At 38.5% G+C, this 137,039-nt stretch overlaps 1 protein-coding gene and 1 pseudogene across 1 annotated transcript; both read left to right on the forward strand.

Annotated features, from left to right (window-relative positions):
• The first annotated feature begins 32,572 nt into the window (after positions 1–32,572).
• LOC140245728 (uncharacterized) lies at positions 32,573–121,590 on the forward strand (annotated as a pseudogene).
• Positions 35,362–109,184, forward strand: LOC140245709 (protein rolling stone-like). Its single transcript, XM_072325246.1, has 4 exons — positions 35,362–35,374; positions 35,428–35,534; positions 76,787–77,012; positions 108,745–109,184. Exons 1-4 carry the CDS (start codon positions 35,362–35,364, stop codon positions 109,182–109,184), a joined length of 786 nt encoding a protein of 261 aa, XP_072181347.1.
• Positions 121,591–137,039: the final 15,449 nt, after the last annotated feature.

Below are 137,039 nucleotides of genomic sequence, written 5' to 3' on the forward strand. Positions count from 1 at the left end.
TTGAAGTAGCTGAATATTACTACCTGCATTTGGGAAACAGTCTACGACAATCAAACCTGTTTCTTATCAGAGACTGTATCATCTTAATTAGACCTAGACTCTACATTATCATTCAGCTTTTAAAGGTATTAACAATTCATCTGTAAAACAGTGGCATTGTCATGTGCATCATATTTCTTTGATACTGCACATATTTTCATGAAGTCTGTGCAAGAATGCAAATGAAACATGTCTGCTGTTTGGTATTTATCAAAAAAAAAAAAATCACTAACCCGGAAGTCCTTGGCCTTAGGAATAACACGTGGCGAGTTAGCAGGAATTGACATTAAAGTAGAATAAGAATAGATCTACTAAATAGGTCTTTGCCTCATGAATGTCTGGTCTAATTATAGACTAAGTGAAGTCTAGACCTTTCACTTTTAAGTTACACAGATTTCATATTACTTAGATCTAGACTACATCTACATCTAGACATCTAATACTATTAGATCTTGGCAACTTTTGTCTTTGTGACACGAAATTAACACGTCACGGATGATATTTCGGCGATGTCCAACAGGATGACAGTACCACTATTACTAAATCAGTAAGTTGACATAGATAACTAACATCAACTTGTTAAAGTACGTTAGAGATGGCACCATATACAATAACCGGTGACACTGACACTGACAGATCTAGCGACTACGTTTAGACTAACGTTAAAGAGTGAGACTCGCCATCTCAGTAAGTCGGCCAAAGACAAAGTCAATACAGGGCTAAGTCAGTGTTACTGTTATGTTAGGCCTAACAAACGTTAACGGTTACTCGGTAAGGTTAGGTTTACCAGGACTCAAGAGTCCTGGTTAAATCAGTCGAGGGATATTTCTTAGGAAGTCCTTCGATTCCAAGAATAAAAAGAGTGAAAGAACAAAGGGAAAAAAGGAAAGAAGAAAGGACAAAAGATTATGTTTGGCTGCTGTGGAAATCGACAGCGCCACTGTATCACTATCAATCAAGCGTAAATATATAAACGCCATTTGGTTGGGCCACTTTCACAAGTTTTAGGGGAAAAAAGCCCCACCGCTGTGCTTAGGTACTCCACTCGAACTAACGTTAGACATACACTACACACAGTACGGTACTAGGGCTGAATTCACAAGTATACTTTAACACTGCACTGTACAGGAAAGCCACCTAACCTGTAGAGTACTCGTAGTGTTTAGGTAGTATCACTAGACCACATACTGTCATAGATGACATCTACACCAACGCTGCACACTGGCACTGGTCCGATGGTCCCTGACCAGGAGAAATCACTGTTGGACACTGACCAGTAACTTTCTCAGGAATGGACCAGTAAAGATTTGGGGAAAAAATGGGTCGACTCTACCTACTATTACCACTAGTCTAGATGTAGATCTAGAGCTAGACTACCGGTATGGCTCTGAACTGTGTTAATTTGACTTGGTCTTAGACTTCAGCTGATCTTAGTTTTAGTAACTGGTATTACAAGTCTTAACTTAGACTTAATAGTTAGACTTGAAAGTAAAAGTCTAACATGTCTAACTTTATTCTTTACTCTTCCTTTGAGTTTTACTGTTAGACTTTTTATTTTTTGTTTGTTTAGTACGCCTACTTTGTCAATCTCATGATTTCATTTTCAACTCAAAAGTCAAGGCTTTTAGTGTCTTCGAGACTTTGAAATCTTGCAATCTGCATGTCTTGCACACAGACGTTACGACTACAGTACTCAGTAGTCTCAGAAGTAACGACATAAGTTGAAAAGAAACAATAAATAATATGATTTGGGATCTAATTTGAAATTGGATGGCGTTTACAGACTAGGCTTCATAAGCATCACGCGATTGAATACATGGGACTACACACTACCGCAATTAATGGTTATGGTAGTCCAACTGAAACTGTTATTTTGAGCATGATTTTAATAGGATTATAGCTTACCATTCACTTCACTCGTGGACAGTGGGCTGGCTTAGGCCGTCATTCATCTTTCAGAAGGTTTGGTTCTCACTCTGAGATCTGGATTAGCGCCAAAACCTAATTCTAGGCCAGTAAGTTGAACAAAGCTCAAAGTAATGCAACTGCGACGGTTCGTAAAACCCGCATTGCTCTTCACCGTAGCAATTCGGGTTTTACGAACCGGCGTATCTTTCGTGCGTCGGTTCGTGAAACTCCTTTTTCTCAATTTCTCGATATTTCGAGTACCGTCGTTTTTTTCTTTCTTTGATAAAATTAAGAATAATTAATTTTGTGATCTAAAATTTTGGGATTTGGTAGAGTTTTGAAAGCACTTTCATTTGGTACCAATATCTCGATTTTGAAAATTTTGACCAAAATCGAAATAGCGTCAGTTCGTGAAAACGCCGACGATATAATATAGTGAACAGCAAATTTACTGACGGAAAATAAAGAAAGGTACCATTATCACCTCAGCTAATAGAAGATAGCTCTTTGGACTCAGGATTGTAAAAAAAAAAGAAAGAAAGATATCAATATCAAACTAAATTTCAATGTGCCAGTTATCTAAAGGATAATGAACGCTTTATTTTCAAAGTATGTAGCGGATGATACAAATTCATTGTCGTACGTTTTTAACACAAAAGACATTACTTTTCCTAATTCATGAAATTCTTCCGTCGAGATGCTTTCATTGCAACTGATAAACAAATTGCCCTGCATCGACGTAAATAAGCACTGAATTGATCAGTGTTTTAGTAGTAGCCATGATAAAAAAAAATCATTGGCGTACATACTCGAGCGGGACTCGAACCCACGACCTCCTGATTACCGGACAGGCGTCATCTCCACTAGACTACCGAGCTTTCGCCCGACAGCAAGTTTTGGTTCTAATCCTTATAGCATGCAGCGGGTACTGCGTAATTATTCAAATTCATGAAATTCTTCCGTCGAGATGCTCTCGTTGCAACTGATTGACAAATTGCCCTGCATCGACGTAAATAAGCACTGAATTGATCAGTGTTTTAGTAGTAGCCATGATAAAAAATCATGGGCGTGCATACTCGAGCGGGACTCGAACCCACGACCTCCTGATCACCGGACAGGCGTCATCTCCACTTACTAGACCACCGAGCTTTCGCCCGACAGCAAGTGTTGCTTCTAGTCCTTTAATATAGCATGCAGCGGGTACTGCGTAATTATTCAAATTCATGAAATTCTTCCGTCGAGATGCTTTCATTTCAACTGATTGACAAATTGCCCTGCATCGACGCAAATAAGCACTGAATTGATCAGTGTTTTAGTAGTAGCCATGATAAAAAATCAGACTTTACTTTGCTCTTAAAGATAGGGAGGGGGTGACTTACGATAAGGAAAATTCCAGATGAAAGAACCATGATACTGGACTTCCTTGTTTGTTTATTTGTGTGAGTTTTTAGAAGAGAACATAAAAAAAACGTTCTCTTGTTTATTGACAATTGATTTTCCTTTAAAATCGTGACACAATTTTCCCGGTATTTGAAAATCACTGAAAAGGCTTTAAAAACATATTGGAATTGGCCATTTGTAACGTATTGGTGAGAATGTATATGGTTATATTTTGTTCTTATTCAAAGGTGGCATTATATTGGCTATGCATGTATAATATTTATGAATATGATATATCTTTAAAAATCTAAGTCTTCAATTAATACAGCTTAAAAGCGGTTTTAATATCCATGGAGATTTCAGCATTCATCTGAGCTTTGATCGAGACACAGTTAGTGGGTGAGAAAAATAGTATCATAGTGAAACAAAATATGATTTATCAATAGAAATCACAAAGGAAATATCAAGATTTTAAGTATCTTTCAGAATGGACAATCATGTAAACTGTTGATTTCTCTTTCAATATTTTAAGATTCCTTTGGAGCAAGCTCATATAGCAAATTTATATTATAATTTATAAATAGGGAATGGTAAAAAATGTCCTTCACAATACCTCGTTCAAAATTAGATATCTTTATGGATTATCAACAAAAATAAAAATGAAAGATAAAATCGTTTCAGATACTTGACTTTTGGAGAAGGTAAACTTCCCGCACCAAACCATCTCACCCCAAATCACTGAAAGTCTATAGTAGGCTCAGAATGTCATTAATTGGTAATTTCTCTTTTTTTTTACTTTACAAATTTACGTGAAAAAAAAAATCAGACAAAAGTTGACGGACTAGCAAAATACTTAGAATCGTTCACGCCGTCTCCTTTCTTCATCTCACAGATTTCAGCTCATGATAAGGAATCATTATATGAAATCATTAAGTTAAAATAAATCTTCCATGGTTAAAGTTAAGTGGATTTCGCATTTCAAAATGCGTTCGAGTATTTGTAATCGAATATTCATATCAGCAGTATTTGAATAGTTTCTTGTAAAGCAATGATGCAATATCAACCAGAACTGTAATTGTCTTTTTTTTATATATTCTAATATATATTTTCATTTTTTTTTTTCATTTCATTTCACAAATTTTAACTTCAATTTCGTCGCGGGATGTCGGGAATAGGCCATCTTACTTTCAAATTCATCTTCCATCGGTCATTTTCAAATAAAGACCATTCAATTTAGTCATTTTGCATACATTTTCGTCATTACGCCGTGGTCACAACTCGCCGTACTTGCAAGTGCGTGCTGTCTACTTGCAAAAACGTGGACAAAACTTGGGGATTCGTACGTAGTAAGTACCGCCTCTGTACGGATTTTGAAGCACGCAGACACGCCGTAGCACTTTTATGTCACGAGGAACTTTCGCTGCGTTCGGGCTACGGATTCACCCTAAGTACGGGCAACGTACGTGCCCTCTAAACTAAACGTGCGTACAACGCACTGACATCGTGCGTCTTCCTACCGTCACTTGCTCGACGGACGGTGCACGTAGCACTTGCGTGTTAAGCACGTGATAAGTGCATAGTCCGTACTTATTCGGCACTTCGTGAGTTCAACTCTTCAACAGAGTACGCAGATCTTACCGAATAAGCACATGCTCCGCACTTACAACGCAAGTTGTGCGCACTGATTTCTGCAAGGCACACATCAAGCCCAGCCGACGGACGAGTGTCATTAATATTTTACGCGTCTCCAAGATGTTGGCAATTAGGTATTCGTACTGTTCTACTTCACCTAGGGGGCAGAAATGCCCTATTGGGATTAATGCCTCGAAAAAAAAATCGTATACACAGAAAAATGATTGTTATATTACATGAAAGAGCTTTTCAAACTCTATCGAATGTTATTGTCATCACAAACCAAAATGTCATGCTGTAGGACCTTTCTGCCTGGCAGGCGATGAGTAATGATTATGGTTATTAAAAAAAAATGTATATATGTATATATATATATATATATATATATATATATATAACATAAGAGACAGTCAAAAACTGCTTGAAGAAGAGAAATCTTGATCTCTGAGTGGTCAGTGCATGAAGTGACCAGGTTTTTGGAGTTCTGAAAATGTTACATTCAAGAGTTGCACAAGCTTGGTTAAAATGCATTGGTCATCACTGTTTTTGTAGAGCAGTGATAAAGTCAGTACAATTTCAGTTAAGCTGAAATTGAGAATGTGTATATTTTGAAATCATGAAGCTATGATAGCATTTCCAAATGTGTAGCTTAGTCATAATAAATTAATTTTTTAACCAATTTGGTCTCGTTGTTATATCCCTATACTTCTGAATCGAGACTAACAGCTATACATAAAAGAGCACTGTCTTCTGTATGTTCCCGGGTGTTCTGTTGTAAACGCGGGGCGCTTTGTCTTTATTCTGGCCTGGCCCATGGACTTGCAAACGTGACACCTTCAGACTCAGAAAAAAAAAAACACACACACACACACCATAGGCCTACATTCATCGTTCCAGCAATATGCTGTTAATCTAGCTCAATATAGCTCAATATAGCTCGGATATTCTTACGAATTGGCACATAATAGTCCTGAACACTTGCGGAGAGTTGCGGATATTTTTGGATAGTTACGGATAGTTACAGATTGTTATTAATAATTATGCACAATTTGGTTTTCTCTTACGATTCCTGCTAAGTCAGTGTATTATGACAGCAAGGTTATCACATTTTGGACTGTCTTACATTGTACACTGGGGAAGACTGAAATTGAATTACGTAAAAGTTGTGAAAAAAAGTAATCCTTTAACTTGCTTTACAATAATAAAAGATATATGAAATTTTGAACTTGAAGTTTTAATTATGTTTGTGCAACTCAAATATGAATAAACGTCATAAATGTAAAGAATATTATGTGTGACCGTGCATCACAAAACGAACAAAAAGTCGCACACACTGATTTTGTGTGTGGACTGAAAATAGGTGAAATGGGTCAACCGAGCCGATCTTGACTTGGCTACCCTGGGTAAATAAGGCCTTATCATTATCATTATTATTATTATTATTATTATTATTATTATTATTATTATTATTATTATTATTATCATTATTATTATTACTATTACTATTATTATTATCATTATTATTAATTTCAGTTTAATCTGATAATCCCCTCATTGTTGTTACTCCGGTGGTTTCCATCCTGTTTTTTGTCCCATTCATCGCACAACCAGCACGGCTTGATAAAGATTAAGCGCTTGAATAGACACTGTACTTCAGAGCCTCTTTTCTCAGTTTACACTTTTTCTGAGTGTGTACATTCTTTCCACTATTTAGATAGGTTAGGAGAGTCCATTTGATTTGAGTAATGCATCATTTTAAAGCTTAAAGTCTGCTCTTTCAGAATATGCTCTCAACTAAAATTTCATGTGTGGCGACTTTTTGTGTGTTTTGTGGTGCAGGGTCACATATAACATCACTATACCACAAATAAAATACAATGTAGATCGAAAAGTTAAACATTAGAGTAAGAAAATATTACTTGCAGTCATGGAATAGACAAACTGTGGGTACACTGTCGTTGTTCAGCGATATTCATGACTTACTGGGTTATGTTAAGGAGATATTTATGATAAAGCAATGCTTATTAAATTTACAGAAAAAAAAAGACATCAAAACTTTCAAACACCCCTCCCACACCCAAGTTCAATATCAAGTCATCTCTTGAAGTAATGTATTTTCTGTTTGAATTTCTTGTATGCATGTCATTCTGTAATGCGCAGTAGAGTAAATTATTATAGTAGCTGCGCAATATAAATGTCCTTTATTATTAGTAGTATTATTATTATTATTATTATTATTATTATAAAAAAAATGTAATACACATTCGATGGAGCGTAAAGTGCATGGGTAAGACTATAGAGAAATACTAAATTCGTTCTCATTTTATATAGTTGCCCCTGTCCCACACCTTCCCCGGCCAGAAAAGTAAATAAAATGCTATCACCCCATCCCCTACCCAAAATATTGTTTTTTTCGAAAAATATACATTCGAAGAGTACAAGAAAAAAAGTTCAGCACCAAGAGTCAACCGATGTCATGAGTATACATGGTATATGGGTGCCACTTAAAATGACCATTAATTGTCGGAGAAATTTCATAATTTGACCATGCAGTTCTGCCTCTCCACCGCTCCGACTGTGTTGCAGCATTCCTTCAGGTAAAGGCGCTGCAGCTTGGCAACAGGAGTAGTGTGCCTTCCTACGAGTCTCTGTGTTCCCATGCGAGTGGAAAACGGAAAACGTAGAAGGACGTAATTGTCCGCAACATCCGTAGCTGTCCGTAAATATCCGTGAGCGGACGAAACTGTTGTGATACGTTAACTTGCGGTTAATTTCGGATACTTACGGTGGACGTAAGCGAACGCAAACGGACGGAAGGCAAATTTTTTTACGGATGGTCTGCGTCCAAGCCACGGGTAGTTACGTTCAGTTACGGATAGTTACGTTTGGTTACGGTTACTTGCGTAAGTTTGCGTCCGTGGCGTCCCTCTGCGAAATTTTGAACATTTCAAAATTTCGCAGGTTCGGCGACGTCATTTTGCGTTTCTTTACGGATGAGTTACGGACAGTTACGTCTACATACGTCCCTGCGGATGCCTGCGTCCACGCTGCGTCCCCCTGCGTCCACTCATTCGTATCCATCCGCGGCGGACGTAATCCATCGTAAAGCACTGTGTGACTGGGGCATTACCACGTGCACAACGTACGATGCACGTAACCCCTCACGGCCAGGCGTGGCGTGCGGGCCACGTACTTAACACCCTGCGCAATCGTGAGAGTGTCGTGCGTTGACGTACTTCCTCCCTACTCTAGTCACTCCCTCCCCACGTTTTCAGAAAAAACGTGAATGCCGTGGCGTCCGCCAAAAACGTACGGACTAAAAGCACGCACGGCGAGTTGTGACCAGGGCTTAAAAGTCGTCAGTCTCACTCGCAGCAACTCAAAACAGCAGGATCGATTTCGTCTTTTGTCAGTCATCTTCGTTAAATTTTCATTCATATTCGTCTCATGTCGCTATCCGATGTGATTTCCCCGTCATTCATGTTTTTTTTTTTTTCTGTAACCGTTCACATTTTACATTCATGAATTTGACATACACACAAGTTCCCCCCACACACACACAAGCAATCTGAGTACACACTAATACAAACAGACGTACGTCTCGCACACGAAAACACACTGACAAATGATTTCTAGGCAAACATGATTAAAGACAAAATTTTATGTGTAGAATTTTAGCCTGTTTAATGTCAAAGAATAGAAAACATAATTATGTTTGCTGCTTTCCAGGGTAAAAAGTTTAAAATTTGCTTCATGCATTATGATGCGAAAACCTGAAAATTACGAGTTAAAGTTCAAAAGATGACACTGACATACTGTCCTGGGTTATGACTTTTGACTGTGGTTTATCCTTCAATCTCCTGTCGTGCAATAATGTGCAACGGTACAATTTACCAGAGAAAGTAAAAATATGTCGGCTTAAAGTTGGTTCACCCTCAAAATAAAGATTAGACAACATCTGGCCAATTTGAATGAAAAATTCATGAAATTGTGTGAACAAAACCGAATTTGATCTTCACATTCTGCGATCCGTCAGCAGGAGGGATGAATTGAATGACAATTGACGATTTTGAATGCCATGTCTTCGAAAATGTTTGACGAAATACGAATTACAATGACAATTGACGAAATTGAAGTTAAGATTTGCGTTTCACGTGCTTCTCGGGACGAAATTGAATAATAGATCTTTGAAATTGAATGACAAATATGCGAAAATGGATGGGAAAACCTATATTATTTCTCTCTTTCGCTTTCTTTCAGCCGAGAATTTCTGTTATGTTGTACGCCCTCTATCGGTTTGCACTCGCCGCTTATTTCTTCGCTCTTTTGGTAACTTATCTCGTTCTTGGAGCGAAGACATTTGAACATATGCTGTCGCCACGTGTTACGTCTGCTTTGCCGTCTATAATGTCGTGATAGACTTCACGAAGAGTAGGAAAAGTGCAGCTCTTGAAGGTAATGGTATCATTTATTTAAGGTTCAAAAACTGTAGATGTATTTGCAAACAAATTGATTTAAACGCTTTGGAGAAAACAACATTTGCTATGCTCAACTTTTTTAATTTGTCACCAAAGGGGTTTTGTTTGTTTGTCTTTGTGTTTGTGTGTGTGCTTGTGTGTGCGTTTGTGTGTGCATGGTATTAATTGCCGTCTGACATTTGTTGTTTAGCATTGTTATTCTCTCTTTGTTTCTAAATCTCTCGTATTTTCAGAAAAAAAAAAATTCGGTACCAGATTCAGTGGCTTCTCTTTAACCTCTCCGCCGGCCCTTCCATCATCGTTACAGCCACTCGCGAGGGGTCACATACCATTGCTACGTCAGAAAAGGTAACGACCTTGCTTTACGTCAGCATCTTTTACTTCGCCACCGTCGTCAGCCTCATTGAAATCTTTCTCACCCTGATCGTCGCCCGTCTCGTGCACGTCGTGTACCCGCTCTCGTTCCTGATCGTGTACTTACTCTTCGCTGCCATCTACTGGGCGGTTGGAGGAACGGACCCGTTCGGAAATCCCTTCATCTATTATTTCCCCGACTTCGGAAACTACCTCGGCGTTGCGGCAGATATAGTGATAGGGGTGACCATGGCATCGCAGATAGACATTTTAAAAGGGTTGTATATAGATCCACCTTGTCGTATATATGAACAGAAGTAGAATGGAAGCCCTTCCTGCTACGGAAGGTTTGGGACCCGTCGAGCTCAAGACACAAACGACCTAGCTCAGAGTCTTTCATTACAACAATTAGCTTTCTTAAATGATTATCCACTATAGAGCACGAAATTTTAGATGAACAGATGACTTAGATTATGAATGACAAACTGTGAAACTACAAATCCGGACATGCCACGTCGTGAATATGGCAAAAAAATGGCCACAAATACGCCTTTTCTAAAATATTCCATACACCCGAATATCTTCGATTATTTGACAAAAGTGTGATTTGTAGTTAACTGTTTGCCGATAATTAACCGGTGGTGGCATTCAGGCTCCCAACAACTTGAATTTTAATAGACTGCGCCACACACGACCTCGTACAAGTCGTATGATGAATATTATCGGCTACTTTTAATGGACTGCCTTGCCCTTATGCTTGTCGGTTTACTTTCAAAATTGGAATTTGTTGTGGTCTAAGATTACATTCAGAAGTGCTGCGTCATTACTTATTTCTTTAACTGTATGACGACCACTTCGTATAAGTTTTGGTTGAATGGAAAAAAAAATTATCCCGAAATGCATGAAGTTATTCCCAAGCAACATGTGGTCTTTACAAGACCTAGTTCATTCCTCAGCATTCATGTTCTCATTGTAATAAGTTTAGTTTGACAAGACATTCATATTCGTCCTCCGTAATTTTCACACCCAAGAATTTCAGGACCTACAATGTTACCAGCTATCTTTTATGAAAACCTCCTTATTTTTGTTGCCTCTTTGAAACACCGTACTTTTTGATAAACATGACCATCAACATTTGCGTTCCTATTTTTCCATGTTTTGTACCGTGCGATCAACAGTCATGGGCTTATAATTCCCATTCTTATTTGTTGTCCTAATCTCTCAAAGAATTTGTTATTCGTTTTATAAGATTAGAAATATGAACATAAATTGAGTAGAAAAATTTAAAATTCGACATCTGGCCATATAAGGTCCTCTTTAAGGTCTTATACACAGTTCACGAAAAACTGTTTATTAAAAAGAATTGTATCAAGAAATATTTGGGTCGATTGAAATAAATTTTTGAGAGGATTATTCAGTTATGCATACGTTTACCAAAATATCTATTTACGGGGCAATGATTCAAGAATTCTTTCCTCATCCCCTCCAAAAAAACTACTCGTTGCTTATTCTCACCTGTTTTTATTGGCAAATTAAGAAATTCGTATTGAGAAAGTACAATTCACATACTGTTATTACCCGTATCTTGGACATTCTTGTTTTCTTCTTCCTCGTTTTCTTTTCTTTCTTTTCTCTTTTGTTCTTCCTTTGCTTCGTTTTTCTCTTTCTCTTCCTTCCTTTCTTCTTTCTTCTTTATTCCGACATAGTCGCCACCTTCAAATGGGCGCCAGTATAGATGATTTCACCTAGAGTCCGCCAATTGTATCAGCTATCAGAATATCTACTGTAATTACTTCAATGATGCCACTGCAATTATTGTATAATTCCATGTCTCAGCTTCGTATAATTTTTAGTGTCTGTAATCTCTTTGATACTTAATCAATGCCTGTCAATATAATAGCATTCATTTCAAAAGACTAATGATTGAATGCAGCCTGCTAACTTACTTTTATGTAGACATCATCGTGCTGATGTTCTCTATATTCCTTCTGTACGCCAACATTTCTGTTCCATTAACCCTTTTTGTTTCTACTGTAGAAATCCTCACGCGGTAAGAGTATTCGGTTATATTCCATTATTTATGTACTTTTAATACATTGATAATTGAATTTAATAAATCCATAAAAAATCGAAATCTTTTCTGACTTATTAGAACGTGAAATTCGTGCCAAGAGTCAATCGATGTGTATTTTTTAAGATAAAATTTATTCCTACTGAATGCTTCTGACCATTAAGTAGCATAAGCAAGTGACTCTATGCTAGGCCCTTTCGCTTGTTAGTTTCTTTGTCTCACACCCAATTCAAGTTTGTCTCACACTCAACTCAAAATTTAAACACTTAAACGACTCACTACCGCACCGTCATGACCGCAGGAGATTATTCGACACATACCTTTTGCCTCCATGCTAACACCTTGCACGTTTGGAGGTTGGAAGGTCAGGATAAGAAAATCATTTCTTACAATAACGAGAGGAGTAAACTGATAGTCTTCGATGTCCACATGAGGATCAAAGGTCAGACGACATATTGTTTCCTCTCTACATAATGCTTCATGATATCAACTTCTGATTAAAAATAAAAAGACTGATACACGAGTCACGAATCAACGTGTGATTAGCGTAAACGCGGTTCGTTCGTGAGAGGGTTAGGCTAACGATTAGAAGAAAAAAAAAATGCGAATGTCTCTGTCAATACCTCAAACACTTAAACAAAAGATTACATTAAATTCTTGGAGAAAATAATAATAATAAAGCACAAACTGTCAATTTTCCGATATATTATCACGCAGCAAAAGAGAAATAATCCTCGCCCTTTTAATGTTAACATCTTTGTGGGAGTGATTTGTCTGTATTACACCATTGTAATTACGATCCCTTTGATAGATAAAGCCATACTGCGGGCTTCTTTTTCGTTTGCTCAGTCAACCTATCAGTACATGAACATGCACGTGTACATGACTCTGCATAATGTCTCCACGAATCTCGTTAAAAAAAGTATCACCACACGCAATTAACCATTATCGCAGTAAAAAAATCGCTGTTTATGATGACGTCGGACGGTTGCCAAGTATCAGGTAACTCATCACCGACGTGCAGACAACCATGAATGGTAAAGATGGTAGACCTGCTGGTGTGTTTGAAGATCCTTGTTATGGAGCGGCGTGAAGCTCTCTACAATAAAAAATAAAAAAGAGGTTGATCAGATTGAATTCTCCCCCTGAACATTGCTTTTCAAGATGAAGTTTAAGGCACTATTAACGGTAAGAGAATGATTTCGAACAATCGCCAAAAATTACTGACGACAGTTTGGCGATTCTTATCGTCGTGCACGTGGTTTTTCCAGATCTCTGCTTGATCTCTACATTCTCTTCACTGTTATCTATTGGGCAGCTGGGGGAACCGATCCGTTTGGATACTCCTTTGTTTCCTACTTTCTCAACTTCGGAAACTTTCCCGTTGTTTCGGCCGCATACATGGTCTTTAGGACCTTGGCAGTAAAGCTGATTCAGGCTATATTATATTGAAGGGATTTTACGTCCTCCGAAAGTAGAGGATGAACCTCTCGAGCTAGAAGCCCTGACCGCGTAGCTGTCACGCTATAGTGCTCTAACCGTTCTCAAACTGTTCATTTGTGCAATGGAAACCTGCTCAATGCATATACCGCTGCAAATTATGACCATATAGCTCAGTACTCACTACTAAGACAGTATTGTTGTTGTAATTGCCTAATTGATCGATAAGTACAAATTATGTACACACGAACTACGATGATCTCCAAGTCCTTAAAACAATGGTTCAATTATTCCTTACATTTTCAACGCGAGTTATTACGAGCTACTAACAATCAACGGAGTCTGTAGAAATCTTTCTGCCCAAATTCAAATCACATTATAATAATCTTGCTCGGGGAAACGCCCGTCATTATATGATTGACAAAATTAGTGGTATTTATTGCAACAAAAATAACTAAAAGAGGCATTGAGAATTATATGTTATTTGCAACTATGTGGTCATCCTAATCCCTTGTCTTTTTTTTTAAATAACAAAATTCTTAAGGTTAAAGATTTAGATTTTTATGAATGAAGACAATTTCTGACAATGTTTGATTTTTAAGGAAGAGTTTGTAGCAAAAAGTATGCAATGGTGTTTTTCGTAAAAATACCAGTGATGAATAACGTACTAGACGCTCTACATTTCTACAAACATTTCTTTACAAAGACAGGAATCAATCAAGTGAGGACTTAAGAATACAAAGTCATGCTGCATTTAAACGAAATTAAGGAAGTTTCATTTGCTTGTATAATACTGTTTGACTAATATTTTTGAAAAGTTTACTCGTATACGCTTTTGATGTCAATAACTGTGTCCATGCCAGTGAATACATTGTCTGGTAATTGTTATGTATAATGTGCTACGGAATACTGCTTCCTCTCCTGTAATAGTTTTTTTTTTTTGTCTTTCTCTGATTGCCCTTTCCTGATGTCTTCGATGTCTTTGTGTGTGTGTGTGTGTGTGTGTGTGCGTGTGCATTTGTCTCTTTGTGAATATGACTTTGATATAATGAAATGAAATTTTCGGATAACGAATGAGAAATGATTTTGTGTCTTTTATGTGCACATTTATGTGTGTTCATTTGGTTCTACGATCATCGTACAAATTTTTACCTTTATTAGCTAGTTAAACTGAATCTAGATGATGCAATTCCTGCATCCAAAAACTTTCCTAGCAAGCTCAAGTATTTGCTTGTTGCCAGCAAACAATTTCTTATAGATGAAGCACGGAGATACTAAACTGTAGATTCATGGATAAATAATTTCCTTAAAACCGTTAAACAAACGATTTGCTTTTTCTTGCTAATTTCTTCAAGATCCGTTTGACAAGGTTGAGTTCAGTGGAGTTTGTGCTTATCAAACTGGGACGTTCTTGTTTACACAATTATGATGTTCATGTTCGAAGAGAGAAGTCAATGCTGTACAGGAATAGAATGGATTGAGGAGAAATTGCTTCTTAGACGTTAGACACAAGAATTTGTTTCTTTTCATTAAACAAGGAGAGTGTTCAGTTGATAGTATTATACTGAAGATGTGATGAGAAAAGGGAAGGATGTCAGACATCGGTGGAGAGCATGGCGGCCAAATTCCACACGACCTGGAGGAACCGGGCTCCCATAAAAGATGAGAATCACACAGTGTTGTGTGAGTGTGTGTGTGTGTGTGCGTGTGTGTGTGTGTGTGTGTGTTCACTGCATGCACAAGTAAGAAAAATACAGCTGCTTCTTTTTGTTCAGACTGTGTTCATTGTGAAAATTATGCTAATATAAAATGAAATTCCAGTAAAGAATCATGAAAAGTGAATGTTCATGGATGTGTTTTCAGTTACTCCAGGTGTTTAAAATGAAAAAAGAGATAGAAATGAAATAGCGGTTAAAAGAGAAATAACTGGAATGCAACTGTACAAGGTGTGCGTAGTGCATGTTTGCGTGTACATGTACGTGTCATGTGTGCACTTATGAGTGTTCATCATGCTATATTACTCTGTCAAGGAATACATTTTCATCGCATTTCAAGTGCATCGTATCAAACCTTTCTTTGTTAGCAATTATTGCTTGTTAAGTGCAAGCAAACTGGTTCGAGTGCAGGCAAAATGTTATATGGATTAAAACAATCGCTTGAACTTGATCTTTCGCTTGAAAAGTTTGTGCTTGTGCTTGAAGACTTGTATTTTCAATGCACACGGCCCATTTTTACGGTATGATAAGCGCCGGTAAACTGGCACCATTTTATTCATCATAAAAACAATGATGGATTCTTTTTTATGCTTATTTCTAGGTTGCACGTAGACCCTCGAAATACATAAACTCTCAAGACTGACATTTCAGTTCGACATTTGGCTGTGGAAAAAAAAAAAGCTCAAGAGAAACCTTTCACCTCTCACATACGAACAAACAGAACCTTTATCGCCTAGTATTGGACCTTGAACTACATGTATTGTGCAACGGATAAGTTTTACACCACATACCTTGCGAGATACGCAGACTTAGACAAACAGAACAAATGGGTGGGTCATGGGAAAGCTTCATAATATTATCTGTCCCCATCACACTAGCTCTTTTTACAAAGGAATGGCGATTGTCTCGAAAGGGTGTATTGCATAGTGCTCCTAAATCGCCGGTTTCCTGTGAGAGCTGTGACAACTGTAATCATTTGACAGGCTTGACGATCAAAACTTTTTTTTTTGCATTGTTGTATAGAAATTGTCTCAGTCCATATCTACCTATGATGGATAAAGGATCTGTCCTCGTTCTCCTATCAACATTGACTGCTTGTGTGTTCTATGGCCCCACTGCAGAAGGTAACTAAGATTTTGATTCCATGAACCTGCACTCATATCAGTTTGTTGTTATCAGGTCTCAACATAGTATTTTCACAGAAAGGTGTATGCTGTTAAAAGTCTGAGTTGAGTTTGAGTCTGAGTTTGAGTTTATTAACAACAACATACTGTACATTCACTTGAGAGTATGAACACATAAGGTACATACTTGCATGCAGGGACGTAGACAGCGGGAGAGGGGGAGGGGGTTGGAATGCATCCCCCCCCCCCCTACCAGATCACACGATGGGGGATGATATAAACAATCATCCCCTTCCCCCAGGTTTCGGGGATTTTTTTTTCTTATTAGTGGTATTATTTTTATCATGTATTATGGCTATCACTCTTCCTTTTTTTTTATATCATTATAGGTTTTATCATTAATTTTGTTATGTTATTATCATAATATAATGATCTTTGGCATCTTCGTCATCGTCACATTTTTGTTATTTCCATATTTTTGATCACTACAACTTTCTTCTGCATCTAATGGGACGATGTCATAAAATGTCTATTAAGAGACATATGCAACGAGGATGGGGTAAATGCATAAATTATTACTTTTATTGTTATTATTACTGCTGCATTGTGTCTGGTAATCTTGATACTGGCACACAGTAGGCGAGCGCCTAAGTTCAGGTCAGCGCTTGCGCTTTATAAACAACATTGCACAAATCCTGAACCGCTCGCTAACCATATTACACAATATTTATTTTTCTTGCTTTTTAAACTAAAAACTTTCTCAAAACTCCATTAAGAAGTGCACCAGATAGTTGGATGTTAATTCTAACGTTATTCAAAAACTCCCTCATGAAGGAGGGGGAACTCCATCCCACACCTTCCGTCTGCTAGTTCTACCGCGATAAACTATAAGTACACGGTAACAAGACGCACATGCATATACGTCTAAACATATCACAATCTGCAATTTTATCTAGTCATTCGTGTCCGAATGCTATTATAGTTGTTTCTCATGCATTTAATTTAAAACTTTCTTAATATTCTCAAAAATTATGCACCAGATCATTGAATTTCAGTTCTAAATATATGCAAAAGCTCTGTCGTGTGGGAGGGGGATACCCCCTCAAACACTTCCCCTGTCCTTGTGTCCATCTCAAAAGACACAGTGAAAGAATCACACCCGTATGAAAAGGTTAAAGACACCAAAGATTATAGCCACTCACACTGCTTGAATATTTATTTTGTTTACTTATAATTTAACGTTTTCAATGTATCCCCTTTAAAAAGTGAGCATTATATTGTTGAGTTATTTCAGTTTTAAAAAAACAAAAACTCCACACCCTCCCCTTTAGTCCAGTTCCTGTAGACGTAGTACACAAGGAAGACACACACGCGTATGACAGATACCACAATTAAGCCATTCCTAATGTTCTTGAATATTGATTTTGTTTCCTACATTTCGACCAAAAATTTCCTCCAAACTGTGCACCACATAGTTATACCGGGTGTCCCAAGAAAAGCGGAACGGTGGATTTTCAGTACCTTGCGTTCTAAAAGTGATATATTTGTTGACATCATTAAAAAGAGCATCTTCCGCAGAAGACCATGAAACCAAAATCATTTAATATGGTTCAGTACTTTTTATTCTATAATAAAAATAGATGATTATATAATTATAATTATATAACTATAATTTCTATAAATGCAGTCATTTTCAAATTTCGCCAGATTTTTGTGATCCATACAGTGAATATTGTGCAAGCTCGGTGATCCATGTTAACAAGAGATTTCACATTGAGCGCGGGCCAGGAAAAAAGCAGTGTGTGTGTGTGTGCGTGTCTGTGTGTAATGTGCGTGTGTGTGTGTGTGTGTGTGTGTGTGCGCGCGCGCTCGCGGCCAATATGAAAGCTGTATCTTTTGTTGACATGGATCAACGAGCTTAAACAATTCACCGTATGGAACGCGTGTCGCACCGAAATCGTTATGTCATAAGTCGTTAAAAATTGAAAATGACTGCATTTACCGAAATTGGCGTAGAATAAAAAGTACCGAACCAAATTTAATGAGTTTGGTATCATGGTCTTCTGCGGAAGATGCTCTTTCTAATGACGTCAAAAAATATATCACTTTTAGAACGCAAGGTACTGTAAATCCACCGTTCCGCTTTTTTTTTTGGGACACCCGGTATTTTAGTGCTAACAATCCTAAATCTCCAACACCCTCCCCAGCTCGTTCTTTTCGCCTCCTAGCTAATAGTGTTCCTCACGAATAATCCCCCCCCCCCAAAAAAAAAAAAAAAAACTGGATTACCACGTTTCCTACGTATGGTCATGTGTGTGTATGTGTGTGCGTGCGTGTGTGTGTGTGTGTGTGTGGGTGTTAGAAGTACTCCCACAATGTTCCTATTGCTAGTCTGTGTGTGAGTGTTTGCGTGCGGTTATTGGAACAAATATTGTGATCGCCTCTTTTGATCGCAAGTCATCCCCCCCCCCCCCCCGGTCTGAGGTCTAGGACCTGTCTACGCCACTGCATGAGCACGTATGATGATACAATAATTACAACAAACAAAGATTTATGTACACTATAGATACATGCAGACATAATCATAATACATTATATATTTACTTGATTGTTAAAAAAAAAGAAATTAAAGGCGAAATAAATGTTACCGCAATTGCAAGTTGAGAATCGTTCTCCAATACCGTGCTAGTAATATTCTACATTGGAAAAAACCCTAAAAATACATGTCATACAAAAAAAAAAAATGTAAATTTAGTTCACAATTGACTTTATCATCAATCTTTAATAAATAAAATCTTAAATTTTTACAAAATGAAAACTTTGTTGTTGCTTCTCGAATACTTTGCGGCATACGATTCCGTAAACTTTGCCCTTGTAAAGGAAATAGAATGTGATTGGGTTGTTCTACATTCAGGGAGTCTTAGCAGGGAGTAGACTTTGCCTCATGGTTCTATAGGTATGATTTATCATATCGTAATATTGGATTAAATAATGTTATAAATACCCTTTGTGTTAATCGCATACAAATGTTGATATGCAAATTAATGAAGATTATTACCATCCACTTCTTTTAGACTGGTGAATAGTAGCTTAGAACTGGTGTAAATTGGAGAAAATATATGCTCTTATGAGCATTTTCTCTGAGAGAAATAATTGTTACAATGTAGTTGTAACCACTTCTCCGAACTTCAGTCCCCCAAATTACATGTGATTGTATAAAGAATTCATACAAAAGCATGATAATATTGATTTTGGTTTTCCACAAGAAAGATGTGACACAAGTCCATCTTTGACTGCGTCAGCCTCTAGATACACCTTCAATTGCAATTGATTGTCTTGGTCTTTTTATTACCATATACATATATATATTTTCAAATCAATAGTTCTGAGAGAACAGACTTTAAATTTTGAAAATGGTGTACAATTCAGTTCAAATGGACTCTCCTATATAGCCTATATTAATATTGGAAAGAGGGCAGACACTCTGGAAAGTGTGAACTGAAAAAAGAGACTCCGAATTTTAGGGTTTACATATTCGAGCGCTTAATCTTACCAAGCCGGCTAGCTATGCAATGAACGGGACAAAAAAAAAAAAAAAAAAAAAAAAAGATGTAAAACACCATAGCAAGAACAATGGAGGAATTATCAAATTATTTAAAGCTGAAATTGTTCATGCTCTACTAGCTTATTATGTTAATGCCTAATGCAAATTTTCAAGGCAGTAGCATTATTGTTTCACATGTTATTAGAATTGAAAGTAAAGAGTAAGTAAGGATTTTTAAGAAATGAAAAGAGCCTTTAAAAGACATACCTTATCATACTATTCTACAAAAAAAGTGTCGTAGAAAAACTGCTACAGGCACAATTTTTCATTTGTTGTAGATCCTAAATTGACAAATAACAGAAAAGAGTAGTTCTTTCTGAAAAGATAAAAGAAAAACTCTAGATTGACGAAGTTGATCCATTTCACCCTCATTGAGTCCTCGCATAAATTCAAGTGGTGGGATTTGTTGTTGTTGTTGTTGTTGTTGTTGTTGTTGTTGTTATTGTTGCTGGTAGAGTGGTGATACACTGTAGGTCACATAGTACAAACAGTGTGGGTCCCAGGACTGAGACCCTTGAGGAACACTTACTCCATATATGATCCGTCTACTACTGGATATTTCATCCTTATAACATATTACCACTGCAACACAATGCCTCTCATGTCGTGGTGTTTTAATTTTTCTGAGAGGATGCTATGATTTGTCTTGTCATTTTTTTCTTTCAATCTATGAATATGCCAAGGGATATTTCACCTTAATCAATTGACAGTAATAAAATATTCACCAAATTAGTCAGTGATAAGTTTTTACTGTATCTCTTCCGAAGCCATACTGTTGTCTATACATAATATCATTAGTCGCCAGAAAATCCACTGGACGCCAAGCACAAATTCTCAAAGAATTTCGAAATAACCGGAAAAACTGAAATAGATCTATAATCACCTGGGTTCAGTCTTCGACCTCTTTTTACACAAAGGTGTGACTTCTGCTATTTTAAGGAAATCTGGACATTTGCCCAGTTTTAATGATATCAAAATCAAATACTTAAGTCAATGGATAAACTATGAAAAATGATTCACAGAAAAAAGAAAACATGCATGTAATTACCATCTACGTGTTTGACGTAATACCTGTTAACTCATTCCAGTTAGTGCCAAAAAATTGGCTGTTTCTTTTTTTTTTTCTTTTTGGTTGTTGGCGTTCTATATATATAAATGATATGAAATCGATATATTAGCAGTGTATTTAGTGATAAATGCTAATAATGTTTTAAATGATTCATAAGCTTCATCGTTTAGAAAGACAGACCAGTCTATGTGAAGATTAGGAGATAATGCTACACGCTGTATCTGCAGTCAGATTTCAGATCTGCGTGTCGAAAGTTGTCATAACATTTTGAAAACAGCATGAGTAAAAGAATAAAAAATAAATAAATAAGAAATGAAACTATCTCTAAGATCAGATGAAACTCTGCCCAACTATTGTACATCTTATGGAATATATCCAAGGCCTACACAAATACGGAGGATCAAAAGTCTTAGAAATTGTGAGTGAATAATAATATATAAACTGTTTTGGCTAGTGGATACAAGGCAGTGCATTTTAAATCTTAAAATCAGACAATATAGAAAAGCATATAGAGCAGAGCACAGTTTTGCTTCTTCGTTTCACTATGTCGAAAATAAAATGATTCAAGATATCATGCTATTCAATTTAAATCTTGGTCCAATAAGTCTCATGAAATATTTATGTATACTTAAGCTCTAAAAATAGTTTATAGAACTTCAAACAAAAATGACTGGCTGACCATACCAGCCAAAGAGAAAACGATCATGGCAGGCCTCCGATTAAAATGTCAAAAGGAAACAAAATTGAAGAATAAAAAAAGCAGTGATATAAAGCGATAGAATGTTCACTTGCTTTAAAACACCCCGTGGATACATAGACGTATACACACCTGTTTTAACTCGTCATGAGGGTCATGTAACAAATTCGGAGAAAACTCGATATTGCAAGAGAAATGAAACGAACATTTGAAATAATTGAATGAAACATATTATATTCAAATGAAAATACAATGAATTCAGCCAAAAGTCCCAGTCAGATATTCTCTGGAACATAAAATAAAAATGACATTCTTTGATTGCCGGATCCAAGGCCCGTTTCTTAATAGCATAAAATCTATTTACATCATTATTCAGATTACATGTATTATAGATCATGTTGATATTAAATAACTAATTAGGCACACGTATAACACCACATGAAAATTTTAACAATTCAGGTATTGACAAATATATAAGTACAGAGGCAAACAAGTAAAGACATTTTACTGGTAGCGTACCAGCTTTCAAAGTAGACAAGTATACAATCTGGTGTATACAATCTAAAGGTGCACGGCGGTCAATGTGACCACTGATGACGTGATAATTCTATGGGGAGAAAGAAAATAAAATGTCTGTGCGATTTCAGGAAAGACGTTACTATAATTTGTGGAGAAAATCCATTAAAATTCAACAAGCTTCAATTGAATAACTTGCTTAAGAGAAAGTTAAACAGGGGAGAGGGAAAGTTGGAAAGGTATAGGTGTATAATTTCACTTATATACAATCACATGCACAATAACATAGTACACATCCGGATACAGAGCATCGTTTTAGAATTAACCTCGAACTTGCGCATTTGCTCCAAGGCTTCTCTACTCTTGCTTGAATATTGTTAATAAGGTGCAATGAAATGTTAAACTGTATTTTAGCATAAATTTGAATGCAGACTCGATGAAAACCAACCGTGCTTTCAATTTGTAGCTTCTCTTTTTTTGGAAACAATTAAAGATGAGTGAGGAGATCAAGACACTTGATAATACTCAAATTTCCACTGTTGTCTTCTCAGTGGTAGACACTGTCTCCACCGTTCAGGGATGGAAAGGGGATGACATCCGACTGCCATGTCACTTCCAAGGGGAGCCTGCAGTTGTGACCTGGGTCAAGGATAGCGTCTTGTATCAACCGGTTCCCAAGGCTGAATTTAGCGATGGGAATTTTGAGAGCTTGGAGGAACGATTCGAATTCGACAGGAACTTCAGCCTTACAATCACCAACTTGAAGTTGGCAGACGGGGGTCCTTACGTTTGTCGCGTGCTTCTGAAGAATTTCGAGAACTTCGAAAATTCTGTCCATTTGACTGTTAACTGTAAGTGATGTAATGTAAAGGAGATGGGGATTTTTTTCCATCGGTTTGCATTCACGTGTGAAAGAATTTGAAAAAAAAAAAAAAAGCAAAGCCACAGTCGGAGGAAGGACCGACTGAAGGGATTACTTATAATGATGATGGCAGGGTGACTTGTCCGTAAATTATTTCACACAATGTGTCAGCCACATGTTATGATAAAGGATTTGCTTTCCTCTTATCTGAATCAAGACATTGTCGTCGTTAATTTCTTTCGTTCTGCTTTTTTAATACATACTCATTTACCTATTATCTAAGGAAAGGAACAGTGGTGAATGGATCCTTTTCTCTAATTTCCGTAATTGAAATCGTCTCCGTATATAAAAAAAAAAAGCCAATGAATGTATAAGCCAGAAATATTACTGCTCTCTGGCGACGTGGTTAACTAGTTCACTGTTCATGACAGGTGATGAATTTCAACACATCAACTCGATGAGCTTCAACAAATACTTGAGGTTCAAGTCCTTCTCCTTGACAATAACTTCTGAATTTTCAGTAAAATTTCAAAATATTATATATGATCAATGAAGGAATTTAATACCATTGATTTATCCACTCCTTCTTCTTTATTTGTTTTTTGAAGATAAAGAAACACCTTTGCACTAGATCTCATCTGCGATAAAGATTGAATCATACGATCTTATCTATAGCAAGCTGCACATCAGCGGGTATTCATTCATTACTGCGGCGTTGCCTGGGCAAAGGTCTTTATGTATATATATATATGTTATAAGAGATTGGATGGCAGAACGTACTTGCTTTTTACGTGAGAGTAGGGTGAAGTGAATGGAAGGCAGCTTAGTAACATCTGTATATGACCAGTTGTCGTGATATCTCTATTCAAATGAAGATCTGAATATATGAACGACCCAAATCCAATTTTTGGCCAAATTTAGTTTGACATGGGAAATTGTAGCTTATGCATGGACTCATCTTGTGTATAAATGATAAATCCTAATTACCCCCGGAAGTGCCTGAAATGACTGAGTTAAATCTTATATTAATGTAAGAATGAAGGACTTGGGTCATTCTTACATTCATATCATAGCGCCCTCTCTCGTCCTTCTCTCATCTCTATAGCAGAATATCATGTATATGATTCAAAGAACGACCCAAGTCCATATGATTCAAAGAACGACCCAAGTCCATCACACAAAATGGCCTGTCCACAATTAATGTAAATGTTAGTTGTCATAATGATATATGTTCTAAATTGTATATACAATGTTTCCTTCCCATCACAGTTAAATATAATATTATTGGACAAATGAAAAAGATATGAAGTTTTTTAAAGGTCTTGTTTACCTTTGGGAGCAGTGATTTAAAAAAATGTTCAAGATATCACATATGTAAAGGTCTGTTCAATCACAAAACATCCTACCGTATACAATTTGTGCAATAAACAGATAAAGCCTAAAATATAAGGAAATATCAGTGTATCTCTCAATAAACCGTAACTGTAGACGGTTTAGTCTGGACACATTTTTTTTTATTATAACTATTGTTCACATTTTGCATATTTAACAACACTTAACATTGATTATACGGATTTAAATTTTTACAGTGGTTGTTTCTGTCCCTAACTCACATTTTAGAGCTATTTTAAAGCACTAATGCTAGGTTTTTCTTTCATCTGCAAATGGTAAATTATGCCTTTAAATGTAGGGGATACCTTTTACAGAACTCCCAAAATGCAGCAAAACATTAAATATGAACCTCAGGGGACTTGTTTAGGCCACTGCTTAGAAATTTGGAAGTCAACAGTTATCTACAATTTGAATAATGCACAAAACTCAACTACTCAGTAGTTCTGTGTGTCAGTCACACTTAAGCCTTTTTGTTGCAGTCTTCTGTATTTTTTTTTTATCTATAAACACAAATCTAAAAGTATAATAGCTGATGTAATAACATATAGAGTGTGTAGCAAGAATGTATATAGAAATGTTTGTAAGTTTTGATGAACTTATTCACAAAATATACATGATGGACACACATGCAGTGCATGGGTCTGCAAAGGTAGCCTAGTAATGTACTGGAATTTACGGTGAGCCCCGAAAAAAATTCAATTCAAAATCTAACGGTCAATAAAAATGTACTAAATGTTACCTTCCACTTTCAATACTTTATGGGAGTTTCTAAAATGATACTCTCTTCAACATACCACTGTGCTTACACAACTCTTCATTTAAGGCATGCAAATGGGATTCCCTACCTTATAGTTTACTCGAAATGGTCTTCCTTGTACTTGGGTCGTTCTTATATTCAGATACTCAAATATGTCTGGTGATAACCTTATTCCACCGTCTCGTTTACTACCGTGCTGTACTGAAATGTGCCTGCAGTTGCATGGTTAAGTCAGTTCGCTCCGTTTGATCGGATCTAACCTTTTGGCCTACTATACCAAATATAAATCCTTCGAAAGAAATAGAGAAAGAAACTAAAGAGTGACTGACATTCCCATAGCAACTGTAACACTGAACGATATCTTATCACGAACTATCACGATGATTTCATTTGATCAGTTTGAATTAATTGGTTTTGTCGCATAGTCATACATAAAAAAAAAAATCAGAGTACAAAATGTAGTTTGCTCTCAGGGAGTGCTTTACTCTATGCAAAACAAAGCCGGTGATGTTCGTTGTTCCGAACGTTCGTTATTCCGAAACGCACAGATCCCTTATACGTAAATGTTGAATCGCTAACATTGGTTAATACGGAAATGGGAAAAGAAGAAGAAGAAGAAGAGTGCGTACTAATGTACCTCTGAAATAAGGAACCTTATTTATTTTTCGAATCAGTTATAATTCGGATCTTTTTCGGAAATACGAACCTTTGGAATAACGAACCTTCGGAGTAACAAACTGCAATCATGGAAAAGGATTTGAAACAAGTAAAACGGTGCTGGATGTATTTGCTGCCCCTTGAAAAATAAAGAATATTACTTTCACCATGTTAACATAATGGACGTACATGTTGGTATTACGGAATGAGGGAAATTCGTGACACGGAATCAAATCACCATCACACGAAAACTTAAAGTTATGACAACTTTATTCCTCCCTCTTGCTTCCGCGGACGGCATGGTCCCAGCCTTTTTTTTTACCTCGGCCCAACAGGTCACACCCACTTCGCACAAATGCATATTCATGACACTGGTGACTTGGTCGAGGCTGTTAAAAGTTAGATTGTGCACTCATACATATATCTACAAACGATAGAATGATAAAGGCAAGGATTTTTTTTTCACCTAAGTCGTGATTTGTCGGTGTACAATATTTATCATGGATTATATTCCACATACTAAGAATCTTGCTATAGGATTGGTCAAGGGCTGATCACGTGATAAAGCGTGGTTTTGCCCATCACATCACCTGAGAAGAAAAGTGCGTTACACTCTATGATGATAGTCATTTTGTTTCGCTGATCCCAAACTACGTAGCCTAAGCCCTGAGGATACCCTTAGACAGCTAACACGGTTTCAGATGTGGAATAAAATGGGAAAACCTAGGACCCTTAATGTGGAATATAAAGCAAATTATGAACTTTTAGTTTCAGGCAATGAGACTCATTTCCGAGCTATCTTTCCTCAGCTGCGCTTCGGAAAGATAGCTACATCCAGATCGCCTCGGAAATGATAGTTTGTCCCATCACCTTCACCAACCTTGATTATTTGCTTACTATCATACTCCTTACGAAATTCTCTGAATGAAATCACAGCTTCGGTACACGTTTCGTGACATACCCATCGAGCATTAATATCTACAAGGAACGAATTTCTCACAACTTTCTTTAATGAGTGCAAGGTATATAGCATCGTAGTCTTAACAAGGTAGAAAATTCAAGAAGTGCCGATCGTGATGTCATTAGATTCCATAGAGCTTGTAGTTGTGGTTTTTCATTGTATTATGATATTTAGATCTCCGTCTATATAACGAAAGAGGGAAGTCTTTATTCAGCTTCAACAGTGCTATAAAATGCATAGACAATTCAGTCATTTTGTATGTGTAAACGAGACAGATGTATGTCAACGAGAATATTAATATTGTTGATTATAAGTTGCATTTAATCAGGGGCGTCACCAGCTTTTTTTCAAGGGGGTGCGTTTTGACACTAAATGTTTACGAGATTTTTTGGACAGACATTTGGAATATAGGAAGCTCTCAATCCCTAGACTTTTACTGTTTTTGGAGGGAAACCAAGCGGGGAAAGGGCACCGGCGCGCCGGTAGCTAGGATTTCATCTTGGGGGGGGGGGGGGTAGTATGCGAGGGAGCGAGCAAGGGTGGGGGAACGGTGTGGAAGTGCCGGAGAGGGTTGTACCCCTTATAAATGGATTATGGAATGACGGTGTGAAACGACAAATACTTGCAGCGATATCAGGGGAATGGCATCACGACTACATGCGAGCGAGCGGAGCGAGCGAGCTTGAAAATTTTGACATTTTACAGTCCAAAAACTACCGTTTGTAGCCACATTTTTTTGCTTTGTAAATTAAGGGGGCGCACCAGGCGCAACTGCTGGCAATTACTGGCAGCAACATCAGGTGAATGGCATAATAATCAAGTGCGAGCGAGCAAAGAGAGCGAGCTTGGAAATTTTGATATTTTACAGTCCAAAAACCGCCGTTGGTAGCCATATTTTTTTGCTTTGTAAATTAAGGGGGGTGCACCGGGCGCAACTGCTGGCAATTACTGGCGGCAACATCAGGTGAATGGCATAATAATCAAATGCGAGCGAGCAAAGAGAGCGAGCTTGAAAATTTTGACATTTTACAGTCCAAAAACTGCCGTTTGTAGCCATATTTTTTTGCTTTTGAAATTAAGGGGGGGGGGGGCGCACCGGGCGCAACTGCTGGCAATTACTGGCAGCAACATCAGGTGAATGGCATAACAATTAAATGCGAGCGAGCGAAGAGAGCGAGCTTGAAAATTTTGACATTTTACAGTCCAAAAACTGCCGTTGGTAGCCATATTTTTTTGCTTTGTAAATTAAGGGGGGTGCACCGGGCGCAACTGCTGACAATTACTGGCGGCAACATCAGGTGAATGGCATAACAATTAAATGCGAGCGAGCGAAGAGAGCGAGCTTGAAAATTTTGACATTTTACAGTCCAAAAACTGCCGTTGGTAGCCATATTTTTTTGCTTTGTAAATTAAGGGGGGTGCACCGGGCGCAACTGCTGGCAATTACTGGCGGCAACATCAGGTGAATGGCATAATAATCAAATGCGAGCGAGCAAAGAGAGCGAGCTTGGAAATTTTGACATTTTACAGTCCAAAAACTGTCGTTCTTAGCCATATTTTTTCGCTTTGGAAATAAAGGAGGGGTGGGGCGCAACGGGCGCAACTGCTGGTAATTACTGGCAGCAACATCAGGAGAATTGCATAACAATTAAATGCGAGCGAGCGAGCGAGCGAGCTTGAAAATTTTGACATTTTACAGTCCCAAAACTGCCTTTTGCAGCCGTATTTTTTTGCTTTGGAAATTAAGGGGGGGGGGGGGCGCACCGGGCGCATCTTACTGCTGGCAATTACTGGCAACAACATCAGGTGAATGGCATAACAATTAAATGCGAGCGAGCGAAGAGAGCGAGCTTGAAAATTTTGACATTTTACAGTCCAAAAACTGCAATTTGGAGCCATATTTGTTCGCTTTGGAAATAAAGGAGGTGGGGGGGGGGGGCGCACCGGGCGCAACTGCCGGCAATTACTGGCAGCAACATCAGGAGAATTGCGTATAACAATTAAATGCGAACGAGCGAGCGAGCGAGCTTGAAAATTTTGACATTTTACAGTAAAAAACAATCAAACTGCCGTTTGTAGCTATATTTCTTCGCTTTAGAATTTAAGGGGGCGCATCGGGCGCAACTGCTGGCAAATACTGGCAGCAATATCAGGAGAGCATAATGATTACATTCGAGCGAGCGGAACGAGCGAACTTGAAAATATCACATTTTACAGTCCAAAAACTGCCGTTCTTTTCTTAGCCATATGTTTTTCGCTTTTGAAATTAAGGGGGGAGGGGCACCGGGCGGAACTGCTGGCAATTACTGGCAGCAACATCAGGTGAATTGCATAACGATTAAATGCGAGCGAGCGAAGAGAGCGAGCTTGAAAATTTTGCATTTTACATTCCAAAAACTGCCGTTCTTAGCCATATTTTTTCGCTTTGGAAATTAAGGGGCGCGCACCGGGCGCAACTGCAGGCAATTATTGGCAGCAACATCAGGTGAATTGCATAACGATTAAATGCGAGCGAGCGAAGAGAGCGAGCTTGAAAATTTTACATTTTACAGTCCAAAAACTGCCGTTCTTAGCCATATTTTTTCGCTTTGGAAATTAAGGGGGGAGGGGCACCGGGCGGAACTGCTGGCAATTACTGGCAGCAACATCAGGTGAATTGCATAACGATTAAATGCGAGCGAGCGAAGAGAGCGAGCTTGAAAATTTTACATTTTACAGTCCAAAAACTGCCATTCTTAGCCATATTTTTTCGCTTTGGAAATTAAGGGGGGCGCACCGGGCGCAACTGCAGGCAATGACTGGCAGCAACATCAGAAGAATGGCATAAAGATTAAATGCGAGCGAACGGAGCGAGCGGAGCTTGAAAATTTTGACATTTTACAGTCCTCAAATTGCCGTTTGTAGCTATTTTGTTTTTTCCTTTGGAAATTAAGGGGGAGGGGGGCGCACCAGGCGCAACTGCCGGCAATTACTGGCAGCAACGTCAGGAGAATGGCATTACGACTAAATGCGAGCGAGAGGAGCGAGCGAGCTTGAAAATTTTGACATTTTACTGTCCAAAAGCTGCCGTTTGAAGCTATATTATTATTTTTTTTTTCGCTTTGGAAATTAAAGGGGGAGTGGGGGGGGGGGGGGGGGGACGCCCGGTGCGCCCGGTGGGCAAGCCATCTCCCTGGATCCGCCACTGGTAGTTAAGGGTGTGGGTTTATGTTCATGACTGGGGGAGGTATGACCAGCGAGGTGGCGTCGAAGTGACCAAGCGGGGAAAGGATGTCCAAAATCTGCACTTTAGAGCATCTCCTAAACTAATTGTGCGTGTTTGTTTGTGTGTGTGTCTTATGTATATGGAAAAGTTAGGAATTAGCCCAGGTCAAGTCTTTTTATTGGCAATGCAAGACATTTTTACATAGACTAGTATGTAAAGCAACACTGCAAAATCAATGATCTAGCTTTGATATAACGAAGCGTAAGGTACAAAGGTGTACATTCTACATCACATTACGTAACATTGTAGCGACTCTTCGTTCGGATGTACTGAGTACACTGCGCACATCCTGCTTATATGCAGAATGCCAACCAGGAATCACGCTGAATCACAATCTTTTGTCGGGTCCGGGCTTTTTGAACAATGTTTCACACTATATACCTATCTAATTATGGTTAAAAGAAATCATAGAAAAATATCTTAGTTCTTGATCACCCTTTCATTCAAAAGCAGTTTACTAACACTTGAGGAATATTATTTCGGTAAGTCTTTTTTTTTTTTTTACCAGCGGATTGGGAGGGGGGCGCACCCCCCCCCCCCGCTCCGTAGTTACGCCACTGCTTTTGGGTGAAATAATTGGACAGATTTCTTGAATTCTAAGAAAAAAAGCAAGAAAATCTTTTCATCGCATATATTATGATTATGTGAGATGGGGCAAACGTGTATAAGTGCTCCGTATCGTACGGATTTACAGTACGGTCGATAAATAGTAAACACTGCAGAATACTAATAGATATGTACAAAATCAGTGCTGCCAGAAACAGGGGTGCGAATTGATTTTTTTTTTTTTGTGTGTGTGTGTGTGTGTGTCCCTGGTGCAAAATATAATCAAAATTAGAAAAGAGTGATTATTTAGCGTCCGCCGTTAAGGTCGCTCGCAGACTGATTTTTTTTTTTTTTTTTTTTTTAAAGGATCTGAAGGGGGGTGCGTTCGCACCCAACGCACCCCCCCCCCCCCCCCCGGTGACGCCCATGATTTAATATCCTCAATTCTGCAAAGGAGGAATGTCTTTGCTAGCGAAAAACCGTCATTGCCACATTCCACTACGATGCACTTTCAAGAGTAATGACTGTATTGCTATATTGTTGGAGATGTTATACGTGTGTAATACACGAGAGTGTTGTAGCATATGCCCCAGCAAACACGTCCACGTGGGGCCCACGTGGGTAAGATGCGGGTTAAGTAGGCTGACCCAAACGGGCCCAATGTAGGCAAAACGGGCTACTTCATTGGCCCCAATTGGGGCCTTTTCATGGTTTGGCCGCGGGGCCTACAATGGCCCTATATGGGCTTGCCGATGGGATGCCGGTGGGCATCGTATGGGTACCATATGTTTACCCTCATTTATTCAATCACTTTCTAGTTGAAATGAGCTTGCCCAAGTGTGCCCTTCTTGGGGCCCATGTGAGACCCATGTGGGATCCTGTCGAGCCCACGGTTTTCATAGCTCTTCTTGGGAAAAAAAATGGGTTTATTTATAATAGGGCTTACTACTCATACGAGTGTGTACGAGCACACACTTTGGGATTATGCTCTAATCCTATCATAACCTATAACCTTAGTGTCCTACCCCTATCGGTCTACCTCCTACTTCCTAATCCTAACCGATGATCATGTGTCACGGTTTTTATATACCCTGCAAAACACTATAGTCTGTGAAGACATGGTTACTTAAATTAGTTCACCAAAATGTCTCACTTGAATATTCATAAAAAATGCGTGAATATTCATGAATGTGCCCTTAATGTCCTATGTGGGGCCCTTGTGGGACCCGTGTGGGTATGGAAACCATAAGTCCCAACAGGGATTTGGTATCAAATTTTCATGTTTACAAATACTACTGTAGGTGCTACACACACACACACACACTCACACACGCACACACACTCACAGAAAAGGCAGGGCTAGCCCTACAAAAGCCCATCATGCTCCCTGCCGGCTCTTTCTGTGCCCATGTGAAACCCAAGTGGCAAGCCCATGTGAAACCCATATCAACTTTGCCCATCTCTGCACTTGGCTGGCCCACAAGGGCCCCTTGAAGGATGACGCTCGAGTAGCCCTTGCCTAACTCTAACCCAGCTTGCCCACCTTTTACCCACGTGGGCCCCGCATGTCTGTGTTAGCTGGGTACTATAAGTTACAATACCATAGTTAAGCCATGCATAGAACCTACATTGACCAGCATCAGGAGGTATATAAAGCCATAAACCGTGTAAATATACCTCTCTTAAAAGAAGATGTCAGGGACAGAAATTATTGAATTTTGCAAGTACGAAAATTGAGTAGCTGTGAAAATTATGACATGAGGTAAAGACTGATATACGCTTATGATGAATACGCTTCATATTCTTATTCGCTTGTCAAGCTTCCATCGTCTTAGCATTTTTCACACTCTAGCCGTATTCGTTTAATGGCAAATCAAAAGGCGGTTATATAACTGTCATCCATCGAAATAGATGTAGTCAATGAATACTGCCTTGAGTTATTTGCTTTACACACACACACACACATATATATATATATATATATATATATATATATATGTGTGTGTGTGTGTGTGTGTGTGTGTGTATTTGATTTTATATATTTATGTGTGCATAACTTGAGTGTAAAGTGCGTGTCATCTCATCAATTTCCTGTTTCGCTAGCGATGGCATCACGCCATATAATCGAGGAATGCGTCAATAAGAGTCAGTCCAGTCAAAACCGATGTACGTACCAAGCCCCATCAAACGCTACTTCCATTACACTTACGTGTGTCGTGAGTGGATTCAAGCCTGACATTTCTATGATGTGGACCGATGAGTCTGGAGAGAGACTACAATCCATGGCTTCGGTTCAGACAACACTATCTGACAACACATACGAGCGCTTCGAGAAAATCAATGTTTCAGCCAAACATGAAACAGAGCAAACCTTTGCGTGCATAGCTACCGGTGACTCGGTGAATGGAACGTCGACCAAAGAAATCACTCTCCTGCCTTTATCAGGTTTGTAAAAATTGCTAATTTTGTGTTTCTGAATAATAATAACATAGCGTTTCCATATACATGACAAATAGAGGTAATACTTTAACATATGTTTTGATTCTGATTTGTCACAGGGAAGTTTAATCTTAGAGAGTAATTGTTAGTAGTGTAATTGCTTGACCGTACAATCAAAATACATAAGATTCTATTTTACGGTAGGTTTCCCACGCCAATTCCTCACTTTTGTCAGTCCATTTGATAAAGGGTTCATTCAATTTTATAGCAAAGACCCTCATTATCACACAGCCTGTCTTTCAAAATCGCAACTCGTGCAATCATTAAAGGGAAGATAAACCCCAGGAACAATGTGGATTGAGTGAAAGCAGCAACATTAGTGGAACACATCAGTGAAAGTTTGAAGAAAATCGGACAATCGATGCAAAAGTTATGAATTTTTAAAGTTTTGGTGTTGGAACAGCTGGATGAGGAGACTACTAGAGGTTATGACGTATGAGTGGACAACAATACCAAGAAAATATAAAGAAAATACTACAAAAATCCATTTTTCATAAAAATTACAAATTCCATCAACTTGATATTGACATAATGTTAAGGGTAGCAATTATTCCCCCTGCTTTCTGAAAGCGGTTGGTCCACTGCTCTTTCATAATTCTAGAAAAGTGAATTTTTGTTGAATTTCCTTTATATTTTCTTTGTATTGTTGTCCACTCATACGTCATATCCTCTAGTAGTCTCCTCATCCAGCGGTTCCAACACCAAAACTTTAAAAATTCATAACTTTTGCATCGATTGTCCGATTTTCCTCAAACTTTCACTGATGTGTTCTACTAATGTTGCTGCTTTCACTCAATCCACATTGCTCTTCGGGTTTACCTTCCCTTTAAGCATTTCGATCATTGAAATTTGGACATGTGGCTTACGAATTCGTAAAAAGGGCATTCAAATTGGCTGGTACTCTACATTCATTCAAATTCGCCATCAGTCGCCGACAAGGGATGTTGAGTCATTCAATTTCGCAAATGGGCAGTCAAATTTCAAACATTCATTCAAATTTACATCATGTTAATTCTTTGCTGGAAAGGTGAGACATTAAAAAGTGCATTTCTATATGTTTGTTTGTTTTTTACATCCACACACTGTTAAGCAGTAAAAGTATCATATTTTGACCATATATAAGTCACGTTTGTTGTTCTGTAACGCTCCTTTTCTTTCATACATGTCATTACAGGTCTCTGTGTACCTGTACTACATATTAACTTCATCTTTTTACAGTCATAACAGCACGAGTTAGATACAGACGTATAATTTATCTCAGAAGACAGACAAAGAATTATAGAAACGTTTGAGGATCTTAATCTTGACTTCCTATAGAACTGGCAGTCACACCCTTAATAAAGCGCTTAACGGCCAGATGAGTTGAGTTTACATGGACTATCATTGGACTGGGAGACTCAATACGCACATTGAAAAAAAAAAAATGTTGCCAACATCTCTGAATGATTACAAAAACATGAAATGTAATGATCCTTACAAAACAATAACTATGATGTAGGAAAATAAAGAAGAACAAAACTTAAACACCTGTGCTAAATTGACAGCAGAAGATGTTCAATTGGATGCCCAAAAATAAATTTGAATGAACAAGCGCAACATATATGTCATCACGTGACTATATCATTCCAAAGTGAATGAACGAATGACAAAATGGTGCTTGTCTAATGAATTTTAGTTGAAAAAGTGTTGATTAAAATGAGATGAAAGGTAATTCGGATGCTCCAAAATGAATTTGAATGAAAAGATCATAGATTTTCAATACCGAACATGATTGTCATCTACGCTCAAGGAATTGGACTGACAAAAGTGCGAAATTGACCGGGAAAACCTATATTAAAAAACATCAAAATGTACAAAAAAAAACAAAAAAACACACAATTTCGCTAAGCAAAGGGAAAGGCCGTAATGTCCAGTGTAATCGTTTGTACAACGGTTGTATCAGTAGACTTGAGTAGTCAACGACGTTTTTGGCACTATACAAAAAACTTGTTAATGTAATATCATTGAGATACATTTCTACATGTACAAGACTTCTAAGTCTAGTAACGACTGAACAACGTCTTTTAACTGTGCCTAAATCGAATTTCAGGAAAGCATGATGTCAGTCTCATCCTTGGACTAATCATTGGTGTACTTGCTGCCGTACCCTTCCTATTTTCCCTCGGTCGAAAGATTCTGCAAAAAGGCGATGGGGAACATCTACCCAATAACGGTATGATATTTATGTCTCTTTAATTATTCGTTTGTTTAAGTGTTTGATGTTTACGAAAATGGAATGAATTAAGGATTGGTGTAACATTCTCTACCCTTCAAATAGTCATATTGATTATTCATGTGAGTGAATTTGTGTTAGTCAACTACTTTTGACAGACTCAACGATAGAACAAAAATGAAAATGCGACCAACTCGTGCATTATAGGAATATGACTTATAAACTAACTTTCCTGTTGTCCAATTTTAGTGGTATCATCATATCATTATGACGACTGGGACAGAAAGTGCTACTCCGTGCGATTGGCGGACTTCAAACTTCGTTGCTTTTTTCTTTGGGAAGTGTCCACACAACACGTGAGTATGAGGTGGTTACGTGTACAGCGACGTCTGTTAAGGTGCAAAAGTGTGAATTGGTGCAAAACCGCGAATTGTCGCCTAAGCTGGTAGAAAATAGAACGGTATAGAGGTCTATCACCTGTTACGTAAACAGTACGCACAGCTGCTGGATTTACACACGATCGGGAGGTATAGGTACACAATAAATGGGCAATGCACGCGACTCGAGCTCATTCTTCTGTGCCGCATAGAAGTTTACAGTTTTATAGCATTTCGACCGAGCAATTTCTAAAGTTTCGAGAGAAGATTACCGTGTGGAAACCTTGTCAGCTGGTTCTTTTATATTAAGTGTTTTCAGCTTTATGTTATCGTTCTAGATCTAATGATTTAATGAATGATAATGAATTGGAAAAACATGCTGTATTGGTCATGTGTTGGCCTAGCCATGGTGTTAATTTCTGTGGGCCGGAGTCAACCACTACCGGAACCAGATCCCCGTGATCGCTCAGACTCAGTCTCGGAGTTAAAGACAGAGCCAGACTGCGGGGATGGATATGGAGATGCCTTGTGGACTGTCAAAACCATTTTGATTGTGGTGTTCTTAAGTATTACATCACCATCAAGAGATGAGATTGAATTACTGAACAACATACATCGAGATTTATCCAAACTGAGAGATAGTCTATTTTAGTGGGGCGGTTTAGCTCGAAAATTCAAAGGAATTGTGCATTTTGTGATACAAGCACCAAATTTGGCACACATGTACATTAACATGTTGCAAACATTTTTAGATATTGGGCCACTCGAAATTCTGTCTTTATGTCCGCCATATTGGATTTCAAAATGGCCGCCATTTGAAATTTACATTTGCGATTATCTCTGGGTCTAATGCTGCTATTGACTCGATTCTGGTGTCTAAATGTATGTTTTGGGGGGCAAGGAATCCAATGGTAACAATCTGCATTGCGTATTTTCACCAATGGGCCGCCATGTTGGATTTCAAAAATGGCCGCCATTTGAAATCTACATTTGCGATTATCTCTGGGTCTAATGCTGCTATTGACTCGATTCTGGTGTCTAAATGTATGTTTTGGGGGGCAAGGAATCCAATGGTAACAATTTATATTACGTATTTTCACCAAATGGGCCGCCATATTGGATTTCAAAATGGCTGCTTTTATACATGGCCGCTTCTCGATCTACATTTGTCGTTATCTTTGGATCTAATGACTTGATTCTGGTGGTGGTGGTGGTGGTAGTAGTAGTTGTAGGTGTAGTGGTAGCTGTAGTGGCAGTGATGATGCCAGAAATGTTACATTGTGTCATTCCAGGTTCATCGTGATGCATGCATGCCTGTAGACTGACGGTGCTGGTTTTTATTCAAGACAGTTCCACCATGTCCAAGAGGTTCACACTAGCTCATGCTGAGCGAACTTCACCGTCAACATCACCGCACCTCACCACAACTGACTGCAGGTTGTGCCTCATATGTCAAGAAGACAAGATGAATACACTCACCAAACCTGACCAATCAAAGAGGAAAGACATTGGTAGTGGGTACAGTTCACTCGCATAGAACTTGATCAAATTCAGTGAACTTTGAGAGCTTCGCAAGATCATTTCAGTTGGAAAGACTCGATGATGGTCATGGCATTGAAGCTGCGATGGTTGCACACGGTGCACAATATCACCAGACGTGCAGGCTACAGTACAACAACACCAAAAGAGAGCACTCAAGAAAGAAGGGCAGAGCGATGAGGAACAATCTTTATGGAAATGCGCCAGGGCACATTCACGCTCATTGAGTACAGAGACGGTCCCAGAAACTTGTTTGTCTGCTGTTTGCGGTCTACAGTATTGGTTCCCATCCTGGAATTCTTCGATCACACGAGCAACCTCCGGTTCCGCAACCATCCAGCGACGAAGGGCACTAGGGCTGTCAGTGAGCCCAACTGCGCCACCGTCTCCTTTGATGCAGGCATTATTCTGTTCATGTGCCTGGTCAATCTGAATTGAAGAAAACACCCTCTGTGTTTTCTGAACTGTGAAGTGGCCTTCACTGAATTTCCTGGCTACATCTGGGTGTTTGGTAGTGAGTTTTGCCATGTCCTTTAGGTGCACTGGTATCCACCTAGCACAGGTGGGACCAGCTCTGTCAGAGCATCGAGGTACATCATCAACGATCCCTGCCTGAGAGAACGCACATACACTAGAACCAATAGTTCTAGTTCTAGCACAGTTGCCCAGTAGCGAAACTGGGTGATGTTGTCTCGTCTCTGGCGACACCGGTCTTCAAACGCATGAAGGTCCTGTGCGTCCCTGGTTTCTCCCAGACAGTAGTGGTTGTAGGCATGGTGTTGCAGGATGTACAGTGCTGTTGCAGTCACTTGATGTGCTCTTCTTGTGCGCAAGACATGAAATGCTCGCAGGAATGAGTCTGCTGTCCCTGCTGTCACGATCGTAATCTCAGTTTGCACAAGTGCTTGCACCCAATCACTCCCTTGCAGTCAGTCCCCCAGTGTTTTCAGTGCCGCCATCTCTATGTGGAGACCACCAAATATCACCACTATGTGGTCTTCACCATAACTCTCTGGCCACTTCCACTGTATCTGCTGGCCAAAGCAAACAGTAGCTGATCAAAGGTGACCACTGGTGTCTGTCCAGGATTCAGTTGTTCTACAGCATTTTTCACATCCATTGAATGCCGGATCATGGCCACAATGTGGGCACTTTCCAGGAAGAGCGGAAGCAGCGATATGGGCCAGATGACTCGAGCATCTGGTGGCTGTTGGCTGGCATTAAATGCAGCCGAAGATGACGAGAGAGAGAGATGCTCAGGCCAACGTGTGACAGTCTGTCGTCCAATTCCTTCTTGCGTGTATGAGCATGAAACATCATCCCTATGTATGTTGGAAGTGGGGTCTCCTGTGCAACACTGTGCTTGACACAGGGGGATGATGTGGTGCCACGTGTTCACATGTGTTTGACGCTGTTGAACTTCAGTATCTGGGCTGCGGTAAGTGCTGCAGGGTTAGTGTCTGCGGTCTGGTCCTTGATGCTGGGTTCCTCTAGGATCATGCTGACTAGGGCAAGCAGCAACGGTGGCACAGATTCTTCTTGACATCCTTCAGGGAATCCTGTGAAGGGCTTGGCTTCTCCAAACATGTGATGGCGAACAATGTGTGCAGCACGGGCAAGATGGACTGCATCACTATCACTGTCCAGCTCGCAGGCTTTGTCAAGTGCAGCACCGAGACAATGTTGCAGCTTTCCAAAGACTGTTAGCCCCAGTAGGTTATCCACAGTAGAAACACGTTTCTTGGACCTTCTCTGTACTCGATGAACATGAATGTACCCTGGTGCGTTTGCATAAAGATTGTTCCTCATCGCTCTGCCCTTCTTTCTTGAGTGCTCACTTTTGTGCCCTCTGTAGTTTGGTGTTGTTGTACTGGAGCCTGCACGTCTGGTGATATTGTGCACCGTGTTCAACCATCGCAGCTTCAATGCCATAACCATCATTGAGTCTTTCCAAGTGAATGATCCTGGAAGCTCTCAAAGTTCATTGAATTTGATCAAGTTCTATGCGAGTGAACTTTACCCACTACCAATGTCTTTCCTCTTTGATTGATCAGGTTTGATCAGTGTCGCCATCTTGTCTTCTTGACATATGAGGCATAACTTCCAGTCAGTTGTGGTGAGTTGCGGTGATGTTGATGGTGAAGTTCGCTCAGCATGAGCTAATCTGAACCTCTTTGACAAAAACAAAAAACCAGCACTGTCAGTCTATAGGCATGCATACATCACAATGAACCTGGAATGACACAATGTAATACTTCTGTTATTATCACCGCCACTACAGCTACCACTACAACTACCGCCACCACCACCACCAAAATCAAGTCATTAGATCCTAAGATAACGACAAATGTAGATCGAGTAGCAGCCATTTTGAAATCCAACATGGCGGCCCATTGGTGACAATACGCAATGCAGATTGTTACCATTGGATTCCTTGCCCCCCAAAACATACATTTCGACACCAGGATCGAGTCAATAGCAGCATTAGACCCAGAGATAATTGCAAATGTAGATGTCAAATGGCGGCCATTTTGAAATCCAATATGGCGGCCCATTGGTGAAAATACGAAATGCAAATCATTACCATTTGATTCCTTGCCCCACCCCCCCCCCCCCAAAAAAAAAACAGACATTTAGACACCAGAATCGAGTCAATAGCAGCATTAGACCTAGTCTAGCTTCTGGACTCTTTTTACTCGTAGGGGTGATTCAGTGTACGCGACAAGCCGTATGAGGGCGTGACACCCGAGGATTGCGATACGCCGAGAACTGCGATACCCGAGAAAAAAGAGTCCAGTAAAATACTTTCGCCGGATCGAGCAGGGTCAAGAGTTCACGCTAGAGTGGTCATGAATATTCATGACTCGCAGTCAATCAGACAGTTTTACTAGTTAATGCGAATACCAGCTGATCGCACTCCCGCTGGTAGTGTGTGGTAGTGCTGCCCACCTCCATACAGCATTGTCCACCAAAATAGGGGGTTTTGTTCTGAAGTTGAGCCCACTAACTTGTACTTCGACCGCCAGCTCATCATACTGCATTAATGTAGGCCTACGTGCTTTCTTTATGCATGATGAGAGACAAGCTGCCCATTCCATGATTTCATGAAGTCATCATATAAAAGTCTTTACATAAAATCAAGGAAATTCCAAAGATTCTCATAATTATGTAGCTATATTATAAGAGAAGTAAAGTCTGTGTGTCTTATGAGAGAGAAGTCTTTTCATGAAACGTAGCCTCCATCCAAATAGGGGAGCTGTATACCACGATTTCATAGTACGATGAAAAAATGTTTCATTGGACATTATAGGCTTATTGCAGATTACAGACTTTATTTTAGATTGATTCCTCCGAGAATAACAGAATGACATCCGTAAAAGGGTCAATCCCACTATATCCGCTAAAATATGTGATCTTCATATACATGACTTTTGATCAATATTCCAATAGATTTAAGGGATCCCGTGTCACAGAAGTCATATTTTTGGTAAAGCAACTCTAGCAAAGATATTAAAAACCAGACCCCCCCCCCCAAAAAAAAAAAAATAAAATAATAATAATAATAATACTATTATTATCATTACAAAATATCGAATGTAGGAACCAGATTCAAATAGTCGATTGTGCCAAAATAGATTTCTGTCTTTGAAAGCCTGATTGTACAGGAATAAAAAAATTGTCATGGTCAACAAAGGCAAGTGAAATTCATTGGATTGCGCCTGCGGGTAGGATAACGAAGAGGTTCGTGTTTTTGTCATTTTTTTTTTTTATATAGATCGAGTCAAATTCAGACGGATTTCACTGACGAATTCCATAAGGTATTTTAAGATTCAACGAAACATACGTGATACCCTGCTATGAGATTTCTCCTCAAGGATTATGACAGCCTTATATAGCTCACCTGCAAGGAACTACTCCCATATCTCACTATAGAACACATTAAAGTAACTTTATTATCTCATTTCCATGGAAAAGCGCAGGTGGGAAACGTATACGTTAAGAAAACTCACTCCCTGACTAACATAACTCGCAGGATTCATCCAATTATATACTTATACAAACGCTCTGAGGGAATTTATTCATAGTAACAACTTTCATAGTCAAACTACTTCATCTAAACGTAAAAGCAACATTATTCCTTGCGTCCTTTTACCAAAACACTAATTGTGGCTTGCCTTTAAAACAGATTATGCTGATAGTGCTATATTCGTGAGGAATATGGTGCTGGTTAAAAGCTATGTCTGTTATTCCGAAGGTTCGTTTATTCGAAAATAAACTATTGCTTACTATTTTTTTTCTTCTGATAATGAAATAATGTTCATTAGCCGAAACTTAAAAGAAGGGTTTGTAGTTATGTACTTGTAAATAGCACACTTAACCATCACAACAATACCCGCTGTTATGTTCACACGGCATGTGCTGATACGTGGCGATAACAATATATGTCAATTCTTTTAATTGTATTAACTGAATGGATTTTGAAGTAACAGGAGGGTTACACACATCTATTTTCCCTGAAAAGGTGTTAGTGCTAACCTATAGCAGTAAAGCAAAACAAAGCAAAAGGAAACAAACTTGTAATGGTATACATTAAGCCGTGTTGATCGAAGGATGATAATACAACATGACATTGTAATGATGAGAAGGAGAATGCTTCACAGACGCAGGTACACAGTGACTCAAATTGTCTTATGACTTTGAAAACGAACACTTCTTTTTTAATGGGTGCTCACCAATGTGAATGCAGGACGGAATACAGGTCATTCTCATTGATACACACACACACAAAAAAAAAGGGGGGGGGCAAAATTGAATAAGATACGACTAGCAAATTGCCTCCCGCAAAACCATACTGTTGAAAAGACATGCATTTTACTTCTGTTTTTTAATGGGAGTGGACTTTCTCTTGTCTGTATGGTTAAAGATCACCTATTGGAAAGCAATACCCGGAAGTAAATAGTTTAGCAAATATTTACACATCACAGATGATATAACTTTCGAACCCAGCTATTAGTAAAGTTGCATTTATATGCATTGAACATCTGTATAAAATTGACGATGCGCAGTGTGGGGCACGACATATTGTAACGTACTATTATGTTTCATTGGAAATACCAGATATTTCTCCTTTAATCATGCTGTTAATGAACATCTTTAATTATCGTCCAACAATGAAGGATTAAAAATCTAGGGCAGCTAGATAAACTTTATAGGAGTCCATACCATGTTGTTATCATGTAATATGTATTGTTCTGAGGAGTGAACCCCGGAGACTGTGGTATCATAAAGTTTAAATGAATAATTAATGAAATTATTTTGCACTACGATATATTCATAAGCAAGTGTCTGATTTATATGCCCTTCAGCATGGTGTTGTGGAGTTTGCCTGTTATATCAAGGAGGCTCTCTCGCCTTCTCGATTATTATAGTTTACCTCCTGATTGTTACATGGCATCATCATTATAATGCAAGGTGAATATCAGAATTGTATGATATCCGCTGCCCTCTGGGATTGGTAAATGCTGAATAATTCTGGAGACAGAAATTTATTATTTCTGGTTACAGTTTGTTTTTCTGAAGGTTCATTTTCAGGGTTTATTATTACGATGGTTCGGTAATCCAAAACGAAATAAGGTTCGTTTAAAATACTAAAGGATTGGTCTTCCGAATGTTCGTTTGTATAGCCCCTAAAAGAAAACAAAAAAAAAAGTTTGCAATACCGAAGGTTCGTTAATTTAAAACGATATTGGTTAGTAATTCCGAATGTTAGTTTAAAAGTATGCAATTTTTCCATTTGTGGATTTACGAACCTTGTTTCATTTGTTTGTTTATTTGTTTGATGTTTGCTTGTTTTGTTTGTTTTTTTGTTTTTTTGTTTTTTTTTGGTTTTTTTCGGGGGGAGCTATCAAACCTTCAAAATAATAAAGTTTCTCTTATTTTCAGATTAACGAACCTTCGGGAAAACAATGCCCATTCAATTTTTGGATACATAGCGTGTATAAGGTTTGCCACGTAAATTCTCCATCAAACATGTGATATCTTTATCTTCCTTTAGTAAATTAGGTCTGAAGAAAATACCAGCTTATTTTTTTTTTAATCAAAACTGATAAAATACTATTCCTTGTGAGGCTCAACGCGGTAAACCTTTGTATGCTCGCGTAATCAAAGCGTGTTTTTGTATTCTAACCTGTTATATTTCATAAGACATAAAGCTTTGATGGCTTTTCATCGATGAAATCACTTATTACTAGTAATTTCATCGTCAGAGCCACACTCAGAAAGATTTGTGGATGTTTTTATTTGAAATTGCGTGGTATTTAGGCCCTATGCTGATAGTATTGTGGTTGTGTTGTGAATTATTGTTCTCCAGACATAGCTAATAGAAATCCAATTGTAAACCTACTTTACGTTTATACTTGGCTAAAAAAAAAGGGGGGATTCCAGAAGTTCAAGGCTTCATCTTGTGGGCATGGCCCACAAGTACAACATACAGTCGACTGCAGTCGTAGTATACCCAGTCAATTTGCATATAATATCAATTTGATATTTAGAATCAGTGCCTCGATTTTCAAAGTGTTTATGGATTCACTCGGACACAGTGCAGCCGACTGAAATACCTCTCTCTTACAAAATCCTGTTGCACAAACAAGATCGCAAAATCAAGAACATTTCTAATTATGATACGGGCAGTCATGGCTACTGTTGGGCCCTATTTTTTGTACAAAGTTGAAAAAAAAAAAACATTAGAGAGAAATCACTAGAGATAAACGATCGTAGATCGCCATTCGTTTTTAGCTCCATGGCCAAACTAAACACTTATACTGGGTAATGTACATAAATGCAATGCATGCATTGCATGCAGTACTCCATCCGCCCATGGTGAGACCAAGGACAGATCTGCAGGGTGTTGGGAGAAAGGTACTGAACTGTGTAATACCTAGAACAGTCGATGACTAGTCTAATCCAATTTCAGCAGTAAATTCAGCATTATGTGTTCGTATTAGGCTTACTATGAAGAAAAAGGTACTGTATCTTTTCTTCAGAAGAATTGAATACTCTGAAACCAATTTGTGACCTATATGGATCTACATGTCATTAATATAGATCACATACGAAATCAGATAGATGCGAATTCCATTTACTGAGACTGGCTGAACAGACTACTACCATACTCGGTGGGCGGGACCTGTCAGAGCGAATGATTTATCGCGTTCGGTCAAAATCCGATCGGAACTGAAACTTTCTTCCCGGACCCTTTTTCGTTGGGCGCGCAGTCTCTCGATTATCGCAATCAGAAAATTTGCGCCCTCTCTTGGTCGCACCAAGGAAAAGGGGACGGAGCCCAGACTACATTAGACCCAGAGATAATCGCAAATGTAGATTTCAAATGGCGGCCATTTTGAAATCCAACATGGCGGCCCATTGGTGAAAATATGCAATGCAGATTGTTACCATTGGATTCCTTGCCCCCCAAAACATACATTTAGACACCAGAATCGAGTCAATAGCAGCATAGACCCAGAGATAATCGCAAATGTAGATTTCAAATGGCGGCCATTTTGAAATCCAATATGGCGGCCCATTGGTGAAAATACGCAATGCAGATTGTTACCATTGGATTCCTTGCCCCCCAAAACATACATTTAGACACCAGAATCGAGTCAATAGCACCATTAGACCCAGAGATAGTCGCAAATGTAGATTTCAAATGGCGGCCATTTTGAAATCCAATATGGCGGACATAAAGAGAGAATTCCAAGTGGCCCAATATCTGAAAATGTTTGCAATATGTTAATGTACATTTGTGCCAAATTTGGAGCTTGTATCACAAAATGCACAATAGGTTTGCTAAGCTGCCCCACTATTTGCACATACCCAATCATGCACGCCATTAAGCTCCTTATTAGTTTGTTTCAAAAGTAACTGAAGATCTCTGTTAGAAAGAAATACATATGAATCATCAGCAAATGATATGAATGCTAACGCACTTGATGCATTTTGAAAATCATTTATATATAAAATAAACAGCAATGGGCCGAAGAGAGATCCCTGCGGTACCCCACATCGAAGTTATTTAATTACAGGGTCACATTCATTAACATGTACATATTGTTTCCTATTTTAAAGATAACTTTTAAATCAGTCAAGGGCTTTGCCTCTTATATACCATAATGGCATAACTTATAAAGCATAATATTGTGATCAACCATATCGAAAGCCTTTGGAAAGTCCAAAAAAAAAGTCCAATGGTGTGTTCATAATTATCAATGACAGTTGTTACTTTATTAATAAAATGCAAAATAGCATGAATAGTGGAATGTTTTTCTCTACATCCAAACTGAAATTTAGAAAGTACCCCACAATTCTTTAAAAATTTCACCACTCTTGTATAGACAAGTTTTTCAAGAATTTTAGGTATTGAGGGTATTTTTGATAAAGATATTGTTCGATAATTGTTTAGTTCTAACCTATCTCCTGTCATAAGAACTGGAACGACCTTAGCAATTTTCATTTTTCCCGGAACGACACCACTCACCAATGAAAGATTGAATATATGTTCCAAAGGAGTCAAAATTTCATCCACTACTTTCTTTAGCACAATATAACTAATACCATCATGGCCAAAACTAGGTTTATTTTGCAAAATTATTAACAATACGCTTTATTTCTACTGAATGAGTTGGAACAAAAAACAATGACTCAGTATTACGATCTCTCAAGAAAGAAGTAAAATTATAATCAGTGAAAGGTACTTTTTTTAGCAAGGGTGGGTCGTATGTCTGCAAAAAAAAAAAAAGTCATTAAAGGCATCAGCAATCATCTTGCTATTTTCAATACATTCATTATTTAACGAAATTCTAGTGGGTTGCTTCTTTTGACTATTTCTATTCAGCAGATTATTAATAACATTCCAAGTGGCTTTAGTATTATTCTGAGACAAATCAAACTGAGAGCAATAATAATTATTCTTCGCAATTCGCAATAAAGAAGTCAAGGTATTTCTATACTTAACATATTTTTTACGAGATGCATCTGAAGGATTAGAACGGAATCTATAACGTTTATTTTACCGATTTATACACCTGAGCAGAGATTTCGTAACCCAGGGTTGCCGGGCTTGACACTTGTAATTTTTCTGCTTAATAATCATAGGGGGAATACATTCATTGAAAGTATTACATAATATGTCCATAAATTTATCATATGCAACATCAATGTCATATTCCTGGAGAACATCATTCCAATCTGCCTCTGATAATTTCTCTTTCAATCTAGAGATTTTATCGTGCGTTAAGCTACGAAAGTATCTTGGCTGTGACAGTTTAGAAGGACAATCAAACCACCATGAAGCTCATGCATGATACAAACATGCAGACAACACATTATCCCAACTCCTGCAACCACCATCAACACCAACAACGATAACGATAAAAAGGACGACAACTGCAAGAAGATAATCATCTTTATGAGAATGAGATCAGCTATAGATCTATGCTATGTAGAGTTCTTATACATGTATACATGTATAGAGAGAGTTGCGAAAGCCATTGATTTGAACGCCACGTTGTTTCCAAACTAAAAGGGACTCTAGATCTTGCCGAGCCGCCCTCTGTGTTCCCCCATCCAAATTGTACCCGATCTCACGCTCTGCCGATCACGCTGTTTATTTTTATTTTTTCTACCAGCTTAGGCGGCAATTCGCGGTTTTGCACCAATTCACACTTTTGCGCCTTAACAGACGTCACTCCTCACCATGAGCGTTGTGTACCCTTCGATGATACTGAAAGCAAAATCATGCGTACACTAACCGAATGAAGACTTTTGTTTTTGTGACTGGTTCCTTGGCAGGCGGTGCATGAGCGCATAGTAAAAAAAAAAAAAAAAAAAAAAAAAAAAAAAAAAAAAAAATATTGTACATTATAATAATATGTATACTGTACATTTTTTCAGTCTATTTTGTCAGTTCGCCAGTCAAATTGAACTTGCGGGTAAATCGGACTTTCATGCGTATTTACCTACGGGCGGCTACCTAGTTGCTGTTACTGTGTTTGCCATCTACCAAAACCTCCCGGTACCAAGAATTGTTCCCCGCAAGTCAAAGGCAAGGCTTGCCCGGAAAGTTGTGACGGGTGAGTGGCGGGGATTGTCCGCATATTATGTTCACGCAGAACACCAGTAGAAGGGCCGTAGCTGTAGCACCGCGCGGGCAATGCACGTCAATTTGTGTTGATTCAAGATACCCTCAACATCACTTTTGCGGTGAAACAATAAATATCTAGAAGCAATCCATATATTTTAGAATAATTGTTCTTCTATTCTCCTTCAAATTACTTGGATACGCCCACAAAGAAAAACAAAAACCTTCCAAACCAAGATTCTGGTTGTTACCTCATCTGTCAATAATTGCTACAGTACTAATTATGATTAACAAAAGACATTGGACTGCACCCTCCCCGATATATTTTTTGAGACATAAGGAACCCAAAGAATGTTCAGAGATCATGAAGCACAAAAGTACAATTAAAACTACGTGAGTTCTTTGCGAAAACCAAATGTTGTCCAAAATGGCCGCCGTTTGTTAATCAAAAATTGCTGTTTTTAGCCTGTTTCAAGAGACAGAGAAATTCAACATAATGTTCGAGATTCAACAACTCAGAAGGTCCAGTGGAGTCTTTCCCTTTATGTGCACAACACGGGCAATAAATTGGGTTGGATGCATCCCCCCCCCCCCCCTTGGGGAAGGGGGTGGCCTGTACATTTCCATAAATATATATTTTCTTACTTTTAGGACAAAAACAAATTTCAGATATTTCATCAAAAAGAGTGCGCTAAATCTCTCAATTTCATATTGGAAAAAGCCAAAATCTCCATCGTATGGGAAGGAGTATTCTCTTCTCACACTTCCCCCTCCCCGACACTTTCCAGAGTATATATTTTTCCTAACGTTTTCAAATAGAAAACAACTACCGGAAATTTCACCAAGTGGATCTGTGAATCTCAAGTCTGAATATACAAAATTTTCCCTCGTGTGGGAGCGGGCAAATTTTTGACCGCACCCTTCCATGATTACCTTTTTGTTCTTTTTTTGATGGAAACAAAAATCTAATATTTCACCAATAGGGTGCATTAGATGTCTGAATATCAAGTTTGAAAATGCAGAATCTCCCTCTTGTTGGGGGAGAGGGGGGAGGGGATCCCCCTTCCACACCCTTCCATATATTGCACATGTCCCTGAATACAACTTTATATATTTCCTACTCTTTGATAGAAATAATTCAATATCTCACCAAACGTTTGCACTGTATGTTTCACTTTCGAATTAAAAATAAAAAATGATATTGCCTTCTAGTAGCCTCTCTGTTTGGCAAGAAATCTGATGGTGAAATGTCTCTCTCGTAACAAGGACACACTCCATGAGTTTTACTACCCAAATGTTTGTATTTGTACACTTTACACAGAAAAAAAAAATTGTTTTTTAAATAAAAAGTTTTTTTAAAAACTATACTGACATTTATCTACATGATTGTGAGATAAAATTGTGACTGCCGGTCATTTGGCACGCCATTTTGAATTTTAGGAAGAGCTCGAGCAGTTTAATCGGTACCTGAGAGCGTCAAAATCTCTTAATATGTATTTTATTGAGTTTTTCATGTTTCGAAACATATCATTATTGTTTTATTATTATCATTATTATTATTTCTTCAACCAAATGTGAATGACAATAAACAGTAACATAACGTAATAATCACATGAAAATAACACAGTTGATAGAGCAAACCAAATACACTGTTTACGTCTGACAAAGTATAAACTGGGAAGCAATACATGGGCTAGGGCTCCCAAAAGTAATTATTTTACTATTGCCCTTAGGCATGTGAGTCCTCATGTAATGCTTTCCCGTACACATATGCAACAACTTGTAAAAAACATAAATGCACATTATCAGAACAGACCAATAATACAAATATCTTATTATTAAAATACAAGACAGTAAATAAATGAGAAATACCCAAAATTATCTTATCTTCACTTCAATATCTAAATCAAGTTAAGCCATCACTCTATGTAATAAAAATAAAAGGAAAAAAGAAAAGAAAAAAGTGATAATTACACGACAGTGTAATATTGAGATATACTAAAACAAACAAACAAACAAACAAACAAACAAAATATACATCAAATTAACATTATATCACAACATTGCAACTTGTATTACAGTCTTAATCCCCTCCGCAACCAGACTGTATTTACTTACCAACCAATCATATACATATATAAACCTCCGCTCTTAAGAACATACAACTCTTATTAGACATATTAGAACATATTCATAATTATTAGACTCTTAAATTGTGTATTGGGTTTCCTAGTTGGAAGGCTATAAAAATTTCAGGAAATGGCGGCCATTTTGGACGCCATCTTGGATTTCGGTACTTGCGTGCGTCAACATCTCTTGATATGTATTTCATTGAGTTCTTCATTTTTCAAAACATATATTCAGACATTGAAATTTTGTATTTGAGTTTCCTGGCTGAAAAGCTATAAGAAATTCAGAAAATGGCGGCCATTTAGATTTCGGTACTTGCGTACGTCAACATCTCTTGATATGTGTTTTATCGAGTTCTTTATGCTTCGAAATATACTGTATATTTAGACAATAAAATTGTGTATTTTCTCTAGTTGAAAAGTTATAAGAATTTCTAGAAATGGCGGCCATTTTGGACGCCATCTTGGATTGCGGAAGACCCTCAAAGAGAATTAATGAAGACTTTTAGTATGTTATTCTAGACATTTTCTGGACCTATCCTGAAAAAAAAAAAAAAAAATCAGCTTGTTCCAAAAATGTCCAGGTTTAAACCTTTTTTGACCTAATGCTCTTGGACTATAAAGTGTTTAATAGGGCTAATACAAGGCCTAGTGTTTCCTTTTCTACCAATGTCTACGGTGGAACAATTTTGTTGATGCCCATTTATCTTCTTAGAAAAGTAGCTCACTGGCATGTCCACCTGATTTTTTTATTACTCTGGAACAAGACAGCATCTACACCTACATCACCAGCATCTACGATGTCAAAATGGCCTTCAAATTTTCAAACGCAGGTTGACAGTCAGATGACCAGACGAACTTTTAGCCTTCTTTAACAAGTTCGTCAAAGCGGTAGCTATTGTACTGAAGCGATATAACTCTCACATGCCAAGAAAATGTAGTATTTCTCGTTTCCTTCTTGGTGGGGAAAAGGCCCGTATGGCCTCATTTGCTAGTTTGGAGAAACGTGACCTTGACCTACTGCATGACCTAGATATGTAACCTGGGCCTTCTTGAATTCGCCTTTCTGAAGGCTAATAGCTAGACTGGCCTCTGACAGTTTATCGAAAAGCGCCCTCAAATGTCTGATATGGGACTCCGATGCGTCGCCATGAACTACCCCTTGGTACTTGGTTAGCAGCTGCAGTCGTCCTACCTGGTTTGTCAGCACAGATCTCTGGGTATTTTCTAGGCAAATCACCTACGTATCTCACGAATTTGTTCCTCCGTGAAGTGACCTTATTTCGACTGCACGTTCTCTACCACTCGCGAATTCGACAAGTTTGGGGATTAGAGTTCAGTTATATGACAAAAACTGTCCTCTGGCTCCGAATCTCCCGCGATAGGAGCACCCTCACGCTCGTCTACAACAGTGACAACACTTACAACTAGCTCATCAGCACGCTCATGATATCCTTTAATCATGTTATTGATATGACAGACACGTTGTCCCTTACGTCTGTCATAAGGGGTACTGATAATGTAGTTCACCTCCTTCAACTTTCTGGTGACAACATACGGACCATTGTATTTTCCCTTTAAGGCTCCTCTGAAAATGGCAATAACACCTTCACCTTGTCACCAGGTTTGAAACTTCTCTTCTCCGCTTTCTGGTCCTTCCAATATTTTATTATTTGCTGAGATGCAAAACGAGAGTCTACTCTGGAACTCAGATACGTAGTCAAGAAAATTGACATTTCCAGCATCTTCCTATATCCAAGAACATTAAATTTGCCATGTAGGTAGCCATGCCGAAGAAACAAGGTACTAAAAAGGAGGGCGAAAACCCCTCGGGGTCGGGAGAGGTCGATGCCGAGGCCCTGGCATCCCTTCCAGTCCAGGAAGGTGTTGCCTATCCCCCTGCTGCTGCTGAATCTCTTGATGCTACCCTCTGATGATGGTGAGAAAAAAAAAAACAGATGAAATCGCCCTTCGTTCTTTCTTTCTCTTTAATTTGCACGATACTTGTAGTAGCAGCAACAGGAAAAGCGGTTCTTCAAAAAGAGCAGCGATACGCTGGGCCTCTTCCTGGCAGAACTTCATTTTCATAATTATTCATAGTCTATAGATTCGCCATGTACTTTTCCAGGAATTAGCAAAAGTTCCCGAACATTCACAAATAGTGATATAGGATTGGAAAATAGCTGCAAGTTTTTGCAAAAACTGTCACTAACATTTGCTTACGTTCGATTATAGTCGCCAACTGCATTTCGGAAACACTTTTCGCAAACATTCGCTCAAAATATTGCTAGTGGTTGCTAAGCATAGCTAAAAGTCGCTAAAAGTTGCTAATGGCAGGGGCGATATCTCATTTTCTTCAAAATTCGTCAGAGAAGTTGGCGAATCCATAATTCGCGACGTTGCAGTTTGTTTGTTGCAGTGTAAAGAGCTTTTTGGGCTCATCGTTCATGGGAGAGGAAAGAAGAGAAGTGGGAGAAGGGAAATCGAAAGAAGGAAATGTATGCGCAACAAATTATCGTTACCAGCGCTAAATTAAATCGTTCTTCAGCCAAGGAGGTAGCGTTTTTTGCCTGTGTTGGTATGTTTGTGTGGTTGCTCGTTTGCAATGTAGCTCATCCGTATGAACGGATTTGAATGAAATTTTCAGAAAAGAAAAAGTTAAGGGGAAATGACAGTATCGTTTGGAATGATCTGCTTGGCGGATACTGTGCTCTCCGAGTGGCGCTCCTCTTTGTGCTGGTTTATAGGTTACTGTCAGTCTTTTTCAGTTCTTTGGTTCCATGGTACACTCATTTGTAGGAAGAAGAAAATGACATCAAGAGCATTGCATCCCAGAAATAAAATCCCACAGTGTAGTTGTCGCGGAGACAGTGTCACATTGTTATATTCAGGGCAATTATCGGCGAAATATTTGGTCACGGAATCTGTAATAACCAAGGAATATACACAGTTTTTGTAGGCAGGGGGCTGCAGCTGACACTGCCTTATGGGCGACAAAAAAAAAAAATAGAATATTCGCAACATCGTAGATGCGATTTTGAAAATAATAACTTACGGTATAATCACAGCGCACACTGTCTCCCAAGTCAGTCTTTTCAACCTCGCAGTGTTGAAACAAAAATAAGATTTTTTTTAATCGTAATTGTAAAGTACTTTTTTGAGCAAAATTTTGATATCTCACAGGTATCTTATTTGTCAGTTTGGGATGTCTAAGGGAAACTTGCTTTCAGAGTAAAATTGATATCAATGAACTAATAAAGCAATGACGACTTTGGCATTTTCTCACAACCTCCCAATCCCCCACCTGTCACCCGCAGCTCTTCCCCTTATAAGGACGTTCCTCAGTTAAAGTGAAGTCCATGTCATTTTCTTCGAAACTTTCCATGCAGTAACTTTGACCCATCCTAAGCCCAAATATGTAAATAAAACCATAGGTTCATGTGCTTGTTTTTCTTCTACGGGACTTTGAAGAATATGACTAATCTGCCGTCCTGTACCAAAATGATAGCGTTACAGGATCAAGACCATGATTGGCAACACAATCTGTAATGACAAACTTAAATCCCCATTATTCTTTCAAAATCCGAGCTATTTTCTCCAAATTTGCAAGAATTGCAGAAAAGGGTATCCAAAAACGAGGAAAAGGTTTCAAAGTTAGGATTTACACTCTCATTCTTTAGCAAGCAGCGTCCTCACGCGGCAGAAAACGCCGAAATCTCTCAAATCCTTCTCAACGACGTTTTCTGTTAGGGGTGAGCTAAAGACAAGGTTAACAAACTTATGCTGTACATTCAAAACCCATGTCATTTTCACAAAACTTGGCCAAATCTTAGGGCAAGGCTCACTAATTCCAGAAAAACAATAAAAAGTGGGGTTCATGTACTCGTTTTTGTGCTAGCAGCGCCCCCATGCGACATATATTGTCGGAAGTCCCCAAAATCTGGTCAGGAACCTATGCAGGGATGCCCTGACAGGGTGAGTTCATAAAACTTATGCTGTACATTCAAACCCCATGTTATTTTCACGAAACTTGACCAAATTGTAGAAAAATGCTTACTAATTCCAGAAGAAGAATAAAAAGTGGGGTTCATGTGCAAGTTTTTTTGTGCTGGTAGCACCCCCATATGATAGAAATCATCCTCGGACCCCAAAATCTGGTCAGGAACCTATCGTGGGTGCCTGATTAGATGGGGTTCATGAATGTCATGCTGTACATTCAAAACCCATGTCATTTTTACGAAACTTCATCAAATTGTAGAAGGAGGGTTACTTTAAAATGCAGAACAATTGTAAAAATGGGGGGGGGGATCATGTGCTCGTGCTAGCAGAGCCTCCTTGCAACAGAAATCATCGTAAGACCCCCAAATCTGGCCAGGAACATGCAATGCATGGATATACCCATGCTAGGGTTATATGAATCTCATGCGGCTCACTCAAAACCCCATTTTCTTTTCTTAAAAAAAAACACCCCAAAACGTGCCATGTTGCAGTGATATGGTGAAAAAAATATCCAGAAAGATAGGTCCATGTGCGCTTTTGTTATTAACTCCCTTACACAGCCATAATGATATCATGTGGACGAAAGCGGAAAACTCCACATTTGTTTGTTTGTTTGTTTGTTTTACCCACTTGCTGTAACTATGTGTAGAAAGTGATAACGGAGGAAAAAGAATAAATATAAGGAAATAGGAGTTTGGGCATTAGTCTGACGGTTCTCCTTGAAAGGAAAAACAAATCTTAACATAATGACGTTGATTGTAGATTACATGTGTTGGTTGCTGCAGTGGTTGGTAAAGTTCGTGTTGTAAACCATGGACATGTAACTTGAGTAACCCCCCCCCCCCCCCAACCGAAAAAAAAAATAATTCTTTGATTCTCCTTTTGTGACACCAGATTTGGTAATCAAAAATTAATATCTAAATCGTGAAAGTAATAAATACTTGTCTGATAATAGTTTCGAGACCTTGTCTTTTGTAACCAAAAATTTAAAAAAGCCAATATTTTGTATTAGTAATGTGACAAGTTTAGATCTGATTTAGATTCTAACAGAGATACTCAGATTGTTTTAGTTGTTAGAACAAAAAATGAAATGTGTGTCATAACTATGTTTGTTTTGTTGTTGTTGTTGTTGTTGTTGTTGTTTTGTTTTTAACACATAGTCTAGTAGACTAGTAGTTCCCGACTAGGGACTATAGGCCCTAGGTACCTTAGCACTCGACTTGACCATGTTGATGAACAGATAATGAACTGCATGTCACAAAACAGGTCTATGAATTGAACATGGAAACAGCTCAGTTCCACTTCCAAGCTTCCCGATTCCGTCGATCAGTGTTGTGCTACCATGACCATGAATACTGTATGCGGTTCGGACCGCTGAACTTTGCGTAGTACGTACAGATTGTAACGCGTACAGTCGGTACGCGAGCCGAGCGAGTCCGCCCAGCGAGTCCGCCCTGGAGAGCTGTCGGGTATCCGTACGTACCACACTCTAGCTCGATCTACTAGCAGCAGAGTCTGCTGCTCAGCTCAGCTAGCTCAGCTCATCACTCGTGCGTACGCTCTTTGTTACGTCACTGCCAACCTGCGCGGCTAGGATGCGCACAAACTCAACTGAGGAATGTCCTTAAAGAACAAATTTATAGAGAATCTGGAAATATGACAAGTTTGATATCTACGGAAAGCTAAGAAGCTAGTTAACAAAACTGGATATCTTTTAGACGATGTAACTTTACCCCCAAACCGTTTTTGAGATTGAAAAAACACCCAATTTCCATGACCACGTAGCTCCGTTCGCTACAAGAAACATCGGATTTGAGCGACGTCACCAAATGTGTATGAGCTGATTTGCCGTACGGCTATATGAGACCCACTCTGGCAAAACCCGAAACTTCTCGGCAAATGTGATTTCGCGCTACAGCCCGAAAAAGGTCAAAAAATGACCTCATGTAGGCACCAAATTGACATTTTAGTATCACGTTGTAGGGGAATTTTTCTAGTTTCTGATTGATATCAACAACATTTCGAAATACAACCTACAAAATGTAGAATTTTGAAGAGAAAAGTGGGATGTCAATCTCAAAAGTTTGCAAAAATCTTACGTCTTAAGACCAAATCGCCTTCGCTTACGGCGAAAATGACTGTTCTTTTGGCGATCGTGTCTTATAGATAATCCTGACACATTTGGTACCTACAGAAAGCTCTACCTCTGCTTATTCCAAATATGGTCATGGCATGATGTCATGCTACTCACTTTCATTCATAAATTCAGTCAGTCCGCAGCACGTATGCTAATGAGCCGATCCGGCAAGATTTATTCAGCACTCTCGTTGACGATCTTTGCGTTCGAAAGGTGTCTCGTCGTGCGAGATTTTGCGAGACTTTGATAGGGCTATGGTTTTCACAGTGTAGCAACTTGTACATACATTCATCATGGCTACAAGTCACGGTAAATTGTTGTCCAGACTTTGATCTTTATTTTGATACTAAATTTGCCTATAACATCGGATCTTATCATGACTATATAATCAGTTGAATTTGCGTAAATTTTACCTGCTTTTCACGGAACATTTTGTCATCTAAAGTTCTTTTTTGGTTCCCGACCGGATTAAGAAACTGTTGTTTCTGATTTTGGCTTTTTCGTAGAGAGGAAACTTAGATACTCATCATAATATTGGAGTCAAGGAGACGCAAGCATGATTTATACTAGTTTTTCCGTTTTGAAATGTCTGTAAAATTCACTCCTAAGCCAGAAGTATGCTCCGCACAAAGTGTACAGTGGTGCGAAAGAGCTCTCTCATTGGACAGTGCGTGCGTTCAGCGCTTGAACTACACGCGTGCCAAGAAACCGCAAGTGGCATGAAACCGTTATGTAGCAGCGTAATGACGTAATGCAAGCGCTGAGTGCAGGCGCTGTCCAATGAGAGAGCTTACTCTTGAGATTGCACGGTTTCAAGCTGATCAGCACTGACATCAATGTATACTTTACTGGTTCCTGACCGGATTAAGCAACAAATTGTCAAGATATTTACATGAATACAAAGATTAGGAGATGGACTACCAAATAAAGCATTTTCATTGAGACGCAAGGTGAATTTGGTATTTTTTTTTTTGACGTCTTGAAAGTGTAATGCACGAATTACTTTTTTCATCATTTTTCAAGCTCAAATTACGCTATGATATTTTTCATTTACAATAATTTGAGTAACATGTGACGATAGTTTACATATTTTCCTTGAATTTGATACCAAATTTGTGAACATAAGGTGTATTTTTGTAGCCGAAAGCCCAAGGACAAAATCCCCTTACGCAGCTCATTACGTATGCAAACCTAAAGCGGGCTTGCATACGAGTTGAATAAATACGAGCGAATTATCGGGTGCTGCGGACTGACTGAATTCGTCTGAAACATGCGTAGCTTTATGCAAATCGTCTCCCAGACACGTAAACAGCCTTGTTACGGAGACACGTGATCGAAATACATGTACGTGTTCACGATCGGTCAACTGCGCCGAGGACCCCCTTGTTTACAAGCAACCTACGTGTTATACTATGGGGATCGCTGCAGCGGCGGTCCATGCTTGCATGTATAAACACCTGTATCGTGACTGCATGCTGCTCAGCACGGAAATGTTGCAGTTTCCCGCTTTGTTAGACTGTTTTATGGCAAGTTGAGGTAGAAATTAGAATTTAAACCAACACACAAGAGAAAAAGAAGGTCACATTTATCTAACAAACCTTCATCATGCCATTTCGAAGAAGAATCAAGCTGAAATCACGGCATCAAGGAATACCTCTTCACTGCCGATTCTGCTGGTACTGTTGGAGTTGTGCCCCAGATAACAATTTTCCGTTGGGCCAATGTCTTTATGGTCGCCATGGTCGCAGTCGGTGAGATGACATTGGCTCAACGTTGGGCCAATGTCTTTATAGTCGCCACTTGCGGTCGGTGGATATATTTGGGAATCCTACCTGGTCGGTACGGTTGCAGTTTGTAAACTAACGTTGGCGCAACGTTGGGCCACCGTCTCACCTTGTCGGTGATGCAAGATGGATATTGGTAGGTAATCCTACTTTGGGGCAACGTTGGCAATGGTTGGCACAGTCACAGTCGGTAAGCTAACGTTGATACAAGGTTGGGCCATTGATTTACTTTCGTTCCCAAGGGAAGGTAGAAATTATTTGGCAAACCTACCTTGGGCCAACGTTGGCAATTTTTGTTTCCGCACAGCCGGTAAGATAACGTCGGCACAAAGTTGGACCACCCGTCTCACTTTGGTCATTGATGCACAATGACAGCCGGTAAGATAACGTCGGCACAAAGTTGGACCACCCGTCTCACTTTGGTCATTGATGCACAATAAATATTGGTTGGCCATCCTACGTTGGGCCAACATTGGCGATTTGTGGTCATGATCGCAGTCAGCATGTTTACGCTGGAACAACATTGGCCCATTGTCTTACTTTTGTAAATAATCTAAGGTAGATATTGGTTTGCCAGCCTACATTGGGCCAACGTAGGCGATTATCGCCACGATCGCAATCGGTAAGTTACATTTGGAACATTGGCACAACATTGGGTAACCATCTTACTTTTATCACTGATGAAGGGTGGATCTTGATCGGCTATCCACATTGGGCTAATATTGACAATGATTGGCACGGCTGCAGTGAAAGCTACAGTTGGCAGGCACAGCCTTGGGTTAGGCCAATATTGGCCCAAGAGGCAAAGCCTGACGGTTGACTATAAGCTTTGGAACAATGACAGACCATTGTTATATCAACCATTTTTCGAACTTGATTGAACCGTTGGGCCAATATCGGCCCAACAGTGAAAGTCTGACGTTGTACTGACATTGGTACAATGTCAAACCAACATCATATCAACCATATTTACACTTTGAATGCTATGGTTTTCTACTGTTAATCCAACTTGCAAGTGTATATGTTGCCACAACAGTAAGACATTTGACGTCGCGCTGACGTCATTTTGGCCACCGGGCCAACATTGGCCCAACAATGAAAGCCTGACTTTGGACCGACGTTGGTTCAATGTCACACCGACATTATACCAACCATGTTACCAACTCGAATGCAGCGTTGGCCCGATGTTTGTCATACGTCATGCGTGTATGTTGTCACAACATCATAATATAACGTTGGCTCAACGTCATTTTGGTCGTCGGGCTACCACTGGCCCAACAGTTAAAGTCTGACGTTGGAATGACGTTGGCGCAATGTCAAATCAACATCATATCAACCGCATTTTGTCCAGTGTTAATCCAATTTGAAAGTGTGTATGTTGGCACAACGTTAGAAATATGACGTCGCTCCGACGTCATTTTGGCCATCGGGCCAACATTGGCCCAACACTGAAAGCCTGACATGGGTCTCACGTTGGTTCAATGTCAGACCGACATTATACCAACCATGTTACCAATTTGAATGCTGCATTGGCCCGATGTTGGTCAAACGTCATGTGTGTATGTTGTCACAATATCATAAAATGACGTTGGTTCAATTCACATCATTTTGACCGTCAGGCAACCACTGGCCCAACAGTGAAAGTCTGACGTTGGAATGACGTTGGCTCAATGTCAAATCAACATCATATCAACCATATATTTCCACTTTGAATACTGCATTTGTCCAATGTTAATCCAATTTGAAAATGTGTATGTCGGCACAACCTTAGAAATATGACGTCACTCTGACGTCATTTTGGCAATCGGGACAACATTGGCCCAACAGTGAAAGCCTGACATTGGACTGACGTTGGTTCAATGTCAGACCGACATTATACCAACCATGTTAAAAATTGGAATGCTGCATTGGCCCGATGTTGGACAAACGTCGTGCGTGTATGTTGTCACAACGTCATAAAATGACGTTGGCTCAACGTCATTTTGGTTGTCGGGCTACCACTGGCCCAACAGTGAAAGTCTGACGTTGGAATGACGTTAGCTCAATGTCAAATCAACATCATATGAACCATATTTCCACTTTGAATACTGCATTGTCCTATTTTAATCCAATTTGAAAGTGTGTATGTTGGCACAACGTTAGAAATATGACGTCACTCCGACGTCATTTTGGCCATCGGGCCAACATTGGCGCAACAGTGAAAGCCTGACGTTGGACCGACGCTGGTTGAATGTTAGATCGATATCATACCAACCATGTTACCACTTTGAATGTTGCGTTCGCCCCATGTTGGTCAAACATCATGCATTTATGTTGACCCAACATTATTATATGACGTTGGCTCAACGTCATTTAGTTCGTCAGGCCACCACTGGTCCAGCAGTGAAAGTCTGACGTTGGATTGACGTTGGTACAATGTCAAATTAACATCATATCAACCATATTTTCACTGCATTTTCACTGCATTTGTCTAATGTTAATCCAACTTAAAAGTGTGTATGTTGGCATAACGTGCAAAATATTACGTCGGACAATGTCAGGCCAACATTACATCAACTATATACTTTTCCAGTTTGAATGCTACGTTCTTCCAACGTTTATCCAGCGTCATGCGTGTATGTATGCACAATGTCAGAAACGTGAGATTGGCCCAACGCCATTTTTCAACCATTTTTCAAACAGTTAAAGCCTAATGTTGGGCCAACGTTAGTAAAATGTCAGACCTTCATTGTATCAACAATTTTCCACTTTGAATGCTGCGTTTGTTGAACCCAGATAGCAATGCTGCGTTGGCCAAACGTCGGTCCAATGGCATACGTGTACGTCGGGCCAACAACAGAAACGTGACGTCGCTCCGACGTCATTTTGGCCATCGGGCCAACGTTGGTCCAACGGTAAAGCCTTATGTTGGGCCGACGTTAGTACAATGTCAGACCGACTTTATACCAACCATTCTTCCACTTTGTATCATGCACTGGCCCAACATTGGCCCAACTACTTGTGTGTATGTTGGCACAACGTCAGAAACATGACGTTGATCCAACGTCATTTTGGTCGTCGGATTGGCATTGGCCCAACAGTGAAATCTTGACGTAATACCAAAGTTATATCAAGCACTTTTCCACCCTGTTATAACGTTAAGCTAAACGTTATACCAACCACTTTTCCACTGTAATATGATATTATCACACTGTAAAACCATTCCCTTTTCGACTTTGTAATGACGTTATCCCAACATAAAACCAACGACTTTTCCACTTTGTTATGACGCTATCCCAGCGGCTGCATCGACCACTATTCCACCTTGTAATGACATTATCCCACCGTTACACTGACATTGTTCCAACCAAGTTCATACCATACTATAACATTATTCCACGATATACCTGCCACTTTACATGTGTGTCATGGTGTTAGACCAACCTTAGACCAACGTTGTATCAACCACCCCACAATGACATTACCTCAATGTTAGACCAACGTTGCACCATCCACTTTTCCACAGTGTTGTGACATTGTGCCAACGATGTACCAACGTTGGTACAACGTCATCCTTTTACTGTTGAGCCAACGTTGGTGCGATGACCAAAAAAGCCGCCTGAATTAGAGTCTATTCCTATAATTCCTACAATCTACCCTATTCCTAAGCTTCTACATCCTTTTACAGCGTTAGTGCGATGACAAAAAAAGCTTTTTAGGCCAACGTCATGTTTCTGACGTTAGGCCATCGTAGTCTTGTTTCTGGGCAGAAGCCGCCTGAATTAGAGTCTATTCCTATAATTCCTACAATCTACCCTATTCCTAAGCTTCTACATCCTTGATACATATTCCTATACCTATATCTATTCCTATGTCCTAGCTGAAAGAAACATATTTCGTTTTCTTTATGAACCCTGCGTAATGATAATGTTTCAAGACATGGTTGTTAACTGGATGACGCTTTCATTACATTTTCGTCAAAATTCCATCAAAACATCGCAATACTTTTTACAAACGCGAGTGAAAATTGTTCACAAATCCGCAATAATTTGATTTCAATTTCTAAAGTAGTTTACAGTTAAACCCCAGCATCAATACTTTTAAATTTAACGTTTTTTTTAACACTTTCGCCAGATTTGAATTGCAAATTCTCTCATTAATATTCATGATCTTTGTACGTCGTTATTCCAACGTTAGGCCAACGTTGTCCAAAAAGCTTTTTCACATGATTATGACATGGCAAAAAATCCCGATACAGTGTATTGAAAAATGTCTTTATATCATGAACATGTTGCAATAATACTAGGTGTTTCAAAAAACATTTCCCACTTTTGATTTTTAATAATTCATAAACTATATATCAGATAACACTGTCGTTGATATGAGTAATAGCTGAATAGTGTACAATTTGGTTGGAGGTGGTTTGAATGTGAAAGCATAAATCAGTTTCATGAAATCCATGATTAATTTTACAGTTAGGTTCCAGATTTTGCTCTATTTTCAACCCTCTGTACAAAATTTCACTTTGCATAGGGGTCAATGGATGTGTATGGAAGTATATATACCTGCCACTTTACAAGTGTGTCATGGTGTTAGACCAACCTTAGACCAACGTTGTATCAACCACCCTACAATGACGTTATCACAATGTTAGACAAACGTTGTACCAACCACTTTTCCACAGTCTTGTGACATCGTGCCAACGATGTACCAACGTTGGTTCAACGTCATCCTTTTACTGTTGAGCCAGCGTTGGTGCGATGACCAAAAAAGCTTTTTAGGCCAACGTCATGTTTCTGACGTTAGGCCATCGTAGTCTTGTTTCTGGGCAGAAGCCGCCTGAATTAGAGTCTATTCCTATAATTCCTACAATCTACCCTATTCCTATGCTTCTACATCCTATACCTATTCCTATACCTATATCTATCCCTATGTCCTAGCTGAAAGAAATATATTTCGTTTTCTTTATGAACCCTGCGTAATGATAATGTTTCAAGACATGGTTGTTAACTGGATGACACTTTCATTACATTTTCGTCAAAATTCCATCAAAACATCGCAATACTTTTTACAAACGCGAGTGAAAATTGTACATAAATCCGCAATAATTTGATGGCAATTTCTAACGCAGTTTACAGTTTAACCCTTGCATCAATACTTTTAAATTCTACGTTTTTTTTTTTTTATATTTGCAATTAGAATTGCAAATTCTCTCATTAATATTCATGATCTTTGTACGTCGTTATTCCAACGTTGGGCCAACGTTGTCCTAAAAGCTTTTTCACATGATTATGACTTGGCAAAAAATCCCAATACAGTGTATTGAAAAATGTCTTTATATCATGAACATGTCGCAATAATACTAGGTGTTTCAAAAAAACATTTCCCACTTTTGATTTTTAATAGTTCATAAACTATAACAGATAACACTGTCACTGATATGAGTAATAGCTGAATAGTGTACAATTTGGTTGGAGGTGGTTTGAATATGAAAGCATAAATCAGTTTCATGAAATCCATGATTAATTTTACAGTTAGGTTCCAGATTTTGCTCTATTTTCAACCCTCTGTACAAAATTTCACTTTGCACAGGGGTCAATGGGTGTGTATGGGAGTGTGTGGTTAACACCATGACAATGGTCCTAAACAATGGTTAGGGTTTGAATGCTTCACTATTTATTCATGAGAAATTCCACTATCACAATTAGTCTTTATTCAGCCTCTGGCAGTATCTGTGTAAAGTCAAACGCCTGCCGATACTGTCGTTGGATCTCGACAGTGCTCTCCCTACTTTTGAAAAAACGAAATCATAATGAATACCTTCTGTTCTATCGTAAACATCGTGACAGGAAGCAAAGAAAATTAATTAGAGTATCCACTTGTGTTAATGGAGCCTTAAATAAATCTACTGTGAAACATATCGCCCCAATGATAAATGCTGCTGAACTCTTTACCAAAAATGATTTCTTTGTATCAAAAAGCGAACAATTTGTCAGACTATTTAATTAGTAGACAGTTGTATCAAAATGCGGAACTTTAGATAATTTATGCTTATTTATATCCCAAATTTAGTGATATGTGGAGCAAAAATTGAAAATGATTGCATGGAAACATGTGCTTCCTTTTTCCATGTGCATGCATTTAACACTTTACCGTGCATGAATCCAGACTAGCAGTGCCCAGGGCAATCCACATGAATTATTGATTAAGCATTCATGTGCCTGGGAGCTCGAGACTGACGCCTAGTCAACAGGTGGTTCAGGCATGTACATTGTTCAGGGCCATTGTCAGCACACACTCACATACACATTATTGGTTCCTGTGCAAGGTTCAATTTTTGTACAGAGGGTTAAAATTTGACCAAAATCTGAAACCTTACTTCAAAATCAATCTTAGATTTAATGAAAGTGATTTATGCTTTAACATTCATATCACCTCCAACCAAATTGTACATTTTTCAGCTATTATTTATATCAATGACAGTTTTATCGGATGAATAATTTTTGAACTATTAATGATAAAAAATGGGAAATGTTTTTTTTTAAACACCTAGTATAAGCAGTAAACACTTAAATAGCTTAGCAGTTTTCTCTTTTCCGCTGTTTTGATTAATTATCTTTTTTTTTAAATGACAAAGTGTGCATTGTTTTTTTGAATAATATTCGTGCTTTTTTATACTCTGTTCGGTGAACCATCATTCAATGAATGAAAGTCAAATTGACAACATGTACGGCTTTAAATATTTTTTTTTCTTTGGTGGAAGTAAGAATAAATCCGTTGAATCTAAAAAAAAAAAGTTTAATCTTGGCATCAATACATGTTCATTTAATGTCTTTTGGTCTATCTTCATTAGTTTTCAATTTACAGACTCTCTCTTATAATTGGATAATGATGGAAATGACGTTTATCCCAACTTTAGCCCAAGCTATAGTGAACTTATACGGAGTATCATTCCAGGAGTACACCAACCCCACTCCAGTGGACCATTTCTAGCTAACTCAAATGTATGCTGCAATTCATCAACATTTTGGACAAGTAGCCGGTTGTGAATTACATATATGCTATAATCTCCCCAACATTGGCTAACACTCACGCAACTCTTTGCCAAAGCGCTGGCCAACCGCATGTTTCTGACGTGACACCATACGCGCATGACGTTGGACTAATGTTGGACAAACGCAGCATTCAAAGTGGAAAATTGTTGATACAATGAGGGTCTGACATTTTACCAATGTTGGTCGAACATATGGTTTTCACTTTTTGAAAAATGTGGGCCCGACGGACAAAATGGCGTTGGGCCACCCTCACGTTTCTGACATTGTGCAAACATAAACGACCAACGTTGGACGAACGCAGCATTCAAACTGGAAAAGTATATAGTTGATGTAATGTTGGTCTGACATTGTACCAGCATTGGACCAAAGTCAGGCTTTCACTGTTGGGCCAACAACGTTGGTCCGATTGCCAAAATTACATCGGAACGACGTCATATTTCTAACATTGTGCCAACATACAAACATTCAAGTTGGAATAACATTGGACAAACGCAGGGTTCAAAGTGGAAATTTCGTTGATATGATGTATTTCACATTGTGTCAACGTCAGATCAACGTCAGATTTACTGTTGGACCAGTGGTGGCCCGACGACCAAAATGACGTTGAGCCAACGTCATATTCTGACGTTGTGCCAACACTATACACGCATGACGTTTTACCAACATTTGGCTAACGCAGCATTCAAAGTGGTAACATGGTTGGTATAATGTCGGTCTGACATTGATCCAATGTCGGTCCACCGTCAGACATTCACTTTTGTACCACTGGTGTCCCGACGACCAAAATGACGTTGAACCAACGTCATATTTCTGACGTTGTGCCAACATACACGCATGACGCATTCAAAGTAGAAAATGGTTGATATGACGTTGGTCTGACATTGTACCAGCATTGGACCAACGTCAGGCTTTCACTGTTTGGCCAATGTTGGCCCGATCGCTAAAAAGACGTCGGAACGACATAATATTTTGCACGTTATGCCAACATACACACTTTTAAGTTGGATTAACATTAGACAATTGCAGTGCTCAAATAAGTGAAAATATTGTTGATATGATGTTGATTTGACATTGTACCAACGCCAATCCAACGTCAGACTTTTACTGTTGGACCAGTGATAGCCCGACGACCAAAATGAGGTTGAGCCAACGTCATTCTCTGATGTTGTGGCAAAATTCACGCATGATGTTTGACCAACATCGGGCCAATGCAGCATTAAAATTGGTTACATGGTTGGTATAATGTCGGTCTGACATTGAACCAACGTCAGTCCAATGTCAGGCTTTCACTGTTGGGCCAATGTTGGTCCGAATGATGGCCAAAATGACGTCGGAGTGACGTCATATTTCTAACGTTGTGCCAACATACACATTTTCAAATTGGATTAACATTAGACAATGCAGTATTCAAAGTGAAAATATGGTTGATATGATGTTGATTTGACATTGAGCCAACGTCATTCCAACGTCAGACTATGACTGTTGGGCCAGTGGTAGAGCGACGACCAAAATTGACGTTGAGCCAACGCCATTTTATGATGTTGTGACAACATACACGCATGACGTTTGACCAACATCGGGCCAATGCAGCATTCGAATTGGTAACATGGTTGGTATAATGTCGATCTGACATTGTACCAACGTGAGTCCAATGTCAGGCTTTCACTGTTGGGCCAATGTTGGCCCGATGGGGAAAAATGACTTCGGAGTGACGTCATATTTCTAACGTTATACCAACATACACACTTTCAAATTGGATTAACATTGGACAAATGAAGTATTCAAAGTGGAAATATGGTTGATATGATGTTGGTTTGACATTGAGCCAACGTCATTCCAACGTCAGACTTTCACTGTTTGGCCAGTGGTAGCCCGACCACCAAAATGACGTTGGGCCAACGTCATTTTATGATGTTGTCACAACATACACGCATGACCTTTGACCAACATCGGGCCAATGCAGCATTCAAATTGGTAACATGGTTGGTATAATGTCGGTCTGACATTGATCCAACGTCAGTCCAATGTCAGGCTTTCACTGTTTGGGCCAATGTTGGCCCGATGGCCAAAATGACGTCGAAGCGACGTCATATTTCTAACGTTGTGCCAACATACACACTTTCAAATTGGATTAACATTGGACAAATGCAGTATTCAAAGTGGAAATATGGTTGATATGATGTTAATTTGACATTGAGCCAACGTCATTCCAACGTCAGACTTTAACTGTTGGGCAAGTGGTAGCCCGACGACCAAAATGACGTTTAGCCACTAATAAACGTCATTTTATGATGTTGTGACAGCCTACACGCATGACGTATGACCAACATCGGGCCAACGCAGCATTCAAGTTGGTAACATGGTTGGTATAATGTCAGTGTGACATTGAACCAACGTCAGTCCAAAGTCAGGCTTTCATTGTCGGGCCAATGTTGGTCCGGTGGCCAAAATGACGTCAGCGCGACGTCTAATGTCTTAATGTTGTGCCAACATGCACATTTGCAAATTGGATTAACATTAGAAAACCATAGCATTCCAAGTTGATATATGGTTGATATGATGTAGGTTTGACATTGTACCAATGTCAGACTTTCACTGTTTGGCCGATATTGGCCCAACGGTTCATTCAAGTTTGAAAAATGGTTGATATAACAATGGTCTTTCATTGTTCCAAAGTTAGTCAACCGTCAGGCTTTGCCTCTTGGGCCAATATTGGCCTAACCCAAGGCTGTGCCTGCCAACTGTAGCTTTCACTGCAGCCGTGCCAACCATTGCCAATATTAACCCAATGTGGGTAGCCGATCAAGATCCACCCTTCATCGGTGATAAAAGTAAGATGGTTACCCAATATTGTGCCAATGTTCCAAATGTAGCTTACCGATTGCGATCGTGGCGATAGTCGCCTACGTTGGCCCAATGTATGGCAAACTAATATCTACCTTAGACTAGTTACAAAAGTAAGACAATGGGCCAATGTTGTTCCAAGGTAAGCATGCTGACTGCGATCATGACCACAAATCGCCCATATTGGCCCAACGTAGGATAGCCAACCAATATTTATTGTGCATCAATGACCAAAGTGAGACGGCTGGTCCAACTTTGTGCCGACGTTATCTTACCGGCTGTGCGAAAACAAAAATTGCCAACGTTGGCCCAAGGTAGGTTTGCCAAATAATTTTCACCTTCCCTCGGGAACGAAAGTAAATCAATGGCCCAACCTTGTACCAACGTTAGCTTACCGACTGCCACCGTGCCAACTATTGCCAACGTTGCCCCAACGTAGGATTACCAACCAATATCCATCTTGCATCACCGACAAGGTGAGACGGTGGCCCAACGTTGCACCAACGTTAGTTTACAAATTGCAACCGTACCGACCATCGCCATCGTTGGCCCAACGAAGGATACCCATCTATATCCACCGACCGCAAGTGGCGACCATAAAGACATTGGCCCAACGTTGAGACAACGTCATCTCACCGACCAAGACCATGGCGACCATAAAGACATTGACCCAACGTTGAGCCAACGTCATCTCACCGGCCGCGACCGTGGCGACCATTGCTGACGTTGGCCCAACGAAGAATTGTTATCTGGGAATATTAGTCCAACGTCATGCGCATATGGTGACGTCAGAAACATGAGGTTGGCCAGCGCTCTGGCAAAGAGTTGCGTGAGTGTTAGCCAATGTTGGGGAGATTATAGTATATATGTGATTCACAACCGGGTACTTGTCCAAAATGTTGATGAATTGCAGCGTACATTTGAGTTAGGTAGAAATGGTCTCCTGGAGTGGGGTTGGTGTACTCCTGGAATGATACTCCGTATGAGTTCACTATAGTTTGGTCCAAAGTTGGGATAAACATCATTTCCATCATTATCCATCATAAGAGAGAGTCTGTACATTGAAAACTAATGAAGATAGACCAAAGACATTAAATGACAATGAATTGATGCCAAGATTAAACTTTTTTTTTAGATTCAACAGTTTTATTCTTACTTCCTCCAAAGGGAAAAAATATTTAAAGCCGCATATGTTGTCAATTTTACTTTCATTCATTGAATGATGGTTCACCGAACAGAGTATAAAAAGGCACGAATATAATTAGAAAAAAACAATGTACACTTTGTCATTTTAACAACAAGATAATTAATCATAACAACGGAGAAGAGAAAAGTGCTAAGCTATTTAAGTGTTTACTGCTTATATTATTGCAACATGTTCATGATATAAAGAAATTTTTCAATACACTGTATTGAGATTTTTTTTTTTTGCCAAGACATAATCATGGGAAAAGCTTTTGGGACAACGTTGGCCCAACGTTGGAATAACGACGTACAAAGATCATGAATATTAATGAGAGAATTTGTAATTCACATCTGGCGAAAATGTTAAGAAAACGTTAAATTTAAAAGTATTGATGCTGGGATTAAACTGTAAACTGCGTTAGAAATTGCCATCAAATTATTGCTGATTTATGCACAATTTCCACTAGCGTTTGTATAAAGTATTCCGGTATTTTGATGGAATTTTGACGAAAATGTAATGAAAGTGTCATCCAGTTAATAACCATGTCTTGAAACATTATCATCACGCAGGGGTTCAAAAAGAAAACCAAACACTCTTCTTTCAGCTAGGAAATAGGAATAGATATAGGTATAGGAATAGGTTATAGGATGTAGAAGCTTAGGAATAGGATACCCAGATAACAATTCTCCGTTGGGCCAACGTCAGAAATGGTCGCCACGGTCGCGATCGGTGAGATGACGTTGGCTCAACGTTGGGCCAATGTTTTTATGGTCGCCATGGTCGCGGTCGGTGAGATGACGTTGGCTCAACGTTGGGCCAATGTCTTTATGGTCGCCACTTGCGGTCGATGAATATAGTTGGGTATCCTACGTTGGGCCAACGTTGGCGATGGTCGGTACGGTCGCAGTTTTTTTTAAACTAACGTTGGCCGTCTCACCTTATTGGTGATGCAAGATGGATATTGGTTGGTAATCCTAAGTTGGGACAACGTTGGCAATGGTGGGCACGGTCGCAGTCGGTAATCTAACGTCGGTACAATGTTGGACCATTGTTTTACTTTCGTTCGCGAGGGAAGGTGGAAATTATTTTGCAATCCTGCGTTGGGCCAACGTTGGCAATTTTTGTTTTCGCACAGCTCTGCCCCCCCCCCCCCCCACGGAAGAAAGCAGTAACTGCATAGCTGCTGAGCTGAGATAAATGCGATTTTGTGCTTTTTGCAGATTCTTTAAAAACACAGAAACATTCAAAAATAATTTTGTGGTATGATTATGCACCATACCTAGTTGTCTAACAATACCTAGGAAAAAATTATGTTTCCGTTATTTTTTAAATGTTATTTAGGAAAATGTAGTTACTGCGGTGACTCACCCTTGATTCTGGGTAGTTTCCCCACGGAAAAAAAAAAGCAGTAACTGCAGACGGCCAGGAGTCTGCTGTTTTCCCCATGGAAAAAAAGCAGTAACTGCACATGTCACATGACCGTAGGAGGAGAATTGTTACCACCACCAGCTTATAAAGTTCTTCTACTTTCTGGTTAGTCTAGATCTATAAGATCTAAGACCTAACGTTAGTCCTAGACTAGGTCTTGTCGATTGAATGGCATTCTGTGTAACAATAAGGTAATTGAAGTTGAACTTTGAAGTGCCCGGCCTGGCCCCTAACACATGACCCTGGACTAACGTTAGACAATAAAGTATCAAGTCTCTTCGTCTTACAGTTAGATCCTAGTCGAACTCTGACGTTACACGTAAGCTAGACTACAGATCTATGCCCAATGTTAGTGCCAGACCTAGATCTAACGTTGGATTAGGCCTAGAAAATACTGACATTTTGTCTAAAAACAGTTAACACTACTCTGTAACGTTAGATCTGATATGGTTGGGTGTTCATAATACCGGCCACCTAATGTCTTTCTATCAATAGAAACGTGAAAAATCTCACAATTTGCCTGAAATTTTACTCACGTGTGGAGAAAATACTCCGGATTCACAAGCGCGCACTGAAAATGCGATCTGAGGTACACGCTCTAGATGGCGGCTTCGAACGCGTGGCCGTGGGGTGTCATTTTTTCCGCACTCAGTTGCCCTGTTCATTTCAACCGACCACCCTGGCAACACGTGTAAAGGGCGCTTAAATGCGTTTTTTCGACAGGCCGCTGTTTTTTTCCAGCCGTCATTTTTTCCCCAATAATATTTGAATATATTTTGAATCCTTCGATATTACTTTTGAAGGACTGTTTCATGAATTTGAATTGATTTTCATTGGGAAACTTTTCATCGTAATTGAAATAAATTAGATGAGTCGGTTTGTTTTTTCACATTCATTTCTCGTTTCTGCTTCAACTGGTACGATCGTAGCGGGCGACAAAAAAATTATGTCATGTGTATGTGTAACGTGTGTGCACGATCGTACAAGCGGCGGTGACAATTTTGCGGTCAAAATCGTCAAATTCATTACGGAAGGATACTCTACATCTAACAACGAGTCAGCAAAGGTAGGCCTAGTTATATGTAGTTACACGATAATCTTATTCGATTTTGCTAAATTTCGTTAATTTAGAGGGAATGCTCATTTGTTTTCGCCTCATTTTACTCGGTAGCGTAGCCCAGTGAAGAATCGAACACCGTTGCGCGTAGTCACATGCGTACATATTCTTTCTGTACGCGCAATGCCATTATAGTGCGCGGTCGGTTGATATGGACCTGGTCGGTGTGTTGAACGCCTACCATACGCGGTAGACCTAACTTTAGGGCCTACATCTAACGCTAGACTAACGTTAGTGTATTAATACTAGTGCTCATCTCCCTTCAATATATTTTCAGCTCACCTAGATTTTCTCGTTCTGGCCAAAGCCATGGCTACCATGACTTTTCCTCTACAATTCATGATAGATTTGCAGGGCATGCAGGCATGCCTGGACCGCAGAAATTGTGTGACTGCATGGTTATCACTGGCATGATCACTAGCTCAGACTGTACCAGACCTGCAAACATGTACTGTGCAAGTGATGACTGTGATGTGATGCAGCTAGACTAGTACTGTATGCTGCAGAATTTATGCGCATGCAGCTAGCTGCACGCGTATTCTGCACTCTGAGCGCGCTGAGTCTGCCAGGTTTGCTAGTCTCCAGGGGCCCGTTGCATAAAAGTTACAATTATGGGAACTTTGCCATTCAATGGTAACTACCATGCCAACAATACTCAACAGCAAATCAAAATCAAGAATTCCACGGAAGTTACCATTGGATGGCAAAGTTACCATAATTGTAACTTTTATGCAACAAGCCCCAGAAAGAAACTTTTTCTACAACTTGTCATATGATTCTTTGCGGGCAGAGTCAAGTTACTGGTGAAACAATCTTTTTATATCTACTCCCCTAAATTATGGAAGAAACTGCTGTTTATATTGTTTTTTAAAAAAATAGTAGAAAAAAATAAACGGTATTTAAGGGAAAAAATATACAGGAAGGACTATACAGAGTCTGAATGATTAGACTAAATTGTTAGTTACTGCTTTCTTCCGTGGGGAAACTTGCAAAGTTGAATCAACTAGATGCAGTTACTGCTTTTTGCAAAAGTGAAAAATTGAATTTTTGGTCACTTTCATTTTTTTTTTCTGCAAAACTGACCTATTAACATTGAAGAGCATTGGGTAAACTATTCATTTTTGCAAAAAAAAAAGCAAACATTCATAAAAATGTCAGTTACTGCTTTTTTTCCGTGGGGGCAGAGCTGGTGAGATAACGTCGGCACAATGTTGGACCATCCGTCTCACTTTTGTCATTAATGCCAAATGGATATTGGTTGGCTATCCTACGTTGGGTCAACATTGGCGATGGTCGGCATGGTCGCAGTCGGTATGCTTACGTTGGAACAACATTAGCCCATTGTCTTACTTTTGCAACTAATCTAAGGCATCGGGCCAACATTTGCCCAACAGGGAAATCCTTTTGGTCAAACGTCATGCGTGTATGTTGGCACAACATGAGAATATGACGTTGGCTAAACGTCATTTTAGCCGTCAGACCACCACTGGTCGAACAGTGAAAGGCTGACGTTGGGGTGACGTTGGTTCAATGTCAAACAAACATCATATCTACTAAAAGGGCAGCATTTGTCCAATGTTTATCCAACTTACAAGTGTGTATGTTGCACAAAAGTAAGAAATTTGACGTCGCGCTGACGTCACTTTTGCCACCGGGCCAATATTGGCCCAACAATGAAAGCCTGACGTTGGACCGACGTTGGTTCAATGTCAGACCGACATTATACCAACCATGTTACCAATTTGAATGCTGCGTTGGCCCAATGTAGGTAAAATGTCATGCGTGTATGTTGGCAAAACATCAGAATGTGACATTGGCTCAACGTCGTTTTTGTCGTCGGGCCAACACTGGTCAAACAGTGAAAGGCGGATGTTGGCACAATGTCAAATTAACATTACATCAATCATATTTCCACTCTGAATACTGCATTTGTCTAATGTTAATCCAACTTGAAAATGTGTATGTTGGCTCAACATTCGAAATATGACATCGCTTTGACGTCATTTTTGCCATCAGGCCAACATTAGCACAACAGAAAAGCTTGACGGTGGAACAACGTTGGTTCAATGCCAGACCGACATAATACCAACCATGTTACCACTTTGAATGCTACGTTGGTCTAATGTTGGTAAAACGTCATGGGTGTATGTTGACACATCGTCAGAATGTGGTTGATGAATTTTAGCATACAGTTGAGTTAGCTAGAAATGGCCTACTGGATTGTGGTTGGTATACTATTGGACTGGTAGTACATATAAGTTCACTACAATAGCTTGGTCTGAAATTGGGATAAACGTCATTTCCATTACTGTATTATCCATCATAAGAGAGTCTGTAAATTGAAAACTAGTGAAGATAGACAAAAGACATTACATGAAAATATATTGATGCCAAGATTAAACTTTGTTTTAGATTAACAGTTTCATTCGTATTTCCACCAAAGGAAATAAAATGATTTAAAGCCGTGCATGTTGTCAATCTGACTTTCATTCATTGAATGATGGTTCACCGAACAGAATATAAAAATGACACGAATTATATTTACAAAAATTTACACTTTGTCATGGCAGCAAAAACAGATAATTTATCCTAACAACAGATAAGAGAAACTTTAAACTGTTAAACTATTTAAGTGTTTATTGCTTATATTATTGCAACATATTCATGATATAAAGACGTTTTTGAATACACTGTATTTGGATTTTTTTTTTTTTACCAAGTCATAATCGTGTGAAAAAGCAGTTGAGACAACGTTGGCCCATCGTTGGAATAACGACATACCAAGATTATGAATATTAATGAGAGAATTTGCAATTCAAATATGGCACAATTTTTTTTTAAGTTAAATTTAAAAGTATTGATGCTTGGATTAAACTGTAAACTGTGTTAGAATTTGTCATCAAATTATTGCTGATTTATTCACAATTTCCACTACCGTTTCAAAAATTATTCCGATGTTTTGATGGAATTTTGATGAAAATGTAATGAAAGTGTCATCCAGTTAGTAACCATGTCTTGAAACAGTATCATCACAAGGGGGTTCATAAAGAAAATCAAATGCTTTTCTTTCAGCTAGGTATAGGAATAGTTCTCGGTCTAGGTATAGGAATAGGTATAGGATGTATAGAAGCTTAGGAATAGGGTAGATTGTAGGAATTATAGGAATAGACTCTAATTCACGTGGCTTCTGCCCAGAAACAAGACTACGATGGCCTAACGTCAGAAACATGACGTTGGCCTAAAAAGCTTTTTTGGTCATCGGACCAACGTTGGCTCAACAGTAAAAGGATGACGTTGGAACAACGTTGGCACATCGTTTGCACAACGATGAAAAGTGAATGATAAACAGTTGGAATGTTGTCGGCATAACAATGGGATACTGTCATAGTATGGTGGGAAACTGGTTGGTACAATATTGCTTTAACGTTGGGATAACGTCATTCCACAGTGGGAAAAGTGATGATTAATACAACGTTGGTCTAAGGTTGGGATAACACCATAACACCTTTGAAAAGTGGTGGGTATAACGCAGATATAATATCAACATATGGTGGATCAACGGTGGGATAACGTCATTACAAGGTGGAATAGTGGTCGATGCAGCGTTGATCCAATGGTAGGATAGCGTCGTAACAGAGTCGAAAAGTGGTTGGTTTAATGTTGGGATAACGTCATTGCAAAGTCGAAAAGGAAATGGTTTAACTGTGTGATAATGTCATACTACAGTGGAAAAGTGGTTGGTATAATGTTTACCTTAACGTTAAAACAGGGTGGAAAAGCGCCTGATATAAATTACGTCAGTCGTTAAGTATTACGTCAAGATTTCACTGTTGGGCCAATGTTAGCCCGACGGCCAAATTGACGCTGGATCAACGTCATGTTTCTGACGTTGCGCCAACACACATGTAGTTGGGCTAACGTTGGGCAAGTGCATCATGCAATGTGGAGGAATTGTGGTATAACGTTGGTCTGACATTGTACCAACGTCGGCCCAACATAAGGCTTTTACCGTTGGACCAACGTTGGCCCGATGGCCAAAATGACGTCGGAGCGACGTCACGTTTCTGTTGTTGGCCCGACGTACATGTATGCCGTTGGACCAACGTTGGGCCAACGCAGCATTGCTATCTGGGTAGATTGTAGGAATTAAAGGAATAGACTTTAATTCAGGCGGCTTCTGCCCAGAAATAAGACTAAGATGGCCTAAGGTCAGAAACATGACGTTGGCCTAAAAAACATTTTTGGTCAACGCACCAACGTTGGCTCAACAGTAAAAGGACGCCGTTGAAATAACGTTGGTTCATCGTTGGCACAACGGTGAAAAGTGCATTACAAACTGTTGTTCCAGAGTTGGGACAACGCCATAATAAGGTCGGAGGGGAATTGAACTTGGTTGGAACAATGTCGGTGTAACGGTGGGATAACGTCATTATCAATGTGAAATAGTAGTCGATGCATCCGCTGAGATAGCGTCATAACAAAGTGGAAGAGTCGTTGGTTTTATGTTGGGATAATGTCATTACAAAGTCGAAAAGGGAATGGTTTAACTGTGTGATAATGTCATATTACAGTGGAAAAGTGGTTGGTATAACGTATATAACGTTATATCAGGGTGGAAAAGTGCTTGATATAACTTTGGTATTACGTCAAGATTTCACTGTTGGGCCAATGTTAGCCCGACGGCCAGAATGACGTTGGATCAACGTCATGTTTCTGACGTTCTGCCAACATACACACAAGTAGTTGGGCCAACGTTGGGTCAGTGCATCATGCAGAGTGGAAGAATGGTTGGTATAAAGTTGGTCTGACATTGTACCAACGTCGGCCCAACATAAGGCTTTACCGTTGGACCAACGTTGGCCCGATGGCCAAAATGACGTCGGAGCGACGTCACATCTCTGTTGTTGGCCCGACGTACGTGTATGCCGTTGGACCAACGTTGGGCCAAAGCAGCATTGCTATCTGGGGCGTACACCTGATCACGGCTATCGCGAATCTTGAGCTGATTACGGTAGGTTTTGTGCTTTTCAGTGCTTTTCAAACGTCGTATTTCCGTAAATTTATGGGTGAAAAATGATTTCCAATCAATTACAGCTCTTTGACGTAGTTATAATCCTTCATGAGTATGTAAGATTACCTCAGCTATACGCAATTCCCCCACAATGATCGATTTGTTGTGTCAATAATAACAGCAAATTGTGGCTGTACGAACAGCTGATCACGGCGATCGTGAATCTTGAGCTGACGATAGGTTTTGTGCTTTTAAAACTTTGTTTTTCCGTAAATTTATTGGTGTAAGAAATGGTTCCAATGAACACAAACAAACAATTTCATGACGTGAATATATAGTTTTGGCGGACGATTTATTCTAGATTGACAACAAATTACGCACCAATTTCCTGAAAAGTGCACACACTTTGCCTATAGATACGTAAATCCCACTGGGTTGCATACACATTTGGTGACGTCGCAGATTTGGCACTTTTCGTATAGCCGCATCTAGTGCTCAAATTGGGTAAAAAATAGAGATTCTTATATTCAAAGCAGAGACAACTTTATTGCATGATTTATGTCAGAAATTAATCGAAATAACATTATATGATGGAAAAAAATCAATTTATATGATATTATTTCCTATAAATTTCTTCTTTAAATAAAAACAACTATGAATGAGCTAAATTTGTATATATTGTCAGATTTTAGCCTATGGCATGTGATATGGTACACTGTGTTATCATTTTCCAAACCCCTCTTTTGTTTGACTTTTGTTGGATTTCACAGTCCAGAATCTATTTGAACTTTCGCTGTCAACCGTTCAATGCAAGACTTTCAAACAAACACTTCCTTTGAAAAAATAATGTTTAAGTGGTCAAAACTGTTCATTTTTTCTTTTCAGCCAAGAATACCTTTCTGGGTGTATGCCCTCTATCGGTTGGAAGTCGCCGCCTATTTCTTCGTGTGTTGGATAACGTATACCATAGTCGGCGAGAAAAACCTGGGCCCGAGGTTCTTTGTATTTCTTCCTTTCTGGACGTTTACTGCCGCCACATGTTATGTCTGCTGCGCCTTCTTTAATGCTGTGATGGACTTCGTGAAGAGCAGAAGATACGATACATTTGAAGGTATTCATAATTGTATGATTAGAGTCGGAAAGGGAGGGGGTGGAGAAAAGCTGACATGAAAGGCAACGAGAGGGTCTGTAAGAGGCCAAGGGCCTACCACCCTACTACCCTTCTCACTGGGTTCTCAGTATTCTTTACTTCTTCCTTCAAAACCATAAAAATGGGTTGTGATCACGTTAAAATGTGTAACTTTGACGTTTAGTTTTTTTCATTAACAGTTTACAATACGCCGATCTCGAGATCGGGTTGTTTGCCGCTTCCTGATCAACGGACAGGCGTCTTATCCACGATCACAAGACCACCAAGCTCCGCCTGACAACCAAAATTATGATACTGCATAAGGTGCCCTTAATAATTACTAAATTTGATAAAATTCTTACGTCGATTTGTTTTTATTGCAACGATTGATAAATTGCCGTACACAAAACGATTATGCCCACCAATGTAAAATTTTACATCTTTTGTCACGGCTACTATACTAAAATACTGATCAATTTGTCAATCAGTTGCAATAAAAGCGACTCGACGCAAGAACGTCTACAGGCAGTCAATAACTGTGTAAGTAATAAATTGAATGAGAATTTATATGTTTGATGTTTAATTCTATTATTTGATTAATAGGAATGTAAGTTAATATGAGATCGCACTCGTACGCATGCGCAGTCAGTAGTAGTCGCGCAGATAAATCTCTACCTGTTGAAGTTGATCTTTATTAACCAATCACGTGTCTTACATGATACCACATTCTGGTGTGAGAATTGACTATTCTGACCCAACTGGGTATAATGGGATTTGCCTGTACCAATGATAACCACTGTCACAACGAGAAGTATTACTAAAGGTGATTGATACCCCCGCTCCCGCAGCCAAGATTCCTATAGAATTGAACCTGGGTTTGATAAAAGGTTATGTGTGTGTGTGTGTGTCTGTCTGTCTGTCTGTCTGTTTGTCTGTCTGTCTGAGTTCATACATGCATGTACTAGCTGTAATAGCTCGAATTATATCAGATAAAACTGTCATTCATATGAGTAATAGCTGAATAGTCTACAATTTAGTTGGAGGTGATTTGAATTTAAAAAATAGGTCAGTTTCATGAAATCCATGATTAATTTCAAAGTTTGGTTCCAGATTTTGGTCAATTTTTCACCCTCTGTACAAAACCTGAATTTTACACATGGACTAATGCTGTGTATGTGAGTGTGTACTACTTGCAATGACCCGAAACAATGGACCTGGATACCACCTGTTTAGAGCTCCGCTCCAAGGCACATGAATATTTATTCATGATAGATTGCCTGGGCACTACTAGTCTGAATTCCGAGCAAAGGGAGAATGCATGCACATGAAAATTTGCTTGCATACACCACATTTCAGAATGAATAAAGACTACTAGTAGCTGTAATTGTGGAATTTCTCATGAATAAATAATGGAGCATTCAAATCTTGGTCAATTTCCAGGACCATCGTCTGGGTGTCAACTACACACTCCCGTACACACCAATTGACTTCTGTACAAAGTTAAAGTTTGGCATAGAGGGTTGAAAATAGAGCAAAAGTTGAAACCTAACGGAAAAATTAATGTTTAATTTAATGAAACTGAATTATGCCGTCATTTTGAAATTGCCTTCAACAAAATTGTACACTATTCAGCTATTGCTCATATCAATACAAATGTTATCTGATATGTAGTTTTTGAAATACTAATGATCAAAAGTGGGAAATGTGTAGGAAAAGGAAAGTACCTTGTGAGTACCTTGTGAGTTTGACTGCTTCACAATTTTGGATGTAGTTCGCTCCACAAGATTTCAAGAAAATATGCAGTTACAATGGTATCACGTTCTCAGGTACAAACACAATGAGTGTCCTGCATAACTACACTTATAAATCATTATAGACTCTAGATTCCGAATTTGAAATAAATTGCTGTAACACTTAGGAAGTAGTTCGCTCCACAAGGTTTTAGGGATATTATGGTTTCCATGGCAACGCTTGGCATCTCCGACAAACACAAACACACACAAAAAAAAACATGTCTTGCACATTTATACCTTGCAGTGCCTTAATGTCATTATTTACATCAAATTTAAGTTCAATTGCTTCAGCATTGTGGAAGTAGTTCACTCCACAAGATTTTGAAGAGAATATGCCGTTACCATGGCAACGCCTTGCCAGATACAAACACAAAGTGTACCTTCCATAGCTACACTTATAGATCATTATACATACCAACTTTGAGATAAATTGCTCAAATACTATGGAAGAAGTTCACTCCATATGGTTTTAAGAAAATTGTGGTTACCATGGTAACGCTTTCTCCAACAAACACACACACACACACACAAACATGCACATCTTGTACATCTGCACCTTAACGTCATCGTATAACCCAAGTTTCACAAAATTGCTTCAAAACTGTAGAAGGCGTTCGCGACGCAAGGTTTGCAACGGACCACCCGACCGCCAGACCTACTGCCCTACCGCCCGAAAAACCGACCGACCAACCACACGCTGATTCCTATATCCCCTTATACACTTCGTGTATAAGGGGTGTTGCGACACGGATTGTCGCCCCTACACGGATTGTCGCCTCCTGCTCGGGGCGACAATCCGTGACGGGCGTTGGCGGCACGGATTGTCGCCCCCGTCACGGATTGTCGCCTGGCGACAATCCGTGACGAGGGCTGGCGGCACGGATTGTCGCCCGCCCTCGAAGCACATTTTGCTGGGTAATATCGTTCTGGACATAATCATTGAAATACTAACACATAACTTACATGGCTACATCCATGCAAACATGCCATGTAAAAAGTCATGGTGAGGTTTCAAGGAAGTGTGTATGTGCGCGTGCACATGATAATTTAGTGTCCGTTTGTGTGTGTGTGTGTGTGTGTGTGTGTGTGTGTGTGTGTGTGTGTGTGATGGAAGAATGTGTTTATTATGTCAGTTTTTTCGCGTATGTGTTTTTTAGCTGCGCGTGGGGAGGGATACCTAGTAAGCTGTTGCTGGCATGAACGTTGATATTGATTTTATCAGCAGCTTTGAATTTGATGAGTTTGTTTGGCAGATTTGTATATGAATTCGGAGTGGAGCTTGCGTGCGAAGGGATGCTGCTTTTCTGCATTACGGTCCATTATGTCTTATTTATCAACATTGGGAAATCGTTTCATCAGGAAGGAATGTGGTATCGAGGTTCGGGTGTGCGTCGGTATGTGGGAAGGGGGTTACATTTCGTTATTGCAAAAGTTTGTTATTATGAAGGCTCACTCGTCCGAAGGCTCATTCGTCCGAAGGCTCATTATTCCGAAGGTTCGTTATTCCGAATTTCATTTTTGGATCAACGAGCCTCTAGGTATAGGGAATTGTGTGTTTCGGATAAATGAAGCCTCGGAAAAAAACGAAACTTCGGAATAACGAAACTTCGTGTGTGTGTGTGTGTGTGTGTGTGTGTGTGTGTGTGTGTATGTATTTGGGTTGGTGAATGTGGGTGTGGGATGATTTAGGTTTTGTTTAATCAGGGGTTGGTGGGTTGGGGATTGGATTTGAAGAAGGATAGTTACTAAATGGTATGACAGATGTTGGTAGGATTTAATATTTAGGGTAGATGTAGGCCCTAGATTTGTTTCGGTTTGGGGAGGGGAGGGGGTGGTCGGGGTTTTTTATGACTGATTTCATTCTAGATTTGTGTAATGTATTTGTGTCTTTTTATGTATATGCCCTTGTAAGTAAGAAGGTGTCACACGATCCAAACCAATATATTCAAGGAATATAGGTTTGGTAGGGCCCTACATGTCAAAACTTTCTCGTGAAGAAATTATTAGTAGGGTTGGTCTATAATCGAGTTATCTATGTTGAAGTGAGATTATTTGTGGTATAAATTGACAAATGGATTTGTTTGTGTTTCGAATTGCCATTTGTAACTTTTTTTGTTCATGTTACACCCAGAATGGGTCGATTTATGAATGATTTGAATGAAATCAATAAATATCAAGGAAAAAAGTGTTGAGTTGGTTTATTTGCATTATTAGGATTTGTTTGAATGTTTGTTGGTGTTTGTTTGTATTACGTATGTATTAGCGGTGTGCAATGGCAGTTCGTTTGTGCTAAAATCAACTAACGATTGACAAATTTCTTACGGCGTGTGGAAATTATTCGCTCATGCATAAAGCATGCCAAACCTATTCTGGGACAAAGAATTGTGGTATGGACGTTCTAGTTTATAAGACTGATGGAAGAAAATGACTGCAGTGAAAAATGAACAAAGACAAATAACATTTGGGGAGGGTACCTCCCTCGTATGTATTTTCTCTCGGTCTCTCTCTCGCCTAGCCCGCCTCACCGCTGATATTGGTTGACACACCCATACTATTTTTAGATCAACGCTGGTGTTAATTCTTTAAACACGTGCTCATACACTCTGAAGGCGTTTGTATTGCCACAGTTAGTAGCGCCACTATATTCCACATACACACGTAAGCATACAGGCACACGTATACACACAGACAAACAAACCACTACCGCTATACAACCACCACACATGCACAGTTTCTACATAATGTATTATTATACTCCAAACACACACACACATACACACACACACACACACATATACACACACACACACACACACACACGCACACACACACACACACACACACACACATACGCATAACTTACCAGTCATACCCATCCCACCAAAGCTTAACACCGGAGGAACCACCCCGAGCCCGGGGCGACAATCCGTGACGGGGCGACAATCCGTGTCGTAACAATTTTTTTGCCAACACGGACTGTCGCTTTCGAGGTCAAAAACTGGGAACTGCACATGGCAAGCGTCACGGATTGTCGCCAGGCGACAATCCGTGACGGGGGCGACAATCCGTGCTGCCAGCGCCCGTCACGGATTGTCGCCCCGAGCAGGAGGCGACAATCCGTGTAGGGGCGACAATCCGTGTCGCAACACGGGGGTTTAAAAACACAAATTCAGCACATATTTTGGCCGAGATAACTTGAAGTTTGAAATGACTCGTAGAGGGATTGAGTGGTAGGCATGTTAACTTACACTGCTACGATTCAGATAATTAAAATCAAACTTCAAACAGGAAGTTCTATTCATTTAATCCTTCCGTCGAGTTGTGTTTATTGCTACATATAGATATGATTTTTAGCAAACAGTTCAGTATACTAAGCAGAGCTGAAGCCATTAGGAAAGGCAGTGCATTGGTACAACTTACCTCGCCAATATTAAGCGCAAGTACTTTCTCGATAATGGGTGGATGGGAACTGAATAGTATGCATCTTGCATATCAATTGATGCGTAATTGATGTAACAATTTGGAATGAGCACTGACGAAGCTGTACGTATACATATGTATTGTCCATTTAACCGGAGGGCCAAACCCCAAAAAGTCGCTTACTTAACGAGTGAGTCGCACTCTCTCTACAAACTAAGTAGACCATGCTTATTTTCAAGTTTTTATTGTAACAAACAACATTCCACTGGTCTACCTCAAAAAATTTGTTGCGAAAGCCTCCAAATCCAAGATGGCGTCCAAGATGGTCGCCATATTTACTGAATTTGTTATTTGAAAGATAGAATTTGATTGAAAGATCAGATTTCAACAAATGTGATGTCATATGAAAGAGAATAAAATTTTCTACAAGTTGATACCATTTTTGTGGGTTATTGTGATAAGTGGATTGAGATTTTAAAGAAAAAACACTCATTTTTTGATATTTTTCTGAAAAAAGGAAAATCATGAAAATCATGAATCCATATTTTTATATTGTTTTGAAAAAAGGAAGAAATGTGAAAATGCATGATTTAGTATTTATCAAAGAAGAACTGAAGAATTATTTTGAAACCTGCGATTGAGATTGAGATTTACTGAGATTGAGACATAATTCATATTTCTGGAATTACAGGCAATATCATACACTATTGACAAGTTAACGTCTAAAACTTGAAAAAATTACATTTATGCATTATAAATTTTGCATACAATGTGTTTACATGGTCACATGTAATACTGTAACGGTCTAGTGACTTGCAAGTACCTGCAAACTAACTTTTCATGCCAAGTGGTAGGTGACGTTGATCGCTATTACTGTAGCATTTCATCATAGTAGATTGTTCTGAGGCAGATAGAATTGAACAGAAAGTATTTTCCAAAAAGAGATAGGAGCTTGGAATTTGGCACAAATTTTGCCAATGTGTAATATTTAGCGATAAAAATAGTATCCACACAAAATTCAAAATGGCGGTAATTAATCGAGGTTGTCGTTCAAGGCATTATTTACCATTAGTGCACGTAAAACAAAAACCCAGCTTTACTTAATTCCTCAAACTAGTTCTAAACTGTGAGTTAGGGATAGAACAACTAATGTACAAACTGAAATCGGTATAATTAATGATAAATATTGTTAGATATACTAAATAGATCTGATAAGAATGTTTTTTTATATACTAAATTGTCAACAGTTATGGCTATGGTTTCTTGAAAAGCAATGGTGATATCTCCGTATGTTTTAGGCTTTAATGGTAGAATACCTTTAGTGTGTTGCGTCAAAGTTAAATCTCAACTTATAACTTATAATTTGATATATTTTTTTAATCTTCTTATATTGCTGTCTATTACATGTTCCTATACATCCGAACGATATTGTGCTAGTGTAAACCATATTGAGGGTCTTTTTTTTTGGGGGGGGGGTGGAGCTCATTCCAGTGTTAGGGTAAGGCCCAATCTTTGATAAAAAAAGAAATGCTTCTGTATCAAAGATATGCTTTTTTACTTGTATATTACTCTGCTGTTGTAGAAACGCCTGAATGATGATGGTATGTATGTGTAATAATGTCTGATCCGTAGATGTCCTTGAAAGCCCTTCTGATCCGAACCCCCCCCCCCCCCCAAAAAAAAAAAAAAAAAAAAAAATCCGACATGGCGGCAATTTCTCAACTTTGTTGTGCGAAATGTGTTGTGCGAAATTACTTTTCAGTATATTGTTCGAATAAAATTGTCCAAATTGATTATTCGTGCTGTATATTCACATTTCCAAAAATGCATGCTGAAACTGTATTTTCTGTTACCAGATTTTTCTTACATTGTTTTTAGGCTGATTTCATGTGGGTTATAGTGTCACAATTGATCTGAGCTTATGCCCTTGGTAGATGCTTTCCCATATTAGATATCAGGATCACTCGAGAGTGAAAATGTTCATTTTCATTCATTTTAGAGTGACCTCGGGGATCACTGGAAGAGTGACAAGTGATCCCTAAGGCAGGGCTCGACACTAACGGTGGTCCGGTGGCCCGGGGCCACCAAAAACGCACGTCGGGCCACCAAAATGTCAGAAATGAAGAACATAAGTGGCCTGATCGGGCCACCAAAAAAGATCGGATATTTGCCTTTGGGCCACCAAAAATAAAAGTTAGTGTGGAGCCCTGCCTATTAAGGTCACTCTAAAATGAGTGAAAATGAACATTTTCACTCAAAAGTCACTCCAATTTCACTCTAAATTCACCGTTTTCTTGTTATTCACTCCTCACATCAAAAGCAAAAACTTCCACTCAATTTGGGTTGTTTTTTTTTCTTTTTCGGAGAGTAGAATATCACTGGTTCTAAAAATGTGTCCATAAAAACCTAAGACGGTTTAAGATAGCACAACAGACAAAATTGTATCAAAAACGAAATAATACATTTACTTTGGCGCAATTTTATACACTATGTCAGCTTTGATGGCCTGCAATCTTGAATTTTTTGAGTGATTGATCCAGATTTTGTTTTAAACTTTCTATAGCAAGGTTGTTTCAAGCTTCTACCTCTATTTGAAAGAAATTTTTCTTCATCTCATCTGCTTCAGAACAATCTACTTTGAAATAATAGCAATCAGCGTCACCTGAGCTACCACTTGGTATGAAAAGTTAGTTTGCAGGCACAAACCCTTGTTTGTCAAAGAAAATGTCTGCGTTTGCCAAGACTACTACACGCACCACTGGCACTGCTACAAGCGCCAGTGTCAGTGGTGCGTGTAGTAGTCTTGGCGCGCGCAGGCTCTTTTTACGACCAACAAGGTATTGTCACAACTAAAGTGGCCATTTTTACATAGTGAGTTTTCAAGTTTGAGACATTATAACTCCTGAACCAAAAACGGTACTGACCCCTAATTTTCTCCAAATATTAATGATATGTCAAACAAAATTCTTGAAACGTTTTAAGATAATCCTTCAGTCTTTCTCTGATTTATGCTGAATCAAGCATTTTCATGATTTTCCCTTTTTCAGAAAAATATCAAAAAATGAGTGTTTTTTCCTTAAAATCTCAATCCACTTATCACAATAACCCACACAAATGGTATCAACTTGTAGAAAATTTTATTCTCTTTCATATGACATCACATTTGTTGAAATATGATCTTTCAATCAAATTCTATCTTTCAAATAACAAATTCAGTAAATATGGCGGCCATCTTGGACGCCATCTTGGATTTGGAGGCTTTCGCAACAAACTTTTTGAGGTAGACCAGTGGAATGTTGTTTGTTACAATAAAAACTTGAAAATAAGCATGGTCTACTTAGTTTGTATAGAGAGAGTGCAACTCGACCTCTGTTTTTAGCTTTTGGCCCCCCGGTTAATTGCTGAATGGGAAATTAGAAATGCTGGTAAAGGAAACCGGTATGAAGATCGGAAAGATCAATGATAACTCGTAGAGAACAAACCATTCTAATGGGGGGGGGGGGGGTGGTGAAGATATTGGAGGTGATTTATCCATTCCAGGCCCGTAACTACGATTTTTAGGGGGGTGGGGTTCAAAATTAGAAAAAGTGAACCACTACCGGGTTTAATCACATTACTAACCCCCCCCCCCAAAAAAAAAAAAAAAAAAAAAGCCTCCCCCGTGATTTTTTTTTTCAGAAACGGGGGAGCGGGTTCCGCAACTCATTTTTTTTTTCATTTTATTTCTTTCATTTTCTTTTTTGGCTGATGGCAAACGGGAACCCCACCCCTCCCCCCCCCCCCCCCTTAGTTACGGGCCTGAATTCTCATGCTCACAATGGTCGATGACAATCTTAGTTAAGGGATTTAAAATCTCTTCCTTTGTCTGTTCAGCTCTTAATTGCAAGACAAGTTATGCAACCCCTTTTCTCTAGCAGAGGCGAAACTGTTAGGATCAAATCCGAGTTTGTCTACGTAATATACGAGTCTAAGATCAGGCTTCTCCATCTATCATAGAATAGTTTGAGTAGTCCACCCACCATCGAGCAAGCATGATTTAAAACAGGTAACGACATAAGGAACGAGACTGGGTGATCCATGTGCTAGGTTACTTCCGAGCCTCTGCAAAGACGCGGTTCTGAAGGTGTTGCCGACCGCTATTCTTGGTCCTTGTCAGAGAGGTTTGAGTGGCTGCATGGGCCCTGACAAGAGGGCTGGTGTGGTCCTCTTTGATTTTTTTTTTTTTGTTTTTATTTTATGAGGTGATCCGAGTATCCTCTCGGATCACCTTCTGTATCTGTACGGATTCTTTCTTCTCATTGATTTTCTTCATTTCTCCCCAAAAGTGGTGCAGAGGTGAACTCATACGTCCTGTGCCTATCAATTTCAAAATTATATATGTATCGTGTCCCAAAGACGACAGATCTAATAAAATCACTGTGATCAGTCGACCGTGACGTCGCTATGACATCACTATAATTATGAGATCACATTTTCATTCATATCTCATTAATGGATAGATCCACAATTTCTCGATGAAATTTACGTCTCATATAGTTCAAGTCAAGCTCTTTCTACTCATATTCTCAAAATTCATCTCTACACCTAAAACGTACGCGTACGCGCACGTTGAAATGTTGACATGCTTCAATAAAGCTGAATTTTTTGCACACGTTTGAGATCATTTGGAGCATTTCTCAAAAAATTGGAAAAAATGGATGGACGCGTACGCGCGCGCGCATATACGCACGCACAGCTCATATGCAGTTCAAATATTCCATATTTTCACACGGATCGGATGTCTTTAATAAATGACCAGGAATAATTCTACCAAGTTTCAAGTCAATTCAATTAAATATGACGTCATACGGGCCCGTCAAAGTTGAAATTCCGCTCGCGCGTCAATAGCGATATACAGTGCATGTAAAAAAAAAAAAAAAACGCCAATTTTAAATCCCATATTACTCGTCAGGATAGACAGTGACCCTCCATTTTCTTAACATATTCTGAAAGCTGATGAGTTGTACATGTAATTTCATGGGTTGGCGATGCTGGAAAAATGACTAAAAAATATCAAATTTCTTAATAAAATAAAACAAGTAAATTTTCAAAATGACGTCATCAAATCTCAAGTTCACTCGAGCGTATCTCACTAATCCTTTGCCGATTTTCACCCAGATTTCAGTATTTTGGAGCTTATTAAATGCTTTTTCATTATATATTATCAAAATTTTGATTGAGTGACGGCATCACCTCGTGAAAATGTATTGAAAGTAACCTTGTCAAATTTGACCAGTTTACGTGTTATCTCTATTGGAGTGCAGTTTTTCTGGAAATTGAAATTGACATGACTATTTTTTTTTTTGAGCCCTAGCACACTTATCCTTTCGTGAATTTCTCCCAGATTTTAATATGTTGAGCTGAGACTTTGCGCTGTCGTACTGTACCCTTCATTTTTCATACAACGTCGGGATCATGTCGAAAAACTTGGTTGAAATGGCACTTGGCGTTGATGTAGCGTCATTTTGCTTTATACACAGAGCCTATGGGAATGAAATAGCGAATCAGTGGATAGCGCATCCGACTTTTAATCTAAAGGTCCCAGGTTCGAGGCTCACCCCTGCTTTTTGTTTGTTTTTTTAACACTTTTTTCTTCTATTTCTTTTGTTAGTCTTATTCCCCCTTCGTAACTTTATCTTTTTCTGATTTTGTTATGCTTCTTCAAATTTCTATACAATACCTTAAATTTTTCTTTATTTTTCTTTCTTTCTTCCACTTTCTGTGCAATAGAACAACAACAACAATGCCTATCAACCCCATATTTTGCACATGTTTATTTCATGTCACGAACATCATTTCATAAAATGACTATATCCTCCGTCACCATCTTGGGTAGGTAAATTATGGTCAAAGGTCGTAAGTGTTTAATTAGTCCAGTCAAAATACAACAAAAAGTGGGTTAACCCGCAACTAATTGCAACAGAAACGATTCCACTTGCATTTGACTTGGAAGAGCTATTAAAATAAGATATTAAAAGTTCCCCAAAATTCGAGTGGTGGATCAGTGTCTAATTTGCATAAATTCAAAATGGCCGCCATACAACCTATTTACGCCTATATCTCGGGACATATAACCCACAGAAAGTAAATTCTGGTGTCTAAACATATGTTTTTAGGTCAAGGAATACAATTACGATGACTATGGTAACTTTCAAGCATCCCTTTATATAGTTTTTGCATATATTTGCATATAATTACATGCAAAATGGCCGCCATATGCCTGTACAAACCCTAATCTCCGTATGTTTCATCTGTAAATGGCTCCTTGTTTTCTGTGGTCTTTATTCTACTGCTAAGAATTGTTAATACAGTACACTCAGGAACTAGTCCCTAAAGATCTGCAAAAAAAAATTATATTATACTTTATTTAACATCTATTCAAATTACTACCGTGTATACTCCAGTTTATACAGATATACATGTACGCAACATGCTGAATGATACATGTCATGCCTGCACTATGAGTTTAAGGGCAATAATGTTGGCATAATACCATTTACAACATAAATGATTATCCTTTCACCTACACACGTACATTAGTTGCATAAATCTGCATTGATTAAAAGTACTGTACTACTCCCATTACATTTTCTTCAGATTAAGCCTCTGAACATGTTTATGTGGCAGGAATTGTTTCAAATACACACGTATTTTGTTACTGCATGTAATCTAATAATTTTCCTTCAAATGCTTACTTGTGTCTATATTGCAATATTTTTTCGTTAGTCACTTATTTTTGTTTACTGTATTTGAACTCTCATATAGCTTCCATAGTGTGCTTACAGTAAACAAGAAATGGTCTTAAATCATTCAGCAGAATTTTCAAACAACTTTTTCATACCTGTTGATGATTTGCCTCAATGTTTAGTCGTAATTGTGTCTTTTGTTGCAAAACTTTTGATTAACACATGCTTTTAATGAGCAACGGAAGGTAAGTCATATGACCGTGATAATTTGTATAGAAGTGGATTTTCTCGCAGTTACACCCGATGACTTTCTGAAAAATGTAAACCATTGTGATTCATAGCCAGATTTAAAAAAAAAAAGAAATGGCTTAAAATTTATATTACTAGTACACTGGATTCCATCAAAGCAAACAGCATCCTTCTCGTCGGCTTCAAGCGACATATGACACGTGAACATAAATTCTGATAAGTCTTACTTTTACATTTTTAATGTTATTGTATCTGCATCTATATTAAAAGAAATGCTTCCTAATGCCTTGAGACTTTGCACTGTTAAAAACTTTCAGCAACACCTTTTTTTTCCGAAATGTGAGCAGCATGAAGGCTGATTAGAATTTTTCTGGCGAAAAAGCAGTCTGAAGCCAGATATGAAACGAAATACATAACATTATTCTCCGTCCCAACACTTCCAAAAGGTCCTTTCCCTCCACTTCAGCTGCAGCTTTTTTCATGTCAAACAGTGGAAGGGAAATGTTATAAAATCATTGGAATCGGGATGATTTGAGGAGGATGTTTAATTAAAAATATGTTCTGTTCTCATACCAGTGGCAGATGCGGACCATTAAATATCACGCACTTGTAATCTTGTGTGTCTAAAATATGTGAAAAGTCAGATGATACTGTTCTAATCGGTGACTAGGAATAAGGAGCATTCTTCAAAGACGTCGACACAGTTTGCAAACGTGAGACTTACGACCCTTCTTTACGTCTGTATGAAATGAAGCCGAAATCTCGTTTGCTTTTAATTAATCAACTCAAAAATTACATTACCCTAGTCCAGAATCTATAGTAAAAGCATGGAATACTTTGTGTGTAAGAGAGTTTACTCATTTTACACTTCTATCATTTATTTATATTTTCAGAGATCATATTACATGCATTTAGCATCTGTATTATCGCAAGCCAGAAAATGGAAATGATGTACTGGAAAGTTGTCTCGAAATCAAGTAACTTTGAATCATTAGATGTTAAAGTCATCTTAGCCAAAGGCTAAAGACAGCAAGCTTTATCGTCTGGCGTCCGTCGTCATGCAGTCATGCATGCATTTTAAAGAATCATTTTCAGATTCTCTTTAAAAACTCCATGTAATGAAAAATTTTCAACAAACTTGGCGAGTAGCATCTCAAGGATGACAGACTATCAAGTTGTTCAAATAGGCACAATGTCCAAAAGGTCCCAGAATGCAGAAATTAAGGAATCTATCATTTTAAAAAAATCTCACAAAAAGAAAAAAAAAATGTAGAACCAGCTGTGATAGAGTTAGGTATATAGTACAAAGTTAAATATTTTGGCGACTGCATAGTTTTAAGTTTGATTTCGCATTTTCATTTTCTTTTTGTACGTGTGGGCACCAAGTCCTTCCCCTCTGAATTTAGAGTCGCTACTTTTATATTGTTTGTTTGTTTGTTTGTTTGTTTGTTTGTTTGTTCATTTCCATCTGAGAAGATGGCTGGATAGCCCATATTCAGCTACGTTTAGCTGATCTTCCATGGGGTCCAGATGTGAGTTGGGACCACTTCACCGGGTTAAAAACCCTGCTCTTTGCGATGAATGAATGAAGCGGGATCTTTTACGTGCATGAGTTGTTACTCTCTCACACACGGGACCTCCATGTCCTATCCGAGGGACAGAGTGTTTTGCCTCTTCCTAGAGGGGACGATTTGCTTACACACAACATTTTTTTTTAATATAACCAGGAGAATATTGAGCAAATGCGTTGATGAGTCAATAAGCATACTTTCAAGATTGTATATGACAGATCCAGGGTGACCACCTTGGGGCTAGTGCCAAATAGGGACAAATTTTCACACTTTCATCATCTTCACAAAAAGTGCATTCACTTTGCTACCAATCTTGGCTGGTAGAGTATTGGTATAATGGGTATACCATCCACCCCACCCGCGCAGTCCACAGGATGTCCAAAGGCACCTAAAATCTGAGCTACCCGCAGCCGTCTGGGGGCTTGGACCAAAATATGGGGGGCCGCTTTTGATTTTGTATCTTCTTCTTGAAAACACATGGTCAAGTAAGTAGGTGCTATCGCCAGTGTCATGAATATATGGACATCATGCCTCCCTGGGCCCTGGAGGTCCCCAGAGGCTTCCAGATACGTCCGTAGAGGTTCCCAAAGTCTTCAAATTTCCTTTCTCCCAAGTAATAGTCTGCAAGAATGTATGTAAGGTGAACTCGAGATACTCCGGTGAGCACTAGACCCCTGGGTCTTTTATTCAGAAAGTCAGTGAGTGACAAGGTACCCTAACATGACAAGTATATCCTCTATACAAATTTTCAAACTCATGAAACTTTTGGAGAGCGACTCATGGATAATCATGATCTTGATAACTCCCCCCCCCCCCTTGGCAAAAAAGAAAAAGAGAGAAAGAAATAGAAGTATTGCATCATAGCAACAAGTATAAGCATTTAACATGAGGGCAAAATACATATAATTACGATACATGTATACGATCATGCAATCATGAAATATTTCTAACGATTCCTACGACATAATTTGAGACTTTAATATTTGTGTACCTATTGAGCACACTTTTGAAGCTAAGTTGAGATTAAAGTTAAATAGAATCTGTTCTATTTGATGCTTCTCACAGTTGTTACTTGTTCTGAGGCTTTACAACGAAATGCAAGTAATACAGTGCTTTTAATCAATGTCAGAATATGAAACTAGGTGTAAGGATAATCATTAAGGTTGTGAATGGTATTATAACAATTTTTGCCCTTGAAATCTTGGATGTAGACATTACAGTACAATAAACGCTCTGCAGCTTGTATTAGTATATCTGAAAGTATATTCACGTTTATAATTTGAATAAATTTATATATAAATGCAATTTTTTAGTAACTTATAGGTAATTATTCTCTGAGGGGAACATATTCTACATCAGTGATTCTCAGCAGTAGAATCAAGACCACAGACAACACGGTATTGAGATACAGGCTTGCACAGGCATATGGTGGCCATTTTGCTTGTAATTATATTCAAATATATGAAAAAACTATATATAGGGATGCTTGAAAGTTACTACATATATTACAATTGACCTGTGAGTAGTACAGTACTTTTAATCAATGCAGATTTATGCAATTATTATAGGTGAAAGGATAATCATTAATGTTGTAAACGGTATTATGCCAACATTATTGCCCTTGAACTCATAGTGCGGGCATGACATGTAACTTCTCCTATTTCACGGGTTCATCGGGTCATCATGCCAGGTCAAGGCAACACAAAGAAAGCGACGAATGACGTCAATAGTCTAAATTCAGACCTGGCTGACACGCTAAAACAACTTCTACATGAGGATGAATTTATTCAGGCACTTGGACGGTGTGTAGAAAAAATTCTCCTAGTGAGGATCGAGAAGAGTGAAGAGAAAATTGCTAAGCAGGAGGGTGAGCTTTATGACTTGAGGGTGGCCCTCATAAAGAAGGAGAAAGAGGTAAAATCTCCAGCATCTTCTCTCGAAAAGCTCGAAGGCGAGATGGCAGCATTTCAGTCCAAAGCAGACGACCTGGAGCAGTACAGCCGACGAAATTCAGTGCGTGTATTTGGTGTCCCCGAAGGTCGTGAAGAAGACACAGATGAGCTAGTTGTTAAAATTGCATCTGAGAAGCTTGGGTACAACATGTCCAGGTCCGAAATCGACAGATCGCACCGATCTGGGAAGCCGCGCTCAGACAACAGGCCCCGCCCAATTTTAGTAAAGTTTTGCTCCTACAAGAGCAAGGCCATCCTGATGAAAAATCGTCGGAAGAAGAAGGGGTCTGGTGTCTCAATCCAGGAGGATTTGACGAAGCCGAACCACAGTATCCTGATGAAGTTGGCAAATCACCATAAAGTCCATGCAGCTTGGTCAACCGACGGGAGGGTTATGGCGGCTCTGAAGACCACCCAGGATGGAGTGCACGTCAAGAAGGCCTTCACATCGCTTCAACAAATTGACACCCTGTAATTCAGATGCTTGCTATAATATCAAAGAGACAAAACATGTTATTTTTACTCTAACTAAAGTCTCCTCTCCCAGGGGTCTATATTTTCTTTCTTTCTTCCCATACCTTTACTCCGTTTTTGTTTTGTTTTTTTTTTCCCATCATGGGTCTTAGCTTAGATCTGCATCTTTTAAATGTTGCCGCTAACCATCGGCATCTGACTTTGTACATATATGGTTATATTACTTATACTCTTTGTGTTTACTTTTTATGTGTGCATGTAATTACGTGTGTATGTGTTTGTGATTGTGTATTTGTGCACGTGTGCTTGTGCTTGAATGCTCGAAGATACTATCTCAACATTTTGCTTCTTTATCTGATGATTCAGTTATCTCATAGTCTTGTTTACGTAACTGTTGGGTATCTACTGTGTTTTCATCTTTTTTTCCCTAATGGATGATAATTTTGATGATGTTTTTGATGTTGTAGGTAATGACTGTAGTTATATCAATTGCCCTGATTTTCGTTACAGTGAAAAAAATAAACTGTCACTTTTGCATGTTAATTCTAGGAGCCTTTATAAAAATTTTGAAGATTTTGTTGTGTTTTTATCCAGTATAAAATATGATTTTACTGTGATTGGTATAACCGAAACTTGGTTTAAACCTTCAACAGATGTAGCTATATTTAACATTCCTGGATATTCTTTTATTCAGTCATGTCGGTTGATGAATAAAAAAGGAGGTGGGGTTGCATATTATATAAAGGAGGGAATTGACTTTCGGCTACGAAGTGACTTATCTGATACAAATTTGTATTATGAATCTTTTTTTATAGAAGCGAATATTACAAACACTAAATATGTTATTCTATGTGTGTACAGAGCACCTGGTGCTGATATAGGATCGTTTATTGATAGATTTGATGACACAATGGAAATTGTGAGTGCAGAAAATAAGAAAATATATATTATGGGCGACTTTAATGTAAATTTATTAAATATTAATGTAGATAATAAAATTAAAGATTTTGTTGACTTTGTGACTTCATATGGTCTATTCTCCCTAATTAATAAACCAACTCGTGTTACGTCTTCAACCGCAACCTTAATTGATAATATATTTACAAACTGTGTTAAAGACCATTTTCATTCTGGTATTCTGTGCTCAGATTTTTCTGACCATATGCCCATTTTTAGCATCAATAAAGGTGATGCTGTTACAGCTGTTAACAGCAAAGGTAAAATATTTCGGCGTGTTATTAATGAAGAGAAGATTAATGTTTTTAAGCAAAAGTTATCTGACGTTAATTGGTCTTGTTTGTATGATTTGTATGATGCTAATGACTCTTATGAACAGTTTATTGATACTTTTTTAATATTATATGATTCAGTTTTTCCTTTAGTTGAGAAGAAGTCAAAGAAAAAATGTAGAAAACCATGGATTACCCCAGGCCTCCTGAAATATATTAATCAGAAGCATAAGTTGTACTCTAGGTTTATTAAAGATCGAAGTGATGCAAACTTTAAAAAGTATGTGGTATATAAAAATTTGTTGACTTCTGCTGTCCGACAGAGCAAAAAGAGGTATTATGATAATATTTTTCGGTCTACTCAATATGATATTAAGAAGAAATGGTATCACATAAATGAATTATTAGGGAGAGGGAAGAAACCATTAATTCCGAGTGAAATTTACCATAATGGCATTACACTTCAGTCAGATTTACATAAAGCTGAATATTTTAATAAATATTTTATTGATTTGCCCTCAAAGATAACCAATGATATACCCGCTGCCAAAAGTTCATTTCTAGAATATTTATCTGTGCAAAGTCACTCCTCATCATTGTATTTTACTCCAACATCTGTTCATATTCATTCTTTATTATTCCTTATTTATATTAATGACATTATCAATTCATCTAGCTTGTTTACTTATTCGCTTTTTGCAGATGACACTTGCTTACTTGCCCACCACAACTATTTGTTACCCTTAATAAATTCTGTAAATGATGAAATTGGTAATATATTTTAATGGTTTTGTTGTAATAAACTATTATTGAATACTAGCAAATCTCAATATGTTGTATTTGATTAAGAGGGAAAAGAATCCAAAATGACATTGTTCCACTGGTTATAGGCGGTAACCAGATTGATCGAAGCCAAAATGTACGATTCCTAGGCGTTATAGTCGATGAATATTTATCGTGGAAAGACCACGTCAGTTACGTCTGTACTAAAGTTTCTCGTAGTGTTGGTATCATATCCAAGTTACGTCTCTATTTACCAAAAGAAACCTTAATTACTCTGTATAATGCCATAGTTATGCCTCATTTAATGTACTGTAATGTAGCTTGGGGAAATACTTATAAGACTCATATAGATAAGTTCATTGTTCTTCAGAAAAAAGCTGTAAGGTATATTACAAATTCAAACTATAGAAGTCCAAGTTTGCCATTGTTTATTCAACTTCATATTTTGCCATTTGAAAAATTAGTTATCTTGAGTTGCTTGATTTTTATGTTTAAGACACAAGGTGATCCGAAATCTTTCATGAAGGATGCGTTTGTGTTAAATTCCACCGTTCATGCTTATAATACGCGTAAAAGTAATTTCATTCATCAACCCTTTGCAAGAACTCAAACTGCCCAAAATTCATTTGTATATGTTTGTATTAGAGAATGGAATAATTTGCCATTGAGAATTAGGTCAGCCTCATCACTATCCAACTTTAAACGTACATGTCGCATCTATCTTGAGGGAAATTTGTAAAACAAGAATTGATCAGGGAAGCTGAATTTAAAAGTATAGTAAAATAGAAAGTATCTTTCTGCAATTTCATGTGAATTATACGTATGTGCATGAGCGTTTTTGTGACACGTGTTTGTGTGATTGAATGTGTGTGTGTACGCGTGTGTGTGTGTGTGCTTGTGTTGCATCTGTCCTATGTAAATATGTTACTATTATACTTCTTGTTAATATGTTTAAAACTTTAGTATGTTTTGCTTTGTTTTATATGTTTATCCGGGACCCCTTTTTTACAAGCTCTGCTTCTTTTGGGGTCCCAAACCATTCATTATTCTTAATGCTGTATCTTTTTGTAAAAAGTCAAATGTTTAATGAATTGGTTAAATAAACTTGAACTTGAACTTGAACATTCTGCAGGTTGCATTCGTGTATATCTGCATAAACTGGAGTGTACACAGTAGGTTGTACGTGTATATCTACAGTGTATATAAATTGGAGTATACACGGTAGTAATTTGAATAGATTTATAAAGTATAATATAAATTTTTGCAGATCTTTAGGGACTTATTCCTGAGTGTACTACATTAATAATTATTACCAGTAGAATTAAAACCACAGACAACGAGGGGCCATTTACAGATTAAATATACGGAGATACGGCTTTGTACAGGCATGTGGCGGCCATTTTGCATGTAATCATATGCAAACATATGCAAAAACTATATAAAGGGATGCTTGAAAGTTACTACAGTTATCATAATTGTATTCCTTGACCTAAATAACATAGGTTTAGACACCAGAATTTTCTTTCTGTGGGTTATATGTCCCGAGATATGGGAATAAATAGGTTGTATGGCGGCCATTTTGAATTTATGCAAATTAGACACTGATCCACCATTCGAATTTTAGGGAACTTTTAATATGTTATTTTAATAGCTCTTCCAAGCCGAATGCAAGTGGAATAGTTTCTGTTGCAATTAGTTGGGGGTCATTCCATATTTTGACTGGACTAAATCCTGTATCTTGGTAAATACAAGTCCTATCTTTCCCACATGTTACACACGTAAGGAACATGTTGCAAGAATCATTTCACAAATTAAAAACTTTTTGCTCAGATGCCATCTTGGCTGTGTAAAGTGGGGTCAAAGGTCAAATATACTTCATTCTGTAATCTCATTAGTGTATATCGTATCACCGTCATTTATTTTGCACACACATGGAACTCGATAGATGGATTATTTTGTAAAATAACGACGCTTTGGTCGGACGCCATTTTGGCTCTGCAAATGAGTTATAATGATGATGATGATGATGAAACAGCATTTATACAGCGCCATTTATCTGTAGAAACATTCAAAGGCGCCCGGCTCTCACAAAATGTCACACATCATTCACAAAGTTGCTGGAAAATATAGGTCTTCAGTGCAGACTTGAAGGTATTGAGGCTGTTGCAATTCCGAAGCTGAAATGGTAGTGAGTTCCACAGACGTGGTGCAACAGAAGAGAAGGCTCTATCCCCATAAATTTTAGGCGAGTATTGGGGACATGGAGAGTCGGGCTAGTACAACGAAGTCCTGGTCGTCGCTGTCGTACACTGATAAGTGCAGACACGTAGCCAGGAGACAAGTTATGGAGAGCCTTATAAGCAGTAAGATCTTATACTGTACTCTGCGTTGCACAGGCAGCCAATGAAGCTCACGAAGTACTGGAGAGATATGGTCAAACTTCTTGGTGCCGGTAAGAAGGCGTGCAGCAGCATTCTGTACAGCCTGGAGGCGTTTGATTGATGTTGATGGCAGGCCAACAAGGAGACAGTTGCAGAAATCCAGTCTAGATGATATCAGAGCATGAGTGATACTTTCTGCAGCACTTCGTGTAAGACAATGTCTGATCTCAGCGATCCAACGGAGTTGGTAGTATGCTGACTGACAAACATATGATATGTGTTTCTCCAAACTCATTGTTCTGTCAAAGACTACACTAAGGTTTCTAGCCTTGTTGTTAGGAGATAGAGCTTCTTCACCGACAAGAACTGGAGCACCAATGATACTGCTCCTCATATGTGGAGATGAGACCAACAGATACTCTGTTTTCTTGTCATTGAGCTTCATAAAGTTGCTGTTCATCCAACAGCGAATCTCCTCAATGGCGGCCCCAACAGCAGCAGTAGCACATTCATCAGCACCTCCAACTTTTGGATCAAAAGTGAGGTAGAGCTGGGTGTCCTCGGAATAGAAATGTGCACCAAGGCCATGTTGCTCTACGATAGAGCCAAGAGGGGTAATGTAGAGTGTGAAGAGCAACGGACCAATGACTGAACACTGTGGAACTCCGTAACGAAGGGTGGTCTCAGGGGACAGCTTTCCATTGATGACTACTGCTTGTCTTCTGTTGTTGAGGTAAGACCTGAGCCACTGGAGGGCAGTTGCATCAATTCTAAAGTCTTTCATCAGTCTCTCCAGAAGGATAGTATGGTCAACAGTATCAAAGGCAGCAGCCATGTCAAGTAGAACAAGGGCAACTGCTTTCCTGTCATCAATTGATGTAAGGATGTCATCTGAAACCCTCAAAGTGCTGTCTCAACGCTGTGATTCTTCCTGTATGCCGACTGAAGGCGTTCATAGAGATCATTACCTTGCAGATAAGCTGTCAGGCGACTAGATACAATTTTCTCCATCACTTTGGCAAGGAATGATAGCATACTAGGTTCGACACTGGGCGATAACTGGCTAGGTCATTGTGGTCAAGTGTAGATCTCTTCAAAACTGGCGTAACATAGGCATGCTTCAGGCTGTCTGGGACTATTCCATCACGCAATGATGCATTCAAAAGATCAGTGATAGGTATGGCTAGGAGATCACAATGTTGCTGAACAAGAGCTGTAGGCACTGGGTCAAGTGGACATGTCTTTGCAGGGGTCTTGCGAATTATTCGCTTGAATTCCTTAAGACAAGTAGGAGGCATCACGGACATATGAGCATCAATACTACCTGATGATGATGTCAGGGTATGTGACAGCTTATGTGCATGCTGTTCATTGTCTGGTGGTCGAGATGCCGGCATATGCTCCCGGATTTTCTCAAACTTTCCAGTGAAAAAGTGAGAGAAATCAATGACAAGGTCAGCATCAGGTATATCTTGAGGCAGTTTCTTTGTTGCTGGAGCTTTCTGATGAAGGAGTTGGCTGATTATGCCATACAGGGCCTCTGATCATAGCCACATTCCAATATGAGGTTTCGCCGCTTTGAACAAATTTTGAGGGATGTTCTTCCGTTCCTTGAAACGATGTTTATCAACAGATAACCCTGACTTTTTTTTCCATTTCCGCTCAAGTTGACGTCGCTTTCGCTTGGCATCAGCTATATCTTGATTGTACCAAGGAATGACAGGATGATCAGTGTCAACACTGGAACGCTGCGGTGCATTTTTATCAAGGATTTCTTCCATAACTGTGCAGTACTGAAGCAACAGAGTCTAAGCGGATTGTGATGTATCCGATGATAATATCTCAGACTGCTGAACTTGGTGGAATCAATTGCCTTTATCCTACGAAATTTATTATTCGTATTATCTCTATGGGAATACATTTTATCTGGAAATTAAAATGTCTTTATCGAGCACTAGCTAATTTTCCTTAAGTAAATTTCTCCCAGATTTTAATATGTTGTAGATGAAACTTTGGGCTATCGTTCATGTCCATGTTCTTATTCTTAGTCCATATTCTTATTGGAAGTCGGGATGACGTCCAAAGACCTGGTTGAAATTGACGCATAGCTTCAATGTCGGGAGATATGTCTTTCTTTCGGTGACTTTCTTTGCAATAGCTCAAGAAGAACACGCCCTTTCACCCCCCATACATTGCACATGTTTAGTCCATGTCAAGTAAAACTTTTCATAAAATAACAACTACTTCATCAGACACTGTCTTTTCTAGGTAAATTAGGGTCAAAGGTCATAACGTTTATTTCCGAATATATCGGATCACCTAATTTGTCAGTGTTGACAAATTCCCAGTCTAGTTTTGCTAGACTGTACTTCCATTTTGCGTTCACATGAATAAAAAACAAACAAACAAACATGAGTTTATACAATGATTATGCAATAACATGTTTCTGTCTTTCTGCTTTACAAAAAAAAAGCATATTTCGATAAAATGTATATTTGCAATAAATGATAAACAAATAGTAGTCATAAGAACCAAAGTGGGAGAGCATAAATGAAAAGCACAGCTTGTATTACTTATGCCCCGAATGGGAGAAACTGTGATATCGGTGTGAACGCTTGCGGGAGTTTCCAGGCGAGAAAGATTTGGGGCCTTTAACGACTCCGTCAGTAGCCTTTTGTCAAGACCATTTTGCTGTATGGTGAAGAAAGCCCAGCTAAGTGGTTTTCTCACGTAGGCTGTTGCGCTTGGCGAGAAGGTCTTGACAAAAGGCTACTCCGCCAGCTGCTCTTTATTCGTCTTGAATGTCGACCTTCCTCCACAAATCGTCCTCAAACAGCTGTTTCGTCACTTGAATTGATTCTGAGGTTTGCACAAGTGAGCAAACTTAGTATTCAGACCAGGTATGAGGATATCTTTCCTCAGGGAAGTTCAACTCGAAATTATAATTGCACAGGAGCCCAAGGGTATCCTGCTGTTTTTCTAAAAACTTAGAAGCCGATAGAGTCTGAGCAAAGTTGACTGGACTAGTATTATTTTTACCAGTCTCAATCAGGGCAGTCTGTTTGAGAGTATGTCTGACGAGGTAGGTAAAAGATCCCGCAATGTCCTCATCTATGGGTTTCCCAATGCTGAAGGGTACTGTCGACTCAGCGACAATAGCCTGAATTTTCTCCTCCTAAAGAGGAGACATCATTTCCTTCTGGTCAGTTGTAACAATTGCAGCACTGTGATCAGATGTAGCTAAGCTAGAAACTGGTGTAGAACCAGGAAAGCCATCATTTTGTTCACAGTTTTTATTTTGATCCCAGTAGATCATCATCCTCATTTCCTGATATTTCACAGAGACGTCTCACATCATGACCAAGAGTCTGAGGAGGTGCTAAAGTTCTACCAACTACTTGAGTATGTCCTCTAGCTCAAGCGATGTTCAAATGCTGGACCACCAACACTATAGCACCTGGTCCCGGCGTCGAGGCCATAGGCTGTAAAGGCTCAACCGGAATGCAGGTCTGACTGACTGTCCTTCTTTGAAGTAGGATCTGCACGAATGCAGTCCGGGACTGCCGGAGAATTTACTTTATTACCTCCGTCAAGGGAGGAGGTTATGTTTTCATGGCGTTTGATTGTTTGTTGGTTGGTCGGTTTGTCTGTGTGCAAAATGAAAAGAAAAGATATGACACAAGGAACAGATGATTGAATTTTGGTAGTGATCCTGGAATTTTTATGGATTGTAGGAAGAATTTCGATAATTTGGCAGGTAGAGTTAATGAATTTGGGAGTTCAAGCTGAGCATTTCTTGAGGTTTATATACGCGCAGTAAAGTGTGTGCTCAAGTTTCTGCTACGGCGAGGAGCCAGCTTCTTCGACGCCATAGAATTTTCCAAAATTGCTGTCATTGCTCCCCCAAAACAAACCCAGATGATCGGGGAGGTAAAGAATCCTACGAAAACCACAACTTCGCCAACGCGGCTGACAGATCAATGGGGGAAAAAGGCGAAATATCTCGTTCAAAATGGCGATTGACTGCTTATGAGGACACGCTACAAATGAATTGATTATGCATGCGTACGAGTGCATTACGAAAAATAATAGCTAGTTCTATCTAGTTTTCAACCCATTATAACTCGTTGCCCATAATGTCGAACAACAGGTTACTCAACGTACTCTCTTCTTCTTCTTCTTCTTCTTCTGCTTCTTCAGGTTAAGTCTGCCTCCTTCAATAAGCTGAAAATTCTTGCAGACTAAGTTATTTACATTATAGTACAGTTTATTTACAGATATTAAGAAGCACATAGCAAATATGAAGAACAACAAGCCATTGTCATCAACCGTTAGTCGGATTTGGAATGCTGCCACAGATGGCGCTGCAACAATTGCCGCGGAACAGGGAATTCCAGCTCCTTACTATTCTCGGAAAGAACGAGTGACGATGCGATTCAATTCTAGTGTATAGTATCTGAAATGTATGTGGTTGGGTGGGTCTCGTCAACTGAATAACCTGTTTGATATCATAGCCCTGTGCTGAAAGATGTGCAAGATTTAGACGCAGCAAGTAGAGCTTTCTGTTGGCACGTTTCACAAGGTCTGCAATGTGAGAGTCCCACCTAAGATCTTTTGTACGATGATACCGAGATGCTTTACTGTGTCTACAGAGTCAAGGGCACAGTTTTCAAGTCGAATAGGAACAATTGTCGGGGGGTTACGCCTGAAAGTGATTTCCATCCTGGTACATTTGACAGGGTTGAGTTTCATTCCATTCATTTCGGACCATTCAGAGAACCGAGTTACCGCTAGTTGCATGTTAGATGGTTGATTTTGAGAGCGGCATTCAACGAGGGACACATCATCAACGTACTTATACGCTTGGATACCGGGAGGGGTGTTGAACCCACAAATGTAAAAACGCCCACAAATGTAAAAAATTGCCCACAAATGTAGAAATTGGACATCGCACACAAATGTAGAAAACGCCCACTAATGTAGAAATGATTCCAAACCATCCAAGAGGGTGAGTAGTCTCATTTTTGACGCGAGGACAAAAAAAAAAAAAAAAAAAAATCAGCGATCCATGGAATCACAGAAGGGCGAACTCCAAGTCTGATAAGTTTAGTTATCGATACAGAATGGTCGATTCGGTCGAAGGCTTTTGTAGAATTAGTCAAAACCAGCGTGGACGACGATTTCAACTTCTCTGCATTCACGTACAGGTGGTGCAAGATGTTAATGATGCAATGGGAGGTAGACAAAAACTTCCGGTTCCCAAATTGATGTGAATCTAATTGTGGTAGCATGTCGTTGAAAGTCCACTTGGATAGTAAAGCCTTCAGCGACCTTTGCAAAATGATCAGAAAGCGAGACGGGGCGTAGTTTGTCAATCCTAGGTGGGGAGGCTTTTGGGATCGGAATTACGATAGCACGTTTCCACATATCCGGAACGACACATTGTTCAAGTGAAGAGTTAATGATATGTGCGAATGGAGTGGCTAATTCGAATGAATATTCACGTATGATCCGTGCTGAAATCTCATCCGGTCCGCATGCTGTTTTTATTTTAACTTTTTGTAGGGCATTCTGAACTTCCTATGGGTAAATTGTCGGGCAAGGACATGGGTGAGGGAGAAAGGCAGGAAGAAATCTAATGGAGGTAAATCCTCGGAGATCGTGACGAAATGTTCATTTATCGCGTCGGCAGTCGCCTTGAAATCAGAGGGCTCTATGCCGTCGATCACAAAGGGAGAAGGTTCACTTCTACTGCCAGTTAAGACACGGATTTCACGATACCATGCGGTTGGATTTTCTCGTTTTAAGCGCTGTACTCGAGAAGAGTAGTATTCTTTCTTTGCTTTCTTGATTTCACCTTTGACTTTGTTTCGGAGACGTTTCCATTCATTAGACCACTTGTTGTGAAATGCCACCTGGCGACGTTTAATGAGTAACTTAATTTCGGCGGACATCCACGGCTTGTCACGAGAGTGCAATTTTGCATGGCGTGTCGGAAAATGTAAATCAATAGCGTCGCGAAGAGTCTGGTAGAACAATTCGCACTGGGCGTTGACACTGTTGGCCGTTGTAACTTCTGGCCAATCATGAGAGCTTATCCACCAGCCGAACGAGCGTTTGGTGCTGTCGGGCATGGGCCGGTTCTCGCGAAGACTGGATATGTTTCTAGTCTTTGCCTTGGGGAGTGAGGTTGCCAAAGTATTGTCGCGTGGTCAGACGCACCAATCGGAGACAAGATTTGAACATTGTAGTAATATTGGCTCACGTTGCTGATAATTTTGTCCAATATGCGGTCACCTCTGGTAGGTTGATTAACCACTTGAATGAATCGGTTATCTGTCAAAAGAGGTCTCACGTCTAGCTGGTTTAAATCGCCTGTTAGAATGAAAGCATCATCAGGATGCAATGTCTACAGAGTGTCGATACTGGTTAGAAGGTGCTCAGTCAGTCTATTCGCTGTCGTTTTGTCAGGCTGTGCGTAGTAAATAACAGCGCAGAATAATTATACAAGAGACATCCCGGGGTAAACGAGTATGGCGAAGACAAATCTACCTCTAAGTCATCAGGCACAACTATGTCGCTGGGATAAGAAGGGTACAGGTCATGTTTCACGTAAAAGGCAACCCCTCCTCCGACACGATTCACTCTTGATTTAACAAACGCAGAGTAGCCATGAATCGACACAAGTTCAGTGGGTAAATCATGCCGAAACCAAGTTTCAGTGACAGCACGGAGATTGATGTTGTGTTCGAGAATGATGGATTCGAGTTCGTCAAATTTGTTAATTAGTGAACGTGCATTGATCAGTAGGAGAGACGGTAATGATAACTTACAATGATCACTGCTTGAAAGACAAGATGAGTGGACTCGAATTAGGTTTTGTGCATTTGAGGTTCTGTTCGAGACGTCTCTTTTCTGTCTGTAGACTTCATTGACCGTTGGTATATGGTTCCGAAAATGCTTGCCTTTCCTTCTCCCTGCACGAATACCATGATGAGTTGGTAATTTCTTTCTAAGTTCTTTATTGATGTTCCAAGCATTCTCGGAGAGGTACAGGTTAGGTAAACGTGCCAGGCTATACAGTTTGGTCGAGTTGTATGTGTATCCATTACTCGCAGGTAATTCATCGTGAAGATGTGAGGTACGCGGAACTAGATGCACGGACCCAGGGTTCTATCTGATATCACCACGCCATATCAAAGGAAAGTTGAATATGGCCCATGAGTTGGCATAATATCTTACTGGAGCATTGCAGTACCTTTTCAGAGCGTAACAGTTCGCTGTCTTTGCACGGAAGGACGGATAGAGCGAGTGGTCATCATGGCGGACACAAACAGTACATTCGCATTCGCTTACCAGGAGTATCGTGTAGACAAGAATCAATGCCTTGAAGAAACCCATCGATGCGGTTCGTTCATTGTCACGATCTTTGGAAGAGGGTTAAGTTCTTTTGCTTCCGCAGAAAGGGGCTGATAATCCAATGCCCGGTGTTGTATAAAACTTATAACGAAAAAAGCGTGTAGTAGCAGATGGCAAATCAACTTGAGATTGGAGGTAGTAAGACCAAATATTGGAAGAAACGTTGATTCAAAGGAAAGTGTCACGAATAAGATCCAAGGAGGTCACGGTACGAAGAAAAAAAAAAAAACATTGATACTTGATACAAGTAGGTTGACACAGGAATATTGTCGATATGAAGTGATTTTGGGAGACAAAGTTCGTGTGAAGGCTTCCAGTCAGGCGCGCGTCAATATCAGTACGCTAGAGTACGCTAGAGTCTTCGACGTGAATAACCACTGAATTGATCTGTTTTAGTATAGTAGCCATGATTTAAAAAAAAAAAAGATTTTTTTTTGTAAAGCATAAAACTATTGAAAAGCGGACGGGCGGTTTCAGTTACTAAGGGCTAACAAACTTGCGGAATCGCAAAATTTATATCATTTTCAAATCAACGAGCCTTCGGGATACCAAAATTTTGGTTTATTTTTGGATTAACGAATATAAAAAAAAACGAACATTGTGAATACCGAACGTTTGTAATTACGAACCTGCGGAATAACAAACTGTAACCGAATCCTTTACAGTCACTTCTTTCAAACTTGTGTTTTCAAACTAAGGACGAAAGTACAGACAGCTTTATGCTCTCTCTTAGATGTTGTGTAAAACGTAAACAATATCAGTGAGATAGCATCGCATTTTGATATTGTTTTTCAGCGTATGATGAGTATTTAGTAAACAACATACAGTAATATCATACGCATGGTTTGCGTGTTTTCATCATATACTGTCTTTTTTTTTTTTCGTTATAACGAAGTTTCGATATAACGACAGAAAAATCACCGGTCCCAAGGACTACATTACAGCTGGAGTACGCTTTACTAGCAATGGGTTAATGAGTATAGTAAATTTTGCAACCTACCGGTTTTCCCCCTTTTTACGCAGTTAACTATAATTTTAACAGTACTGTTACAAAATGAAAAAGGAAATCGACCGTTTTAAATGGCGTCACTCATCAATCTTTTGTAAATGTTAAATTTCACACTCAAAACATTAAACTCAACACATGTCCGATTTACCATTTCATTTCTTAGCTATAACAATGAAATGGTGAACTTGTGATTCCAACATTTTGTGTGTTAAATTTAGCATTTGCTAGGTGTTGGAGGAGTGACAACATTTGGTATGTTAATATGCTTTTTTTTTTGAGAAGATTTGTTGTTTTTTTTTGGTCTCATTTTATCTTATTGATTCATCTCAACCAATTTCAGCAAGCAATAAAATGTAGGAGCATGCAACTTATATATTTCGCTATAGGAACATTATTAGATAATGTCTTATACTGTACTTGCAGATATGCAAGTAAATTTTAAGAAATGTATTTTGTAAATGTATTTTTTTGAAATTACTGCAAATATGTTCTGTTAATGCATTGTATATAATTTTCCCAATTTATTTAATGGAAATAAAAATAAATTTGAATTGAATTGAATTGAATTGAATTGAATTGAATTGGATTGACATATGTATAAGACATTAGTATAAGACATATAGAATTTTACTTTACTTGGGGTGAACGTGCTTTCTCCGTTATGCATGGGACCAAAATTGTGGAATCATTTATTCAGTTTAGGCAATTAACTGTCATCTACATAGACATTCAAATCCAAATTTAAACATATTAAATGTATCTGTTCCTCTCTCACAGAGGACTGTAATTGCTGAATTAATGTTTAACAATATTGTATTCTTTATGTGGCATATGCTGTATTTTTCTTTTGGTATTTATTTGGGTTTTTTCTGCCAATTTCTTCTTTGATGACATGTTTGGACATGTATATGCAAGGATATTTGTGACCGTGCACCTCAAAACGAACATAAAGTCGCACACATTGATTTTGCGTGAGGACTGAAAATAAGTGAAATGGGTCAACCTAGCCAAACTTGACTTTTTCATATTTTCTAAAAGAGCGGGTCGTCTGTCACATTATGCTAAAATTTGTTATCATAAAACGGGCAGGAAAGTGTGTATTTTTAGCAGTTTATCTCGAACATTTTTGGTAGAATAGTGTGATTAGGTGTGTCTTTAGAATCCCTTTTTCATTTCTGAAAAACCTTGTCCACACTCTTCACTTTCAACTCTAATAATTTTTGAAAGAATAGTGCTATTGCTTTGAAAGTTGGCATTAATTATGGACAGAATGTGTTAATGAGGTATGCCTAATTTCAGTTTAATCTAATAATCCCTTCATTGTTGTTACTCTGGTGGTTTACTTCCTGTTTTTTGTCCCATTCATCGCACAGCCAGCACGGTTTGGTAAAAGATTAAGCGCTTGAATAGACACTGTACTTCAGAGCCTCTTTTCTCAGTTCCCACTTTTCCTGAGTTTGTGCTTTCTTTCCAATATTTAGATAGGTTAGGAGAGTCCATTTGATTTAAGTTATACATCATTTTAAAGCTTAAAGTCTGCGCTTTCAGAATATGGTCTTCACTAAAATTTCATGTCTGGCGACTTTTTGTTTGTTTTGAGGTGCAGGGTCACATTTTATCTTTTCATTTTTGAAGCGCCATGAAAACTGAAAGGTGGACCTGTGCGCTATACAAATAGCCGCTATTATTGTTATTGTTATCATCATTATTATTATTATTATTATTATTATTATTATTATTATCATTATTATTATTATATCATTGATAAATGAGCAGGGCTCGACGGGCTCGTTAACGCCGGGCCGTTGACGATCGCCCCGTCACTGTACAGGCATGCTCACCTGGAAACATTAAAGTGCACATTACTAAAATCGAATATGAGACCATTCTGAAGCAAATTATTTTCACACGACAATAGATATATAATGTACTCTTCAATGAATATCACAAGGATTGGAACTATCATACCCAGCATTCCCACTGATCAGGTACTAACCATCCCCTTTAAGATTTCATAAACATTATGCAATTTAGTCGCAAGTGGTAACACATTTTTCGATGATTATATAGAGTAAACCTCTTCGTACTATACTGCAACTGTAAGAAATAATAAAGGGGTCGTATAGTTTTGGTTGAGACCTACTTTCAGGTTTCTAACATTTTTGGTGAGATAATGAGAAACATCATATGAAATATGTAAGAGCATGTAATTCCATGAGGAATTCAACGTTTATTTAATGAAAATTGGTTTTGAAATGGCTGAGATATCAAAAAAAAAGGCGATTCTAATAAAGTGTGGGACCCACACTTTATTACGATCGCTTTGTTTTACTTTGTTTTTGGATGTTTCAGTCATTCCAAACCCGATTTTCATCTAATAAACTTTGAATTCCTCTTAAAATGGTATGCTCTCTACTACATCATAACTGTTATCATGGTATCTCGCAAAAAGATGAAAGCCCAATACTTATCTCCACCAATACTGTACCATCCCTTTAACTATCTTCTCTTCTGAGGGAAAGGTTTGGTTGATCTGATATCGTATAATATGGGTTAGGTAACGATAACACATTTTTGATGTATTTTTTAAAACACTATAATGGATGTTTGTGGAAAACCTAACCCTCTCTCTCTCTCCGTCTCTCTCTCTCTCTCTCTCCCTCCATACTTATTGTTAATCTCTCCTCCTCTAAACCATATCACTTTCAGACGAATTTCGGTACCAGATTCAGTGGTTTTTCTTCAACATCACCGCTACTCCCTCCGTCACCGTTACCATCTTGTACTGGCAGTATTTGTTTTATTTCTCATCGGAAAAGGTACCGATCTTACTTTACGTTAGCATACATATCCTTCCCACAATCGTCTGCCTCATCGACATCCTCATCACCCTAATCGTCGTTCGTTTCGTGCACGTGATCTACCCGGTATTGTGCCTGATCATCTACTTGATCTTCACTTTCCTGTACTTGTCGTTTGGGGGAACGGGTTTGTTTGAAAACTCCATTATTCGCATCCTCGACTTCGAAAGCTACGCCTATGGCACAAGGGGTTTACTGTCAGTGGTGGGCGTAACCTTGATAACTTTGCCGCTTCAGGCCTGTTTCAAAGGATTATACGCCCTCCGCATCAGATGTATGGACAACTGACAGAAGAGCAGCAGCTATTCCTGCTAGCATTGTCGAGTTAGAAGCAGATGTTACATCTCTGGTAGCGCCAACATTGTTCACAACCTGATCATGTCTTAGATAGAAATTTGTTCAATATACAGCCAAACACTTTCATGCTACTGGGTTGTCAACATAAGAATAATGCTGTTGATCTAATTAACTGAAATGTAAAATTTCCAAAGTCAATTAACAAAATGGTTCAATATGCCTTATATTTACGATTTACCAGATAATGTGAGTTATTTCATGGCTGTGTTTAAATGCAGTGTTTAGTGTATGTAAGTTTTCCATTTTTTAGGATGATTATTGTATTGTTAAACATCTCAAATGTTATTATCAATGTTTTGCATTCACTTCATACATTTTGTATGTGAAGAGCTTTATTACAGATTGAACATTTAGGCCTATTATCAGCATAGATCTGGTTTATTTGTTTTCTGCAAGGCACCTGTGAAAAGCAGGTTTGTTTTTTTCTGCAACTGAATGTGCTAACTCTGCAGGATAGGCCCTATGAAGAAAACAAAATTATTTTACATGTATAAGAAGAGACTTTTTTTTCCGGCAGTTGCTCCTTCAGTTCGAAAGAGAAATATGAATGTTCGTACATACTATGATATTCAGAGGCCGTCATCCCAGTCCAGTACACTGCTCGTTGATGACGATCGCCTTAACTTGTGCCTCAAAGTGTGTAAATGTTCAAATGCATATTTCATTTTTTTAATGTGATCTGTATAATAATGTCTATGTTACGATTAAGATTAGATATCTCTCATTTTGTCATTTTCATAATCAGATTAGACTGTGCATCACAAAACCAACAGAAAATCGCACAACCCGATTTCACTTTGGGCCTCAAAATAGATGAAATGTGTCAACCTAATCAATATTGATTTCTTTTTTCAGAAGAAAAAAATTCTTCATAATTCCCAAGTTTGGAATCGTAAAACGAATGGAAAAATCACATTTTTACTGCTTTTTTAAAACTGTTTTGTTTTGTAAAATAGTGTGATTGGTAATTTCTTAGAAGCCGTTTTTTATTTCTCAGAAAAAAAGAATTAACACTCTTCACTATTAAATCTAATAATGTTTGAAAGGATGATTTGTTGCTCTGAAATGTAGTTTAAAGGTCATGACTAGAATGTGTCAATAAAGCGTGCTAAATTTCAGCTCAATCTAATCCATTCCATGTGGTTGCTCATGGAGTTTTAATCCTGTGTTGTTGCTTATTCGCTTGTTTTTGGTTTTGGTCCCATTCATGGTACATAGCGCAACTGTGTGAGATTAAAGATAATTATGGGCCATCCCTTTTGCATTCCTTCCCAAATAGCACAGAACATGATACATTTCACCAGAATGACAAGACTATCGTAAAGCAATAACATTTCTGTGAAATTTGATGGTTGGTAGCCATTAAAATTCAAATAATGCACCAGGTGCTCACCGTAACGTATTCTGTGTACTAGGCACAGCTGCATACATTGATCCTCTTGAGGTTGTCATGATACTTTATACTTCAAACAAAAGATATGCATTTAAAAGCTCTCAGAAAAGAAGAATTCACTAGCTTCTCTTAATTTTGTTATCGATGGTGAAATATAGCAACACACCGTGAAAATTAACTACGTGTGCAACTTAGTGCATCACACAGGTCTGTAAAACTAGACTAGTAGCTTAAATTTGTAATTTTTTCGTAGTGCGAAAAAAAAATTATTCAAATTTTAACGATCAATTTATTAAAGTAAACAAATAAAGACCCTTTTGAGTTCAAATTTTACGGGAGGTTTCAAAATTGTGTTTTCTTCAATACCTATTAGAAAGTGTTCTCACCAATTTAAAAGAAAAATCCATGCAAAAGGATTTGCTGTCTTTAAGTAGGCCTACTTGTATTGGATCCTAGAGTTCATAGTCTCTTTTCTCAATGAATGCTTTTCAAGATTGTTTCTTTCTTTCCATTATACAGATGGATTAGGAAATTCCATTTGTATTGCCGTCCAAATTGTCATAAATCAGAATATCGCCCGATCCCACGCATGTGATCGGTGGATTGGTGAAAATCAATGAGAAGCCCTAAAAATTACCCCCGAAAGTGACAAAAATGAATGAGTGAAATCTTATATGAATGTAACAATGACCCACGTCCCGGACGCGGGTCAATTTTTACATTCATATTATAGCGCCCTCTCTCATCACTCCTTGCCTATTCACGTACACACAAAATGAACATGACTTGCTGGACAGTGATGAAGAATTAGGTTGAGAAAAACAAAGGAATTAGTCAGAATGTAAGCAAAATAAGAGCAAAAGGCTTTAGAGTAGTAGGGGAAGGTACAGCAATAGCAAAAGAACCAAGTTCCTACCATTTGAATATCACAAAATTTAGGGGGTCGGGGCAATATAGTGCTAACCCACACAATAGTCATTTGAGGTAATCGCTGTTGAATGTTTGGAAAGTCCATACATTGTAAATTGATAAAACATGAATGCATGCACTTTTACCGTCTTATTGGTTGAATTCAAATATGATATTTTCACGGAGGTTAGAGTGAAGGATAAGGATTGTAAAAATGCATGTAAGTCACTTTTGACAAAAGTGTGGGTTACCACAATATTGCACCGATCCCCTCAATTATTGGGCAATCATGTGGAGAAATTCATGTTTTCAGTGCGCATGTTAGTAATAGGTCTAAGTATGATCTGAATTCAGGAGAAACTAGAAATGTAGCGATCAAACCATTTTAGGAGATGGGTTGGCATGCCTTGGTAGTGTAACCTAGTATTTAGGAAAATGACAGTATTTGTGATGTAGTAGTTTTGTTTTTCAATTATAGCTCAGTGGTTGAGACCTCATCATTTTTAGATTATAGAGTGAATAGTTTTCATTTTGTTATAGGGTGTGAACGCCCAAGAATGATTAGAGATCATTACTGAAGTGTGAGAAATGTAAAGGGTAGAAAGATTGTTTGATCAGTCTGCAGTAAAACGTGAGCACGTGAAGTCGCACTGGTCGGGAGCCCTGTCCTATCAGCCTAGGAGTGACCGTGTGGCAACCATTAGGTATGTCGAATGACTTTTTGTGAATTCCAGATAGATTTTGTTGTAATCCCTGCAGTTCTCTGTCAAAATTGGTGTATGGTTAGTGCAGGACACTTAACTATGAGTGTAAGGTATCAATTTGTCAGCAAATTGTATTAGAATATAGTCTATATAATGATGTGTATAATATTATATAATTATGTCTATATAATTATTTTGTTGAGGTTAGGCCAAGTGGGCTGACTATTTTTAGATGTAGTCAGCGAGTTTTCGGTTTTCGTTTAGATAATAATGAGTGAATTTATATTGTGAAGATTTGAACTGAGTTGGATATGAGTATATTGTGCTGAAAGCATTGTTAAGGGCAATAAGCCAGTATGCCACATTCAGTTAATCTGTGATCTTTTATTTACATTTACTTTGTCACGGTAAATGAAACCCCGTAAAGTAGTGTTTATATTTGTATAATTCAGATAGAGAATGGGAAGTCTGTTCCCGTTGAATGGTAGGCAGTAGAAAGCATTGTAGGTACTGTTAGTAATCTAATATTGATTTTCATTTGATATAAGCGGCCTGCGCCTACCTATAGGCGCCTGTTTCCATGAGACTGATGTGGCATGTACAGTACTCTCCGCATAATCGGGTAGGCTCGGGCAGAGCGTTTCTTACCCGATTAAGCGGAGTACCCGATTAACAGAAGAACACGTCTCATTCACTATTGACACACACAATGTTTATCTACATCCATTGTACACTGCACCAAACACCTATACTGTATGCTTAACACGCGTGCTGACACTTGCTCAGTCACGAGCAATAATTTATACTCTTTTTATGGACAAATATGTCTTCAGAAAACTTTAGCGCAAGTGTGTTCAACTCCTGTCTGTCTATGCAATTGTAAGTGTCAGCTACATTTGTGATGTTCATTTACGTGTGGCAAGTCGGTACCGGTACGTGTGTTTTCATGTTTAATCACTTCCCAAATGATTGGTCCTCTTTGCAAATTAAGCAGAGAATGCGATTACCCGTTAAAAATTTGACATTCATGATTTCTTAAAGTGTTATATCTGCGATAAAATTTGGGTAGAAATTAGATTAGCAGAAAATTATCTACCCATTTATGCGGAGAGGCAACCCGATTTTCAGGTAATTTTAATGTGCATTGGAACTGATTTTGACAGTACTACCCAATTAAACGGATACCCGTTAAAGCGATACCCGATTACGCGGAGAGTACTGTATTATCGTAAAGGGGTTCTGTTGAGCCCGGGTGAGCAATAATGTGACAGTCTATATTTTGTATGATAATGATATAGAGATCCACTTACCTTTTTTATAGTTACATTATGATTGCAATCTGAATTTGTATAATGCTGTACTTGTTGTTATATTTATATCCATGTCTTGGGGCATCTACTTAATCATACTTTTGGCGTTTATATGCAATACACAGTATCAAATGTTTATTCATTTTTTTCATGAGGAGTGTTATCAGATAACGAGTAGAAGGAGAAGAAACGAGGAGAATCGGAGTATTTGCATGTCATGTCGAGGTGACGATGTTCTCATGATATACACTTAATTCATCGTCATCTCTGTGGATTTAGGAGTGAATACAGAAGTAGAATGGCAATGAACAACTTGTAAAGAGGTATAGCTGAGGAACGTATCATTTTACAACAAACAGGACGCAAAATGGAATATTGGTTAAGTACATTTTAAAGGGGATGGTACATTATATATCTATTGTTGTGTGAACATTATTGGCTTCAGAATGGTCTCATATTCAAGTATATAATGTGCAGTTTAATGTTTCCAGATAAGCATGCCTGTACAGTGACGGGGTATTAAACTGCGCATTACTTGAATATGAGACCATTCTGAAGCAAATAATTTTTACTCAACAATAGATATGTAATGTACTCTTAAATGAATCCCACAAGGATTGGAACAATCATCCCCCAGAATTCCCACTGATTCCCACCGATCAGTTACTAGCCATCCCCTGTATTTATTGATATAAATTCAGAGATACGAGATATTATGCAGATTTACACGAGATGTAACCGGTATCAATGTGTAAAGATGTATCGTATGGTTGTTTCTTTCTGTTTTACAGGGCTCTTTTCCCTGCTTCATTATTCAATAAACGAGTAGCAACTACAATTCCCCGTTGCCTGAATAAAGACTCTGATTGTACCACCTACGACATTTATGCATAAGCAAAGTTTCAGCTGGGTATCTCTACCGGTTCTTTAGTTATATCGCCCACATAGTATTGCCTATAAGAGACAGATAGAAGACATTTCCACGCATTTAACACATACACATGCACATTACAGCTCCATGTATACACATAGACGTGCACACACAGATACACACACATGATGAATTAGTAAAGTGATGAGGGACATTATGCTATGGTAGACAGCTGCATTTTTGTAACCCAACTCCACATGATTAAGAAAACGACCAAAGTCCATTACTAAAATATTCAACAGTTAAAGATTATCAAACCCAAAATATTTTGGAAAGGCACGTAATGAACCACGATAAAAGGGTGGTAAATTCATCATTGTAGTACAGAGCAATATAAACACTCACTTTTCATGAGCACCCGGGCATCTGGCTTGAAAACACCTCTCATCAACAGTAATCAACAGCCCATCTCCAGAAGACTTCAGAAGTAAGATAGAAAAAAACCACAATCGCCATGACTAATTAGCTTCGCGCCCTCTCTCCCCGCGGCTGCACTATACCACCGCCCGGTCCGGCAGCGTACGTATCCACATCCAGTTCCCGATCCAGAAATACGTTTTTGCTACGTATGCGATGTGACACAAAGTAGATTCAAAATCTGATCATAGTTTTCCCCAGCTTTCCCCAGACTCTCTTTCTTTTATCCTCAAGTTTTGGAAGTTCTGTATATAAAATCTTTGGTGAAGAGTTTTATATCTAAAAAATAAATGAAAAATATGACAAGAACATAATATGTTAAGCCATCTATCAATTTCCCACCGCAAGTAATTAGCAAGTTTATTCCCCCCCCCCCCCTCCCCATTTTCTTGCGTGTTTTGACAGTGATCCCTTTGGCCGCGTTAATAAGATTTTGCGTGCCGAGAATCACTGTTTTGAAACACTGATTCGGAACACTGATTTGAAATACGGTTTTGTCAGGAGAGCGTTTATAAGATTTTTTTTTTCCCGAGGGTGTTGGGGCTCTCGCTCAGACTTTGCCATTGCGCAACTCACTCTGCGCAGTTTGTTTCTCAGCAAAAGGTCAAACATGGTGCGCGCAAGGCATTGTGACGTAATTTAAACAGTGTTTGAGATCGCGGTTGCATTTATAAGATTTTTGAAACACTGTTTCTACACTATTTTGTTTGTTTCTAAAAAGTGTTTCAAAACACTGTTTCAAATCACGGCTAGCGTTTATAAGATTTTTTTTTTCTTGCTAGAAACACTGTTTGGCCGGAAACACTGTTTTAGAACACTGTTTCTGGCAAGAAGAAACAAAATCATAAACGCATCCTTAAAGGACAAGTTCACCTTCATAAACATAAGGATTGAGAGAATGTAGCAATATTAGTAGAACACATCAGTGAAAGTTTGAGGAAAATCAGACAATCCGTTCAAAAGTTATGAATTTTTGAAGTTTTTGTGCAGTAACCGCTGGATGAGAAGACTACTGCAGTGTATGAATAACTTAGATGTCACATGCGTACAACAATATAAGGAAAATATAAAGAGAATTTCACAAAATTCCATCTTTTGAAAAAAAGTACACATTCCCCTGACTCGTTACCTACAATGTTATGGGCAATATTATTCCCCCTGCCTTTAGAAAGAGGCAAGTCAAGTGCTCTTTTATTATGCGAAAAAAAGTGAAAATATGTTGAATTTTCTTTTACATTTTCTTTATACTGTTGTACGCATATGACTCACAAGCTGTAGTAGTCTCCTCATCCAGCGGTTCCAACACAAAAATTTAAAAAATTCATAACTTTTGCATCGATTGTCCAATTTTCCTCAAACTTTCACTGATGTGTTCTACTATTATTGTTGCATTCTCTCAATCTTTATGTTTATGAAGGTGAACTTGTCCTTTAATCTCACATTCATGTTTTTTTCCAAGTAATTCCATGTACAGAGAAGATAACGTGGTAGCTGTGTTTAGCCTCATCAACTTTCAATAATATTCCTCTGCTACCAGGGACTTATGGGAGTGCCGTGTTATGTATAATTGTATTACACCTTTGTAAATAATGACTCCGTCGATTATAAAGCCCCTCTCTGCGGGGTTCCTTTTCGCTTGATCAGCCAACCAGTCCATATGGATGTACATGAATGTGTCGCTGTTAGTCTGTTTTAATAGCACATAGAGAATCTCCAGGTTGAGGTAGGTTGCACTGTGAACGCGGTGAAAACGCACCACCAATTAACTCTCGCTTCCCTGGAGTAGGATTGATAAAATCACTGTTCATAATGACATCGGAAGGTTGTCCAGTATTGGAGGACTCACCACCGACCGTGCAGACAACGATAAATAGTGAAGATGAGAGCAGAAAGTGGTACTCCGTACATTGTCGGACTTCAAACTTTGTTGCAGACGACTTAGGGACGTTTCCACACCACACGTGAGTACAGCGCTCCACACGCAGAATAGCATGATTAAGAAGTTTGTCTGAGAAACCTCCCCACAAACATTTTCTCTCAATATGAGGAAATTCTCGTTAGTGTGAATAATAAATTGCCAACTTACAGGGGTAACTTATGTCTACAAGTAGATTTTGTTCATACGAATGTAAGCGAACAGAGCGTGGTAGTGTTAAACTTCTGTATTTGGGCCTACACTCTTCTATATTTGCTGCGAAATTGCAATCGACAGTGCCTCACAATCACTGTAAACGCCAACTACGAGACATTTGCACTGAAATGTGCACAGGCATCACCAATTAGAACGAGGGAGGTGAGAGGAAATCACCTCCCTGTTGGAACCATCTTTAGTCGTCTTTGTGGCGTCGTTTGGAGTTTTTTGATCTGTGAGTACTCGTGCGTGTATTAAGGGGGAACATTAATCACTGTAGTGACAAAATCATAATTTATATAATAAGAACATGATATGAAATATAGAGTTGAAGTCAATGAGAGACATGAAACACATAATTATTGAAATTTCTATGCAACAATGCAACAGTATGATGTGTTAGCTGTTATCATTTTTTTTTTTGTCACAGTGCATTCAAAATATAATCAACCGTCCAGTACTAACCGGACAGTTACAATAAGAAATATGTATTCATGTGTTAAATAATATGTGTTCTCTTTCAGCCACGGTTGCCAGTCTGCCTGTACGTCCTCTGTCGATTTGTCGTGGCTGCCTACTTCCTCTCGGTTTTGATACGTTATTAAGTACTCCTCGGGGAGATAACGGGAATGAGGTTCCTCGTTTATCTCGAAATGTGGACGTTTCTCACCGCTACATGCTATGTTTGCTTTGCCTTCTTTAACGCTGCATTGGACTTTGTGAAGAACAGGATCAACCCCGCGCATGAAGGTACAATTATTGTAAGGTTGGAGTCGGAAGGGGGTTGGAAAGGAGGGCGCTAATCAGTGGCGTATCTATAGGGAAAACGGCGCCCGGAGCAAGCGCGAAAATTGAGCCCCTAATTTCTGAAAAAAGTGTTTAATCCCAACCCCATCCCGGTAGAGACTTTTAAAAAATCCACATGATATGCTTTTTCAAGCACTTAGAAGGGGTCTTTTTGAGGGTGATTTAAATGTAATAAATTTTGATACATTTTGGCGAGCGAGCCAGTCGAAAATGTTAGCATTTCACCTTACAAAACATGGAATTCTTGTCATTTTTTGCTTATTAGATCTTACAATTCTAATCAAGATATAGTGACGGCCTTATAGATAACGATTTATACCAACAAACTGAGGACTTGAAAAAAATACTCTCAATTAGTACGCGCGAGTGAGCCGAAATTTGAATATTTCCACGTCATCATCACGTTTTGTTCTTATCTTCTTCTTTCTTTCTTTTTTTAATACATTTTGGCGAGCGAGCGCAGCGAGCGAGCCGAAAAATTTTGTTCTTCAGCTTACAAATCATGGAATTCTTGTCACTTTTTGCTTACTCAATCTTACATTTCTAATAAAGATATAGTAACGGCCCTACAGATAACGATTTATACCAACAAACTGAGGACTTGAAAGAAATACTCTAAAATAATATGATTACAGTGAATTCAGTCAGAGATTTTTACGCTTTCTCACAGGCCCGTAACTGGGGGGGGGGGGCCTTTCAGGAGGTTCCGCGGACCTCCCCGTTGACAGAAGCCAAAAATAATTTTAAAAAAAGATGAGGTGCGACCCCCACCCCCCCCCCCCCCCACTTCCTCTGGAAAAAATAAGAGGATAGAAGGGGGCTTGGTTTGTAGTGGCACTAGAATCTTCTATTTTTCTGCTTGTCAGCCGATGAAGCCCGGGATTGGCACGAGAAACGAATAACAAATTATCGCGATTTGCTTGTCAGCTAATTATTAAACACGGAACTGGTCTACTTTTTTTTATAATCCTGAATCTTCCCATAAAGAATCGTAGTTGAATACGGGCCTGCATCAAGAACTCAAGGATTCATATTTTTTCATTACTGTTATTCACACAAAATCAGCCACGTTGGACCATGCAGAGTATTTTCGCACTGAAAATATTGTTATAATTTGAATTTTAAACCTTCATTTTCATAACATCTTGTGCGCATGTTGTCTCCCAGTGCACGACTTCAGATCAGTCGAGATTATACACGAAGCAGTCACAAGTAGCAACAGATAAGTTGAACATAAACTGGATTAATAATTTCACAGATGAAAACCCTTGTGCGAAACGTAGTATAGTGTGTCATCATCATGCTCACCTTTCCTCCGATACAGAATACCCTCTTTCTCTTAAGGGAACTTATAAGCGTCATCAACATTCTGATCGAATTTGAATATAAAAATCCAGCAGTGCTGTTAAATCTTTTTATTGCTGTTGTTGTTGCTGTTGGGAGAATGCAATTATACTCAATTCTTTTAATATACATGTCCACCAAAGTGGTAAGCACCCAGAAAAAGAGTCATTGATTCTTGCTTAGTGCGAAATTTTGATTGTTGTAAATTTATCTTTCTCCCTTGAAGTATGGTGAACGAGACATTTAAAAGAAGGTGTCTAACAGAGGGAAATGTCTCCTAAAACAGGTTTCTAATGTGACTTATCAAAAGATATTCACACCACTGAGAAATCGCGAGTTAAAACTGACTGATTTACATCTCCAATTTTCACTCCGGAACAGCCGTCTTTTTCGAGCCCGAAAATATGATGTCATGAAATGAACAAAACCCTTGATATAACGAGTGCAGCGGGACATCGAGACCGCCATTCATTAAGCACGTATTTCTTGATGAGCGGATGCAATATCTGGCCTGTCTTTAGTCGCATCTGCTTTCTCGACTGAGACATTAAAACGTCCAATTTTTATCTTATATCCTACGGAAACACTTTGAGTTTGACATCGAGAGTGAATTTAACGATGACAGTGACAATGACACTGATAGCGACAGTGGCAAAGTCGGGGTGGCAGATTCGAGAAGCGAAGGAGAGGCGACGGATATGGAAGGCCGTAGCGGACATAATTCGTTTGGGGCATACTTTTGGAAAAGGGCATACGTATGCAACTGCCTGTTAGCAAACGTTTGCTAATTGACCAATCAGCGAGTGTTGTTTGGCAAACGTTTGTACGGTGATTAGCAAACGTTTGCATGTCATCTATTATACGTATGCCCTATTCCATACGTATGTTAATTTACTGCGCCTATGTATGCAATTGTTTGACCAATCTTGCACTTCGTATGCATACAGTATGTATACGTGTGTATGTTACGTGTGCGTATGGTGTGCACGGTAGGTACCTACGCCCGATCTGAGCAAGGAGGTACAAAGTATAGGTATATGTGTATGTGGAAATCTCACGCGGTACCTTGTTAGTTCCTCAGCTGGAACATGAGCTGAATAAGTCTTTTTTTTTCGGGGGGGGGACTTTTGAACTCACCGCAATTCTTTTCCGCTTGAGTTTTATTGGCCACACTAAGCTGATCTGAAGGGGCTACCCTGGGTAAATAAGACCTTTTTATTATTATTATTATTATTATTGTTATCATTATTATCATTATTGTTATTATTATTATCATTATTATTAATATCTGAGCAGTACTGATGAGTCGTACTGAGCTGATCAGCTGGTTTTATCAGCTAACTTCACTGGTTGCCTTGAAAATCAATTCACTGGTATTCTGCGCATACGTATAAAAACGGCATATACGTTTGCTAACGAAAAAAATGCAAACGTATGCTATCGCACCGTGCAAACGTTTGAAAAACGACACTCGCTGATTGGTCAATTTGCAAACGTTTGCTAAAGACAGTTGCATACGTATAACGCATGCACGTTTCCATGCGTAGGCCTATGCCCCAAATGAATTTTGTCCGCAACGGCCTTCCATAGACGGAGCCCATTGTGTGGATGGAGTGCGTAGCACCCGGTCCGCGTATCAGCGCTGATTCGTTCATTTCGTGACGTCATAATTTTGGTCACCTAAATTTCCCGTCAGATCGGGTTCAGGTGGTCTAAAAAGGATCTCAAAATACCATCTCTCCATCGTTTTAGAGACGTTTTTACCTTCTAAAAGTTGATTATCTATATTCCTAGAGACTTAAGATTTCCAGAAATGTATTTTTAAACCACCTTGTTTCTGAATACCGTCCTTTTTTTTTTTCCTCGTTCATCATACTTTAAAAACATTTCTTTGCACTTACAGACAAATTTCGGTACCAGATTCAATGGTTTCTCTTCAACGTCACCGCCGTCCCTTGCATCATCGTATCCATTTTTGACTGGTGGTTGTGGATCTATGTAAAATTTGAATGGAAACCCAGCCTGTTTTCGGTCAGCAGCCTTGACTTTCCTACTGCCGTCTCTCTGATTGAAATCTTCCTTACTATGATCGTCGTCCGCTTCGTACACTTTGTCTACCCACTGTCGTACTTGATCATGTACTTGCTCTTCACTGTCATCTACCTGGCGGCTGGGGGCACGGACATTTTCGGAAACCACGACATTTTTTTCTTTCTCAACTTCAAAAACAACCCCGGCATAGCGACCGCAACCGTGGTGGGTGTGACCATTGCAACGCTGCTGGCTCAAGCCATTTTAAAGGGATTGTACGCCCTCCGTGTCCGATGTATGGATAGTAGAAGAACAGGAGCCGCTCCCCTGGACAGAGGAGATGTCAACCGTCGAGCTTGAATCAGTGGACAAGGAGTTTAGAGCCGTATGAAAGAATGTGTCCAACTCAGTTTTCCGTTTAAGAAGAAGTCCACCCCACCCTCCAAAAAAGAAGTAAAAGAAAAAGAAAAATATTCCCTACAGAATGATACACAAATGGCAAAAATCTGATAAGAAATAAACTTCAGAATTTCACTTTTTTTCAGAAAACATGCATTTCTTGAACAGAGCGCAGGAACAAGTACACGAGTGCGAATGTGACGCAGTATACTTAATCTAAATATTTACATGCCTGTGCACCGAAATATTTGAGGGAAGGTAATTGTGTGAACACACAGATGATACAGTGAAAATTACCAATGAAAGAAAGCCCGGCTAAAGTCAACCAACTGACGTTCTATCTACATGGCGCCAAAGAGACTTCTGTCAATATAACATAATCATTACGAGCTCTTTACATAGCGCCCATTTTCACCAGTTTTAATAGCCCGACTCTAATCTTGTCACTGATCTCTATTGAGGGTATGTTTCACCAAGATCATGTGATGTCCCTCCGTGAGATTATCCCTCCGTTCTTTTGCATGCTTTCTCCTTTTTTTTTTTTCTTTCTTTCCTGAACGTGCCTACGGCTGTAAATGGGGTGGTGAAGATCCGGTTGAGACGGGACTTAAGGTTTCCGTTGTTTTTCGATGATGATTTTTGAGATACTGAGAGAATTTTATACAACTTGAAAGAGTGTATAGTTATGCACGTATATAGGAAGTTGAATTTTATTTCTTGAAGAGAAGTATTACTCTGTTGCATGATTCTTACAGTTGATCATTCACATTTCTATATAGTGTGCGCATTTTTATACCACCCATGGCATGATTACCCTCAAGGAATTATTGAAATTTTGGACGCTCCAGCATTTTGAGGAAATGAATAATTGTAAGTTAATGACGGAACTTCTGTGAACCCAAAATATAGAACTCCCTTCCTGCTGAATGAAATATTTATTTAGTTTTGACACGTTCAAATTCAGGTTTTGTTTTTGTTTTTGTTTTTAGTATTCAGTCGTTACTATAAAAAAAAACTTAACACGACGGATAGCCTTGCTGTCAAGTCCAGTGACTGTCATTATTTTGTCATACACGGATCTTATTCTATTGAGCTGTATCTGACACGCTTGATGCACATTGTCTTCCAAGGCTCATGACCCTTTTGTCCCGTGTTGTTTATTAGCTTGGGTTTGCATGGAGCTTTGAACTTTATTTTCGTTCGTGTCTGTGTGTGTGCGTGTTTGTGTGCGTGTATGCGTGCGTGTCCGTGTGTGTGTGTCTGTGTGTTTGTGTGTGTGTGTGTGTCTGTCTGTCTGTGTCATCTTGTCCCACTGTTTTACTTGTACCTCTTTCTCTTTTCTCTTCTGAATCGGAATGCCCATTCGTGTATATGGATACATACGCATTATGATATATACTTTTTTTTCGTTTTTAGTGAGGGAACTTGCTACTTGAAAAAGTTTAACTTTTTATTTTGCAAGTTCTATCCATATTCCTTATACTACTTGCTTTGCTATTACAACTCACAGTGACTTCATGAAGATCAAAATATTTGTATATTACTTGTATCGATATGTGTGTGCATATGTGCAGGTGGTAGGCCCTATGTATGTATTATGCTTCTGTTATGCTATTGTTTGTTTTTGTGTTTGCTTTCTACATGTACTAGCTGTTACAAAAATATCTCCCACTTTCGATCCGTAATAGTTCAAAAACTATATAATCAGATAAATCTGTCGTTGATATGAGTAATAGCTGAAAAGTGTACAATTTAGTTGGATCTTTTTTTATATGAAAGCCTATAGAAGTGTCATAAAGGCCATGATTTATTTCAATGTTAGGTTCCCGATTTGATCAAATTCTAATCCTCTGTACAAAACTTGAACTTTACACATGCAGGAACCAATGATGTGTATGTGAGTGTGTGGTTACAATGACCCTGAACAATGGACCTGGCTACCACCTGTCCAGAGCTCTGCTCCAAGGCTTATGAAGGCGCTTTTAAGTATTCATGCGGATTTTCCTGGGCACTGCTAGTCTGAATTCATGGCAAAGGGTAGAATGCAAGCACATAAAAAAGTAAGCACGTGTTTCCATGTGCTTGCATACACCACATAACAGAATAAAATAAAGACTAGCTGTGATGGTGCAATTCCTCATGAATATGTAAGAGAGCATTCCAATCCTTGTCATTGTCCAGGACAATTGTCTGGGTGTCAACTACACACCCCCATTCACACAAATTACCCATGTGCAAAGTTACAGTTTTTGTACAGAGGGTCGAAAATAGAGAAAAATCTGAAACCTAAACTGAAAAATTAGTGTTGAATTTAATGAAACTGAATCATGCTTTCATTTTCAAATCACCTCCAACAAAATTATACACTATTCAGCTATTGCTCATATCAATATTAGTGTTATCTGATATATAATTTTTGAACTATTAAGGATCAAAAGTGGGAAATGTTTTTTGTAACAGCTAGTACCATTTCGTTCTCTTGTACAAATTGTCAGTGTTATTTTGCATTCATTTTGTATTAGGATATTGAAATAAAAGTAAAACAAAATTTACAGTATAAATTCATGACAATAACAAAATTTTTACTGCTCAGTTTCAGTTTGCACGTACGTGTCTGAAAGGATGGAGAGAGAATGGATGTATAGTGATTATTTTTATATACGTGATATGCCTGAAGACTATGCCTGAAGTTGCTAGAAAGCAAAGAAAACGAGACTATATATGGGGCATTTTCAATCACTCCATCTCAAAAAATATTCCTTGTTATGTAACAACTGAGGTTTCTGATGATTTACTGGTTTTGCTTTCAAGCTCTATTATGATATATATATATATATATATATATATATATAATATAACATAAATTATATATATACATGTATATATGAAGAGTTTGTTCACAAAAACCGATAAGTCCATTTTTGAAGATTTTGAAGTACGGTCTCTGTCGTAAGGTACAAAATAATACCTTTTAAATGATATATTGGTCACTACATATAAAGGTACATTTTTGAAATTATGGTCAAAAGATGCAAGAATTTTCTTATTATTCTCTTTATTTTTCTTGACCTTTAATTGCAAATATCTCCATTTGGCACATATGGACTTATCGGTTTTTGCGAACAAACTCTTCATATATATATATATATATATATACATGTGTATATATATATATATATATATATATATATATATATATATATTCATATGTTGATACTTGTTGTCCGCGTGTTGGTGCCAGTATAGAAAAGATGACGAAATAGAGTGGTAATGCATTTTGACAGTCCAACAGTGCTATTTATTCAGACCAAATTTTCGACGAATACATTCGTCTTCCTCAGGGTCGACAATTTACAATGACAATGACAATGACAATGAAAATTGACTATGACAATGACAATTGACAATGCCAATGACAATGAATTGTCATTGTCGACCCTGAGGAAGACGAATGTATTCGTCGAAAATTTAATGCTTTAATGTCTTATTTGACAGAAGCGTGATTTGTAGAAATGAAATAAATTATTGTTTACCGATAATGTACCTGTGGTGGCATTCAGGCTTGCAACAAGTTAAATTTTTATAGACTGCGCGACATTTGACCTCGTACAAGTCGTTTGATGAATATTATCGGCGATTTTTATTTGACTACGTAGCCATGGTAGCCCTTATTATGCCTTGTCAATTTACTGTGAAATGGAATTTGTTGCGGTTTAAGATTATACTCAGAAGTGATGCGTCATTATATTCCATTAACTGCATGACGGAAACATGGTTTTTGGTTGAATGGAAAGATATCATGGAATGCATGAAGCTATTCCCAAGCAATATGTGGTCTAGTACAAGTTCTTTCTTCAGCATTTGTGTTATCATTTTAGAGAATAAGTTTTGTTAGACTGGACATTCATATCCGTTCTCCGTAATTTTCTCACCAAATAATTCCAGGTTTTGTACTGTGCAATTAACAGTCATGGGCTTATAATTCACACTCTTATTTGTTGAACTAATCTCTCAAAGAATTTGTTATTCTTTTTATAAAATAAGAAATATGAACATGAATTGAATAGAAAAATTCAAAATTCGAAATCTATCCATGTACGGTCCCCTTGAAGGTCTTATACACAGTTGATGGAAAACTGCTTATTTAAGAAATTTATATCATGAAATATTTGGGTCGATTTTAATAAACTTTGAGAGGATTATTCACATGAGCATACGTTTACCAAAATATCTTTTTCCGGGGCAATGATTCAAGAATTCTTTCCTCACCCCCTCCAAAAAAAGCAAAGTTACTCGTTACTTATTTTCACCTGTTCTTAGTGGCAATTAAGGATTCGTATAGAGAAAGTACAATTCACATATTAATTGTTATTTCCCGTATCTTGGACATTCTTGTTTTCTTCTTCTGTTTTTTTTCTTTCTGTTTTGTTCTTCATTTGCTTCTTTTTTTTCCTGTATATATCTTCCTTCTTCTCTTTTCTCCTCTTTATTTCGACATAGTCGCCACCTTCACATGTGCGCCAGTCTAGATGATTTCCCCTAAGAGTCTGCCAACATTGTATCAGCTATCAGAATGTCTACTGTAACTACTTCAACAATATGATGCAACTGCAATTATTGTATACTCCCATGCCTCAGCTTCGTATAATTTTTATCTGTTATCCCTTTCATTTCATACGTAATCAATATTTGTCGATCTAATAGCATTCCTTTCAAAAGACTAATGATTTAATGCAGCCTGCTAACTTACTTTTATATAGACATCGTCATATATATTTTCTCTATATTCTGTATTCCAACATTTCTGTTCCAGTTATTTATTTTTTTGTTTCTGCTGTAGAAATTATCAGGCGGTAAGAGTATTCCATAATCTATTTACTTATAATGTATTGATAATTCAATTAAATAAAACCATAAGAAATGAAATCGTTTTCTGACTTATAAGAATGTGAAAATCGTGCAAAGAGTAAATCGATGTGTATATTTTTTTAAGATAAAATGTATTCCAACTTAATGCTTCTGACCATTAAGTACCATAAGCAAGTGACTCTCTGCTATAGGCCCTTTTGGTTGTTAGTTTCTTTGTCTCACACTCAATTCAAATTTGTCTCACACTCAACTCAAAATTTAAACAGTTAAACGACTCACCACCGCACCGTCATGACCGTAGGAGATTGTTCGACACAAACATTTTGCCTTCCATGCTAACACTTTGTAAGTTTGGAGGTTGGAAGGTCGGGACAAGAAAATAATTTCTTACAATAACGAGGTCTGTAAACCTGTAGTCTTCGATGTCCAGATGAGGATCAAAGGTCATACGACATAAATTGTTTTTCTCCATGACGCTTCGTGATATCAACTTAAATTAAAAGAAATGATTCAGCACAGTGTGGCAAGTGTATTTTATGTATCTAATGACCTCACGAATCAAGAATCAACGTGTGATTAGCACAAACGTCATTTGTGAATGATAGGGTTAGAATAAGGATTAGCCCCCCAAAAAAAATGTCTCTGTCATAACCTCGAACACGTAAAACGAAAAATCTAATGAATTTTTTGGGAAAAAAATCAAACCCGAACTGTCAGTTTTCGGATATTTCATCACTCAGCGAATAAGAAATATACCTGCCGTTTTTATGTTAACATTTTGTGGGAATGATTTGTCTGCATAACATCATTGTAATTATGATCTCTTCGATAGAAGAGCCATCTACTTCTTTTTCGTTTGTCCAGTCAACCGATCAGTACACGAACATGTACGTGTACATGACTCTACATAACGTCTTCACGGATCTCGTTTAAAAACGCATCATCAACACGCGTTTTACCATTATCGCAGTAAAAATCGCTGTTTGTGGTGACGTCGGAAGGTTGTCCAGTATCAGGTATCTCACCACCAACCGTGCAGACAACAATGAATGGTGAAGGTGAGAGCAGAAAGTGGTACTCCGTGCAATGGGCGGACTTCAAACTTTGTTGCAGACGACTGAAGGACGTGTCCAGCCCACATGTGGAGTATGAGATGGTAGGCCTACCTGTTATTGAGCGGCCGGCGTAAAGCTCTCTACAGTAAAAGCAAGAAGCTGAAATCAGATAAATCTAACCACGAACATTGTTTATCAAGACGAAATTTAAGGCATTATACATGGGAAGAGGATAATTTAGAACAATCGCCAAACTGACGACAGCAGTATTGTTTATTATGATTTTTTAAAGGGATATCATCAATCAGGGCATGGTAGTTCAGAACTATTCAAAATCGCAATAATTATTATGTACTACGCTCTTCCGTGTAGACTTCGAAAACTGCATAGCACAGTGCTACATACTGAACCATGCAAGACCTTTGCACTGAGGATGTCTACAGCCATTGTAACCATTTTAAGCCTTGTTTGTGTGCCGTCATCGTCGTCGTTGTTGTTGTTGTGTGTATGTGTTTGTTTGGTCTTTGGTTTTTGTTTTTTGTTTTTTGTTTTTTGTTTTTTTGTTTTTTTTTTGTTTTTTCTTTGTTGTTTTTTTTTTTTTTTTGGGGGGGGGAGGGGGGATTCCGGTTTCAATTTGGAGTCTTTTGATTCGTGATCACGCGTGCATTAAAGAGGTGGTGTAGCTTTGTTTGAAATGTTGGATTCATATTTTTACTTTTTTCGAGATGATTAGAAACCATTTATGAAATTTATTTGGAAGAGGAATTTATATATTATTTGAAAAAATGGTTGTGAAATGGCTGAGATATTCCTCCCCCCCCCCATTAAAAAAAAATAATAAAATGCAGAAATGTCCAAAAACAAAGCAGTTCTAATAAAAGACGGGTCCCACCTTTTTAAGGACATCTTTGTTTTGGGATATCTCAGCAATTTTGGAATCGATTTTCACCGAATAACCTTTGAATTCCTCTTAGAATTGTGTGCTATTTCATGTTTTATTAGAGGTGTCTCATTATCTTAGAAACAGTTAGAAACCTAAAGCACAATCTCAACAAACATAAAACATATACCATAGCGAAAATCAGAGAGCGTGGATATGTACATACTGTTACCTGTGTTGCTCTTCTTTTAAATTCTGCTGCGAAGTGTGTGTGTGCGTGGGTGCGTGTGTTTATCCATATTTCTATCTCCCTCGAGGGGACTTTTTCTGGATGGGGATGGAGTGATAGATGAATTCATCTGTCTTGTACAGACTCAGTTTCAATACCCATTTATTGAATATGCTCTATCAATTTATACGCATATTCCCGCATTTTCCCCACTCACTTTTGTTGGAAACAAAATATCACATCATTTCAGATGACAGAGTTGAGGGTAATGTATTGAAATAGACGTATCCGAAATATTGAATTATATTATGTGCTAAATGTGCATAATTGATATGTATTGAATAAAAAAAAAATCATTAAGATGAACAAAATACTCGAGTAATTTTTACAAACGTAGGTATGTTCCCAGATTTGTTTACAATACTGCTCTACTCTGACAAAAGGAAGCAACTGACAATTTTATGGAAATTGACTTTTCACTGGTTTTGTGGTAATTGAGATATACTCTACCCAATGGTGAACAAAGTAAAGTCATCTGATGTTCCATTTATGAGATATTAATATCTCAAAAGGAAGTAACTGCGCAGATATTAACATAAAAATCTGACAAAAGGAAGCAACTGACCATGTTCCAGTGAGCCAATCAGCTGTCAGGACAAATATGAGAACATGCGGGAATGAACCAATCACAGACCTTCTTACACCTGGTTGGCTTTCTTAGAGCTTCCATCGTGCAGTGTGGTGGTGAAGTCTGTGGTGGTGAAGTGATCCAAATATGCTGAAATTCTTTGATGTTTTTGCCCATTTGAGAAATGTGTATCTGAATATCTTATGTGATATTCTGTTATTATATTGTTATTGGTTGATATATGCTTTTACAGGGTGGACATAGACCTATGAACAATTGTGTGTACGTCAAGTTCGTATGCTAGACCAGTTTCAGTGTAGTCCCATGTGCTCACTTATGTGTAAAGAAAGCCCTACTATATTGTAGTGTTGCAATTTTGCTTGAGAATAAGAAATTAGTCAACAGGGAATGGTATTTCAAAAGAAAAGAAATAATAGAGTGCTCAGCAAATTTCCAAATTTCTAGGATGCTTTGTGTACAGCAATATAATTGCAATATTGGGAAAGGAATTTTACCAGTAAATAAAGAGTTGAATGCAATGGCACGGTACTATGGTAGGCTGTGGCTGCGATCCAAATTTGATTTGATCATTTTAGTAGAAATAGCTTCCGGTACATGTACAGGTGTATGCATTGTATAAAGCCAACTGTGGGGGACTGTGGCAGTAGACATATTTGTATCTTGGCTTTTTTTTCAGCTGTACTATTGGAATGTGCATGAAATTTGTATTCGAACACAGTTGCCAACTCAACGTTCTGCTGACTTGATTATTCACATTATATTAGCGTCAGTACTTGCATAAAAGGTTTGCAAATATAATGCTGGTGGCGTAATTGGTAGTGCACTTACAGTTGTTTGTTACACCTATATTGCATATTATCTCTTCTTATTCAACGGCAGTGATACAATTTAATTTCATGTACTGTTATCTACAATCATTCTGCCCTTGTTTTCCCTTCTTTCTAGTGGTGTGGTGAATCATGATGAGAATATCAATCCAGCAAGTAAAGAAGATGATGTTCCACCCAACACTCATGAAGAACCTCTTCCTGTTGTTCCTGGTAATGAGCGTTGCACTCCTCAGACAACTCCACTGCAAGAAATACCAGAACCTGACAACGTACCTGAAAATCCTGCAAAGAGGGCAAGATTTGATACAAATTCGACATGTCACAAGCTGGACAGGGCAAGGGAGAAACATGACATCAGACCACCATGCAATGGCTGCAAGAGAAAATGCAATGACAAAATTCAACATGACCGACGTCAAGCTATCTATGAGCAGTTCTGGAAAATGCCGTATGAAGCACAGAGGCAGTGGCTGTTTGATCAAATCCAAGTCACTGGTACAAAGAGAGCGGGGACAAATCTGCAAAGGTTCTATGACAGGAATCATACACGTGTATACAAATTCCCTGACGAGAGAGGCCAGCAACACATTGTTTGCAAAAAGTTCTTCTTGAGCACCATCGGCTACACAAGTGACAAAATCATTACAGTCACACTCAACTCAGCCAGACCAGGAGTAATATCACCGGAGAGAGATGACAAGAGAGGAAGACATGAACCCAAACACAAACTTTCGGCAGAAAACCAACAAATCATAGTAGACCATATCAACTCCTTCAATCCATGCATCAGTCACTACAGGCGTGAACATGCACCGCATCGGAAATACCTCCCACCAGAACTGAGCATGAAAGAAATGTACGATGACTTCCAGAAATTACATCCTGGGGACCGTTTCATGAAATTTTTTGTCAGTGATTTACACTGACAACTGTTAAAAGCTACTGAAATCCTTGCGTCTGATTGGCTGATAGCAAATTTGTCGGTGAAAACCTCCGACGAACTCGTTGATGAAACGCCCCCCAGGTGTTGCAGGTTACAACACATACAGAAAAAACGTCAACAACCTGAACATCAGTTTTGCCAAATTGGGGAGGAAGAATGTGAACTGTGCATGCTCTATGACAAGCATGAGCATGACAATGATGACACATCAAAATGTACAAAGTGTGCTGAATGGAAAGCGCATAATGAAAATGCGAGAATGAGTCGAAAGGCATACCGAGAAGATAGTGAAAAGGAGCATGGGGACAAGGAGGCATTTTTCTCGGTGGACATGCAAAAGGTGATCATGCTTCCAAGGCTGCCAGGTGTTAAAACATGTGTGTTCACAAGAAGACTTGTTTTGTTTCATGAGACATTTGCAACCCTGGGAGGAAAAACTGCGGGCAGGAACAAAAAGCCGGTAGGAGTAGTTTGGCATGAGGGCATTGCTGGTCGACAAGCTGAAGATGTTGTGAGCACCTTCGACAAGATCATTCATGATGGAGTTTACCGAGATTGCGAGCACCTCACATTTTGGGTGGACAACTGCGCAGCCCAAAATAAGAACTGGGTTCTGTACACAGGCTTGGCACTGATGGTCAATGAGGATGGAGGACCAAACACCATCACCCTGAATTACTTTGAGAAAGGACACACCTTCATGTCTGCTGATTCATTCCATGCCCAGATTGAGAAAGGCATGAGAGCAAGAAAGAACATTTATGACTTTTCAGACTTCGTCGAGGTTGTCAACAAGAGTGGTACTGCGATCAAAATGGAACCAGCAGACTTCAGTCTGTGGGAAAATGGAATGAGCAGTGCAGGTTTCACCAACAAACCAGTTCTGAATACAGTCCGTGTTGCTCAGTTTCGCCAGGACTCCAGCAAGATCTACTGGAAAACGTCAGCTGAGGATAAAGAATTCTTATGTGGGGATTTTCTGAAGAAGAAGGTGGCAGAGAAGCTGTTGAAGGGGCAACGCTTTCCCCCAAAGAATGGTGCACGAGGAATCTCAGGCAACAAGAAGAATGACATCTTGATGAAGTTGTGTCCGCTTATGCCTCAAAACAGATGTCAGTTCTGGAGAGACATTGTTGAGAATCAAACTTCTCAAGACCTCATTGACAATGAGTAAGAAGACGTTACAGCACAACAAACTTGGCTTGACATTAATGATCGATAAGGACACCAAGCATGTTTGATACATATTTTTTTTTAACAATGTATCCAATGTTTCACATGAACTTTGATCCCATCAGACCAAAGCATTGTACAGTGTAATATTCTGTTGTAGGAATCATCAGCAGTGAGAAGAGTTTCATTTCGATTTGTCTTGTGCCACTTTATTTATTTTGGACACTCGTATTCATGTTGTAGTGCCATACTGTTCAGGACTTCTGCCAGTTCATGATTACTGCCCTTTTGTGCCAATTATTATACCAAGTGCAACGCACAGTCTTGCCATTCAGCATTGCAATGAAATGTTCTTGCAACGTTCAAATGTTTCAACTCACATCGTAACAACTCAGTTCTAGTACACAAATGTATGAAGATCACGATACATGTAATATGAGGACGCTTTATTTCATTTTCTGGTCGTATTTTTTCAACTGATTGATATTTTCCTTTTTTGCATGTGAACATGATGCTATTACTGTATGTATGTTTTATAGTTGTATTGTGTAAGTTTAGCAGATTACATGTACATGTATTTTTTATACTGAAACACACAAGTTCCCATATCTGCAAGCAACATATGGGAACTGGACGGAAGGAGGATTCTGTGATGGATTTATTATCAACAGTGATTGTGCAGTACATGCGTGGTCATTGTTGATTTGTTTAAAAAAAAAAATATATATATATATATAAGCAAATGTGTGCATTCCTATCAAAGCAAAGCATGATGCTGTTGTAGGAATTATCATTGCAGTGAGAAGAGTGCCGTTTCGATTTGTCTTGTGCCACTTCATTTATGCTGAATATGTGTGTTCATGTTGTAGTGCCATACTTTTCAGGGACTTCTGCCAATTCAAAATACTGCCTTTTTATACCAATTATCTACCACGTGCTGCATACAATCTTGCCTTTCAACATTGCATACCGCAACTGAAGTGCAAATACAATTACTATGGAATGTTTTGCATTCATTGTCAAGATGTTTAACCTCAACTGTAACAATTCAATTTTAATATGAACACCATGATAATATTCAAAGTTCAAATTCAAAGTTCAAATTTATTTCATATTTCCATTTCTCAATGATGACATTACAAAATTATTGACAACAAAACAAGAATACAAAATATATACAATCATGTCTTTTGATCGTAGAAGAAAAGAAAAAGAAAATATACTTGACACAAATGTACAAGGTCATATTGTGTGAAAATGTCACTAGTAAGTATAAGAAATATGATGGGGCCTACATAAAAGCTTTAAAGCTTGTAAAACTGTAGGTTCCCGAGTTCATAGGCATATAATTTTACACGGAGAACGGATATGTTTGTCTTGACCAACTAAAATTACACAAGTACAAAAAATCGATGAGTAATAAACTAATGAACCACATAGATATCGCACAATCCAGACTGCATACAAATCTCGCAGTGTTTGAATAACAAAAATGCTATATTATTAAAAGATGTATCGGTACCATGAAATAACTTGAATGACTTGGTGCTGCGGACAAGGACAAAAGACTGGGAGCATAAAAGGGTTGCTAAAAACTTGGTAGTGTGTATCCACTAAGTAATAACTGTTTTAATTTGCGTTTGAAGGTGAATAAAGATAAGGAAGAAGTGATATCTAGAGGGAGATCATTCCAATATCTGGGTCCAGTAAATATAATTGTTTTCTTTGCAAAAATAGTGCGAGTACGGGGAAGGTGATAGGCGTCACTCTGGCGAGTGGGATAACAGTGGATAGAACGATTCCTTTTGAACATGTGGATAAAAACAGATGGTAATTCATTAGTTGTTAGTTTATACATGAAAATTCCGAGATTGTAATAAAATAGGTCTGGAATTTTCAGAATTCTGTTTTGATGGAAAAAACAATTTGTATGGGCAAAATATCCGGCGTGGTTTATGATTCTTATTGCACGCTTTTGAATACGGAGAAGGGAATCTAGTAATGAGTGAATTGCATTTCCCCACGTCAAAATTCCATAATTAAAGTGTGGAGATATTAAACAAGAATATATACTCTGCAAAATATGAACAGGAAAGAAATGTTTGAGCTTATTCAAGATTCCAATATTTCTAGACAAAATTTTACTTACAAAATTAATATGAGTTTTCCAGGATAATTCTTGGTCAATCCAAAGCCCTAAAAACTTAGTATTATTAACCTGCTTTAAACATAAATCATTTATTTTGATATCATATGGAACAACATTCAAGGAATTACTGAATACCATATAATGAGTTTTTTCTATGTTCAAAGATAATTTGTTCGCATAAATCCAGGATTGCACAGACCTAAGCTCAGTATTCATCATATTTATTAATGCATTAGGGTCTCGATGTGAAAAAAAACAAGCTAGTGTCATCGGCGAAACAGATAAATGACAAAATTTGCGATGATTTTGGAAGATCGTTTATGTATAAGATAAATAAAAGTGGGCCCAAGAGGGAGCCCTGCGGGACTCCACATGAAATAGGCTTTAATTGCGAATCATGGCTATTGATATTAACAAATTGCTTTCTTTCTGTTAAATAACTCTTAAACCATTCTAAGGGGGTCCCGCGGATTCCATAGTGACACAATTTATAAAACAAGATTTCGTGATCTATCGTGTCGAAAGCTTTAGAAAAATCAAGAAAAACTCCAATTGTATGTTCAAAACTATCTATAGCATGAGCTACCTTGTCTATAAAAGTAAGTAAAGCATGGGTTGTGTTGTAATGTTTTCTAAAACCAAACTGAGAATCTGACAGAATGTTATGATTTGTGAGAAATTTTAATAATCGTGTATAAACCACCCTTTCAAGAATTTTAGAGATTGAAGTCAGCAAAGAAATTGGTCGGTAATTATTCACCAAATCTTTCTGTCCCTTCTTAAAGATAGGGACAACTTTTGCGACCTTCATCTTATTGGGGACTTTGCCATTAAATAAGGATTGATTGAAAATGTAGGTAAGAGGAGTAATGATTTCGCTTAAAACATTTTTTAAAAGAAAATTTGTAATTCCATCATATCCTGAACTTTTTTTATCATTCAAATTCTTAATAATATCTATAATTTCTTCTTCAGCAATAGGTTCAAAAAATATTGATTGAGAATTCTTATTACCTAAGTATCTATGGAATTCAATTGATGATTTCGGGATTTTACTGGCAAGATGTGGACCAAGAGTTGCAAAATATTCATTGAAAGATTCCGCCATAATGACCGGGTCGTTAATCTGGCGGTCGTCCACTGAAATATATTTAGGAGAATCGGTATTATTTTTATGTTTGAGCGCCTCATTAATCACCTTCCACGTACTCTTCACATCAGATTTATATTTAACAAACTGTCGGGAAAAATAATTTCGCTTGGCTATACGTATTATGGATGTCAATATATTCCGATAACGAACATATCTCATATTTTGTTTATTGTTTAATTTTTTTTTTTCTGCATGTATGTTGAAAAATGTACATGCGTTCATATAGCAAATTAATGTTTTATACTGTTACACATACTGGCATCTTCCAGTAACATATGGGATAGAAAAGGAGGATTCTGTGATGGATTGTAACAATTCAATATCAAAGACAGAATATCCCCCAATTATGTCATATAAACTATATCAGCAATTAACAGTGCTTTTCAGTCTATGATGTCAGGAGTAAATTTGTGAAACTCATTGATGAATATTGTTTGTACTATAAATTTGGGGTGCACAGTCACAGTTACTATGTAAATTGTAATAGCAATGTGCAGTCTACGTACATCTCTTTAGATACGTGTTCATATAGTTTTCATGTACACTGTACAGTAGAATGCAAGTGATATAACTCCATGCTCATTTTCCATATGAAATGTAGATCTATCAGTTTTTAGTATTGTATGTAACATTTTTATGTGGGCCGATAATTGTTATGGTGTTATCTAAGTTTGTTGTAGTTTTAGAAGTTTCAATGTTGTTATCATTATTGTCATTATTGTTGTCATGCAGTTTTTAATAAAATTAACTCCTTCATCAATTTCTTATCATAATTGTCTTATCATGTAGACATGACTTGAGACAATGAAGAAAAAAGAGAATGAAATATATCTGATGAAATAAGATCTTGCACCTCAAACAGATTACACAAAGTAGTGAATTGTAAGGTGCTGTGTGTGTGTGTGTGTGTGTGTGTGTGTGTGTGTGTGGTTCTGTACCTGTGTCTGTTGGTATACAAATTTCTACATACTGGTACTAAGTTAGCTAGTACAAGCGAAGGTGTGCATGCTAGTTTGTGCCTAGCCAATTGTGTGTACGTGTGTGTGTTTGTGTGTGTGTGTGTGTGTGTGTGTGTGTCTCTTTATGTGTCACTGTAAGTGAGTGCAATGGTTAATTTGTCAATTACAAAACATGTACCTACACTAACAGTAAAACAGATCAGTTGCTTCCTTTTGTCACTGACATACATTATTACAATAATATTTTGACAAAAGGAAGCCAGTGACTTGATGCTAATAAAAACATAAAATCATATATTTATACACACATGTCTAAGATCAGTCCTCTGAGTACAATTTGAAAAAATATCTATCAGGGAACTGAGAAAGAGCATCACTAAGAGCTAAAAGAAAAACACGTTTTCCTTGTTTACAGGAAAACTACCAAATGTCAGTTGCTTCCTTATACAGTAGAAGCATTCATTTTTTTTTAATACTCTCCCGGTATGCCGTTGATAATATCATTTCAATATTGTCTTTGA

Source organism: Diadema setosum, unplaced genomic scaffold, assembly GCF_964275005.1.
Source record: "Diadema setosum unplaced genomic scaffold, eeDiaSeto1 scaffold_24, whole genome shotgun sequence".
Classification (NCBI taxonomy): Eukaryota; Metazoa; Echinodermata; class Echinoidea; order Diadematoida; family Diadematidae; genus Diadema; species Diadema setosum.

Coding starts and splice junctions, on each gene's coding strand:
- LOC140245709 (XM_072325246.1), top strand. Junction 35,535..76,786: donor GGGAAGTGTCCACACAACAC/GTGAGTATGAGG, acceptor TTTTCTTTTCAG/CCAAGAATACCTTTCTGGGT. Junction 77,013..108,744: donor AAGATACGATACATTTGAAG/GTATTCATAATT, acceptor TATCACTTTCAG/ACGAATTTCGGTACCAGATT.